At 32.0% G+C, this 144,179-nt stretch overlaps 7 protein-coding genes and 1 long non-coding RNA gene across 13 annotated transcripts; 6 read left to right on the top strand and 2 right to left on the bottom strand.

Moving 5' to 3' along the window:
• Positions 1 to 12,494: 12,494 nt before the first annotated feature.
• Positions 12,495 to 21,750, top strand: LOC145314478 (uncharacterized). The gene is made up of 3 exons (XR_013877785.1): positions 12,495 to 12,554; positions 15,168 to 15,217; positions 21,702 to 21,750. It is a non-coding gene; the product is annotated as an uncharacterized LOC145314478 (long non-coding RNA).
• Positions 21,751 to 25,820: 4,070 nt separating this feature from the next.
• On the top strand, positions 25,821 to 46,582 carry LOC145314477 (uncharacterized). Its single transcript, XM_080154390.1, has 12 exons — positions 25,821 to 25,871; positions 28,871 to 28,980; positions 29,353 to 29,426; positions 31,386 to 31,503; positions 32,602 to 32,730; positions 33,409 to 33,496; positions 35,830 to 35,889; positions 36,919 to 37,041; positions 40,197 to 40,261; positions 43,905 to 43,969; positions 44,282 to 44,360; positions 44,718 to 46,582. Exons 1-12 carry the CDS (start codon positions 25,822 to 25,824, stop codon positions 45,380 to 45,382), a joined length of 1,626 nt encoding a protein of 541 aa, XP_080010516.1. The 5' UTR covers position 25,821; the 3' UTR covers positions 45,383 to 46,582.
• Positions 46,583 to 57,879: 11,297 nt separating this feature from the next.
• Positions 57,880 to 61,084, top strand: LOC145314479 (transient receptor potential cation channel subfamily A member 1 homolog). Its single transcript, XM_080154391.1, has one exon. The coding sequence runs from the start codon at positions 57,888 to 57,890 to the stop codon at positions 60,360 to 60,362; it is 2,475 nt and encodes an 824-aa protein (XP_080010517.1). The 5' UTR covers positions 57,880 to 57,887; the 3' UTR covers positions 60,363 to 61,084.
• A 3,360-nt stretch (positions 61,085 to 64,444) lies between these two features.
• On the bottom strand, positions 64,445 to 88,655 carry LOC145314480 (target of EGR1 protein 1-like). 6 transcript variants are annotated; one of them, XM_080154397.1, is made up of 17 exons: positions 88,478 to 88,655; positions 87,749 to 87,804; positions 85,062 to 85,147; positions 84,535 to 84,658; positions 83,053 to 83,118; positions 82,491 to 82,565; positions 80,377 to 80,437; positions 80,223 to 80,301; positions 79,699 to 79,816; positions 79,380 to 79,440; positions 78,950 to 79,007; positions 75,993 to 76,086; positions 75,387 to 75,540; positions 71,463 to 71,549; positions 71,061 to 71,128; positions 65,153 to 65,300; positions 64,445 to 64,528 (listed from the first exon to the last, which is right to left on the bottom strand). In XM_080154397.1, the coding sequence occupies exons 1-16, from the start codon at positions 88,613 to 88,615 to the stop codon at positions 65,189 to 65,191; spliced, it is 1,437 nt and encodes a 478-aa protein (XP_080010523.1). In that variant the 5' UTR covers positions 88,616 to 88,655; the 3' UTR covers positions 64,445 to 64,528; positions 65,153 to 65,188. The 6 variants fall into 6 exon arrangements, with proteins under 6 accessions (XP_080010523.1, XP_080010518.1, XP_080010521.1 ...); XM_080154392.1 differs by having other exon boundaries at positions 64,445 to 64,559; XM_080154395.1 differs by having other exon boundaries at positions 64,445 to 64,574.
• Positions 88,656 to 89,973: 1,318 nt separating this feature from the next.
• Positions 89,974 to 91,416, bottom strand: UQCR-6.4 (Ubiquinol-cytochrome c reductase 6.4 kDa subunit). Its single transcript, XM_080154399.1, has 3 exons — positions 91,278 to 91,416; positions 90,783 to 90,867; positions 89,974 to 90,279 (listed from the first exon to the last, which is right to left on the bottom strand). Exons 1-3 carry the CDS (start codon positions 91,342 to 91,344, stop codon positions 90,246 to 90,248), a joined length of 186 nt encoding a protein of 61 aa, XP_080010525.1. The 5' UTR covers positions 91,345 to 91,416; the 3' UTR covers positions 89,974 to 90,245.
• Positions 91,417 to 92,798: 1,382 nt separating this feature from the next.
• LOC145314483 (phospholipid phosphatase 1-like) lies at positions 92,799 to 97,158 on the top strand. The gene is made up of 5 exons (XM_080154400.1): positions 92,799 to 93,009; positions 93,487 to 93,666; positions 93,854 to 94,249; positions 94,922 to 95,050; positions 95,549 to 97,158. Exons 1-5 carry the CDS (start codon positions 92,996 to 92,998, stop codon positions 95,826 to 95,828), a joined length of 999 nt encoding a protein of 332 aa, XP_080010526.1. The 5' UTR covers positions 92,799 to 92,995; the 3' UTR covers positions 95,829 to 97,158.
• A 1,706-nt stretch (positions 97,159 to 98,864) lies between these two features.
• Positions 98,865 to 105,190, top strand: LOC145314485 (dnaJ homolog subfamily C member 5-like). Its single transcript, XM_080154402.1, has 6 exons — positions 98,865 to 100,426; positions 101,338 to 101,401; positions 101,594 to 101,725; positions 102,190 to 102,300; positions 102,842 to 102,937; positions 103,479 to 105,190. Exons 1-6 carry the CDS (start codon positions 100,260 to 100,262, stop codon positions 103,716 to 103,718), a joined length of 810 nt encoding a protein of 269 aa, XP_080010528.1. The 5' UTR covers positions 98,865 to 100,259; the 3' UTR covers positions 103,719 to 105,190.
• A 2,482-nt stretch (positions 105,191 to 107,672) lies between these two features.
• Positions 107,673 to 115,229, top strand: LOC145314484 (protein NDRG3-like). Its single transcript, XM_080154401.1, has 12 exons — positions 107,673 to 107,845; positions 108,230 to 108,317; positions 108,726 to 108,786; positions 109,220 to 109,289; positions 110,008 to 110,078; positions 110,653 to 110,743; positions 111,125 to 111,227; positions 111,662 to 111,789; positions 112,695 to 112,771; positions 113,235 to 113,318; positions 114,321 to 114,377; positions 114,803 to 115,229. The coding sequence occupies exons 1-12, from the start codon at positions 107,764 to 107,766 to the stop codon at positions 114,872 to 114,874; spliced, it is 984 nt and encodes a 327-aa protein (XP_080010527.1). The 5' UTR covers positions 107,673 to 107,763; the 3' UTR covers positions 114,875 to 115,229.
• The last annotated feature ends 28,950 nt before the right edge of the window (positions 115,230 to 144,179 follow it).

Below are 144,179 nucleotides of genomic sequence, written 5' to 3' on the forward strand. Positions count from 1 at the left end.
CGCTTTACGACGTACCTAAGCTCTGTTTCCTCGGCCAGGCCCGACGCAAAACGGCAAAACTAAAGCATAAAATATTTTATTTTAATTTTGATTTGCTTTGATTGATGAATTTAAAAGTTTCTTTGAATTATTTCATGATTCTTTTTATTTTTGATTTGAATTAAACATCACTAATTATGTTTGTTTCAGTTGATGCAGCCCTGCGCCAGAAATCCTGTTAGAAATTATGCAGTATCAAAAGTTGTGATGGAAAGTCATAACGTCCAACAGGATAGCTGGAACATGGCATTTATTATCATTTGATGGATGTTGTTAGTTTGTATCTTGAGGGATTCATTCTAACTGAGGCCCAAATTGCCTTTAATTATGACTGTATGAATATGTATACATTGCTTTCTTCTTAAAACAGAGAGAAATTGAAGATTCAGCATTTTAGAGAAGTTCTTTTCTTACATTGAGCTTTTGTTTTATTTTAGTAAATTTAATTTGCATATTTCAATTGCAATTTTAATTTTACGCAATTCTGATTCACGAAGATTTAAAATTATGAAATTTTAATTTTCCAAAGTTTGATGATTTTTTACAGTCATATTTTATTTAGATTTAAGTATCTATTTTATTAAAACATGTTTAGATTTAAGGATCTTACTTATCTTATCTGAAAAATGTTTAGATGTAAGCACAATTATTTTTCTGTCGGAGAAAAATTCTAATTATTGAGAAGTTTTTATGCAATTTTACTTTTCTTTTCTAGCAAAAAGATTTAGTAGAAGAAATGTTATTATTTAATCTTTCTTTCTTTTGATGAAAAAAGTTTGAGTTGATTATTTAATTATCGATGCGATTTTTAGTATAAAAATCATTTACCTATTTTATTATGTAGGTACCTAATTGAAGTTTAGGTACTAATGATTATTAATTCATGTATTCGCAATTACATGGTCTGTAATTCTAATTTTATTTGAGATTATGAGGCCATGATATAATGAGATGTGTGAGTGGTAAATGTGCAATTCATGAATGTTGAATGCTTTTCCCATTCCTTATTCCTGTCCTTATGTGGTAGCTGAGGCGGTTTGAGTTGTTGTGGTATTCGTAAGTTTCCATAACCAATTTTAGGCCTTATGGCCATGACATTTTAAACTCTTGTGGTTTATGTGTTGTGAGATTGTGATTTCGTGGACACTGTCTGCACGCATATTGCAAAGATGAGGTATTGTGTTCGATTCCCAGTGAATAGACAGGTGTGTTTCGGTATGTATTTCTTGTATTCCCTGGCAAGTTCGAACCCATTAATCCCTGTTTCCTTACACCAGAATTCCCCAGAGAATGAGTGTGTTACGCGGCATTCCTAACTATCTCCGCGCGGCGCGTGGCTTGTAAACGAACAAAAGAGACGCGCACTTTTCCTTTGATAAGTCCCACGTGAGGAGCTACGTGAATGAAAATAATGTATTGCTTGAATATACATGCGCTCTGATGTGTGGAAGATCTCAAATAAGCCTTCCTGCTTAGTTTGACATCATATGTGGTAAGAATTTATCTTTTAATTCTTGAAAATAAGTGTAGAATGGTACAATTTTATGAAGAAATTTAAATCATTAATTTTTCAACAAATAGACCATTTAACTGCTAAGTTTTGATATACGAATATTTACTTTTATATTATTGATCATTTTATTCTAAAATTATCAATTTCTGATGCGATTTAATATGATTCATGCCAATTTAAAGTTTTTTAGAAAATTCATATTTTTTATTAAATTAAAATCACGCAACCTCGATGTTACAAAAATAATAACTATTAATTTTATGTAATTAATTCTTATATTTTTGTTTTAGACTTACTGTTTTCATGGTAATAAATACACATTCGTAAACTTCACTATGTTGGTCATTCGAAGGGCTTCGAGATAAGATTTCGAGAACGGCTAGGCATTGCGTTCCGAAACAGACGTCCAAGCTTTTATATTTTGGGGTTGTAAAATTAGGGTTTTCAAAGTTTGGGGGGGGGGGATTATATTTACCCCCCCTGGACGTTATTGATGTATGTAATTTTTTTATTTTCAAAAATGTTAATTCTTGATCATTTTCATTGGCTTAAAACATCAAAAGAAATCTAAAGAAAACGTTGTTTTACCTTTTTCTATTCGGATTATTTTTGTACAGTGGCTAAACAGTGCAAATTTAACAAAGTAACTCTTATGAACAATACTCTAAGTATAAAATTATTTTTCCTTGTTACCTCAAGAACATTCAACAAAAATGTTTATTTTAATTCAAACTTGAATAGTGCGAATTGTACAAAACAAGGAAAGAAATTCCCAGTAAAAGCGTATCAATAACAAACTAACCTTACAGGAAAAAGAATGGTAATGTCATAAGACATCTATTTTTTTCTTCCGTAGTAGTAATTTTTATTAATCCCTTTTCCAATAAATGACTGAATATGACATTTTATTAGGAATCTCATTTGAAATGAAAGTTTTTTTTCAATAAATTACAGAAACAGGAGTATTTAAAGAGTTGCTTCACTCCTAGATAGAATAAGGAAATGTAAATTAAGATTCGCAGGAAGAATTTTAAGTAAAATTTAATTTATGTAAAATTGTTGAATAAGAATAAGAAGTAGGTGAATAAACAAGTACCTTAGTTTCACAATCCGCGACAGTGGCTCAACACGTGGCGCATCAGTTCGTCGTCGGGATGGTGATAGTTTCGAATCTCGGTCCGACACCGTGTCATAACTAAAGACGTTAAAATGGTTCCCACTGCTACTATGTCAGATGCGTGACGTAAATAGTTAGAGTGGGGGGAAAGCCTTGGCCCAAAACAGGCGCAACTCGCTACCATGCACACTTGGGACTTCTCAGACAAAGGTCGTGCACCTCAGAGAGTTGGTTGTCTGATGGGTGAATGGACGCTTTACACCTCAATCATAAGTATTGTATGTATGTTCAAAGATGCGTGGAGAGAGGTCTAGTACCCGAAGCGACTAACCTTAGTTTCACATCAATGCTGCAAAAAAAATCTAGTTTTAAATTCCAAAGAATCAGATTAGTGAATATAAAACTACCCAACTCAAACTCAAAATAGCCAATTAATTCAAACTCAATTATCGTAATAACATTTTTTTTACTCGACCCCTACAGTCGAGCCTTTTTTTTTGTAGAATCCCTGGTTGAGAAAAATTTGTTGACTATTTGACTGTCAAAATATTTTTTTGGATTCCCTCACCCATATATTAAGCTACCTTTGTTATTAGGTCCTTTTTACTAAAAAACAACTGTATAAAATATCAAATAAGTACATTTATGTCCACAATAGCTTTCCAATTACATCGGTGTATTTTCTAATATCAAGTAAAAAATGACAACAAGCATGTGCTAATCCAAAGAAATTGAAATAGAGAAGTGTTAAATACAGTCTAGTGCTATGTACCATAGTGTTAACAGTCGGAGTTCTGGGAAATCTGCTGGTTCTTCTAGTCATTACTACTTCAAAGGAAATCAACATTGTTAAATATTATTACAAGAATGGATGTATTATTTCATGGATGTTACACCAAATTTTCATGTTCTCTAATAATGTTAAACTCGCAGCAGGCAAAATTAACTAAACCCCCTATCCATCACCTTTACTCCCTCCTTCTGGATGAACAAACTGACTAATAAATGAGCTCCATGTTATCAACCTAAATTGACAACAATTATTCTACTGTCACAATTTCCAAGTATATTCTATATCCATTATTACAAAGATAACTTGTAGATATAAATGTATATATAGAGCATGAATTTTTAAAAGCGAAGCTTTTCTATAATTAGGGTCGGTCCGTCCGTCCGTCCGTCCGTCCGTCCGAGATAGATAGCTTTTAATCGTTAATTTAGGCATGTTAGAATTGTCCTATCGATTTCAAACTTTGCATGATGATTCCTGTAGTAGTTGGGCACGATTTAGAAAGCGTAGCAACTCTATAATCATTACCAGAATGTCCGTACGTCCATTTTAAAAATGTAGATTTTTCTACTTTTTTAACAACAAATTTTCAAGTGTTCTAATTATCTGTTTGATCTGATTTTTGGTATATTGATTCCTGGGACAACAACGAACAATATTATAAGCGAAGCAACTCTATAATCAAGTCCAAAAATGTAAGTATGTCCATTAGATCTTTTCATGAAAATACCCATTCTCGAATTTCATTCTTCTGCTAACCTAAAAAGTTACTTTAGGGGCCTAGAAATACATGTACAAAATTTCAGCTCTTTATCTCTACTGGCGACCTAGCGCCAGGCATGTAAAATATCAACAGATAACGGTAGCACGGCGGTTTTAACAATATCTCAGTAATGTGCAGGTTTTAAGCTCTTCTGCATATTTCAATTTAAACACATAAGGCCAAAGATATTATATCCAAAAAATCTTTTGTCAAAGTCTACTCTACACCTAGCGCCAGTCAGTTTTCTAAAATCATGCATTTTATACCTGTGAAAAATGAAATCGCCAGCGCTAGGTGTAGAGTAGACTTTGACAAAAGATTTTTGGGATATCATATCTTAGGCCTTATGTATTTAAGTTGAAATATGCAGAACACCTAAATTCACCTTCCAAGCCATTCTCTATGCATTTTAAATTTTTTAATGAAATAACGGGATTTCAAAACTGCCTTTTGAAAAGGCCTAAAAAGTATCTTTTTTGTCCCTTTTTTCACTGGTTATAGTTACAACTTATTAAGATATTATTCTCAGTTAAAAAAAATTGGCGCTTCCAGCACCAAAACCGGCAAAAACAGGCAGTTAAACTTCTGTACCCCTACTTAACCCCCTAACAGACCCCCCCTCTATCTCGGCTCCTGTTACAGATAGAGACATAAAACTTTTTTCTGGTGGTTATGTGTATTTTTAGAGAAAATTACTTTTCTAGTCATAACGGTCAGACCGCTCCTTATCCACTTTTTAGTGGCCAGCCGCTAAATATTAAAACTGCTGTAGAGCAGCCAATTTTGAAGCTAAGAAAACCAAATTTAACAACGAACTATTATTTTTTATAACAAAAAAATACCTTTTCTGACCATTGCCGAAAAACTACAAATAACGGAAACCACCAATTTTGGCGGTAAAATGGCGGCGCTAAATAATATTTTTATCTGTTTATAGTTACAATTTATTAAGATATTATTCTCAGTTAAAAAAAAATTTGCGCTTCTAGCACCAAAACCGGCAAAAACAGGCAGTTAAACTTCTGTACCCCTACTTGGAGATGCGATCCCCAAATTTCAAAATTCTTTGAACGTACGAATGAGACTTTTACAGAAATGCTTCGCATCTAGTCCACTTACCTATGCACCGTGTTCCAGAAAAGCCAAGAAATGACAAAAAATCATAGAGATTGTATATTTTAGAATTTTGATGAAATTTTATTTAAATAGCAATAAGTATCAATATATCTTTCAATATAATGGCGAAATTTTAAATATCTCCATCCTGGCTGGCACAGGATGCCAGCAAACCTGGCAGGGTCATACAGGTAAAGAGCAAAAATATTTTGTTTGCCTTAAACTAAGCATTTTAAGTTACCAAATACTAAAATATCCTATACCAGTACATACCAATATCAAATTTAAGTGTTTAAGTCAATTTCAGGGTTCAGGTATGATCCTGCAGGTCCTGATCCCTCAGAAATATTTAAACAGCTCTTGAGACCGCAATTTTTGACCTATAGACTTTAAATTTTAAACATAAGCTTTTCTAACAAGTATGTATGACCTACTGAAATCATATGAAAATCTCCCGCCGTTTTCCCGCCGACCGCCGCCGCCGAAATTTATATTTTACGATTTCTAATCCAAAGTTGACATACAGATGAGCCTATTTCTTATTTATTTTCTGTGTGTATATGTAGAGAGGGAGGGGACAATGGGCTGTTTATTATAATAGTCCCCAAATTCACCAAATAGCGTTTTCTTATTTGTAGGCATAACAATTTGCTGGACTTTTATTGAATTTTGATTGGTTAGTTTATTAGTTGAGTGTCCAAACGTTTCAATCACTAATTGTAATTTATAGAAGAGGCAATTTTGTGTATTAGCATTGGGAATGTACACTAATTTCTCGGCCATTGTCTAATCCCTATAAATCTTTGATATGTAATACTTTTATTTTATTTTCAATTTACTTGAAAGGAAGCATTTTCTATCTTAAACAATACAAATTCTACTTGTCTTTTTTTAATAAGTATGAGAGCACCTTTGGAATAAGGTTGTTTAATGAAAGGGTGAAAAGAGTAAATAATGCTAACGAATCAAATAAGAATATATATTTGAATTAGGAAACGACATAAAATTTTTTAAACTTCTAGCTTTAATGGGTTCAGATGTGGATATAAGTGGGGCATTCCCCCCCCCCCCCCAATAAAAAGGTAAAATGATTCAGATAAGAGCCTAGACATTTAGGGATAATCTTTATTTAAAACTTTTCTTTACTTTTAGTTTAAATGAATATGTGTTTTAAATAAGTAGAAAATAAATTACTTTTATATCTAAAAAAATTGTTATTTTTTGATAGACCAAGTATTTTTAGGGCTTAAAAAAACAAACTTCTCATACTTTCGCATACACAGGGTAAAGTTCTCTGATATTATACATACATCTAATATCACCATGTAAGAGGATTTGCTTGCGCTCTTTTGCGCTTACGAGATCTGGAACCAAACGTAAAATTTTCATTAGAAGAAAATTGTCTATTTTACAGAAATCGGGTATGCTAAGAAAACCATCTACAATTACATCAAAAAATGGAGATTTGACTTCTTTTAAAGGCTAAACGTATAAATTATTACATACTGATTCCAAAAATATATAATACTTAAAAATAGCTTTAAAAATAAAGGGTCCACACTGATTTGAAATGTAGTTTAGTTGACCTTAAAAATAGTTGTTAACAATGATGAAAAGGAACTTAATTCCATACCTCTGGTATAATTACACATGAAATTCTTATTTTTCATAGTAAAGAGCTAATTTTTTCGGCTTTATTTCCAAAAACTTGTGTATATTACTAAACAATTGTTTAAAAGTGTATTTTCCAAAATGTAAAAAACGATTATTTGTCACTCGCTGGAACATAGTGCTATGTTTACTATAAATTTTACACCATATAAAAGTAGAATCTGAATATTTGATTGACGTGCCATGGCAATTATCGAACGCAACTCAGGCACGACATACAATTACTCTAGCTAGCCCTAAGGCACTTTTTATATGCTTTTAAGTATTTATTAGCCTATCTTTACCAATATAATACCATATATGGGTAATGCTAGCCTAATCATGGTAAACTGTATGTGATTGATTATTGTTATATGCTTATTAAAACATTATGTTTATTGTTAAAGTAACCATGTAACCACTTAGTTCTAGTATGTATGCCTACAACCATAGTTTGATTTACGTCACAAGTTTAACATACAAACACTTTATTAAACAGACAAGGGCTTAGATCCTTATTAATAGTTGATGTTATAGCTTGCACTTCTTAAAATATCTCAGTTATTTATTGACTCTCTAACCATCAAGTTCTTCTGGCTTTAAAGGTAATGACTTAGTTGTTTGGCATGCATTGTAGTTTAAATTTAGGACCCTCAGTACTTAGCATGAATTGAGCTTAGGCCTTATGTTAGAAATCTAACACTTAGCACAATTCAATGCTTCGGACTTGGGGCACTTTTCTGTCCTACACTACTTATGATTATTATCACTTATCCTGTAAATATTTTCATACTTAACTTATTCACTTGTAATGTAAATACACTTTATAAAACCATATTCCTTCTTGAGTGCTTAATATACTTATATGATATAGATCGAATAACATAACCAACCATTTATTCTTAGTTTAAAGAAATATAATACCTCGTGTGGGTCTTTGTTGAGCTACCACGGGCTCAACCAAATTCGTATTATACTTGTGGGAATAGAGGGATAAGCATTCTAAATTGACAAACCGACGATGAGAATGTCTATGTGTATTGCAGTAAAAGTAGGATTTTTAGTAGTACTCATACAGCATGACCCTCAAAAAAGTATTTTTGAGCATCTGCAGCCCTTATTTCTCAATGAATTATAAAAAAATGCATATGTCCTTGTTCTCCATAGTATTCCACATAAGTAGATAAAAAAATATTTTTTTTACCTCCATTAACACCGGAGATTTTTAGAGCTAAAGTTTTGAAAAAGTGACTGAGGAAAAAGTAACTTTTAACATGAAACGACTTTTTTAGCAAAATTAAGGTAGAAATCCTTTTATTTTTGTTACTAGCAGAAACTTTATACAAAAATGAAATAAAAAATTTAGTTTTTGAGTAAAAAGCATTTTTTTACACATATTTTTTGAGTCTTTTTAGTTTAATGATATTTTGAAAAACTTACTTATTAGGCAAAATTTTTTAAGATTAAAAAACCAAATAAATCTTTATGAATATAGCAGGAAAATTGTTTTTGTTTCACAATCCTAACTTTAATAACAAAAAAGTTAGGAAGAAAATAAAATTAAAACATAATGATTTTTTTGTCTAAAAAGCTTAATTAACCCCCAATTAAATTATTGAGATGTCAGAAAAGTAGGCGGAGCAACTGTCATAATTAATCCTTTTCTCAAATAAGGGTTAATAAATAACCTAAAATTTGCAAATAATCAATTCATTCAGTAGTATTTTTTGCCATTAAAAATTTATATTTTTTGGTGGAATAAAAAAGAAATAATTAGTTAACTTGTTTTTCTTTGTGTATCATTATTCAGTTGCCAGAAAAACATAATATAACCATCCAAAAAATAAGAGAAACAAAAAAAAATTCTTTTTCTCAGTCACTTTTTCAAAACTTTAGCTCTAAAAATCTCGGGTGTTAATGGAGGTAAAAAAAATATTTTTATATCTACTTATGTGGAATACTATGGAGAACAAGGACATATGCATTTTTTTTATAATTCATTGAGAAATAAGGGCTGCAGATGCTTAAAAATACTTTTTTGAGGGTCATGCTGTAGAAGAGCGATCTCCATACCATAATATTGGACAAGTGCCCCATTCGCACTACCATACTTAACCCCCTAACAGACCCCCCCCCTCTATCTCGGCTCCTGTTACAGATAGAGACATAAAACTTTTTTTTTCTGGTGGTTCATGTGTATTTTTAGAGAAAATTACTTTTCTAGTCATAGCGGTCAGACCGCTCCTTATCCGCTTTTTAGCAACCAGCCGCTAAATATTAAAACTGATGTAGAGCAGCCAATTTTAAAGCTAAGAAAACCAAATTTTATTACAAACTATTATTTTTTATAACAAAAAAATCCATATTTTTTTTATTGTACTACATAAGTTTTGTTGTCCCTCATTTTTATTTTATTTGTCAAAATTTATTCAGAAGGTTTTGCAAGAATTTGCTATGTTTTGCAAGAATTTGCTATGTTTTGTCAGAATTTGCTATGTTTTGCAAGAATTAGCTATTTGAAGGACAGAAAAGCTAAGTTTTCCAAGAATTTGGTATGTTTTGCAAGAATTTGCTATGTTTTGCAAGAATTTGCTATGTGAAGGACAGAAAAGCTAAGTTTTCCAAGAATTTGCTATGTTTTGCAAGAATTTGCTATGTTTTGCAAGAATTTGCTATGTTTTGTAAGAATTTGCTATGTTTTGCAAGAATTTGCTATGTTTTGTAAGAATTTGCTATATTTTGCAAGAATTTGCTATGTGAAGGACAGAAAAGCTAAGTTTTCCAATAATTTGCAATGTTTTGCAAGAATTTGCTAGGTTTTGCAAGAATTTGCTCTGTTTTGCAAGAAATTGCTATTTGTAGCTAGAATTTGCTATGTTTTGCAAGAATTTGCTATGTTTTGCAAGAATTTGCTATGTGAAGAACAGAAAAGCTATGTTTTGTGAGGTTTTGCTATTTGAAGGACAGAAAAGCTAAGTTTTGCAAGATGAAGGACATAAGCAGCCTTCCTAATGTAAGAATTTGTCAGACAAAGGACATAAGTTACCTCCCTTAAGTTAGATTTTGTTAGATGAAGGACATAAGTAGCCTTCCTTAGATAAATTAGATCAATTTCCAGTGTCTTCTGTCCTAATTAGGAATGACTTTGTTTTCTTTCCTATTTCTAAATGTTAATTTATTTAATTGCCTGCGTCTTGCATCTGACTAAAATAAAAATCTGTTACATTAGTTTCAACAATTAACTGTGTTGCCCCTTTCTGGACCTTAATCAGCCAATTTTTGTATGAAGTCTTTTATAGTGATCATAAACAGATAAAAATATTAATTAGCGCCGCCAACAGCCATTTTACTACCAAAATTGGCGGTTTCCGTTATTTGTCTTTTTTGGCGATGGTCAGAAAAGGTATTTTTTTGTTATAAAAAATAATAGTTCGTCATAAAATTTGGTTTTCTAAGCTTTAAAATTGGCTGCTAAAAAGCGGATAAGGAGCGGTCTGACCGCTATGACTATAAACAGATAAAAATATTATTTAGCGCCGCCATTTTACCACCAAAATTGGCGGTTTCCGTTATTTGTCGTTTTTCGGCAATGGTCAGAAAAGGTATTTTTTTGTTATAAAAAATAATAGTTCGTTGATAAATTTGGTTTTCTTAGCTTCAAAATTGGCTGCTCTACAGCAGTTTTAATATTTAGCGGCTGGCCGCTAAAAAAGCGGATAAGGAGTGGTCTGACCGCTATGAATAGAAAAGTAATTTTCTCTAAAAATACACATAACCACCAGAAAAAAAATTTACGTTTCTATCTGTAACAGGAGCCGAAATAGAGGGGGGGTCTGTTAGGGGGTTAAGTAGGGGTACAGAAGTTTAACTGCCTGTTTTTGCCGGTTTTGGTGCTGGAAGCACCAATTTTTTTTTAACTGAGAATAATATCTTAATAAGTTGTAACTATAAACAGTGAAAAAAGGGACAAAAAAAGATACTTTTTAGGCCTTTTCAAAAGGCAGTTTTGAAATCCCGTTATTTCATTAAAAAATTTAAAATGCATAGAGAATGGCTTGGAAGGTGAATTTAGGTGTTCTGCATATTTCAACTTAAACACATAAGGCCTAAGATATGATATCCCAAAAATCTTTTGTCAAAGTCTACTCTACACCTAGCGCTGGCGATTTCATTTTTCACAGGTATAAAATGCATGATTTTAGAAAACTGACTGGCGCTAGGTGTAGAGTATACTTTGACAAAAGATTTTTTGGATATAATATCTTTGGCCTTATGTGTTTAAATTGAAATATGCAGAAGAGCTTAAAACCTGCACATTACTGAGATATTGTTAAAACCGCCGTGCTACCGTTATCTGTTGATATTTTACATGCCTGGCGCTAGGTCGCCAGTAGAGATAAAGAGCTGAAATTTTGTACATGTATTTCTAGGCCCCTAAAGTAACTTTTTAGGTTAGCAGAAGAATGAAATTCGAGAAAGGGTATTTTCATGAAAAGATCTAATGTCCATAAACATTATCCTGCTTCAAGCAGTTTTTTTCAACAAATTTACTTACAATTTTGCTTCGACTCTAATACTTTTAAATTCTGATTATTCAGTTCAGATACTATACAAGTGTTAATGTCCGTTTGTCCTACTGTTTCAGTGCTTCGCTTTTATGGATGTTGTCATCCTTGTTTATGGTACGAATAAGAGGGTTGGATTCTTCACGTAAGCCAAAAATATTATTATTGGGAAAAAATTTGGAATGTAATATTTTTTTTAAATTTTGGGAGTATAGACCCTAACAATTAAACTATATATAAGAAGTAAACATTCTCCCCCTTTGGAATTCCTAACCTCTTTAATATGGATTTGACCAAATATACTTTAATTTAATAAATTTATATTTGTTTCTCAGAATACCTATTCCCAGCCTATGAAAAAGGTAAAATATGTTCTACCTATCTAGAACTCATAAAACAGATTTCAAATTTCCCCATAAATCATAAAGAATATTTTAAATTGAATTTTGGAAATTATTTTCAATTTTGTAAACTTCCTTTTCAATAGATTTATAATAGGATTAAATGTATATTCTATTGGTGTATTTTTTCTTTTTTGTAATATCTTTTAAGTATATGTATGTACGTAGTTAAACTGATCTATAAAGCTTAAATTCACAAAAATATTATATTAAAGAAACAATAACATTTTATAGGTTTCAACATTTTAACATTTCAAACTTAGGCTACTGTTAGTAAAGGATTTTTTGTTTAAGATCTACCACTGAACATATAATGTTCTTTATTCACGTTGGTCCTGTTATGGTTATAGTTTAATTCATTTTTAGATTTAAGTCTTGAGATGGTTTTAAGCTATTTTCTAGCCCCTGTCTGACCCTTCGAAAACCAAGCCACTAGTTACTTGTGACGTAGCCACTAGCTGTAAATTATTACCTATAATTTTTGTGTATGCTATGACTAACATTAAAAAGAAAAAAAATATGTTTAAATGTTGATTTGTTAGTCTATGCGATCATCAACAAACCTGTTCTTGTTAAACCTGAGTATAGCCGATCTATTAGGTAAATATAATATTTTTTTCTCTGTGCTAATTATTTGATGTTAGAATCATGTTTGAGAATCAGTTTTGAGGAGAGGGGGGGGGGCTTAAAGTATTTCTTTTCAGTGATTTTTTTTGCTCGATGACCTTTTTAAGTAACATTACAAAGTGTTTCAAAAATCAGCCATGTGACGTCATAAAAATGAGGGATTATCAATCTCTTTTCATAGGGTTTTTCTTTTCTACTTCTCCTCTCATCTCTCTCATTTTTAGGACGTCACATGGCTGATTTTTTGAGAGATTTTATAGAACATTAAAATCTCAAACCATTTAAAAAACATTGATAACCTAATCTCAATGGGAATCGATAATCTTTCTATTACCTCATACTTCCAGTTGTTGTTCAGTTTGAGTTTTTATTTTATTCTAATAATCAAAAACCACTGCACTTTACAGTATGGCTTCGAATTCGCTGGATTAGAACTGGTTCTCAGCCATACTCATCATAAAATCATGTATTACATACAATTTTCCACGAATATTAAAATAAAAATCTTAAAATTAATACCAGTTTTGTTAGCTCGGGGCTTAGACCCCGCGTGGGTAAATAAACTGGTTTTAATCTTTTAATACCCGTGGAAAGCTGTCCGTAGTACTATGCGATAAATAACTTTTATACCTTCGGTTTTATGAATCTTGTTGTGTATCTTATTTTATACTATTTGTATCTTAATAGATTAGTAAATAAGACAGATATTAAGTGGAGATAATAAAAAAAAACTTTTCCCGGAGTTTTTGTTATTTTGTTGTTGCTTTGTTTATTGACCACGTCTCAGTCTGATCCTTAAATAATGAAATAAGAATTCCTTTGATTTGTTTTCAAAACAAATCCACATATGAAATATATTATCTTAAGTTATTGCACAGGAAATAAATTACAAATCGCAATATTATTCATTGCGACAAATACTTTTTGAATTTAAATAAAGCGTAAAATAATGCAAATATAAAACTGTTATGAATGCCCTAGTTATAAAAAATTATTGATCAAGTGTTAGATCAAACTTTTTTTAAAATTAGTCATGTGTTTTTAATGAACCAAAATATATTTTAAATTTACATTTATATTTTATTGAAGTATATTTAAAATATAAAATATTTATATGTTTTTTTTTCATAAAGATCAAACACTGATGAGGATAATATCAATTGCAAAACTATGTATTAACTATATAGAAATACGTTTTAAAAAGTAACTTTTAATTATTGGCCTCGATATAGGCAACGGGCTATTTGTAAGAATACACTGTATGTTAACAATTAAAAATTTAAGTATTGGACTGTATCAATATAGGTCTACTTCTCAATAAGAAGTATTAATCAAGTGTCTGATCAATCAAGACAATTATATTTTTGCTCATTATGATTTTTTAAGTAATGGACTATTTGTAAAGAATACACTGTATGTTAACAATTACAAATTTAAGTATTGGACTGTATCAATATAGGTCTACTACTGAATGAGAAGTATTAATCAAGTGTCTGATCAATCAAGGCAAATATATATTTTATACTCTTAATATGTTTTTGCCAATCTAAGAACTAAATATACTTTTTATTTAAGATAGTTTAGATCCAATGTTATATCTATGTCTTTGATATACAATACAGCGGTTTTTGAGAAAATTAGATTTGAAAATTTCAAGTTAGATTTTCATCTCCTAGGAGTTATCGCATAATCATGACAAGAAAAGCAAAGATTATTTATTTAAAATTTTGAACAATTTTGCTTTTATAAAGTTCTTCATAAAACCACTCCTGAAGGGAGTTAATTAATGGCCATTTTTATCAGTTGCTTTGCTAAGGTCACGGAAATTCAGCCTCAAATAAATCATATAAAGAGATGTTTTATGAAAGACTTTATAAAAGCAAAGTTGTTCAAAATTTTAAATAAATAATCTTTGCTTTTCTTGTCATGATTATGCGATAACTCCTAGAGGATGAAAATCTAACTTGAAATTTTCAAATCTAATTTTCTCAAAAACCGCTGCATTTTAGATTTTATTGAAAAGTGAAATGAAGTTACCTAACCTAGGGTAATGAAATGCACTATGTCTTAATTTAGGTTCTGACACTAAAGTCAAAGCACCTTCGAAATCATTGTGTGTAGAGGAAAACCATGAAGAAAAAAAATACCTGATATTCTTTTGATTTACAATCATTGTAACTTTCTTCATTGAATTTTAAATTTGAAAAGAGAATATTCTAAAACCAACCTTAATCCTTTTTTTATCCTTTCAATTGGCCATGGTAATATTATTTTTGAATTAAGGATATACACCCCCCTCCCACCACTTTACATATAAAAAGGTTACTTTGACGACGATGAATAATAGCTATCTATCGCATTGTATTATATCAAAATGTAAAATTATAATGTTTGACCAGTTTTGTTTGCCCTGAAGGCTCAGTTAAATTTTTTTAGATTTTAGGATTTTTATTCTAATATTCGTGTCTGCAATATGATGCTATACATGTTTTTCAGTATGGATGAGGACAAGTTCTAATCCAGTTGTTATTAATCGGTTTTGAAGCCATACTGGAAAAACTCTGACATTTTTTTTTTTTTTTTCAGTGTTGTTAGTTTGTTGTCCAGTTGGAATGATTGAAATGTACCTGCGTAATGTAAGTATATTTCAACTTATAGAATAGCTACGCTACTGTGCAATCTAAACAAGGACAAGCGTGTTATATAGTAGCATAGCAATACTTTACGTTAGCTGTTTACATAATAGATATTTAAAAATAATTTTGGTATTGAAGCTGACCCCATTATTGTACATTTAAAGGGAGGGGACATTGAACTGTAAGTTTTCTTTGGCACCCAAAGTTTTATAACTGCATTATCCTATTTGTTAGCAATAACTTTCAATATCGTTTATTGTCATATCCCTTAAGATCTCGATTACCAGAATGGTTTGATAATCAAACACATTGCTAAAGTCAAACTGTATCTAAGAAAATCTTAGTGTTTCTCAGGGGTAGCTATTATAACCATCAATTCTACCAAAAAAATCACGAAACCTTATAAAGTATGTGGTGGTATATTTTGTTTTTGTCATGTAACTGAAGAGGGATGGGAAAGAAGGGGATGAAAAGTGGAAGGGGGTTGATGGCAAATTTTCCTTTAGAGTTGTTTGTCAGAATAGCATTCCTTGTCCCTAAGTGTTACTAGCATAAGAGTGCTGATGAGTAGTTGGGGAGTCGCAATACCCCCCTCATTATTAAAAATTGATTGGAAGATCTGCCTTCCCTTCTTTTCGCTGCCTCAATTAATACATCCTCCATGACAAAATCCTGTGCATGCCACTGGTACAATTCGTTTAAATATATGCATTTTGATATATGTAATAATATGTAATATCTTTTTCATTATTATACGTGAAAAATTGCTATTTCTAAGGCCAAAAATAACGCAGACAATTTGTTGAAAAAATCCTTAAAATCCCAATTTCTTTACTTTCTAAATCTTCTTATCATTTTCTTAATATCCCATTTAATTGAGTTTGAACCCCCTTTTTTGGTCATTTGGAAAATTAAGCCTAAAAGCATTTAAACAAGAAATTAACTTGACCCTTTCAATTGTTATTTTTTTTAATAGTTTTTACGGGAATAGTCCCTCTCGTGGCAACGCTCTTTAAGGGGCAATTCGTTGTATTTTTAAATTGGATTTTTATAGGTTAGGTTAGGTGATTGTCCCACAGGTTAAGGCAATTGGCCACGAAATGGACTATACCCGTTTATACAGTGAAAAGTTATAAAATACTTATTAGATGACAAAAAGATAGATTAGATAATTTACTTGATTAATATTAATTATATAAAAGTAACAGGGTGTTTATCTGTTTGTCTAGCTGTAGCTTAAGATCTCGCTAATCACTGCACTGTTCTCATTTGCAGTGTAGCTTCTTATAGGTCCAGGGAAGGTTTGAAACTATTTTATGTTACCTTAAACCACCCAAGAGAAATATAATTTTTTTTTTACTTTTCTTTTAAAACTGGTCTTATTATGAAAGAAAGACTGTTTCATAAACGTACGGAATGTACTTATTAAGTGGCACTGAAGAATCGAACGGGCATTACAAACAATCACAGATATAATGTAAGAGGAAATTATTGGATTTGAGTGGGACATACAAGTCTGTAGAAAATAAATTGAAAATTATTCAGAGATTTTTTATAAACTTTTGACAGATTAGTTTTCCCCCTGACTTACTTCTCTTTAGGGGCGTGCAGAGGGGTGTGTGAACACCCCCTTGTTAAGATATTTTGAGTAAGCCTCCCCACCTCATTTTTGCACCCCCTTAATACTCACACCCCCCTGACATATCCACGTGCTTGCACCTACGTATTTCACTTTCTATAACACTTTCAGTTACGCCCCTAGAGACCTCTAAAGGCAATTGAGGTGTTTGGGAAATCACAACCCATCCCCCCATCTCTCCATTTTAATTTTTTTTTGTTTTCAAAAGAAAGAGCAAAAAATATTTGTTGATGAGGGGGTTCTTTTTTCTACGGGCGATTTCTATTCGGATTGTTGTGGTACCCTTCCCCAAAATAAACCCCTTCTCAAGACCTAAGAGCTTAAATCACGCAGTTCAGCGGTTAGCGAGATCCTTTGGTACACACAGACACACAAGTACAAAGACATCCTGAAACTTGTGTTTAAGAAGAGAATGTGGGTATTTTATTCATTTAAATCTAATCATTGTATGAAAATATATCTTTTATCACGATAGCATCACTAACAAACTTTTTTTTGACTGAATCATAGTAGTAAATCTTAAATATTTTCATTCAGTAGATGTATTTATGTTGTTAAAAGCTTTGCTTTTTAATAAAACCAGAGCAATCTTGAAAACTTTTTTTAAGATTTCCAATAATTTTAAAGTTTTGTAGAAGTTTGAAAAAAGTTTAACTCAAATGTTCTTTAAACAAATTATCTAAATTATACAAATGGATAGAAAAAATTAACACTTCTTATAGTTTAAGAAAAAACCAGTATATTTTTTTAATTATAAGCGCAGCTGAATCATACTTATCATAATTAAAAGGACATTAAACATTCTTCAACATATTTAATAAATTAAACATATCAAGAACAATTTTTAATGCTCTTTAAACTTGAACAGTTTTATATGTTAATTATTTTTGCTGTAAGCGTGTTTGAGTTTGTGTTTTATTCAGAACGGTACAATTCCTTATTATAGAGTAGCTTTTTTTTCTCATAAAAATATAGAGTAAAGTAATATAGCTATATTACCTGTATTGCGTCTTGAAAATTAGCTATTAGCGTCGAAAATATAAACACAGCCTAATCCCTACAAAAGAACAGAAAGCAATTTACTAGCAGACTAAAAGAGTATCCACCGCTTGGGCCAGGTTGTTGTCTGGATTATACATCTATACCTTTACATTTATTATAAAAACTATTCCTTTGATTATTTAAAGTACACATAATTCACATTGTACTTTGTACTTACATACATTACTTGAATAAACTTCACACTGTGAGAAAAAACCTTCTTTGTATTATATAATGTTTTACTTGCGGCTAAGCCCCTAGAGGACTCCATGGTGGGAGAGTTTATCATCCCATCATTTTTAATTAAAATTTTAAAAGAAAAATAGGAAAAATAGAAAAAAAATTAGGGATGTAATTTTTTTCCCTTGGGTAATACCCCCACCCACTCCTAAATAGTTATAAACCTTGAATAGTTGCCCTTTAAAGGAGAAACCATATCTGTTCAGTGGTTAGCGAGATCCTTCAGTGCTGACAGATAAGCAGACAAACAGACAGAAAAATGAACAGATAAACAAAAAGACAAACAGATAGGCAGACAGAGATCCTGTTACTTTTATAAAAACTTATTTTTTTTTAATTTTAAAAGTTAGGTGAATTGAACATTAAAGAATGTATGAAATTAAACATTTCATAATTACTAATGAATTTTTACAGTACACTTTGTACATTCATAAATTAGTTTAACAAACTAAATAAGGCAGGTTTCTAATGTTTGCTCAAGTTCAATACTTTGAGCCTAGAATTTATGAAAATAAGAAGCAGGGACAGAACATCTCATGAAAAAAATGTTTCCTATAAAAAAACTAATTCATTACTTTTGTTCTTTATAATCTCACAAACGGTTAGATCCTTAGTTTTAGTAAAGCTTTAAATAGGTCAGCGGTTGGTTATAAGCTACTTTGATTTAAAATTTATGTATTTGGGTGGTTTTTGGCCGTTTTTCTTGACCCTTCCTACTCTTTAAAATACAGCGATCCTACATATTAGCCGGCAGTAATGTATATAGTAACACGAAATATTCTATTTAAAAAAAAGCTGAGGAACCCTCTTTACATAGCTTCCATCAAAAGCAAAAAATACTTTCCAGGCGCTCAAAATATCTCAGGCAAAAGCATGCGAACGTACTGACACAGAAATAAACATTTTTTAATACATATTACACATATTACAAATGTACATATGTACTGTCTCTTTCTAAATGATTGTTGTAATACTAATTTATATGCAACGTCTATAATCCCAGAAAATAAAAACCACGAGGAAAATAAGTCTAGGTTAGTTTTCGTAGCGAAGTTAATACATAAATGTTGATTTCTGTCTGTCTGTGTGTCTTTTTGGCTGTCTGTAATGACACGGTGGCAAAATTTTATTAGAAGTGAAGATATTTCATTTTACTTCCTTCTATTTTTCCTTCCCTTTCCCTATACTAATCCTTCAACATATGAATATTTTGAAGAATAATCCCAAAATTAATCCCACTAAGTATTAACGCATTCAAAATACAATTTAATATGTTTACTCATTATATTTACGTGTTTCATTGATAACATCCACAAAAGAAATTAGTAATGTTGTATCAAAATAATTAATTGTTAATTAAGAATTCTTATTGATTAATATGTTGTAATGAAAATAATTTAACGAAAATAGTTATCAAACGCTTTTCTTACGTCAACTTTAACATTAACTATTCAAATCTAATATTAATTACAAATTACTAACATTATTGGATTATTGGCTTTTTATTCATATGTATGTTTTGACCTAAATTAATTTTAATGACGCATTATTTAACTTAAATCTATAACAGATATCCTTTATGAAGGCCATTATATAAAGGGCTAAGTTTTTCGTTAGGATCTCCATTTTGTGGGAAGGCTTTAGTAAATTTTTCTGCCCCCTCCCTCAAGAATGCAGAGTCTCAAGATGCTAAGGACGCAGGGAGTAGTATATTTATAAAAGAAAAAAAGATACCTTTTAAATAAAACATGGATGACAACATTCATAAAAGCGAAGCTCTGAAATGGAAGGACAAACGAACAATAACACTTGTAGAGTGTCAAAACTAAATAAGTAGAATATTAATGCATAAATCTAAAACAATGTCAGCAAATTGTTTCAAAACTGCTGAAATACAGTATAATCTTTAAGGACCTACTTACATTTCTAGGACATGATTTTAGAGATGCTTTGCTTATAACATTGTACCTTGTTGTAATAGGAATCAGTATTAAAAAATTCAGATGAATAGGATAATTTTAATTGGACGTACATACTTTCTGGTAACGATTATAGAGTTGCTGCGTTTTCTAACTGTTATAGTTATCATCATGCTAAGTTTGAAATCGAAAGGACAATTCGATCCTGTTTAAATTAACGAAAATAGCTAACGGTTACGGACGTACGTACAGACTGACCCTAATTATAGAAAATATTCGCTTTTAAAATCCAGGAACCAATACCTTTACTAATAAAATGCTTTAAACCAGTTTTTTCTAGTAATAAAAGACAACTTTTTCGTACTATAAAAGGATTAAAAGGATGAAAATGCTACTGTTTATCTGTTATCAACATGCAACTATGACGTTATTATTATATTGTAAAGATTTAAAAGTTTATTAGTTAGTGCTTTGTAAAATATTTTCTCGTATTCATTCGAATCCGGTGGATAGGAACCGGTTCTCATCCATACGAAAAAACTATGTCTAGCATCGTATTATATCAAGCTTTCTACGAATATAGAAATGTACAATAACAAGATTAAAATTAGTTTTAATCTCATAATTGTACGTTCTATATCCGCGGAAAGCCGTTTATAATACGATGCGAGAAATAACTATTCTCGTATTCATTTGAATCCGGTGGATAGGAACCGGTTCTCATGAATACGAAAAAACTATGTCTAGCATCGTATTATATCCAGTTTTCTACGAATATAGAAATGTACAATCATAAGATTAAAACTAGTTTTTTTTAGCCGGTGCCTTCGGCACGACGGGGCTAAAAAAACTAGTTTTAATCTTATAATTGTACATTCTATATCCGCGGAAAGCCGTTTATAATACGATACGAGAAATAACTATTCTATAATAAACCCAATAAGTTGCGACCTCTTTTGACAACCTTTTTTATGGATGGTAAAACTCCTCTAACCCAAACATTTGCTATTATGAAATTTTTCTCAGAGTCCAAAAATCAATATTAACATATGCTCCTAAGATTCTAATAAGAATGAAATAATAATTCTATATGTTTTTTTAAAGCGAAGCTTTTCTATAATTAGGGTCGGTCCGTCCGTCCGTACGTTCGTCCGTAACGGATAGCTTTTTTCATCAATTTAGACATGTTAAAATTGTCCTATCGATTTCAAATTTTGCATGGTGATTCCTTTAGTAGTTAGGTAAGATTTAGAAAGCGTAGCAACTCTATAATCATTACCATAATGTCCGTACGTCCATTTTAAACATGTAAATTTTTTACTTTTTAACAACAAATTTTCATGTGATCTAATCAATTGATTGATGTGATTTTTTGTATAATAATTCTTGGGACAACAAAGTATGATGTTTTAAGCGAAGCATTTCTACAATCAAGTCCTAAAAATGTAAGTATGTTCATAAACATTATCCTGTATCCAGCAGTTTTTCAACAAGTTTACTTACATTTTGGTTCGACTCTTATACATTTATATTTTAATTATTCAGTTCTGACACTATACAAATGTTAATGTCCGTTTGTCCTACCGTTTCAGTACTTCGCTTTTATGGATGTTGTCATCTTTGTTATATTACATTTTTTATTTAGGATGTTTGGGTGATGGGCAAAGTGATGTGTATTCTCGTTCCCTTCATAGGAAATCATCAAAATCCATATGAAGTAAAAAAAGTAACAGGATGTCTGTCTGCCTGTCTGTAGCTTAGGATCCCGCAACCACTAGACCGATATGGTTAACCATTACGCTTTTTGTTGATCCCAGGAAGATTTCTTCTTACTTTTCTTTTTAAAAGTGGTATGTCGATTTATATTATAGCTGTGCTACTTATAATATTCAATATGCTTAAAATTAGCAAAGTTTTGCGAATTCCCATTCTTCTTTAGGAAAGTGGAAGTGGATGCCATGTACTAATGTTATCTCATAATATAATAAATTATAGTTTTTGTTTGTCCGTTTAAATATTGATAACGTCTAAATCGAGTTATTCTTATCAAGGAAGCTTTAAATTTGCCATGGTCATGTTTTTTACTATTTTTTTTATATAAATGCGGTACACCGACAAACGTCCTAATGTGACACACCCCCTAATGCGACAAACCTCCTAAACGACAAACCTCCTAAATGACAAACGTCCTAAAGGACAAACCTCCAAATGCGACATCTCTTAAGTAAAACCTCCTAAATTTTTTTTCAAAAATTAAATCGTCCTTTTTGGTAAGAATGTTCTAAAATTAATAGAAAATTTTGTTAATGATTTTTAATAAACTAAAGATCAATTTTAGTAGTGCAAGGATGTATCGGGTTCGAAACAACTCCGTTTGATAGCCAACAGAGACTTTGGGAATATTTTGTCCTCAAATTTTGGAAGATTTTTTTTATTTAGGTAATAACTTTTAAAATTTTTTAGGACGTTTTACTTAAGAAATGTCGCATTAGGATGTTTGTCCCTTTAGGAGGTTTGTCGCATTAGGGGGTATGTCGTTAAGAAAGTTTGTCGCATTATGAGGTTAAGGACGTTTGTCGCATTAGGACGTTTGTCCCTTTAGGAGGTTTGTCGGTGTACCCATTTATACTATAATACTTATACTATTTATGCAAAATTCCAAGTATAAACAAATTGAAGATTCTATATCCAATAAATTAAATACAAGTAAAATAAAATGGAAGATTTCAGCAAATGTAAATCTTATTATTTACATTTCTTTAAATAAACCTATTGACTGTTGTTAATTTAGCCGCTATCTGATTGAAAGAAATTTGATATTTCAAGCAATGCACTAAAATATTATAACCATACAAAAATGTAAAAATTTGTAATTAGCAAAAATATACTAAAATAACTAAATAATATTTTGTTTAATATACTATTAGGTTTTAATGTTGACATTTGATGCCATCTTTCTGATTTTTACATTTTTATTACTTTTTGAGCTTTTTTTAAAGAAAAAAGAAGGTCTATTGTTCATTTAATGAATTATAAATTAATTCAACCTTTTAATTGTATAATCATTTCCTACAGTTAAAACTGTGACTAAGTTTCTAAATATACCCAACAAAAGCTTAGAAATATTAAGGTTTCAGTGCAATGAATGTATAAACACCGAAATATAGTCCATGTAAGCTGCACAAAATTTTGAGCGTGTAGGCCCAAAAATTGTACATTGAAAAACATTATTGTTAAATTGATACCTATTAATTTCATTTATAAACAAAGGATTACAAAGTACAATGAGTGGTATAGTAAATACATTAATATACTTATTATACAGAGTAAAAGGAATGGTTAAAAAAAAATAAAACACTGGTGGCTTTGCCTCTACAGAGGAAATTAAAGAGGGCTAAACTCACTCTGAAAAAAATCGATAAAAAATTTCCATTGCCCATAATTAAGAAGCTCTCATGTAAATTGAGTCAAATCGGTCCCGCGGAAGGCGAGATCTTTTGTTACAGGCAGTAAAACTGGATTTACAGGTTTCGCCCCTAGAGGCCTTTAGGGGCTATTGAGGTTAGAGGGAAGATATCCCTACTCTTTCTATTTTAGTTCTTTAAAGAAAAGGAATAAATATGTATAGTGATGGGGCTTAATTTAATTTATTCTTCCTTTAATCCTCAGAAAATTGAGGTTAAAAAAGGATTTATCTTCGCTTCCATTTATCTTTCCTTTGCTTTCCTAACCAAAAAGTATTTAGTTTCATAATTTGTAATCAATAGCCTTAATATGTTAATGCACGTCACTGGAAATTAGTTGTATACAGCCAAAAATATGAATGATATTGATAATGATAATAACAAGAATAATACTGTACATTAGTAGAATAGCAAGAACACAAAAAGTGGCAAAGAAAAATCTCTACAAAAAAGGGCTGGAATAGTTATTTATAGAAAACTTTCTGCGGATATTAAAATAATAAAATTACAACCAATTTTGTTGGCCCGAAGGGGCCGAAGTTTCACACTGACAAAACTGGTATTATCTTTAAATTTTTTTAACATTTGTGTAAATTTTTCTGTAATACGATGCATGCATGATGTTTCAGTATGGCTGAGATCCGGTTCTAATCCACCGGATATTGATCGGTTTCGAAGCCATACTGGAAAAATCTTTTAATAAAAGGACAGAAAAATAATTTGATAGAAAATAGAGACAAATACGGAATTAGAAAGATTAAAAATGTTCGGTTCGGTGTATTTGTTGCAAGAATTTTTCTGCTTAGTTTTTACTTTTTAGGAGTATAGCCACTCAAGAAGTTATGAGTGTAGTTTAATATAAATTTGAAAACAAGGAAGGAGATTTATATTATGATGCATGTGCCAGAAAATCTGAAGGCTGTGGAAAAAGCAATGTAGTCAAAAACATTAATGTATAAATGTATAGTGTTAGGTAAACTTAAGAATAACTTCTGTTCTTTTAAATTTACCATCATAGACATAGTTATTTTTCACTTTTTAGGTGGTAAAAAGATGCATTCATCCTACCCCATCATTTTTGATAACTGTAACAAAAAAGTCTAAAGAAAGCTTCGCTATTTATGAAAGTAATCTTTCTTGTACATTTATTTATTTATTTCTCTTTCCACACTCAAAATGTTTATTTCTATATCATTTTTTACGGGTTTATCAAGTCTTTGTGAAAATTACATTTTGCTAAAAGATTACTCTTGTTAAACTGGCAGAATTTTGTTGAAATGTAATTTCAAAGGTTTAAGTGAAGTAAAAATGGACAATGACATGGCTATCAAGCTTTTGATTTTAATAATTATACATAAACACAAAATTGCAAAAATATTCTATAATCTTACGGTGTAGTACGGTACTGTTTTATCTTCATAAAAAAAACAGTCGGGTTTAGTCACTTTCGTGACAACGCCTCTTAAAGAGCGTTTCTTCGTATTTCCACAGTAGCTTTTCTCCTTTTTCTATCCCCTGCGGAGGGCTTAAACCCTGCGCGGCCTATTTCCTAGCCCTGAGGGCAATCACCTAACCTATCATAAGCAATTGTGAAAATACGAGGAGACGCCCCTTAAGAGGCGTTGCCACGAAAGAGACTATAACCAAACAGTCTCTCGGAATTTTTTCTTGTGGGTCTTATAGACATTGTTAATATTCTTGATTTATTAAAAAGATTAATAAACCAGCTAGGTGAGGATAAGTTTATTTATTTTTCATGTCTTATGTTGTAGCCGTCAATATTTTTTGCTGGAAGGGTTGGAAAGTTTGGATAGGTTCTTAGAAATATGAAATTAACAAGTTTTCTGTTTTATGTATATTTTGATAGGTTTGATAATCAAGGCCTATAGTTTATTTTTATATCATAAATTTTGCAAGATATATTAGAATTAATGTAAACAAACAAGTATGACATCTTCCATAAATGCTATCCATACAAATCAATTATGCATATTAAAATAAACGGGTATAATCCCTTTCGTGACAACGCATCTTGAGGGGCGTTTTGTAGTATTTTCACAATGGCTTTTAATAGGTAATTTTAGGGTTAGGTTAGGTTATTTTATGATAGGTGATTGCCCCGTAGGGTTAGTCAATTGGCCTCGCAGGGTTATAGCTTCCCGCAGGGGCTAGAAATAGGAGAATATTTACTGTGAAAAGAGACGCCCCTTAAGAGGCGTTGCCTTGAAAGGGACAAAAAAATCTAAATATTAGGTATTTCAGAAGTTATTTTTATTTTGATGATTTTTTGTGGCAGAATTAATGGTCTCTCACTCATCAGTATTAATCATCCTGGCTATCACTTTAGAAAGGTAAGCAGTTTATTAGATCTTAACATACAAACGAATACAACATTTTAGCTTTAAAATATCATCAAATATGACAAGGTCAAATCTTTCTTGAATTTTTCTCTAGTTTTATTTGTGTATTTTTTCAAAATCTGTCGATAAATATGGAACTATACAAACTTTTGCCTTGACATGCCTAATTGGTATATACCAATTTTGTTTGTTTTTTAAAACTGTGTGGGATATGTTTCAACCCTTTTAAAAGCCTGAAACTTTACCAGGACCAATACTAAACTTTTCTGATTTTCGTAATCGATAGAATAAGAGTTTAGGTGATTTATCGGGACACGTATATACTTGTATTGGATATTAGTCGTTTTGACATAGTAGCTTCGCAACTTAAAAGATAATTAGATACTTAGGTAATTAATAAGAAGTATACATAACTTAATATCAAGAACAATATTTTCCACAAGAAGCCATTTCCCTTTTATTTGAAATAAATTGAAAAAGAGGGGGGTCGGGTATTTTTTTCCAATGCTAAACTTTGCGTAGGCCCTATACAATACTTTTAGAATCGAGAATTGAAACAAATGAAATCATCCAACAATCTATAGTAATGGACGGACGAACGAAAATATATGTATGTAAATTTACAGAAGTTGCTTTAAGAAAAGAATAGAAAATACCAGACTTATTGTGTAAGCTAATTAAAAAGATACATAATTTTATCTTATTACCTATTTATCATCAAAACTAAAGATTTATTATATTTAGGAAAATAATTTTAGTAGCGCAACTACTCATAAAGGGACCCGTGTATGTCGGTCCGTCGGAAATAGCAATTGATTATAAACTTTTTGGGTCATGGAAAGAAAACGAGGTTGCGGGTTTCGTCGCATTTTCACAGTAGCTTTTGATAGGTTATTTTAGGTCAGGTTAGGTAAGTATTACTGATTGCCCCGCAGGGTTAAAGCCCCCCCAAAGGGGCTAGAAATAGGAAAAAGTTACTGTGAAAAAACGACGAAACCAAAAACTTCGGTTTCTTTCCATGATCCATGATCTTTGGCATTTTGCTAAGTATTATGTTATATTATTATTCCAATATTGTGTAAGCTTGTTATTGCTGCTCTACTTAGGATTTTCCTTGGTTTTTTATGTAAGCATTTTCTAATATGAAATATAAAAGATTATCTCACTTATTTTGTTAACGTAGCTACTCTTTGACTCTTTAATAAGGTCCATTAAGTCATTTGAAAGGGAAATAAACTTGGCTGACTTTAAATGATGATTGATCATCGAAAGAAAAGGCTGAAAGTGAGCTGCAATAAATGAATTAGGTGGCAAACCTGTAAGATCGTTGAAGTTATAGAGGAAAAAGCATCGAATGAATTATTCAAAAAATGGTACAAGCTGTCCTTGTATAAGAATTTAATTAAGTTTTCTAAATAAACAAAAATATGAAATTTATATTATGTTATAATCTTCTATATTACATTATATTATATCTAATTAATTTGTCTAAATAGGAAATTACAAATTATAAAAATTTTCTTCATGATTTTTTTTCGGTTCAAGGCCGTTAATTCATTTTTTTTTCTGAAAAAAAAATCAACAATAAACATGATTTCCCTAGAGAATATTACAATAGGATGTTACGTTTGTAATGATATTTCTTTCTATGGAGCAACCTGTATGATAATACCCATGACGTGCGGGGTAGTCAAAAGTCAACATCCCCCTTAAAATTGAAATTAGAATAAAATGCCTCCCCTTTTTCATCCTCTTAAGGTTTTACACCCCCCTCGTAAATTGGTGTGCACGCCACTGCTATATAACCTTACTTTATTGAGATAACTTAATTACCTTTGGGTCAAGAATGTTTGTTTTGTAATTAGATAGTGTAGATAATAATACTAAACCAGGACTAGGCAGCCGTACATTTTTTATTTAAATCAAATTTGCCGGCTGCTGTATCTAAATTTTCGGCTAGTTAAAAATGTACTGAAAATAAATAAAGTAAAAGGAAAATTTCAAAGTTTGAATGGAATTATTTTTGAATATTTTATGTTATCTCTGGAAATTTTGTGAGCATTTCAATCTCATTAAACTTAAATTGAATCTCGATAGAAAAAGTTTTAAAAAAGAGAAATTATCATAAATTCCAAAATGAATTTGAGCAGATTGAGTTTTTAACTTCATTCTCTTTACAAAATGAAATATTTTTCATCTAGTATGGCTTCGAAACCGATGAATAACCGCTGGATTAGAACCAGTTCAATAATAATCATGTACAGAATAGTATTACAGACAATTTTCAACAAATAATAAAATAAAAAAATCATACTATTATTCCAGTTTTGTTAGCCCGGGCTTTCATTCCCTCTAGGCTAAAAAACTAGTTTAAAGTTCAAACCTTGAATTTTTCATTTTAACATCCTCGGAAAGCTGTCTAATATAATACAAAAAAAACTGTTCTACTTCTTTTATTTTTTCTTCTTTTCATATTTATCAACTTATTTAGCAAAACAATATGCATATTTGTATGTACATTAGGATATATAATTTGGAAGGAATTTTAATGTTATTTGGGATATTTGAAAACTGCATCAAATTTTAAGGATTTTTTTTTATAAAATTCGTTTTTTGTTTAATTCTTTATCTAAAAGCGGAAATACAATTTAAGTTAATTAATTTTGACATCTGTGATTTGTGGATTGAAAACTATCTGCGCTCTGATTGGAGAAGCTTAAGTGTCGTACATCATTCAACCAATTAGAGCGCAGGTAGTTTCTAATCCAACTATCCAATTGGTCAAAATTAATTAACTTAAATTGTATTTCCGCTTTTAGATAAAGAATTATACAAAAAACGAATTTTAGAAAAAATCCTTAAAATTTGATGCAGATTTCAAATCTCCCCCTAACATTAAAATTCCTTCCAACCTTTATATCCTAATGTGCATGTCTGTCTAACAATCTAGATTTCCTTATAACTGCAAGTATATTGACCTATCTATCCAGGTATTATGCTATCTGTCAGCCGCTGCAAGCTGGAGCTATCTGGACCAAACGGAAGGCCACAGTTCTGTGTTGCCTGTCATGGGCCTTCAGCTTGGCGCTTACGTCTCCAGGTTTCATACAAATTTTTTTTTTAAATTTTAGACTAGATGAATTATGTATTTATGGAAGGGAGGTGACATTGGACTTTTCATAACACTAATAGAAGTAGTTTTATAATCACGTTTTTCTTATCCGTTGGGTTAATAACTTTGGGTACTTTCATTAAATTTTGATTAGTTGGTTATACAGAAGGGGTATTTTTGTTTATAATCATTGGCGATTTATCGTTTATTGTTTATCACTTAAGATCCATGATTAGTTGTCTGATAAAAGTTAGAAGGGATTCTGATAGTTTAAATCTTTATTATTATTTATTATAAATCTACCTACAAGCATACTTAACTATAACATTTTACAAATAAATTTTGTATGAACTTTTGTAGTACTGTTTATGTCGACATACAATGAGGTAGACCCAGCTACTTGTACAACAGATGTTGATACCCTCTTAGCTAAGGTAAACATTTATAAACAAAAGTGTTGAGATACAGATAAAGTTTTAAAAAAATATAATTTATAATTAATTAGGTCATACAAGATTACTGCTGTATACTTGTGATAAAGCTGAAAACAAATAAAAAAAACACAGTAAAAGAATACAAAAAAGTTTATTTCAACCCTTTGCTTGCTTTGTTTTACTTGACTGCAAATTCCAGTAAAAATTCTGTTATGGTCCATAAAGCCAGGCTGATGAGTCTTGGTAGTAGCCTGGTCCAGAAAGCTAGGCTGATGAGTCTTGGTAGTAGCCTGGTACATAAAGCTAGGCTGATGAGTCTTAGTAGTAGCCTGGTCCATAAAGCTAGGCTGATGAGTCTTGGTAGTAGCCTGGTCCATAAAGCTAGGCTGATGAGTCTTGGTAGTAGCCTGGTCCATAAAGCTAGACTGATGAGTCTTGGTAGTAGCCTGGTCCAGAAAGCTAGGCTGATGAGTCTTGGTAGTAGCCTGGTCCAGAAAGCTAGGCTGATGAGTCTTGGTAGTAGCCTGGTCCAGAAAGCTAGGCTGATGAGTCTTGTTAGTAGCCTGGTCCATAAAGCCAGGCTGATGAGTCTTGGTAGTAGCCTGGTCCAGAAAGCTAGGCTGATGAGTCTTGGTAGTAGCCTGGTCCAGAAAGCTAGGCTGATGAGTCTTGGTAGTAGCCTGGTCCATAAAGCTAGGCTGATGAGTCTTGGTAGTAGCCTGGTCCATAAAGCTAGACTGATGAGTCTTGGTAGTAGCCTGGTCCAGAAAGCTAGGCTGATGAGTCTTGGTAGTAGCCTGGTCCAGAAAGCTAGGCTGATGAGTCTTGGTAGTAGCCTGGTCCAGAAAGCTAGGCTGATGAGTCTTGTTAGTAGCCTGGTCCATAAAGCCAGGCTGATGAGTCTTGGTAGTAGCCTGGTCCAGAAAGCTAGGCTGATGAGTCTTGGTAGTAGCCTGGTCCAGAAAGCTAGGCTGATGAGTCTTGGTAGTAGCCTGGTCCAGAAAGCTAGGCTGATGAGTCTTGTTAGTAGCCTGGTCCATAAAGCCAGGCTGATGAGTCTTGGTAGTAGCCTGGTCCTGAAAGCTAGGCTGATGAGTCTTGGTAGTAGCCTGGTACATAAAGCCAGGCTGATGATTCTTGGTAGTAGCCTGGTCCAGAAAGCTAGGCTGATGAGTCTTGGTAGTAGCCTGGTTCATAAAGCTAGACTAATGAGTCTTGGTAGTAGCCTGGTCCATAAAGATAGGCTGATGAGTCTTGGTAGTAGCCTGGTTCATAAAGATAGACTAATTGGTCTTGGTAATAGCCTGGTTCATAAAGCTAGGCTGACGAGTCTTAGTAACAGCCTAGTCGGAGATAAGATATTCATACTTAATTTAAAGCAATTCTAATTTTCGAGTCAGGCTATTTGTCAAGCGAAAATAAAAGATTTTGTTACCAAGCTATTGTTGATGTGAAAATAAAGCAGTCTTTAATGTTAACACAAAAATGTTATGGATATTTAATCTCTCTATCTTTACTCTACATAATACAAGGACAGTTTTGTGAACTATGAATGCAGCAATAACAAATTTATTCTTTTGCATCAAATAACAGTAAACTTTCATACTGATATAATTTATGTAAATTAAGCAAATATTATATTGATAAAAATTCAATTTAAAGTAAGACTGTTACATAATTTTTATGGATTTTTTCTCACGATCTTTTAAAGACAGACAAAAATTTCTAACTATAGAATAGCTTGCCGCTAAAAATAAGAATACTGTTGTTTTGTTTTGTTGCTCCAGTCATTTGTGGAGAAAATTAGCAAAGATTTACTACTAAAGGGACAGTGATAAGGCACTGGCAAATAGGTATTTTTTTGCTGGTACTATATCCATGTCGTAAAACCAAAATATTCATGTTAAAATATACTCAAAAATTTAATAACTTTTATAACAAATGTATTTTTAATTTCAGTCCTATTTCATTGGTATAATCAGTGTTTTCTTCTGGATCCCGTTGTTGGTGCTGGTCCTGTTGTACTCCAGCATTGCCAGAAACCTGACGGCCACTGGGATACCTAACAAACATACAGGTATAGATACATTTTTGTTTAAAACTACTTTTTTTCTCCAAGAAGAATTTCTTTTGGACTCCTTAGCTAAATTGATTTATCTTTAAATAACAAAGTTGCTTGTAAACAGTTCTTGAAAAGCTATGAATCCAGGGAGGAAGGAGACATTGGACTGTAAATAACTATTACTAGTATCAAAACTCCGTTATCTTGTTCGTTGACTCAAAAACTTTGGATATTTATATTAAATTTTGATGAATTATTTCCAAACTAATAGCGTAGAAACTTTTCAATATATAATTTTAACAACAAAAGTATTATTTTGTTCATAATTATTATGGATTTATATTCCTGTAGGAAACAAAATAAAAGTGATGTTAATTATCAAAAGGAGTTATGACAATCTACAATGTAAAAACTAAAAAGTATATTTTCTAAATCTATATTTCATTGATCTATCCTTGTATTTAGGGTCAAGTAAGCACAGAGACAGGTTAGGGGGATCAGAGACCACCTCCATAACCAAGGGGCGGAGACAGATAGTTCTAATGCTGGAGACAGTTGTTATAATCTTTCATTGACCTATCATTATATATTTAGGGTCAAGTAAGCAGAGAGACAGGCTAGAAGGATCAGAGACCGCCTCTATAACCAAAGGGCGGAGACAGATAGTTCTAATACTGGGGATAGATGTTATATTCTTTCATTGACCTATCCTTGTATATTAAGGGTCAAGTAAGCACAGAGACAGGCTAGGGGGATCAGAGACCGCCTTTATAACCAAGGGGCGGAGACGGATAATATAGTTCTTATGCCGGGGACAGTTGTTATATTTCTTCATTGACCTATCCTTGTATTAAGGGTCAAGTAAGCACAGAAACGAACTAGGGGGATCAGAGACCGCCTCCATAACCAAGGGGCGGAGACAGATAGTTCTAATGCTAAAGACAGTGGTTATAATCTTTCATTGACCTATCATTATATATTTAGGGTCAAGTAAGCAGAGAGACAGGCTAGGAGGATCAGAGACCGCCTCTATAACCAAAGGGCGGAGACAGATAGTTCTAATACTGGGGATAGATGTTATATTCTTTCATTGACCTATCCTTGTATATTTAGGGTCAAGTAAGCACAGAGACAGGCTAGGAGGATCAGAGACCGCCTCCATAACCAAGGGGCGGAGACAGATAGTTCTTATGCTGGGGACAGTTGTCATTTTCTTCTTTGCCTGCCTTCTCCCTTTCAAAGGTAAGTTTTTTTTACTTTTAGATTTCGCAAAAAGACCTAGGATTTTTTAAACTAATCAAATAACAAGACTGCATTCGAAGATCCCCCAAAATATTTATAGTTGGCTAATTTTTTTGGGTACAATGTCAAAAGTAGGTTAAACTATCGCGTTTCAGACAAAGAAATAAATATTATTCTTGCTTTACTTTTGTTTTTCTATGGGTTTGCGTATTTTTTCTATATTTTTCTTATAATGATTAAAGAAAACTAAACGCAGTGACCTAAAGAAATTAAGAAAACATTTGTTTGACACAAATCTAAGAGATGTTCTTTTAAGCAAAGCATTTCTATATTTAATGGTTCTTATACCACTACCACTACTACTACGCGAAACAGTAGTAAATATATGAATAGATATCACCTATAAAGATTATAAGTTGAAATATAAATTTGTAGTTTATCACCCACCTTGCAAATAAAGATTAAATTACTTAGTTGCAATACAGATTTGTGGTTCTTCACGCAACCTTGCAAATATTAATACACCTAAATCTTACTAATGTTCTACATTTTAATATTAACAATATCAGTATGATATCACTTCAACTTATGGAAGATTAAATTACATAGTTGCAATAGGGATTTAGTATTTATCACGCAACCTTCCAAATAATAAAATACTAATGTTTTTTATTTTAGTATTAACTATGTGGATAGTGATATCGCCGTTGGAAGTATTCAACTACATCAGTGGAGAAGTTTACTTTAACCTCTTATATTTTTCCAGGTTATACTTTATTAGTTTTCTTTATAAACAATCTTTTTTGTATTAAAAATATGTACACTTTGGAAAAATATTTAAGGAAGGTTTGTTAGCCAACTTTGATTGGGTAGCACACAGGTACAAGTGTCCGAACTTTTTTCACCAAATATTTTAATACACTTTAAGGGTAATTTGTTTATCATAGTATGAGGCCATATTAGTTTGCGGTCTATTGTACAATCTAAAATTAAAAGCCTTGTGGTTAGATAAACTAATTAGCATAGAGATTTAAAGTATAAGCATGAAGCTCTGGCTTCTTTTTTTATGTTCATTCTCTTTAATTTTTACTAATTTAAGCTAAACTTTGGGTTACAAGTCAGGAGAAAAAGAAAAATGAAATAAAAAGAAAGCAAGAAATTGAAGAAAGAATAGATTCATAATTCTAACTTTATTAAAGAACAATAAGAACTAATATAGAGAAGTTACGCTATTAAAAAGCATATTAATGAATACTATATAAGATAGGCCTAGGTGTTTAAAAATATATTTATTATGTCGGGGCCAATGTTGATAAATCTATCTAGAGCTGGTTCTATAGTCTATAAAATCACCTATATCACTCAATGATGATCACATAATCTTTTATGTATCAGTTACAAGAGATGTTTTAGGCTATATTCGTTTTTGAATTTGCAAATTAAAAAGAACTGAAATGTTCATTTTGTCTAATCAATTTGATAATTTCAATTTGGAAGCTTTTTTAGTACCAATAAAAAATTACGTCATACTGGCCCGCCATTGATCAATTAAAATGTAACCTGGCCTGCTATTGATAATTTAGTCTGTGTATTGGCCTATCATTGGTCATTTGAATAATATGACTCATTTTTTATGGGCACACAAAGAGCTTTCTAAATTTGCGATAATTTTCGGAAAATTTGGCAATATACAATTTTAAAATATTCTTCTAATTTTCTGAGAAAAAAATGCTTCTATTGGACGTAATCGTCGTTTGAAAAAAATAACCTTAGAACCCGACCTAGATCAGGTGCCAAATACCAGCCTCAATAAATAACTGATTGGTTGTTCTTACAATTAAACAAAAAATAAAATGATTTTCAATTTTTTCAAAAAATATTTGGCTCTTTCAATAATAACCTATAAAATAAAGTTTTTTTGTCTGCTGCTTAAGATCTCATTAACTACTTAACTGTTTTAGTTTGATTTTTTTATGGAAGCTTGTCTTAGGTCACCGTCCCAGGATTGTGTTTTGCTCTCTTATTTTTAGATTTAAGTCTTCTGGATTGTTTTAGCATATTTTTCTGCCCCTTTGTATACAGAGACCCTAGATGCGACGGGTGCAGCTGCTAGTAATTTAATAATATTTCTCGTATTCATTCAAATCCGGTGGATAGGAACCGGTTCTCATCCATACGAAAAAACTATGTCTAACATCGTATTATATCCAGCTTTCTACAAATAAAAAAATGTACAATCATAATATTAAAACCAGTTTTTTTGGCCCGTGCCTTCGGCACCTCGGGGCTAAAAAAACTGAATTTAATCTTATAATTGTACATTCTATATCCGTGGAAAGCTGTTTATAATACGATGCGAGAAATAACTATTTTAGTGTTCTATGAAATTTTAAAAACTACAAGGTAAAAACACTTTATTAAGGCCTAATATTTAGTACTATAATATTACTTTTCTAATTCAGTCTTCTTGATATTAGATATTAGTCTGAGATAGATATTATTTTTCTTCATATAATGAATAAATATTTACGCAAAAGTATATACAAATTTAACGGATAGTATCTAGGGGCTCTGTGTTTAAAGGGCAAAGATGGGGCAGAAAAAAAGCCTAGATCCTTCCTAAGGCTTATATCTAAGAATAAAATAACATAAAACTATCACAGGACCTATATATAGCTTCCCTAAAAAGGAGAGTAAAAGGAGCAGTATTTAAGTATGTATTTGCCCTTGTACTTTTTAACTTGTGTACATTTCCGGTACATTGGGTCTCAGTGGTCTTTGCTTATTAAAAAAAATTCTTTTTTAATAGGTAGTATAGAAATGCTACGCTTCAAAAGATTTAATATCTTAACAAAGAAAGTTTTACTTTTGGAATTTCAAAATTAAATAGTTTCAAAAGTACGTTCATATAAAAATATCAATATTAAGAATATAACAAGGTTAAACAATGAAAAATTACTTGGTGCTTTTAACTTTTCTGCCAGTCAAATATAGAGAGTTAAGAACATCATGTTTTCCGTTATTTTTTACTAAAAAATACAGTCTGTATTAGAAAAAAAATTGAAAAGTAGTCAATGAAAATATTTTTAATATTTCTAGGTTGATGTTTTACATAAATTCTGCCATAAACCCAATTCTGTACAACACTATGTCATCCAGGTATGTATTCTTAATTTGTATTTGTTTACTTTCTATGTATATTATTATCCTTGTTTTATTGATCTAAATCGTGTAAAGTAATCTGATACTTTTTTCTTATCCATCCATCTATCTAACAAATTTCGGCCTATATTTTAAAAGTGGATTATCTCAAAAACTCCCCCACCCGTACGCTCCTACCATATATGTAACTAATGGATATAAAATATACGTGGATATATATATATTAAAAGTGGAACATTTGTCGTCAATTTAGGATGCTAATAAGAACTTCATTTATTGGCCAGTTCGTTCATCTAGTAGGAAGGAAAGGGATAGGGTAAAGGGAGTTGGTGGGGGTATTGTTATTTTAGTCAGCTGCGAGTATCACTTAATTAGAGTACATGAAAATCTGGTTTAACATTTAAGTAATTTAAGTAATGATATTATTTTGTCATATGTAATTGTCCTTTATGGTTAAGTTTTTATATATTTTCAAATATTAAGTAATAAAAGAGAAGATTGAACAAATTCATAATTAGAAAAAGTAAGGGGGGGGGATGTATTAGTTTCCTGTGAAAAATAGAGGATTTTGCCAAAATTTCTTATCTACATTGCTCCGATACTTTTTACACTTAATTAGAGCAAAACAAATCTAGGCAAAAATTAGATAACGTCGTGTATTAATTAATGAAAATAGAACACAAGTTTTGTTTTGTTTTCAGGTTTTAAGATGAAAAAAGGTGAATTATGTTCATAGGTAGCGCAGCAATAACAAAATGTAAATCTGTGTACAGATAAACCTGTTTTTGGCAAATATTGTCCATAAATCTCTTTTGGCTTTTGTATAAAATATACATGATTATATATCATTTCATTAAAAGCAATTCCATAATTTTTATTAATAAACAATAAAGCTATTTGTATTCATTTTGCATTAGAGTGTTCATGAACGAATCAACTAATTTTAGTTTAGCTTCTTTAAAGTTTTCATCCATTCACAATTTACTATGGCATTTATAAATCTTTCCATGGATCAATATTTTTTAGATTTCGAGAAAGATTTCGGCGTGTGTTTGGATGCGGTGCAGTTGGTGGTCACAGCCTGGTTAGATCTGCGGGAATGCGGTCACTCAGTGCTACTGCATCTACTAAAACAAGCTCCTCTGCAAGGTATGAACTCTTGGATTGAAAGGTAGAGCAAAAATCATTACAATAATTTTTTTAAACACCTTAAATATATGTACCTACATTTCCTGTAGTCTAAATGAAAAAGAAACACAAAACTTTTTTGTGAACTTAACTTTAGCAAGGAATTTGAAAATATTTGATTTTATCTAAATGTAAAAATGGAATCAATAATGTAATTGCAAATATTCTAAAATGATGTCCAGTAAGTTCATTAACCATTTTACAACTTTCACACCCAGTACCCCCACACAAATATATTCCTTATGGCTATTTTTCTTAATAGCAATGCTACTCAAAAATTTCTGTAAATATTCCCGTGGCTAATAAGTATCTATTCTATGAATTATTTATCTGTCCATAACGCCACAATGGAAATGTGAAATACACAGGTTTTTAGCTGCTCTTAAAACTTTATATTTTGAAATTATGACAGAGAATTAAATGACCATTGAGCATCTACCTTATTATTTTATTTGCTAATCTTTTGTTTTATTCTACTGATGGAGGTTGTCATCCTTGTTTTGATTTATATATTGCAATAAAATAAAGCATGTCCCAAAACACTGGAACATCTCGAACATCTGTTGTTGATGTTTGATGCCCATCATAAGTGAATATGCATATATACAAATACTACACAAGGAAATATTCTAGTTTTAATTTAAAACATGAATTTTCATTTTTGCAAGCTGACATTTGTTATTCTCATTTTTCTTAACAACTGCATTACTTGTTAGACTTCCTGTCTAAGAAAAATATATGTTTTTCTGCAAGGTGTCATAATTAACACACTAAAAGGTCAAACAAGCTGCTTTGATTGGTAAATTTATATCACATCCCCCTTAAATTTAAAATGGAGGGTTTGACTTTTCTTATTTGACACCTGCGTGTCTGTTTTTGGAAGTTTATACCTTTGTTAAGAGGGGCTAAGTGGGGTGTATTGGGGTGGACAATAACAGTTATTTCTCGCATCGTATTATAAACGGTTTTATGGCGGATATAGAATGTACAATTATAAGATTAAAACAAGTTTTTTTAGCCCCGAAGTGCCGAAGCCACTGGCTATAAAAACTGTTTTTAATCTTATGATTGTACATTTTTATATTCGTAGAAAGCTGGATATAATACTATGCTAGACATAGTTTTTTCGTATGGACAAGAACCGGTTCCTATCCACTTAATTCGAATGAATACGAGAAAAGGGGTTATCCAACCCCTGAAGCAAAATTAAGGGGGTGGCTACCCCCATCTGCATGTTACTGAATTGATTCATTAATTCAACTAAAAACTCTGATTATTACCTAATCAAGCTTACATAAAGTTATTAATAAAATTTCTCTTAAAGCTTTATCAATTCGAATACAAATAAAATATAATTTGAATACACTATGGTATTAATACAAGTCCTGTTCTATAAATAGAAAATAAGTTACAAAACTACTTTATAGACAATCATAAAAAAGTAATTAAGTTATCAAAACTTTTTATTAAGCATTCATTTGAATATTATTTTGTTATTTTTCCTTTTCATCTAAACCTATGTACTTTACACATTGGTTTAAAATTCATTTTATTTCTCACATATAACAATAGGTTTAATATCAATAGCTGCCGAACTTCTAGCGTCTTGGCAACTTAAATAGGAATTTTGTAGAAAAAAAACTAAATATAAAGTTCAGACGTGTTAGAGATCTTTAAGAATAAACAATTGGCCTGAACAGTGATTTACCAGGGGTGTGTGAAAAGGGACAAGGAAGATCTCAATTTTAAATTCTAACGGGGTGTAACACCCTCCTACGAAAATCCACTGCATCCAACTAGAATGCAGGATAAAGAGGTCTAACAAATTATCTACTTGCTTTTAAGGCTTTCAATACATTGTATGCTTTATGAGGTGTGAGTGGGAGTGTGGGAAAAGGGTATCAAAACATTTACATAATGGGGAACTACAATATATATTTGTTTGTCATTAAATATCTCTGAAATGTCATTGTAGAGTGTATATAATAAATTTTTGAGCGTTGAGAATCAAGAAACGGCTGCAAAATTGTTGGGCTTTCGTGAAAAAAAAATATGCTTTGTTAAAGTCAAAGAAATAATAATACATATACATTTTTGCGGCATTTTAGAGTATTTCAATATATATCCGTGCAAAAGTACGATAAATATAAATGGACGTTTTTTTTAAAAAAGGAAAAAAGGAAGTTTTATAATATATAGAAAAATTGATATTATTATTTAATGTCTATTTGAAAAATTTAATTTTCCACATGAAAAATCAAAATAATAAAAAATCACCGACATATTACATGTTTGACAAGAAAAACAATCAGAATTTCTATTAATTAAATGGGTGAGAATGTATGTAGAGGTAGAAGTTGTCTTGAGGTATAACATCCCCGTCCCTCAATAGAGGAATAAAATCATGTGTGTATACATATGTGTGTGTGTGTATGTTTGTGTGTGTAATAATAATTCTGTAGCCGCAAAAGAGGAATTAATCAAATTTTGAGAAATGTTGTTTGTGCTTCATATATTACACCCAGTTGGTCTACATTACAACAAATATTTTACAGTTTCACAGGGATACTGAGAGTAAGGACAACGTGACAAAAAGTAGCGAAGCAAAAAACTAACACTATACATAAACTTATATTCCTTATGATGGTGAAAGAATTCTTTAGCGGATTTTGTTAATTTTCGTTTGATACCAAATATGATAATTCTATAAAAAAAAAATCCCAACTTTTTAGTTTCACATAATCAAAAGTCTAGAAGTTGGGTTTCCTTATACTTACATAGATATAGTATTTTCCCAAAGTCAAATCATCATTTTATTTGGGGGGCCGGGGGGGGGGCAATATTTATTTCATAGAGGCATTTTTTTTTGGGGGGGGGGGGGTAATCACCCCTTTACCCCCCGGGACCCCCCCCCTTGGACGTCTATGCATCTAATATACAACAAGGAAGAAAGTTTCTAGTGAAAGATTTTAAATTTGAAAATGAAGTCTTAAACATTATTAGATCAGCTTCTAGATAAAAGAAAAACATCTTGGAAATATTGTGTTGTTTAATTTTTGCTATCTTGAAAAACGCTTTTAGTTGTTTGATATTAACACCAATATTTTGATTTGCAGGCTGGGTGATAAAACCTTCATCAATGGTGGTGATAAAACTACTCCAATATCAAACAGAAGACGGGGTATGAAATATGCAATTTTTTCCTAGAATGTAGCTACACATCATACCTATCTGTCTGTCCGTTTGTCTTTCTGGGATTAAATTCATTTAATGGACAGAACAACTTTAAAAAGAAGATTGGGTATTAAATATGCAGTTTTTTCATAGAATGTAGCTACACATTTTACCTCTCTGTCAGTCTGTATGTCTGTCTGTGATTAATTCATTGAGTGGACAGAACTACTTTAAAAGAAGATGGGGTAAGAAATATACAATTTTTTCATAGGGTGTAGCTACACATTATAACTATCTGTCTGTCCGTTTGTCTACATGTGATTAAATTCATTGAGTGGACAGAACTACTTTAAACAGAAGACGGGGTATGAAATATGCATTTTTTTCCTAGAATGTAGCTACACATTATACCTATCTGTCTGTCTGTTTGTCTTTCTGGGATTAAATTAATTTAATGGACAGAACTATTTAAAACAGAAGACGGGTCATGAAATATGCAATTTCTTATAGAGCGTGTCTACTCTTTATTAATCCTTGTATGTCCATCTGTCTGTCTATGATTAAATTCATTGAGTGGACAGAACTACTTTAAAAAGAAGATTGGGTATTAAATATGCAATTTTTTCATAGAATGTAGCTACACATTCTTCCTGTCTGTCTGTCCGTTTGTCTTTCTGGGATTAAATCCATTGAGTGGACAGAACTACTCTAAAACAGAAGACGGGGGGAATATGCATACCTTATAAAGTGCAGCTACTCGTTCTTAATTCTTGTCTGTCCGCATGTATGTCTGGGATTAATTTCATTGAGTTGACAGAGCTACTTCAATAGCAAAAAGGAAATGAGGTAAGATTGCAATTTTTTATCAAATGTAGCTACACATTATACTTATCTGTCTGTCCGTATGTCGGTCTGTAATTAATTCATTGAGTGAACAGAACTACTTTAAAAAGAAGATTGGGTATTAAATATGCAGTTTTTTCATAGAATGTAGCTACACATTATACCTATCTGTCTGTCTGTTTGTCTAGATGTGATTAATTCATTGAGTGGACAGAACTACTCTAAAAAGAAGATGGGGTATGAAATATGCAATTTTTTCATAGGATGTAGCTAGTCTTTATACCTATCTGTCTGTCCGTTTGTCTTTCTGGGATTTAATTCATTAAGTGGACAGAACTACTTTAAAGAGATTATGGGGTATGAAATATGCAATTTCTTATAGAGCGTGTCTACTCTTTATTAATCCTTGTATGCCCATCTGTCTGTCTATAATTAAATTCATTGAGTGGTGGACAGAACTACTTTATTATCAAACAGAAGAAGGGGTAAGATTGCAATTTTTTATTAAATTGAGCTACACATTATACCTATCTGTCTGTCTGTTTGTATTTCTGGGATTAAATTCATTTAATGGACTGAACTACTCTAAAAAGAAGATGTCGTATGAAATATGCAATTTTTTCTTAGAATGTAGCTACACATTATACCTATCTGTCTGTCCGTTTGTCTTTCTGGGATTAAATTAATTTAATGGACAGAACTACTTTAAAAAGAAGATTGGGTATGAAATATGCAATATTTTCCTAGAATGTAGCTAAACATTATACCTATCTGTCTGTCCGTTTGTCTTTCTGGGATTAAAGTCATTTAATGGACAGAACTTCTCTAAAAAGATAGGGTATGAAATATGCAGTTTTTTCCTAGAATGTGGCTATCCATTCTTCCTGTCTGTCTGTCCGTTTGTCTTTCTGGAATTAAATTCATTTAGTGGACAGAACTACTTAAAAAAGCTGGGGTAAGAAATATGCAATTTTTTCCTAGAATGTAGCTACACATTATACCTATCTGTCTGTCCGTATGTCGGCCTGGGATTAATTCATTGAGTGGACAGAACTACTTTAAAAAGATGTGGTAAGAAATATGCAATTTTTTCCAAGAATGTAGCTACACATTATACCTATCTGTCTGTCTGTTTGTCTTTCTGGGATTAAATTCATTTAATAGACAGAACTACTTCAATAGCAAGAAGGTAATGAGGTAAGAAATATACATTTTTTAGAAGCGGTGCTTTTATATTTATATTTTGTATTTAATACATATCCGGCGTTTTCCTCTTTTTTTTCAATTTTAAAAATTTGAGAACACCCCCCACCTACGACAACGAACAACTATTTTAGGTTAGGTTAGGTTATAGGCTAGGGAGCCGAGCGCTGCGGCTAGGTAGGCTAGGGGGCCAAGCGCTGCGGCTAGGGAGCCGAGTTGTTCGTTGTCGGGGGAGGGGGTACTCAAATTTTCAAAATTGAAAAAAAAATTCTAAGAGGATATTACCATATATCCTTCTGTATATATCACAGAATTCGTTTACTTATTAATCATGAACAAAAGGCGTGTGAATTATACAAGTTTCAGAAGTGCTGCTACTCTGTTTTTACATCTTGAATCCAAAAGCATTTCAATTTGTTCCACACGTATAAATAATGTGTTATTTTTGTTTTCTTTGTAAAAGGTTTCGTGATTTTATATTGTAAACATAAACAGTAATATTTTCTGTCTTCAATCAATAAATACAAAATGTCAATTAGGTATTTCTGCACTGGCCTGCCTTAACTTCTATGTAAGTTAGTATGAAAACATGCCCCTCTAAAATCCAAAATATTGAATATTTGGGAAGGAGTAAAGATTAAATTTAAAATAAAAAATCTAATTTTTGAAACATAAAAGACAATGGACAAAATATATTGTCAAAATTATCCTCTATGTAACGTACATCTTCTTATTTTGTTTATGTTTATTGTTTGTTGTATTTTGTGGTCTGATACCTTATGACACAGAACAATATTGATTTATTCACAAGCAATAACTGCAAATACGTATTGGAAATTTCATCATGTGCCATTTTTCAGATTTAGGACAAAATTTAAAAAAAATTATAATTATATACAGAAAAACATCTGTTAACTATGATTTTAAAAAGAGATAATTTTTTAGTGCCGAAGCTTCTCTATAATTCACTTGTGTGTGTCCGTAACGCTAGGGAATAATTTGATTTGTTCAGCTGGTATTGAAGATAGAAAGCTGAAATTTTCAGTGAAGATTCCTATAACGTATGCGCATATAGTCTCTACAATATTGTCGGTCATTATTCGAAAGCATAAACCTTATTTTGAAAGGTTTCGTGTTTTTCTTTCAGTTTTTGCATGTTTTCCTCTCTTTCTTTTCTTTTTTATGACAACTGATCATCTGTTCAATAACTCTGTTTGTCCTTTTGTCTATTCTTTGATTTTTGGGCTTCGCTACTTATGATTGTATCTCACTCTTCCACCAGTAAAAACAACAATTCCTTTATCAATTTTTGATAATTATTAATATTTGGAACACATACTTATTATAAAGTAACAGGATCTGTGTGTGTGTGTGTGTGTGTATCGAAGAATCTCGCTAACCACTGAACCGATATGGTTCTCCTTTACAGGGTAGCTCTTGTAGGTCCTGCCGCAGAAACATTAATAAGAAACAGCTGATCTTAACATAAACGAATTATTTCTCAAATTAGATATCTAAAAAATCCATGTTAAGTGCCACTAGAGGCCTCGCGTAACTGCTAGTACTGATGAAGCGCAGATGCTCTATATTTCATCTTTTTTCAGCATTGATGAACAGCCGTCAGTACAGCCTAGAACCAAGCAGTACTTCTGTAACCACTTACAGCCCTCAGGAAATGAGTCATTTTATATGTAACAATTTATTTTGATAACAAAATCTCTTTAATCTAGTATAGAAAAAAGTAAAGAAGAGGGTAAAGGTGATTCTAAATCAGTATTTATGCAAAGGAAATATGCTTAATTGACTATTAATCCCCCATTCAAAATTTTGATCAGAACCAATATTAAGCTACCCTGAAATATTTACGAATTTATAATTTTCGATAAATTACTCTGGCTTCGGGAACAAACAAACACACTTCTATTTAAGTAGATAATGGGAATTCAAAATTTAATGGTTTAAAATGACTTCATAATGTTTGCAGGTTCCTGCCAAGGCAATGCATAAAAACTTCCATTCACTGAAGGCAAATCAAAACTTTGTTAAAAATCATTCAATAGGTAATTTTTATTTTCTTGTATGCAGAAGGAAAAAGTACATTTAATTTAGTTTGTGAAAGCGTGATGGAAATTCTTTCAAACAGAAATAATTTACATACAATTACAGAAGAATGTGGTTTAAGAAGTTGCCACTCAAAGAGCTTGTGATATTACATCTTTCTTGCCCTTTACATTTTAAAAGGAAATTTATTTTTTTTCCAAGGTATATTTCTTCAAAAATTAACATCAAGCTTAGAAGGGGTGAATGCGTCAAAGCACAAATCTGGAAGGAATGATGAATGTAAAAGTTAAAGTAAACATGACAGAATTGACTAAAATTAGTTTCCTGTTTTTTCCTGATAAATTTGTTTATTCTAGTGGCAGATGAACCAAGTTATTACTGCAAAGAAGAACACAGCACTGTAAATAATTTCAACCACAAGCTAACCAACCAATCCATTCCTAAAAATCTTGTAGTACCTGAACACCAAGCAAAAAAGCTTAAAAGTCATAAGCTGTCTAAGGAAATACAAGCAGCTAATCTTGAAAAGAAGCTGAAGCTAAATAAGCTGTCTAAGGAGTTTCAAGCTGCTCAATTAGAGAACATTCTTCAACCTGAAGATAACCAAAAGCAGCAAAAAATTCCAAAGCTGTCTAGGGAATTTCAAGCTGCTCAACTAGAAGAGCAACTGTCAGCTGCTAATCAAACTGGTGACCTAAAAATTAAGCAGTTTCCTAAAAGGACTTCAAATGAGCAGCTGTCAGAAAAGCTTAAATCTAAACAACTTTCTAATACACCAAATGGACATCTGACAAAATCAGTTGATCTCAGTGATGAAATAAAATCAGCTGCCAAACTTGAAAGATCAAAATCAGCTGATCTGCCAAAGAGTCATTACATCCATAAGAATGGGATTGAAAATAAGTTTAATTTGAAGGCAGATGTTGGTGGAGAGATAACTACTTACAATATTATTTCTATATCTGATGACCCATTTTCTGTTGTCAAACTTATTGAAAACACAAAGGAAGTTTTAGTTTGATTTTCTTATCAAAAAGTCAAATTTTTACACTTTTTATAACTTTTTATTTTAAAGCTAAAAATAATTATAATTTTTAATTGCAGGAAACAAGGATATGTTAATGGGAAATTTTTGATCTTTCCTTAAAGTATAATGTTCTAAATCTTATTTAGACCTGTCCTTGTAACCAAAAATTGGCTTCTTATTAAGACAAATATTGCAAACCTACATGTCTAGACAAGAAAAAATAATTTTTACTAATTTTAAAAAGTTTCATTTTGAAAATTAGTTTAAGAAATTGTTATGTGTTGGGAAAAATTTATAATTATCCTAAAAATTTTTAAACATGGAAAATTTGGTCAATAACAAGCAAAACTAGAGTAATGTTAAAGAACAGCAAGCTAAAGCATTTTAAGATTCGAAAAAAAATTAAGAATCAAATAATCAAAACATATGTCATTATGTGTGTGTTACAATCTGATCATGTGTTGGGTAAGGGGGGAAGTTACATTAGACTGGTAACCAAAGTTTTAAAACTGCGTTATTCATTGTCTCAACTTTTCCTATTTTATTAAATTTTGATTTGATCTATCAATTGTCTTATCCATTAAGATCCCTGGTAACTTGAAGAGAGTTACTGCTAATATAATATAATTTACGGACCCTGATTGTAGAGTAGCTGTGCCACTAAAACTATATAAACCTAATGATCTAAGATATTGAACACTTGGTTCTCTCAATTGTTCTCTATTTCAGTAGTAGTACAAAATTGAATGCATTTTATTTTCTTATTCAAGTTTTAAACTAACTGCTGATCAAGCAAAATATCATGTTACTGTATGACCTTTTGAAAACTTTTTTATCTCGTTTAAATTCATAAATGGATAAACTTTTGTATTTTCTTGATTGGACCATGATAAATCCTTATACTAAAGTAACTGGATGTCTGTGTGTGTATCTGTGTGTGTGTCTGTACCGAAGGATCTCGCTAACAGCTGAACCGATCGGGTTCTCCTTAACAGGGTAGCTTCTCATAAGTCCCGGGAAGGTTTATAACTATTTTGGGGGAGGGTACCACCACCCTCCCAAGAGAAATGACAAAAAAAATCGAAATTTTTAAAAATTTAGGGGAGACTTCAACGTCAAATAAGGTGTTATCGTACATAAAAAATAAACTTTAACAAACAAAAACATTTAAAGTGCCACTAGAGACCTCTAGGGGCGTAGCCGCTAGTTTTATGATATAGCAGTTCAAATAAAACTAAAAAATTTAAGATAAATAATAAAAAATGAATTTTCAGTTGATAAAAATAAATGTTGATAATTATTATGATCAATAGCTTTGGTAATATCAAACATGAAAAAATCTTAAATAATGTGTTGTAATTATAATATAAACTATTTTTAAAAAATACCAAACATTTCCTATGGCTTTATTTAAAAAAAACTAACTGTTTATGTATCATTATAAGTGTGATGTACAATTGTTGTTCAATTTTTTGGAATACACAATCAAAACAATAGATCAGTTTTAACAGAAATAAATCATAAAATTGAATTATTTCCCTATTTTTTTAACCCTTACAGATCGGGCCCCTATTCCCACCTTAATAGATCGGGGGGGGGGGTCATATTGACCCCCCCCTCTATCTCGGCTTCTGTTACAGATAAAGACGTAAAATTTTTTTCTGGTGGTTCATGTGTATTTTTAGAGAAAATTACTCTTTCTAGTCATAGCAGTCAGGCCGCTCCTTAGCCGCTTTTTAGCGGCCAGTCGCTAAATTTTAAAACAGCTGTAGAGCGGCCAATTTTGCTGCTAGGATGGATAAATTTTAGGACGAACTTTTATTTTTCATAACAAAAAAATTACTTTTCCTGATCATCGCCGAAAAACGGCAAATAACGGAAACCGCCATTTTCGGCGGTTACGGCGGTAAAACGGCGGTTGGCGGCGCCAATTATTTTTTTTATCTGTTTATTGTTGCTCAAGGATTTACCAAAAAAAATTATAGGTCTCTAGCTGTAATAGAAGCCACGATATTCATGATATATGTCTGTAGTAAAAGCCGGACAAAAATCGGTCATAAAGTCGGTCAGGGAGCGGTCAAACGGTCATAACACCACTTTTCTCATAAGGTTATTGATATCTAAGTATTCACCAAAAACATTTTAGGTTTCTACCTTATACACAAAAGTCATAATGTAGAAATTAAGATTTATTTAGAATTTTTTTTTAATTTTGTTGCTACCCAACCGACTTTGACCGGACACCACGACCGACACAGACCAGCTATCCTTATAAGATCAACTCTTGCCGACGTATAATTATTAAACTTAAAAAGTCATGAAGTCACAACTCTCTATCTTACCTACAAAAAAAATGACATTGAAAAAACTAGAGGGGGGGGTCAATATGACCCCCCCCCCCGATCTGTAAGGGTTAATAGATGGAAATCTTTTTTTTTATATTTGTAGAGTTGTAAATTGTGACTAATATATGTCTGAGCTGTTAATGTTATGTAAACATGTTCAAGCTTGTTCTACTACATATGTAGATGCCTAATTTTAACACATTAGTTTTTTTTTACAGACAGTTAGATACGTGAATGTGTTTATATGTATTATGAGAGCCAATGTACTATGTAATTTTTTTAAGTTATTGGATTTGTAACAAAATAATCAAATGTTCTATTTTTAACATAATTTTAAATTGATGAAAAGTATTAAGGAAAAAATGCAATTTTATGAATAGTCTTATTTTAGTAAAAACTGTAACGAATAGCAGTTTAGTTCTCCTAATACACACAAAACCATTCTTGTATCTAACTTACAGATGTGCATTTTTAAGTTCAAGATCTTATTTAAAACAAAAAGCAATTTAAAATTTGAAATAGAATCAAAGTATTTTTATTATTGATTCATTGAATTTTGATTTGATATACCTAGCAAACCAAAATATTTTAAGAATCAATATTTTATAATCATTGCCATTATTTGTAAAAGCAAAATTTACACTGATTTAAAAGATTTATCTTTTTCGAGACAGCGTAAAGTAGCATCAAAAAATGACGTCATACAATAAAGTTGACCAATGAGAGGCCAGTATACACTGTAATTAAAAAATGTTAAAATTTATACTTGCCTCTCATTGGTTATTTTATCAAATGACGTCATTTTTGGATGCCAATTTACGCTGTCTCATCTTTTTCTGAATCTACATATTTATAGGAAAATTACAAGTCTTTTTATTGAAGCGATTGAAACTGTATATTAAGATTAGGGAGGTAGATGACGTAAGACTAAATTATACCACATTTGACCATTATTTTTATTTGTAGGCTTAGAACTTAGGCAAATAACAAACCAAAAGTATACAAAATCTTCCACTATTAATTCTAATCTTCAGAAGGGGTAATTTTCTTCATCAAAATTAGGAGTGTAAATAAATTTCTGGTCTATGGATACTTGATAAAGATACAATGCTGATTCAAGAGCAATTAAAAATCAATTACATGAAAGATTTATCATATGCTCCCTAATCAATATTAAATATATTTACTTAGGACCGGTTTCAATTTTTTTTAAGTGCAATAATAGGTAAGCAAAATTTAACTAATTTTTAAGATTTTTGAATAAAACAAGGACAATTGCATCTACAAGTCTACAAGATTTTAAAAATAAAAAACAAAACTATCAAAATCTTGGAAAAAAGTTAAAGTATTGTATATTTTTTAGGCCCATGATAGAATTAAAGTTAAAATAAAAGTCGCAATCATCATTATTCTTGATAAATGGAAAGAATAATGGGAAAGGGAGCGTAAGTCGACCCTCCTCTTCAATATTTTCAAGGAGTCAACTTTTTGATGGTTACTTTTTTAGGGGCGATTTCAATTGGGAGGTTGAAGGTAACCCCCCCCCCCCCTCGAAAAAAAGTTTCCTAAACCTCTTATGGGCTTCACTGTAAAGGGAAAACATATTGGTTCAGTGGTAAGCGAGATCTTTTGCTACACACATAGACATCCAGTTACTTCTATACAAGGATATATGAGTATGGAATATAGCATTTTACAATAATAAACAAAAACTTCCTTTTTTGGTACATTCTAAATTTATATATGTAGCAATGTTTCCTGTATACCACAGTTTAAAAAGTTAAGCTACCAATTGGAGAAGAAGTTTTAAAGTTTAAAATTGCCATTAGCTATCCTTTATATATTTATCAGGCAAAAACACTTGAAAACTATTGTCTTTAAAAAAACCTTTTTGTTGCATGGCATATCATAATAATTATGTTTACTACTAAAAACATTTGATTTATGAAATATGTTAAAAAATAGTAATTAATTAAAATTTTCGAATGATTTGTTAGATTTAATATTATTTTAAAGATTAGGCCAAAGATAATTATATGTAATATTAATATTTATATTTGTAATGATGTTCTTTTTATAAATAAAATACATATAAAAATTTCTATATTTTCTATAGTAGTGGCGCCCATGCATCAAGAGACATACCTAATTTTAAGAAATATTCTTTAATAGAGTAATTAAATATGTGGGGAGGATAGTTTTCTCACCTTTGCCTAACTTCTGCTCCCTTGCGGTCGGAGATGAGTGTACCTAAACCATGCAGGGCCTGTTCCTATGAGGAACGAGCCTACCCTGTACCTAACCTTAAGTAAGTAGTTAACAAACACACGAAAACATACCCCCATCCCCCCCACCTCCCTCCCTAATTTTTAATTAATTCTAAATTAAGCGGAGGGGGTTGTGTACTTGACTAGCCACTTTGTGGGAAACCTACAAAATTTCTGCCAATATGCTCACTCTTTCTAATCGGTGAATTAGGGTAGTAGGGAGGGAAAAGTAATGTTTTAAGTTAATATGCTTTATAGTTTTTAGACCCATGTTAGAATTGAAGTGAAAACAACAACAGTCGCAATCTTTTTTATTCTTAATGATCATCTTATGTTCCCTGCATATCTCGGGTCACTTGAGGGAAAGGGAGTAATAGTCGACCTTCTATTAAAATATTTTTAAGTAGCAAATTTTTTGACAGTTCTTTTTAGGGGCGATTTCTATTTAGAGGTTAAAGGTAATATCACCCCCCCCCCAAAAAAAAAAAGTTAACTAAACTTTTTGTAGGCTTCACTGTAAAGGGATACCATATCAGTTCAGTGGTAAGCGAGATCTTTTGCTACACTCATAGACATCCGGGTACTATTATACAAGTAAATACCAGAATACTTGACCTAATCCGAATTAAAAACCCATGGGATTGTTCAGAAGCTTGGTTAATAACTATCATTAGTTTACTAACTACTTTGCCAGAATTATATGGTTAGGACATTCTTAAACAAAGGAACAAAAATATTGGCTAATAATCAGGGTTTTACTTTGGCGCTGCGGTTGAATCAAAATTTAGCGGCTGCAACTGACAATGGTTTGAACTGGCTTCGGCTGAATTGAATTGGGTTAATGTGTCTCAGACTGCGGCCGAGATTGGCTACGGCCTATCGCAGGATCTTTGTGGCTGCGGCTTGGAATTACTGATTTTTCCACCAAATCTCTCAGCTTCCTCGAGACTGTATCGTGGATGTTTGCAACTAAAGCTTGACTAAGGGTTGCTGAGGCGGTTTTTGTGTCTGCAGTTGAATGTTGCTTATGATGGGTGAGGCTCAGGCTGGCTTATGCTGAAGATAACTGAAGCTTTGGGATGCTTATTCTTTGTCTTAGCTGCATGGTTGTGTCTTATTGGCTTTTTTTAGCCACTCGGCAGAGAAGAGAGAAGGCTTAGGCTGCTGAGTAAGATATATAAGTTTTCCGGAATTTTAAAGTTAGGGGGAGATTTGAAATCTGCATCAAATTCTAAGGATTTTTTATAAAATTCGTTTTTTCTATAATTCTTTATCTAAAAGCGGAAATGCATTTTAAGTTAATTAATTTTGGCATCTGTGATTGGTGGATTTAAAAAATCTGCGCATTGATTGGATGTCGTACATCATTCAACCAATTAGAGCGCAGGTAGTTTAAAATCCACCTATCCTATTGGTCAAAATTAATTAACTTAAAATGCATTTCCGCTCTTAGATAAAGAATTATACAAAAAACGAATTTTATAAAAAAATCATTAAAATTTGACGCAGATTTCAAATCTCCCCCTAACCTTAAAATTTCGGAAAACTTATATATCTTACTGCTGAGCCCTGGTTCGAGGTAAAATGCGAAAATTTTCACTAATCAAAAGGTACCAATAACAAGAAGAAGGTTTACAATAAGAATTATTGAATGTTGCGACTTATTTTTCTTGCAACATAATGTAAAATTGTGGAAAATAATGTTTGTGTGTATTTTCGTAAAAAATGATTAGTTTTTCCATAAGAAATACAAACCTATATTAGGTTTACGATAAGAGTTTTTGAATATTGCGACTTATTGCAGCATAATGTAAAATTGTAAAAGAACAAGAATGGCAACATTCATTAGTAGCGAAGCACTATAAATTCACGTAAGAACAAACCTTCAAAATGATTAATAAAGAAGATGTTCAGTTGATAAAAATGCAATAATTCATAGAAATCACAAAGCTTTTCTGAAATAAAGATGAAAAAATATTTAAAATGTCATTTTGTGTATGACTGACAGACTGACGGACAAAGTAAATTATACACTTGATGCTTATTGATACAGGGAATCTTTACCAAGTACTTCAGCCGTCTATCTTCAATAGCACACGAGAAAATCGCATTTCCCCTATAGCGTTGCGGACGGACTGGTGGACAGACAAAGTGAATTATAGAGTAGCTTTGCTACTAACAAACTATAAGACTATCTAAATGGTGTCTGTATGTCCAGAACCTGGAACCCCACAACGCTGTAACAACATTATGACAAGTAAGAAAAACTTGCAGAGTTATTCGTTACTTAATGCTAATAACAACTTGCTTAATCATACAGGAAGTTTATTTATCACACTTTTTTCAATGCTTTTTCATTTATGAAATTTTTCATAAATTTCTTATCAGTCAAAACTATTTGTAAAAATGATAAAAGAAAATTTTATACAAAATTTTCGTCAATTTGTTTTTTTAAATTTTTTTTTTTGTGTTGAAATTCGAAATTCGGTACCAAGCAATTTTATATTTTAGTTTTAGGATACAATTTTTTTTTTTGAGGGGGGGGTGTAAAATTAAATCCATATTTTGTTCCGAAATTTCAAAATTTAACTGACCTCTAAAAAAATAAGAGCTTTGGGTAATATTATCTTACAATTTTTTTTATAATTTTGAAAATTTGAGTACCCCCCCGACAGCGAACAACTAAGAACTCTGGCCGCAGCGCTCGGCCCCCTTGCCTGCCTAGCCGCAGCGCTCGGCTCCGTAGCCTAAAACCTAACCTAAAATAGTTGTTCGCTGTCGGGGGGAAGGGGGGGGGGGTACTCAAATTTTCAAAATTGAAAAAAAAGATTTCTAAGAGGATAACGCCGAGCTTTGTAATCACCCCATAACCCTCTCCTTCTTGTATGTTTTTTGGGGGGTAATAAAAATCAAGTATCAAAGTTCATTTTATTTTTTTCCTCACCTGTTGGACGTCCCTAGAATTTACTATTTGTTTAGACTACAAGTTAACAAAAAAGTTTATAATATGCCCTTTAGCACAATTAGTTCATGTCTTTTCGTAAGTCTATCATAAAATTAGAGTTATTATTTTATAGTTACGAGAAATGACCATACAATCCATTTTAGAAATCCTTCAAAAAACACAAATATTCTTTTTGTGAATTAAATATATTCTTGTTTTTCTTTATCTCTATTTTTTATTGTTTTTTTAATGTTACCCATCTTTTAAACATAATTATTCAACAAAGTTTTATACTTTTCAACCTCTAAACACATCCCTATTTTGAATTAAGTGCGTAGAAATGATTCGAACATGATAGAAAATACGCGCATTTTTTTTTCGTACTTCCCCGTCTAACTTCAAAGCCGAATCTGGTTTTGTTGCCTAAGGCTTATTTGTAAGAAAATGAATTTCTCTCTGGTGTTTCATCAAATTAGCGGAAATTTTTTATTAGCAGTTATTACTATAACAAGAGTGGAATAAATAAAATAAGATTAAGATTAACGGTTGTGTAATCGTGGATGAAACCTAGATCTATTAAGTTTGTATGCTGTAATAATAATTTTAAGGTCAAGTAAGTATCTTTTAAAAATTAAAATATTCAGCTATTCTTTATTTTGAAGATAAATATTTTTTTGGGAGCTGAATTGAATAAACACTATTTTGCTTACATAAAACTCATCCCTCTGTTAATCTTACAATTTTTAAATCTATTAATAAATACTTCTATCTAGAGATTTATTATACACTAGCGGCTACGCCTCTAGAGGCCTCTCGAGGGGGAGGGGGGAGGGTGTAGAGTCAAGCCCACACTTTTGATTTTAGTATTAAAAAGAAGAAACAAATTTTTGGGGGTTATTTCTTTTTAAAGGGGGGAGGATACGTTCCCCTAAAACAGTTATGATAACCCTTCGTGGACCCGTGAGAAACTTCACTGCAATTTAGAACCAGTTTAGCGGTTAGCGAAATCTTAAGATACAGACAGACAGATATCATGTTACTTTCATATAAGACATATGTGTTTACCCAAAAAAATAATAACAAGTTTTCAGTGAGATTGTTTGTTTACGCCAATGTGAGTATCGTGTACATTCTCTGCAAGTTTTTTATTTAACTCTTATCAATGAGTAATAATAATATAAACTTGTCTGTCGCAAGTTTAAAAAGGCTTAGTTAGTATTTCGTTCTAGTGGAATGAACACTAAACACACACACAGAGTTACAAACATGGAGTGCACTTGGATTTCAATATGTTGTGATACTAATTCAAACCACCAACAAACTACAGGAAAAGATAGATAAAATAAATGGGCTTTTAATGTTTTTTAATTTATTTTTGTTTTTAAATATTTATTAAATTTTAATTGATATTAGTGTATAATCTACATTTCATAAGAATTTAAGCAATTGGGGCTTAAAAAGAAACATAAAAAAAATAAAACATAATACAAAAAGTTAATTAAATATTAGTGTAATCAAATTAAATAACTATATCTCAATTTAATTAGACAATATTAATTTAAATTATGATCTTCATTTCAAATGTTAATGATTGGGGCCTTAACGAGTAAATAATATATTATTGTAATCAAATTAAATAATTATGTCTCAATTTAATTAGTCTGTTAATAAATGAGATTAGGATGACGGACAAATTTAGGGTCTGAAATTGTAAAGTACAAAATCTTTTAATATTTTTCTTTTACAAATATTATAAAAAAGGCTTAATTGATAAAATGTAAAAAAATAGATTTTAAAACCTTATATTTTTAAAAGCATCATTTTATTCAGGATATCCTATTAATTAAAGTATTAAGGTTTTTCTGTGTAATGGTTAAGATTTATCTATAAAACTGATGGAGTTCTCCATTTAAGGAAGCTTCACATAGTTTAGGCTATTTTTAAAATTTTTTTATACAAAGCATCTAGATGCTAGGGTCGCAGCCATTAGTACTTTATAAACTTGTATAAATCTTGAACCGAAGATATATCCTAGATTTTCATGGGTTTCTCATCTTTTGGTTTCTTAGTTTGATGCATTAGCATAGAAGGGTTAAGGAGTGGCATAAGAATTGCGTCACTCTTTGAAAGAGTATACTTACCGGTTTATTAATAGTTATTTCTCGCATCGTATTATAAACAGCTTTCTGCGGATTGCCGAGGTGCCGTTGGCACGGGCTAAAACAACTGGTTTTAATCTTATTATTGTACATTTTTATATTCGTAGAAAGCTGGATATAATACGATGCTAGACATAGTTTTTTCGTATGGATGAAAATCGGTTCCTATCCACCGGATTCGTATGAATACGAGAAAACATTTTAAAGGCTTTTTTCTCTAGATGGACTTTAAAAATGTGTTTATTCTCTTTAAGCAACCCTTTTCTGTGGGTTCTAGATTTGGTGTTGTAACACAATAACTACAACAAAATATACAACAGCTTTAAAATCGTCTTTTTTTAGGGAATTGTACATTGTACACTTAAAGAAGATTTAAAATAAAATTTTGCACTGGTCGTTTGTGCTTGTTGTTATGGTTATCAAACTAATTCTTTTTAAACTCTCTTATATGGTTAAATCTGCCGATAAAACTTAAAAAATTTAATTTTACAAGATATAATTTTATAATGAAAACTTTTTTCACATTATTGACCACAACAGATTTCATTTTAGCACTTTCCCATTAGGGGCTGGTGGGGTAAAGCAAACTCCCCTAATAATCAAGAGATCTCAGCTTATTTCTAAAGATATTGTGCAGATATGTAAACTTTTTTTCACATAAATGAGCTAGGTAGCCTTCAAATATTTAATTTTGGCATCTTCCTGCTGTTATGTAAAACACCCCTTCCCCTCCTCCTCCAAAACCCGAAAATTATGAGTTCTGAGCTTATATCTTAAGACATCGAGATTATTTTTTTTTATTATTAAATAGATAGCAGTATCGCATTCCCATTTATGAAAACAATTTAATCAACTCGAAAATTATCTTACTATCTGAGGAAAAAATATGATTCTCCTTAAAGTGTAGCTTCTCATAGGTCTTAGTAAAATTCATAACTAGATTAGAATAGGGTACCACCACCCTGGCACCCTCCCAAGAGAAATCGCCACTAGAAAAAAAGTTTACAACAAAAAAATAAGCACAATTTATTTGAAAGTGGCTTATTACTTCAGTTATGTGAAAAAAAGTTTTAATTAAAAAATCAATTCAATATCTCTAAATGTTTTGGGGTGTGTTTTACTCCACTAGTCCTTAGAAGGATAGTGCCAAATTTAATTTTCAATGTTTAGATCCAATCCTCTAAGATTTTTTAGATTCTACATTTTGCAAGTTTTACCTAAGGTTTTAATAAATCTAATTTAAAGGGGTAGTTGCACGAAATGCATTCAAACTTGATTATAGTGAACCATATAGTTTTTCCTATCTAATCTAATGGTACAAACTATATTTATATGGCATATATTTGAGATATTTTCAATTTTCTACCATGTAGTTTTAAAATACAAGACGGAAATCAATTGACTTTTACCTACACAAATTAGACATTTTTGGACCTAATTTCAAAACTGCCTAGAAAAAGTATATTTATTTTTCAAATATACTCTTGGCTAACCTATATATATATCATATTCTACAAAAACATATAAAAGTTCACTTTTACAAGTACACCCAACTCCTTAAATGCACTTCATGCAACTATCCCTTTCATAACTATTAATAATTTTTCAATTATGCTACACAATATTTAAAGAGTGTTTTGGATATTTAATCAAACTGTGCCTTCTAATGTTTGAGTTTAGCTTGGGTTGAAATATGAAAAGGATAATTACAATAAGGTTATTTTAAGCCTAGCATTTAAAAGCTACTTTTTGACTATTTGTTTAGTCAATCTTCATTATTTTAAGTCTAAAGCGTTTTTTATCTATCAAACCTTCTTGCTCTAGGAGATTCAAGTGAGGATGAACCAGATGGACTAGTTGCCACATGCAGAAGTTCAAAAAGCTCCATCAAAATGCACAACATCCATCTCAAGAAAGATAATTTCAAACTTGCCAAAGAAGGAAACATTGAACTGTTAAGAAGAGTTAGCAAAGATGAAGTTAACAAACCAGATATAGATTCAAAAATGACACTTCTTCACTACGCCATTAGGTTCTTTAACTACAACCTTGCATTGGATCTCATAAATCAGAAAGGTGCTAAATTTGACATACTTGGCCCCGATGATCAAACTGCATTTCATTTTCTTTGCAAGTACAATGATGATACAAAGACAGATCCAAAGAAAAAAGAATTAGCTTTAAAGATGTGTGAAGATGAGGATGTTATTCGTAAGAGAGACAAATTTGATAAGTGTGGACTCTATTTAGCTGCCCAGATTGGAAATGAAGAAATAGCCAACTGCTTGATATCTCATTTTGAGAAAAGTAATGATAAATGGGATGAAGAGATTCATAATTTTGTGAGGGAAGCAGCAGTAAATGGTCAGTTCCAATTACTCAGAAATTTAAAAGAAGAAACTCTTTGCAAGGAAAGCAGAAATGAGATTTTTCATGATTATTTTTAGAAAACACAATTAACTAGGCAAGAACTAGGTTTCTGTTGAAAATGATAAAAATTAGTATTTACCTATGTAGTGCAAGAATATGTAAAAATTATGAAGGTAATTGTTGGTGCATAAAATAGTGCCCTTCTTAATATGTCAGAATAGATAAAAAGCACAAGATTTTTTTCTATCTTTATCAGATTTTACTCTTTTTTTCTTTTGTATTTAAAAAAAAAAAATTTAATTCCATGTTACAATTTAATAGAAACCATGTATTTCTATATCTTCCACCTAGCTTTATTAGCATTTAATTAATATTAAGTCTCAATTTCTATTAAAACTTCAGGGAATCCAAAGCATGGAACCAAAAGGGGATACTTTGCTACATCTTGCAGTTGGTTCTGGATCTATTGAAGATGTCAAATGGGTTATAAACCTACCAAACAATATTTCACCCTCAATGAAGAGGCAAAATGAAGATGGTGATTATCCTATACACATTGCAGCCAGGTGTAACCTTGAAAAGATTGTTCAGTTACTTCTGGATGGATTTTCTGATATAAATGCTAAAAATAAGAAAGAAGAGTCCGTGCTTTTCATTGCTTCATTTAATGGATATGAAGGCATTGTCAGAGAGCTAATTGATAGGAAAGCTGAATTAAATATACCAAACAAGGATGGTAACACAGCTGTTATGGCTGCAGTTACCAAGGGACATACCAAAGTTGTAGACATACTGTTAAATGCCAATGCTGATATAAATATTATCAATAAAGATCATCAAAATATACTTCATCTAGTGTCTCAAGCTGGTCAAAAGAAGGTGCTTGAGATCCTATTGCCTCATGTAAAAACCCCTGCCTTACTTCAACAGCTTGATATTTCAGATGAGAATCCTTGTCATGTAGCAGCTAAAAAATGCTACCAAAACTGCTTGAAACTTCTATTCACCTCAGAACACATGAACAGAAAGATTGCTGTTGCGAAAAACCTAAATGGTGATACACCTTGTCACTTAGCTGCAAAGACTGGAGATGTTTCAGTTCTTGAACCAATAATCAACCAATATCCCTTTACAATGAATTTAAGAAACAATGATGATCAAACTCCAATAGAAATAGCCGCTGCATATGGAAAGCTTGAATGTGTAGAATGGCTGAAGTGCAAGGCTTCAGGAAGCTGTTCTGGATTGAGTAAAAGTATCCTTGAAATTGCTGCAAAGAATGGACATGTTAACATTGTAGAAAGAATTCTTGAAAATCCAAACAATTATCAAAAAGATACTGTTAAGGAGGCTTTCTGGATTGCCTTTGATAATAACCATAGCTCTGTTCTTGAAACATTACTTGATTATAACAAGGATGGTCTTGAAATATTAACAAATAATGCAAACAGAGGAAGGTCTAAAAAGAACTATGCAACCCCCATGAGAGGATTGATTAAAAAATACCCAGATGTTGCTGAAAAGGTTTTGGACAAGTGTATAGATTTTAAGGATGATGAGATGGTTACTGATTTCACATACATTGATGATCAAGACAAAGATGATAATCAAGTACAAACTATACAAGAACAAGCTAGACAATGTTGTTTAAACTTCAACAAATCTTTAGATGATCATCCTATGATGATAATGGCTCAAGAGAGACATGAAAATCTTCTTAAACATCCAATTTCTTTAGTGTGGACTAAAGAACAATGGAGACAATATGGAAGACTTATGTTCCTCGTTGAATTCATTCCCTATTTACTGTATATTGTCTTCTTAACCAAGTATTCAATAGAGGAATTCAACATATGTAACTTCTACAAAGTTATGAACAGGAATGACACAGGCAGTCCATCTAATTCTACAGATTGTGAAACAGACATAGTTTTAACATATGCCACATGTGAAACAGACACAGTTTCAACAGATGTCACAGCAGTTGCAGTATGGTTGTTTACTGGAATTTGCCTTTTGAATGAATTATATCAGCTTAAAGAATTAAGATGGAAATACTTCTGTTACTTGAGCAATATAATTGACTTAGCTCTCTACTTTACAACAATTCTTGTGCTTTTAGCACCCGGTATTGATCTACCTTTCAAGTACTGCAACTCTAACATGTGTTGGAAGTGGTCAGTTGGAGCCTACCTGATGACCTGTGCCTGGCTCAACTTTCTCAGATACCTTAGATTTTTCTCATTTTATGGCATATTTCTGCTGATGTTTGTCAGGATACTGAAAACTGTGCTTAAACTCATCTTCATGCTTGGGATATTCATTCTAGCCTTCTCATTCAGTTTTCGATTCACCATAATCGATCAAAAACCCTTTAATGGATTTGGCTGGAGCTACCTGAAAACTTTAACAATAGCCATGGGAGAGTTTACTTATGATGAAGTGTTCAGGGGTAACTGTAAAGTCAAATTTCATTCCACCACAATTCTTACCTTCATGGCCTTGATAATAGTGCTAACCATAGTGCTGATGAACATGCTCATAGGTATTGCTGTCAACAACATCAACAGTGTACAAAAAGATGCTGAACTAGAAAGAGTTGTCTCCCAGATCAAGGTTGTTCTGAGAATGAAACGTCCCTGGTGTTCCAAATGTAAAAAAATTTTTACCTGGGTTTATACTTTCTACAAAAAGATCTCAAGTGCCTACAAAAAGCTCCCCGACTGGCTTCAGATCCGAATGTCAAATTTCATGAGTTCTGAAAACATACACAAGGCCTGTGAGGACAGACTAAAAGCCAAAAATTCAAAGTTCAATCTTTTGGAAAAAGTTGACAGTCTTAGAGAGGGTATTTATGCTTTACAAAAGAAAAGTTACAGTAAACAGTGAGTTTTTTAGTAATGTGGCTACACTTTAAGTGTTAGTGTCTGGATTTCTGTACTTACTGAAAAAGCTAATTTTTATTTCTTAGCCATTTCTAAGTCGACACCCACTTTGAATTGCTGTTTTAAAAGAATTTTTGGGAATAGTCCCTTTCGTAACATCGCCCCATAAGGGGCGATTCGTCGTATTTTTAAAATGGCTTTTTATAGGTTAGGTGATTTTTTTTCAAGTTTGTTGGGAGGGTGTTTTTTTTTAAAGGTTAGATTTCTCTTGGGATAGTGGTGGTACCCTCTCCAAAAAATAGTTATAACTCTTACCAGGACCTATAAAATGCTTCATCCTGAAGGAGAACCATATCGGCCCAGTGGTTAGTGATATTATTAAGTACAGACAGACATCCATATACAGATCCTGTTACTTTTATATAAGGATTTATGTTCTCCCAAAAGATTAGAGAGCTAGACTACACAAATAGAACAGGCTTCTATAGTATAATATATAATCGCAAGCCTTTATTTAGTTTAAGGGGGTGTTGATAACCTTTTGTCTTCCTTCTCTCTATGCTCTTATGTCTTTATGTGATGATTACCAAAGCCTTTGCCACTATTGCACTAGTGGACCTATTCGTACTTGCTTTACCTTGCCATTTTCTGTTAATTCTATAGCTTAGTTTTTTATTATTATTACTTTATATATTTTACTGTTTGTATTTTAAATATATTTAATAACAATTTATATAATAAAAAAGTGTTTCACTTTTCTTTTAGTCGATATAGATAACTTTATAAATGTCTGAGGTGTTCTGAAATGTTAGCAAAGGGCATTCAACGTTTTATTTCGACTTCTAATTAAATTATGAACATTTTAGTTGCTTTAAAGTAAAATAAATACTATAACCTTGCTAGTTCTTCTTCTTGTAGCCCTCTCATCTCAGTTGGTATCAACATTATGGTCAGGTTTAAGCCTAAGGTCACGTGGAGTGAGGGTGGTGGGGTTGGCTGGGCAGTTAAACAGGTGTTCTGTCGTATGTCCTGGTTGCTGACAGAGATCTGAAACTGGTTCTCTTTTGCTTATTCTGGACATAAAGCTTTGCAGCATGACATGACACTATATCCAGATCAAAGTTGTGACAGTGTTCATCTTGTGAGGTCCTTTTCAGAGGCACAGATCTTGGGGGGAGGGGGGGAGCCCCTAGGGCCTTGTTAGGAAAAAAAGACGCAATTTGTTCACAAACAGAGTTTGTGTGAATGACCTTTAATCTCTGTTTGTAAACTAGGGTTGGGCCGGATATTTTTTTGGCCGGATACCGGATATTCGGCTGATTTCAAATGCCGGATATCCGGTATCTGGCCGGTTATCCGGCCAACGCCGGTATCCGGCAAATATCCGGTTATCCGGCCAAATTAACGGATATCCAACCGGATAACCGGCCAAATTACTACATATTAAAGTATCAAAAAAGGATATAGTCCCTTTGTGGCAATGCACCTTAAGGGGCGATTCGTTGTATCTTTAAAATTGCTTTTAATAGGTTATTTTAGGTTAGGTGATTGCCCCACAGGGTTATGCAATTAGCCCCGCAAGGTTAGAGTCCCCAGCGAGGGGCTAGAAGTAGGAGGAAAGCTACTGTGAAAATACGAATAATCGCTCCTAAAGGGGCGTTGCCACGAAAGGGACAATACCCGCAAAAAAAATCTGGTGTTTTATATTATACTAGCGGCTGCGTCCCTAGTATCTAGGAATATTAGAAGGGACATGAAAGTGCAGAAAAATAACTTTAAACTTTACAACGACTTTTTTATAAAAATTAAACAGCCTAAAACCACCCTGGGACCTATAAGAAGCTTCACTCTAAAGGAAACCATATCGGTTCAGCGGTTAGCAAGATACTTCGCTACAGATAATAAAAAGCTTACTACTTTATATGATAGGATAAAATTAAGGTTAAAACTTAAAAATTAAGTAACTATTAAATGATCTTTCTTCTTAGCAAATAAATCTAATTAACTATTACTACCCTCAATCTGTAATATCAACCCCTAACGGTTGGAGGATTGGCGGGGAGGTGGCGTTGAATGCCTGCCCCCCCCCCCCCTCTGTTTTTTTCTATCCAATTTTCTGTGTATAAAAGGTAGAGGGCTATAACTGAGTGGCTTTCGAAATATGGTTATGACACATAACTGAGAGTTGAAATTTTTTTAATACCTTCTTCCTGGCGGGCACAGGATGCCAGCAAATCTGGTAAGGTCATTCAGGTAAAAAGTAAAAATATTTTTTTACTTAAACAAAGCATTTCATGTTATCTAATACTAAAATATCCTATAGTCGTACACCCTCATATGTAATATAGGTGTTCAAGTCGATTTCAGGTTCCAGGTATAATCCTGCAAGTCCTGAACCTCCAGGTCTCCTGAAACCTTTAAACGGTTCCTGTGACCGCAATTTTTTACTTGAATATTTCAAATTTTAAACTTAGGCTTTTTTTTTATATATCTTCATGACATTACAATTTCATAAAATCCGTACCGTTTACCTGCCAACCGTCGGTTTGCGGCTGGCAGCTGCCAAGTACTGCTGCCAACGCCAAAATTTATGTTTTGAGATTTCTAATATAAAATTTACATAAAGATAAACATTTCAGAAAAAAATTTTTCTTCTAGCTTCAATAATAAGAAAATTACAGCCATTTAAGATTGAAAAAAACAGAGATTTTTGTTGTAAAATATAAAAGGGATATCCGGCCGGATAGTTTCAATATCCGGTATCCGGCCGGATATTGAAAATGGCCGGATATCCGGCCCAACCCTATTGTAAACATCAGTGGGGAGGTCATGGTAGGACCTCTGTTTAATCTCCTGGTCAAACTTTGACACCAGGGTTTCGTTCATCTGGCGTCCTCTGGGGGGTGGGGGTTCGTTCCAGTCAACTCTGTTATAACCTTGCTAGTAATAAAAATACTAAATTTTGTTATCTTACGTAATAGCATAAAGTGTATTGATTAAGTGTTTATTATCAAACAAGGATGGCAACATCCATAAAAGCGAAGCACTGAAACGGTAGGACAAACGGACATTAACACTTGTATAGTGTCAGAACTGAATAATCATAATATAAATGTATAAGAGTCAAAGCAAAATTGTAAGTAAATTTGTTGAAAAACTGCTTGATTCAGGATAATATTCATGGACATACTTACATTTTTAGGACTTGATTATAGAGTTGCTTCGCTGATAACATTATACTTTGTTGTCCCAGGAATCAATATACCAAAAATCAGATCAATCGGATGATTAGATCACATAAAAATTAGTTGTTAAAAAAAGTAAAAAAGTTAACATGTTTAAAATGGACGTACGGACACTTTGGTGATGATTATAGAGTTGCTACGCTTTCTAAATCGTACCTAACTATTAAAGGAATCACCATGCAAAATTTGTAATCGATAGGACAATTCTAACATGCCTAAATTAACCAAAAAAGCTAATTATAGAAAAGCTTCGCTTTTAAAAAGGTTTTATATGGAAAATTTGTCTTAAGGAAGCGCAACAACAAGTATATAATTCAGTTTAGATGTTCATTTTTTAATGTGATTTTTTAAGGAATAAAAGGATTTTTAGAGCAATTTTTTTCTAGTGGCGGAAGGCGAGATTCTTCGCTACACACTTACGACATCCTGTTACTTTTATAAAAGCATGATCTATCCTGAATAATCTGACGTGTCATGATAAATCTTTTACAAGTAAGAACAGACATGAATACAAGCGTTTTAATAAAATAGCTTTGAAACCCAAACATACAAATTTAAGTGTAGCTTCACTGTTTAGATGCAATTTTTTATATAAGTTTGATATCTTTTTTTATTAGGTAATTTATTGACTACATTAAGTAAAAGCTTAGTTAGCAATATTAAGAAACTTCATATTTTTTAAATGTAATTTTATGTAACTTGGTTATGTTCGTATTTTCCTCCATAAATCATAAAAGAAATAATTGGCTTTTTTTTTATCAATGTACTTATTGGTTTTATCTTATTCCTGGTTTAGAGCTCAACAATAAGACAAACATTAGGCAAAATTTAAAATTAAATCTTCAAAATAATATTTTTATTTATACTTTAATCATGATCAAATAATACAAAGTAAAAATAAAAAGTTTAATCACAGATTAGTCTTCTGAAAAACAGCCATGGAAAAAGCAAAACAGCTTAGGTAAATGGATCTGAACTTATTACAGCTTTAAAACATATAAATGACTGGGTGGGTTAACAAATTTTAAGCATTTTTCACAGATTCTGATTGTAAAAGTAAAAGAAAAATCAGGGTTTGTGGAGGAAACTAAACCTCAGTTGGTTTATTGCCAAATTTTTTTTAATATTATCCTAGTTAATATACTAGATAGTAGATACATATTTGCGTTATATTCAGTAATTTATAACAAACTTAACTTTGAGGCCATGTTTTTCCGTCCAACAATTAAATGTTTTGGAATAGTAAAAAGACACTTTAATTACAAAATCTTTCAAGTTACATTTATCTACTTAATTATAGTTCCTCCCCCAAATAAAACTTTGTTTAATAATACCAGTTAGACCTTCAAAAGTTATCAAAAGACTCAATATACTGAACACTTAGCGTTATATCCGATGTTCTATGTGTTACAGTCTTATGTGGATAGAAGCTTTAACTTAAAAAGTTCATGAATCGCTGTTCTTAAATTGCCAAAATCTTCCTTTTTGCCATTAAATAGTCCCCTTTTTTACCTAACAATTGAACATGATTCGTTTTTTTTCAGAATACCCTTTCCCCGCGACGTATTTACAGGTACACAAAAAATTAATCACAAATAAGTTTTAATCTCTTCATTTTGTTGAAATGTTCCAGGGAAGATTTTGCAAATGCGGATTTATTCAACAACATCGGGAAGTCTTTGCACACCAGATATATCCTGAAATTAAACAAGAATGATAACACAACTAAGTAGCGGAAGGGGCCCAAATAATGCCATTTCTCGCGGTCGTAAGCCGTCATGCGTCATGTTGGAAAGGTGACGCAAATTTCAGATCTCAGTTTTCGCTATTTGATTTACTATTTTTCTCTGTAAGATAAAAGCGATGCTTGCAAGATTATGAGAATTTTTTCTCAAATCGCGAAATCTGGGATCTGAAATTTGCGTCACCCTTCCAGCATGACGCAAGACCGCGAGAAATGGCATTATGTGGTCCACTCAGGGGCGTCCAAGTTTTTTTTTGGGGGGGGGGTAATTCGTGTTTGGGGGGGGTAAAATGGCGCGCGAAGCGCGCCGAAATTTTTTTTACCCCCCCCAAAATTTTTACCCCGGGGGTAAAATTTGATTGGGGGGGGTAATTACCCCCCCTAAAGTCTGTTGGGGGGGGGGGGTAAATACCCCCCCCAAATCTGTTGGGGGGGGGGGGGGGGGTAATTACCCCCCCCAAACTAATTTACCCCGGGGGGTAAAATTATTGGGGGGGGTAATTTAATTTTGTAAAAAAAGCAACTACCTAATCTATTAAGTTAATAAGTACTATCCTATAACATAAAGTAGTAAGTAAGGTTTATTTGACTATAGCTTCAGATTTCATTACTTTTAATACTGAGTTCTCCTTTTTATTAAAGCTTCACATAGATCCCATGATGGTTCCACACTATTATAGGTCAATCCTTTGAGTGGTTTTAGGCTATTTTTCTCCTCCCTTTTTACCCTTTAGAAAACACGAGTTCTTAGATGCTAAGGGCGCCACTACTATTCAAATATATAGTAGTATCTCATTCTTTAGAACATAAAAATACAATAATTAACTCACTAACCAATGAACCAATATGATTATACTTTAAAGTGAAGCGTCTTATAGGTCCTGGTAAGTTTTATAACTAGTTTTGAGACACCCTGACATCCTCCCAAAAGAAATCGCCTATAGAAATTCTTTTTCATTATTTAATGAAATATTTAATTTAGTTAGGTATCTATTTTATGGAATCTTCAGTGCTTTACAATTACATCATAGATCCCCGGGATGGTTTTAGCCCTTATAAAGGCCCAAGCAAATAAAACATGATCAAACTATTAAATTTTTTGTTATCATGGTTAAGAACTGTTTTAACTGGTTGGACTATATTGGGGTATAGTCCCTTTTGTGGCAACGCTCTTTAAGGGGCGTTTCTTCGTTTTTTTCACACAAGCTTCTCTCCTATTTCTAGCCCCTGCGGGGGGCCAATTGCTTAACCATGTGGGGCAATCACCTAAACCAATATAACCTATCCTAAAATAAACTATCAGTAAAATTTTTTTTTAAAGAACATTCAATTTGGGGGGGGTAAAAACCCCCCCCCCAAAAATTTTTTTTAAAGAACATTTAAAATCGTTGGGGGTGCCTACGGCACCCCCAAGGTAGGGGTAATTTTTTTTTGGGGGGGGTATTGTTCACAAAATTTTGGAGGTGCCTACGGCACCCCCAAAATCGTTTGGGGGTGCCAAATGGCCCATTACCCCCCCCCCTTGGACGCCTATGGGTCCACTATCAAGTAGCGAAGCTTTTTTTGTGGGGGGGGGGGGGAGGTATTGATTAAAACAAGGATGATTACATAAAAAGTAAAAAAGCTATACAAAAAATTAAAACAAACAAGTTTAGAAATTGTCACGTCCAATATCGACGAAGTTTTTATAATAATAAGAAGTTGAATATAAATAAGGTAGATCTTTTTCCGAAAATTAGAAAAACAAATAAATTGTATTTTGACACGAGCGAAGATTCTAAAGAAATATAAGGATTTAAAAATAAGTATATTGTAGACAACAAAAAAATGGAAAGGGATGAAGGGTAAGAACTTGAAAAAACTATATAACATAACTATTAAATACAGACAGACTTGACAAACAATACGTCACGGACTATTCATAGAGTAGAAATTTTAAATTTTTTTCATATCAAAGAATTCGCCATCAATTGAAATTTAACAATAACATCCTTGTTTCATGGAAAATTCTATTTGGACCAAATGCAAAAATTAAGGCGGACAGACAAAACTAGGGACAGTGACAAATATTCAAAAATAATTCATAGATTTTTTTACATAACTAGGTACTTGATTAAAATTCCTAAACCTTACTTTTTTAACCTCTTAAGAAGGTAGAGTAAAATATAAATAAAAATTGATCTACAACCTTTTCTTTTCCTCTATATTTACCAGCTACCAAAGGCAGTATTAGTCAAATAAAAATTAAAAACCTAAAAAAGGGGGGGGGGGGGAAATGTGGTGACTCGTGCCACGACATACCAGCAATTTTATTTTGGGTGCTACTCCCTTAGTTTTAGAGATAATTGGGTGAAATCTTTTGGGCTGGGTCACTAATTACCCCAACTAGAGGTATCTTTCAAAAAAAACGGCGGCGGGTCCGCCGCTCCCGCCGTTCGCCGCCATTTTCCGCCGCCGCCAAAAAATTTTTTTTTATTGCATTTCTCGCCGAATTAGGCAATTTGGAATCATTTGAGACCATGTTATTTTTTTCAAAAATTTTTCCCCTTATAACCAACCCTGCGGGGGGACAGTCATTTTTTTCAAATTCTCGTTTATCAAGGTATATCTTAAATTCAGTGCCTCTCCTAAGCTTTTAAAGATATTGAGACAAAACCTTTTGAGGTAGATCAGTAAAAAATATTTGAATAAAAAATGGCGGCGATACCGCCGCTCCCGCCGTCCACCGCCATTTTCCGCCGCCGCCGCCAAAATTTTTTTTATTGCATTTCTCGCCGAATTAGGCAATTTGGAATCATTTGAGACCATGTTATTTTTTTCAAAAATTTTTCCCCTTATAACCAACCCTGCGGGGGGACTTAGTCATTTTTTTTTCAAATTCTCGTTTATCAAGGTATATCTTAAATTCAGTGCCTCTCCTAAGCTTTTAAAGATATTGAGACAAAACCTTTTGAGGTAGATCAGTAAAAAATATTTGAATAAAAAATGGCGGCGGTACCGCCGCTCCCGCCGTCCACCGCCATTTTCCGCCGCCGCCAAAATTTTTTTTATTGCATTTCTCGCCGAATTAGGCAATTTGGAATCATTTGAGACCATATTATTTTTTTCAAAAATTTTTCCCCTTACAAGCCGTCCTGTGGGCGGCTTAAAATGGCGGTGGATGGCGGGAGCGGCGGTATCGCCGCCATTTTTTATTCAAATATTTTTTTGCTGATCTACCTCAAAAGATTTTGTTTCAATATCTTTAAAAGCTTAGGAGAGGCACTGAATTTAAGATATACCTTAATAAACGAGAATTTGAAAAAAAATGAGAGTCCCCCTGCAGGGTTGGTTATAAGGGGAAAAATTTTTGAAAAAAATAACATGGTCTCAAATGATTCCAAATTGCCTAATTCGGCGAGAAATGCATTAAAAAAAATTTTGGCGGCGGCGGCGGAAAATGGCGGTGGACGGCGGGAGCGGCGGTACCGCCGCCATTTTTTATTCAAATATTTTTTACTGATTTACCTCAAAAGGTTTTGTCTCAATATCTTTAAAAGCTTAGGAGAGGCACTGAATTTAAGATATACCTTAATAAACGAGAATTTGAAAAAAAAGTCCCCCTGCAGGGTTGGTTATAAGGGGAAAAATTTTTGAAAAAAATAACATGGTCTCAAATGATTCCAAATTGCCTAATTCGGCGAGAAATGCAATAAAAAAATTTTTTTTTGGCGGCGGCGGAAAAAGGCGGCGAACGGCGGGAGCGGCGGACCCGCCGCCGTTTTTTTTGAAAGATACCTCTAGTTGGGGTAATTAGTGACCCAGCCCAAAAGATTTCACCCAATTATCTCTAAAACTAAGGGAGTAGCACCCAAAATAAAATTGCTGGTATGTCGTGGCACGAGTCACCACATTTCCCCCCCCCCCCCCCCCTTTACAAAAATACGGGAAGATTAAAATGTTTGTAAATGTGTCAATGTTTGGATGAAACTGGACATGCTATAAGAGAAAGGAAATGAGTAGGATTCCGAACAGAGAAAAAGGGATAGGTCGATGGATTTTTCATCAAAATTACCCATTTGGAAAAAAACTAACACTTAAAAAAGAAGCAGTAGTTACTAATTTTAAATGTTATGGTTGAGATAGATTTATAACTGTTGAAAGTGTCAAAATAAATAAGAGGGGGGGGGGGAAGTTTTTACACATTTGCGTAAACAGTGAGTATAGGCTTTATCTTTGGACTGAGAGGATAGTTTATTAGGGATAAAATCATTCTTATAAGATATATTTTCCCAAGTTTTAAGACTTTTTGGATAGGCCTCCAGGTTTAGGAGCTCCAGGCCTTCAGGTTCAGGAGCTGCAAGCCTCCAGTTGCTCTGGACTGGTAAAAATCAAAACACAGAATTTTTATTTTAAAAAATTGAAGAATTAGAAAACATTTTTATAACAAAATATGCATATTTTTAAATGTTATTTACATATTTGAAGAAAAAAGATGCATATTTTGTATGATAAGTTGACCTCTATCTCTTCAAAAAAAAGAATATGATTTTTATTTTTACCTGTCCAGAGACCAACTGGAGGCCTGCAGCTCCTGGAGGCCTATCCAAAAAATCTTAAAACTTGTAAAAATTCATCATATAAGAATGATTTTTTTCTTTTATAACCTATCCTCTCAGCCTATACCAGGGTTTCGGATCCGGATCTGGATCCGGATCCGCAAGGATCCGCATATTTTCGAGTCCATATTTCGCAAAAAAATGCGGATCCGGATCCTTGGACTCAAAAAAATGCGGAAAAAATGGAAAAATCTACCTAAATTTATATACAATCTCAGACATTCTCTTGATGAGAGCCAATCTTTAAGGTTTAGGGTCAGACTTGAAAATTAAAAGTATTTTTGACTTCGAATTAAAGAATAAATATTTTTTGAAAGGTTTGGTGATTTCATTTTTATTGTCAAGGATCCGGATCCGGATCCGCACTGACCAAATTTTGAGGATCCGGATCCGCAAAAAATCAATGCGGATCCGAAACCCTGGCCTATACCTATGTTTACGCAAATGTGTCAAAACTTCCCCCCCTCTTATCTTGAATGTGGACAACATATTAGAAGAGATAACATAAAAATTCTTGCATTTACATATCCCTGCGTGCCTGGAAAATTCCTGATTAAATAAAAGGGAAGATAGAAGTGGGAATTGAGACAAAAAAAACTATCTTCGTCAGAAATAGAAATTGGGTTAAATAATTTGGATAAATTCGTTCCTTTACTCAGGTATTCTTAGTACTCTATGTCATTTTATTATTGCAAGGAGGGATATTTTAAAATTAAAGGGGGGTACTATTTTTGCTTCTTTTCCGTAAAGGTATGTGTTCTAAAACTTTAAAACAAGAGTAGAATGCTGAAATGAACTAAATAGCTTCCAACCTTACTGAAATAACCATTGACAAGAAAATGTATAAAAAAAATTATTGATATCTATAAATCATTAAAAAACCACCAAAAAAGCAAAAAATACCTTTCTTTATGGTAGAAAAAAAGAAATCCAAGACTGAATGGCATCAAGTTGGGACCCATAGGGTATTTATTTATTAATTGGACTCATCAAATTTGAGGTTTTAGTTAAAGTAAAGTACATTCACACGTATAAGTCTTTTTACAAAATAAAAATAGTCATGGACATAATCCAAATCCTTCAACCCTTGGACGTCCTTGAAATAAGAATCGAACCTGTTAACAATTGCTTCTGTGCGTAGGCTACTTGGCTCAAAACTCGTTGGATGTAGTGGAATTTGAGTCTAAAATATTAATAGGTATAAAATCAAGAGTATACCTAAATGATGAAATTTCTTGATTTTCTCCTAATATCCCACTATTGGATTTGTTACATGAATCTTACACCAGATTTTCATGTTCTCTATTAAAGTGAATCACGCAGCTGGCTAAAATAACGATCCTCCCCCATCCCCTCCCCCCCGGTCTACTAGATGAACGAAGTGACCAATAAGTGATGTCCGTCCATGTTAACAACCTAAATTGACTACAATTTACCCCTGTCTTAATATCCACGTATATCATATATCCATTCTAATATTGTATTTGATTTTTAAAAGAAAAATATAGATATTTCACCTGATGTACCAGGAAAGTAGTAAATGCAAATCCAGTCATAAATGCATCAAATCCTGCCCTGTGGCCACCAGAGTTTACTGGCACATCCTGAAAACAAATAGAATTACATTTTTAAAGGCGCAGCTTATATTCAATTAGGGTATATATATTCGGTCATACATTAGATTTTAGAGTAAAACAATAGAGGGGGAAGGGGTTGAATAACTGTATATCTCTTTCCCGAAGACCTTGTGCTGACTTTCTATTGGGTTTTAATCCACGAATAGCGTCGGGAATTTTAACACAGCCAAGTCGGTACAAAAGAGCAGAAAGCAATTTGTTAGCTGACGAAAAAGGTCCTTAACAAGGGGATCCAGGTAGTTGTCTGGTGATACGTCTAATGTCTATACTATAGAATTATTCATTAGATGTTTAGTAATTTTTACCAGTGCACATTGGGGCAAATCAACCAAAAAGGGGATTTAATTATTTAGTACCCTTAAAATTCATCTCACAAAAATTTCATTTTATACTTTTTTGTATGTAATTTAACAACAAACAAATTTGCTTTTATGTTTTTTTCTGTCATTTGAAAGGAACATGGAGATAAAGGTCATTTTATGAAGGTAGATAGAAAATTACCAGATTAACCCCTCCCGAAAATAGCCCCCCCTTACCCTATCCATCTATCTATCCATCTAACTATCCATATATCTATCCATCTGTCTATCCATCTATCTATCCATCTATCTATCCATCTATCTATCCATCTATCTATCCATCTATTTATCCTTCTATCTATCCATCTATCTATCCATCTTTCTATCCATCTATCTATCCATATATCTATCCATCTGTCTATCCATCTATCTATCCATCTATTTATCCTTCTATCTATCCATCTATCTATCCATCTATCTATCCATCTATCTATCCATCTATCTATCCATCTGTCTATCCATCTATCTATCCATCTATCTATCCATCTATCTATCCATCTATCTATCCATCTATCTATCCATCTATCTATCCATCTATCTACCTATCTATCTATCCATCTATCTATCCATCTATCTATCCATCTATCTATCCATCTATCTATCCATCTGTCTATCCATCTATCTATCCATCTATCTATCCATCTATCTATCCATCTATCTATCCATCTCTCTATCCATCTCTCTATCCATCTATATATCGATCCATCTATCTATCCATCAACTATTCATCTCTTTATCCATCAACTATCAATTTATCAATCTATCCCTCTATCTATCCATCCATCTATCCATCTGTCTATCCATTTACTTATCCATCTATCTATCCATATATCTATTCATCTACCTATCCATCTATCTATCCATCTATCTATCCATCAACTATCTTGAATTTCGCGTTTAAAATGTCTAATTAGGGGTTTTGGTTATCAGAGCAATATGAGAATTTTTTAGTAGCGCAGCTACCCTATCACTAGCTTTTTGGGCCCTTTAAAGTGTAACTAGGTTAATTGTAGTCCGATTTTAGTGTTCAAAGTGTCAAATTTGGGGTCATGGAATTCATTTCAGTAGGAGGGGAGGGGATGGTGTAAATGGGGGTGGATGGGGATCCTTATTTTAGCAAGCTACAAGTTTCACTTTATTTTTATGTTTAATAAATCCATTATAAATGTGGGCATGATTAACATAAATTTTTATTAACTAATTTCTATATTTATAATGATATTATGATTCTTGTTTACTGTTTATATGTACACTAGCGGCTTCGCCCCTAGCCTCTAGGGGATTTGCCCCAAGATGTAATTAAACAAGGATGACAACATCCATGAAAGAAGCGAAGCTCTGAAATGGAAGGACAAACGAACATTAACACTTGTGAAGTGTCAGAACTGAATATTAATGCATGTCTATACAAAATTGTAATTAAAACTGATTAAATACATGTTACTGTTTAACGACATACTGACGTTTTTAGGACTTGATTATAGAGATGCTTCGCTTATAACAATAGACGTTATTGAAATAGGAATCAGTATTCAAAAAATCAGATGAATAGGATATTTTTAATATTCAAAACCATTATTTGTTGTCAAAAAAGTAAAAATCAGCTTGTTATAAATGGATGTACGGAAGTCGTACCTAACTGTTGTAGAAATCAGCATGAAAAGTTTGAGATCGATAGGACAATTCTAGCCTGTTTAAGTTAAGTAAATGAGCTAACTGTACCAGACGTACGGACCGACCGACCCTAATTATAGAAATATGAAAAAATTTAGGGGGATTTTTATTTTTGAAAAAGATCTTTAAACAACCACAGGACCAGTAGATATATTCCCTGAAGAGTAGAATTCAATCAGTTTAGTGGTTAGCGAGATCTTAAGGGATGGGCGGACAGACAAACAGACATCAAGCTACTTTGTATTATATATTAACACCTAGGGATCTAAGGAACAAAACAATAACCGATTAATATGTACATCCCCAATATTGATACATATTTAATAAATACATATTTAATAAACTATATTACAAAATTATTTGTCTGTAGATGACAATTAGTGGTTGAAAAGTTTTGACACTCATCTTAATGAACCAACCAATAAAAAATCAATTAAATTTCCTGAAGTTCTTAGGCTAACGAATATAAAAACGTTATTATAAAACTTTGAAGTTTGGAGACTAGTGTAATTAACAGTCCCCTCCCTTTCTAAATAAAACTGCTGACTTTAAACATGAATACCCTGTAACTACATAATTTAAAAACAAAGCATTACCAATAGACAGACAGAAGACTACTTGCTAATTCCAATTTAGAATGATTATAAGAACCTCACGTTATTTGCATATTAACTAATTTTGAGGTAGGGGACATTGGGCTGTTTATAACACTAGTCCCCAAAGTTTTACAGTTGTGTGTTCAAACGTTTTAACTACTAACTTTAATCTACACAAGGGGTAATTTTGTGTATTATCATTGGGGATGTACAACAATTTATTGACCTTTGTCTTATCCCTTTAGATCCCTGATATTTGTAAGAATCTATAGAAACGATTATTTAGTTACATTTAAACATCAAACATAAAGAGGTTTAGATTTAGGTTTAGCCCCCCCCCCCCCACTCCTCCCCATCATTTAGTGCAAAAGAACTTGAAAATATTTATTATTAACTTTAATTCTAAGTCTGAATAAATATTTCCCAATATGTCTATGTTTTTGTGTCTTTTATTTATTTGAATTATATCTTAAGTTTTGACTTTAAAAGCGCATTTAAACGCCTTTTCTTACAAGCTTTTCGTGCACCCACGTTCAGAAAACGGACTAAAAACCCCTACGGGGGCGCGGGGGGGTAAATGAAACCAGTACTGGCGATTAAAATATGTCTTTGGGTAATCAAATATCGTTTTTTTAGCCGGCGACACCCGGCGAAAACATGTTTCCTCTTACTGTCTTCTCAAATGTTGATTAAAAAACAAACAAATAAAAACTAAAATCTTGACTTCAACTAGAATTATTTAGGACTAATTTCTTCAATTTGTGTTTTTTTCTTTTATACTGTCAAAATATATGTAATGCATGACTCATCAGAAGTTATTTTGTCTAATTACGTTAATTCTAAGAGATTTTATAATACTTTTAAAATTGTTGGTGAAACACAAAAAGTATGCCTTTTTCTGTAAGAAATTTTTTGCATTTCTTGACTTCCATGCATTAGAATGCTTACTTAAAAAGCGTATTTTTACGATTCCTTTGAAATCTGATGTACATTGGGTATGATAATACTCATAGAATGTTTAAAACTTGATTTGGGGGTGGTGAATTGTTGCCCCTTGTTGCCCCTATGTGCAGTGGAATGTTTTAAGACGATCAGACACTTCTTTCATGACGAAGAATGCGAAAAAAAGTGGCTGTCTTTTCTCGAAAATAAAAAATGCGGGAAAACTGCAATACCTCTGTTTCAGAATCTTCCTTAGTATCAGATTTATCTTCTCCATTCATTTCTTGCTCATTGCTATCTTCTTCAGTGTCATTGTCAGCAGAACCTTCATTGGGACGTTTACGTTTGCCATAAGCTCGTTTCTTGTCTTTCTCTGTATTTCTGTGTCTAAACAAGGATAATTTTGTCCACATGTACAGCAGCAATAACAAGCTAACAATATCATATAGGAGAAACACAAAAAAGTTATTTAGAAAATGTAATAAGAAATGTATTCTCCTATAACATAAAGTAGTCTATAATACAAAGTAGAATGATGTCTTTCTGTCTATCTGAAGGAATTGGGCTCTACTCTTCAGGAATAAGGAATATAGCTTCTGGTCCAGCGGTGGTTTTAAGCTATTTTATAACACACCCCATAAAAAAAAATTCACACTCAAATTTTATTTTTTGTAAACATCAACAAATAAGGGGGGGGGGGGTTGAAAAAAATTATTCCTTTACAAACTACATACCTAAGGAATTTTCATAGAAAGTGAATTTAAAACAATACTTCAATAACTGACGAACGTACAAACAAAACCTAGTCACAGAATAGCCGCGCTTCTTAAAACTCTTACTTGATAATATGATCGATATCATGAGATTGCTCGCATTGGTTCCCCTTGGGACAATGGCCATGGTGCGCGTAGTTGAAACAAACTTCAACTCCATCTAAAACATAATATTTTAGTTTGACAAATGTTCCCAATGTCTCCCATGAGATATTGAATATCCAATTACATAAAGTAGTAAGATCTTTTTGTCTAAAGCTTAGTATTTCATTAACCACTTAACTGCTTGAGTTTTCTTTCACAGGGAAGCTTGATATAGGTCCCGGGATAGTTTGATATACCCAATAATGTTGGGAATGTTAAGAAGTTTCAGCCTTCTATCTTAAATAGGAGCCGAGAAAATCACGTTTTCTCTACTTCGTTCTAACTGACGAAAAAGACTGACATTTGGAATTATAGAGTAGCTTCGCTACTAAAAAATACATTAAAAATATTTTTTTTTTCAAGGAAGTTTCAAATAGAACGGTATAAGTTCATTTATTATTTTACGAAATTAAAAACGTTCTCTAAGATATATTCGTTCTTAATGCATTTTTAATTAAGACAAATATTTAAGTAAAAATAAATCTTTTGTCTATAAACAAACACAAATTGACCGTACTATTAGTAGAGATAGATTCATTTATTAATTCTGGAAACTAATCTAGCTTGTTTCACCTTTCATAACAAAGATGCAAGAATCCAGGGGTAAATAATCCCTATTATTTTTGTCACGCATGCGACAAAAAAAGATTATCATATCTTTGATTAAATAAGAAGCAAGTACTAAAGAAAAAATTTAAGAAACTGGTTAGATACTAAGGTATCTAAAGGGATAGGACAACGGCCGATAAATTGATGTACATCCCCAATGATAATACACAAAATTTACTCTTTTGTAGATTACAATTTCTGGTTGAAACGTCTAGACACTTAACTTAATGAACCAACCGATCAAAATTCAATTCAAGTCCCCAAAGTTGCCAAGCCAACGAATAAAAAACATTATTTTAAAACTTTGGGGACTAGTTTAATAAATAAAATAGCCCAATGACCCCTCCCTCCCTGTTAGGTACTGCAGGGAGTTAAGTCTAGACTTCAAAAACTGCAAAGATCACTTTGATATTACAATACGATCGAACTTTGAAGGTTAGACGTTTATACTGGACATACTTTAGTTAAAAAGTAACAGCGCTAGTATAACGAGGTTTAAACACTGAATTCTAAATTAGCTGCACATAATTTCACGTTTTGGCGTTAAGGTTTTTTTTAAAGAAATAAATAAAAATGCTAAAATTTTTTCACCCATCCTCACATTCTACACTGTAGCTATTAAAGTACAAACAACACTAAGTTCCTAGTATTTATATTTCCAAAAAAACTAGAGCTCAGAACGGTTCGAACCTTGGTATTTTTCTATAATTAACACAAGCCGCGCCATTCGTGTTTTCGGTTGTATTTATGGCACAAACATTATATATGTAATCAGGTAAAATATTAATAATAATATTGAAATGGAACATATTGCCCTGAAGATGGGAAGTGTGAAGAATTAATTAACATAATCTTATTCTAACTAATTGTGTACTCTCTCACTGTTTATATATTTCAGATATACTGGGATAGAACAATAGTTGATCAAATAATAAATAATGTTTAATTAAATTTTTTTGTGTACTTTCGTCTTGAATTCTAACCAATAACAATGACTTAGACTTGCATAAATAGTGCAGCCTACTTTTATGTGTTTTTCACTACAAAGTAAAGTTTTTAGCAGGTATTTATCCACTACACGCCAGGCTACAATTGAATCAAGACAAAAGTGAGTGCCAAGGTCTGGGACTTATGTATTGCGAAATTAGACATAAAACCCTGATTATTCCAGGTAAAACAAAAAAATATTTTAGCGGGGACTTTTTGAAAAATTAGATTTGAAAATTTCAAATTCAATTTTCCTCCCCTAGGAGTTACCGCATAATCATGACAAGAAAAGCAAAGATTATTTATTTAAAATTTTGAGCAACTTTGCTTTTATGAAGTCTTTCATAAAACCTCTCTATATATGATATATTCAAGGCTTAATTTTCGTGACCTTAGCAAAGCAATTGATAAAAATAGCCATTAATTAACTCCCTTCAGGAGTGGTTTTATGAAGAACTTTATAAAAGCAAACTTGTTCAAAATTTTAAATAAATAATCTTTGCTTTTCTTGACATGATTATGCGGTATCTCCTAGGGGATGAAAATTGAACTTTATTTTTTAAATCTAATTTTCTCAAAAAGATCCCGCTAAAATATTATAGTTTTACCTGGAATAATCATGGTTTTATGTCTAATTTCACCATACATAGGTCCCAGAGCTCGGCATTTACTTTTGTCTTGATTCAATTGTAGCCTGGCGTGACTAATATTTAGTTGCAGTCATTTTGGCTAAACTTACCCGAATAGACTAGAAAAGATATATATACTCTAGCTGTAGAAAATTTGTGCAACTACCAATAAATGTATAAGAAATAGAATATATGTATAATCCAGAAAACTACATATAGCTCATGCTATGCCACCTCTATACTTTTACTTTAATCATCTAACAAGGTCGGATTTGACCATGTTTATTTATAATAGGTTAAATCATAGAGTAGAAGCACTACATGTTTAAAGTAATTTTACATGTTTAATGCACCCTTCATTGATTAATTCACTGGAAACATTTAGTTATCATTAGTAATAGAAATAGAAAGCAAATTAAGCAGTTATGTAAATTATTCTAGAAGCACAACTAATCTACAATAACAAATGTCTTTAGGGAAGATTCATATTGGACTGGTGATTGTACTTGAAGCTTGATTTTAAGTCGGTATATCGAGTCATACTTAGAAAGTCCGTAACCCACCACCCTGGGCTAATAGTACTGGTATTAATCTATTTTGATTTTAATATCCACGGAAAACTGTCTATTATACGATGCGATAAAAGACTATTACCTGATAATTCTTTTTCAGAGCCGCAGTATCTCCAATCTACATCCTTACTTTTAACAGCCTAAATAGTTGATAGAAATTACCTACCTGTTTTATATTCAAGAGCGCATAAATTGCATTTTTGGTAAACAAAAGTGGAATGCAATCTATAAAAAACTTGGCAACTATTTTGTTACGGTCAAATTGACAAAATCCCCAAATATATTGTATAATATATCATGTTATATGAAGTACCTAGTAATATTATTTAGTTTGTCCGTTAAGATATTGCGCTAAAACTGTACCGATAGATTTATACATTTTGGGTAAGCTTCACATAGGTCCCAGGATGAATTTAGGCTACTTCAATTAGAATTTTAAGTCTTTGAATGGTTTTAACCTATTCTACTGCATTCCCTCTTGTATATTCTAAGGACTACTTGTAAAAAATTACCTCAAATCTAATTTTCACATGTGGCCTGTTCTTAGTATACTTCTCTCTGTTGATTCTTTGTCTAAAATAAAATATAAGTATATTATAGCTTAGTCCTTTATTTTTGAAAATTAACGTGTCGAGTATTAAATATAAGAGAGCATTTAAAACATCCAAAATATCAAGTTTGAAACGTAGAGTAGATTTGCTGCTTAGGATTCAAGTATATTATACTACATAAACTCAAGTATATTATTTAATCAAAGCAAAGATATTCTATTATTATGAACTGCACTTTTCTATTTCTTGAGTGATTTCAAAATAAATAAATTTGACTTACTCTTTTCTGAATACAAACTCTAGAAAGCTAGCTTGTGTCCTTGACACATAGTCAGCAATGTACTTGGTGTCGTACACTCCTTGTGGGAACATTTCAGTTATGTCAGATATAAAGGTACCTGAAAAGGTAAAATAAATTGAAATTTTCATCTAAATCTGAAAAAAGTTCAGACGTTTTCAGCTATATTCAAATCATAAATAAGGGCTAGATGATCTCTTTATTGGGCCAATGGAGACAATCCGACTACATTGTTAGTCAGAAAGTGTACACATTTTAGTGCGAAATGGCAGTTTATCCTTATTTCAATAATACAAAAAGCAAGCTTTGAAGAGTTGTATTTCTTACGGAAAAGCTTCATCTGCTATAAATTGCTTTACAAGTTTGATTGATTATTGTGGCTGATGGACATCTAGGGTAGGTAATAAATCTAATAAATCATTTAAATTAAGACACCTTTTTATACCTTCTAAAAAATCCTCTGAATTAGGCCAAAAAATCTTCTAAATTCCACAAAAAAAAATTACCAAGTTTATCAGGCAAGGCAGCATACAGATTATGATACAAAAATATCAAATCAATCAATCCATTGTGAAGTACGATTGCCTAAATAAATTAAAATAGGTTAAAACATGTTGATTTCTATTTTAAAACATGAAAATATGAAAAATAATACTTCACCTTTCTTGCTTTGACTAGATGTGAAAAAATATCTCTTAGTGGTTGTTTATCTCCTTCTTCTCTAAATAAAGAATGGCTAAAATATCAATAAGTGATAAAAAAGACATATATGAGAGGAAATTGAGGTAATGTTTTTTTTTGTTGGTAGTGTTTGTCATTTATTTATTATGTGTTTTATTAATGATAATTTGTTTGTTTTAGTTATGTGTGCCTTGAAGAAGATTATTTATTTATATATTTATCATGTTAATAAATCCTATTGAATGTTGTTATGCTTTGTATTTATTCGCTATAGTTTAATATGAGCTTAGACGTCCTTTATTACTTACAGATTATTATCTCTAGTAGTAGTAGTAGTAGCCCGTTCCAACTATCCATGGTCATCTGAGGGTAGATTCTCGGTTAGGTCCAAGAATCTGGCTGCTTCAACAGGTTCAGTCCATAGTGATTTTACTGTCAAGCTTGTTGGTTTCGCTGGACATGAGAACAAATGTTGTGTAGTATGTGGGGAACCCCCACAATCTGGGCATTTGTCTTCTATATTGGGATCTATTCTGGATAGGTAGCTGTTGAGTTTACAACTGTAACTTGACCTAAGCTGAGATAGGGTGGATCTTGCTCGTTTTGGGAGTGTTTTTTCAGATTCATTGACTTCTGGTGGTTTAGCATTCAGGACCTGATTTACTTTTCTGTTTTTGATGGTTTTCTTGACAGATGAAGTATGTATCTTTTTCAGGTCTGCTTTATACTTTACAGAGTCAATTTTTCTCCCTTTGGTCATGTTCTTGATCTCCTTGCCAAATTTGGTCTTTAGTGTTCTTTTCATAAGCCTGGGTGGTGGAGGAGAAGACAAGTTTACTGGAGAAGGATGGTTTCTAACTTGTGTAGCTAAAAGATATTGTTTAGCAAGCATCTCACAATGATCACGTACAGGCATGATTTTGGACTCTTCATGCAGGTGGTCTTCCTTGGTCATAAGATGGCAGCCAAGAGCTGTTCTCAGAGCTGTGTTCTGGGCAACCTGCAGTTGATCCCAGGCACTATTTGATATTGCTGGAGTCCAGATTGGACAGCCATAATTGATCAGTGACTGTCCAATTGCCTTGTATGTTGAAAGAATTGTTTCTTTTTCTTTCCCCCAGTCTGTACCTGTGAGAGCTTTCAGAACATTGTTCTTGGTATTCAGTTTATTACGTAAGTCTGATGTATGTTGACGAAAATTATGAAGGTTATCAAAGGTTATACCAAGAAATTTTGGCTTCTTAACAGTAGGAACTGGTTCATCACCAATTTGAATTGGTAATTCTTCGTTTACCTCATTTGTTGCTGTTGTAAATACAGTTGCAGTAGATTTTGATGGTGATATAAAGAGATTTCTGCTTTTGAACCACTCGTCAAGGGTGTTCAGGTAAGCATTAATATCACTGCAAATTGGGTCAATCTTTGTTCCTGAGCCTAAAATGTTCGAGTCATCTGCATATGTCACTAATTTGATGTTTGATGGTGGTAGAGGCATCTTGGACATATAGAGATTGAAAAGTACAGGTGACAAAACTCCTCCTTGTGGTACACCTTGATTCATCTGGCGAAATTTAGATCTTGAGCCTCGGAATTCAACATATGTTTGTCTTCCATTTAGGTATGCGTTAAGAAACCTCTTGATGTGTTCATTTAGCTGCAGTTCATAGATGTCTTTCAGCAGCTGGCCATGGTCAACAGTGTCAAATGCTTTTGACAAGTCAATTGCAACAGACACTGTTCTGTTGACAGGTTTCTTCACGTTTAAACCAGTAGTAATGTGCTCTGAGATAGTATGTAATGCTGTTATAGTAGATCTACCTTTTCTAAATCCATGCTGATGGTCTGCAAGAGGGATTGCCTCATTTATGTAGTGTAGAACCATTCAGGGTTAAGATTATTTGCTTTAATATTGTTCTGTTTATTTACAGATTCATAATGATTAGCTGAGGTTAGACAAGGTGTCAGATTAATTATATGTCAAGGTAATTACATGTCAATATCAGTGTTTATGATAATCTTTATAGTGCTCCGTGTAAAATTGTGTAATTATTTAGCTAATTTACTATACACTTGGGTAAGTATTTTGAACAAACCTGTCATTTCCTCTAAGATACTGAATACCCTGTGAATACTGTTTCCGGAAATCAAACCCATGCTCCACAAGAAACCTAAAGCATTATTTTTGGATAAGCTCAGTTTAGATTAGTCATTTATCGCATCGTAATATAGACAGCTTTCCGCGGATATTAAAATAAAAAATCCTAAGATTAAAACAAGTTTTGTTGGCCCTAAGTAATCTAACCTATCATTTAAACTTTGAGGAATTAAAATCAATTTCTGTTTTACTGACTTTGTGCTTGTAGTAGAGTCAAACCTTCTACCAACAGAAATTAAAGCTAGCTACTAACCAATTTGCCTATGTAAAATTAGATCATTGCTTGATTTTAGATTTTATTAAGGAAAAAAATTGAGGGGGGGGGGGTTAAATAACTGTATGTCGTCACCCAATAGACCCTGTGCCAACTAAAGAAAAGAAAGCAATTTGCTAGAGGAAGAAAAAGGTCCCCAACATTGGAACCAGGTAGTTATCTGGATTATATATATAATATATATACTTATACAATCAATAGTTTTTCAATTATGATCTTAACTTACTTTAAAGCACCAGGTTCAACTATATAATCTTCTCCACAAAGCATCATAATGTTGTATGTACAAACCCTACAAAATATTATCATATTAATATTATATGGATGTATTAGAACCAGTGGTGGATGATTATTGACAATATAAATAATAGGTATGTTAGATGTGCTTTTGCCAGGAGTGTCAATTTTTTGTCATCTATATAGCTAAAATTCAGTTTGATGATACCATACTTTTTGATAAACAACCAGAAATGTTACCTAGGTAGTCATTAAGAGATATAAGTTTTCCGGAATTTTAATGTAGGGAGTAGATTTGAAATCTGCATCAAATTTTAAGGATTTTTTATAAAATTCGTTTTTTGTAAAATTCTTTATCTAAAAGCGGAAATACAAATTAAGTTAATTAATTTTGGCATCTGTGATTGGTGGATTTAAAAAATCTGCGCTCTGATTGGATGTCGTACATCATTCAACCAATTAGAGCGCAGGTAGTTTAAAATCCACCTATCCTATTGGTCAAAATTAATTAACTTAAAATGTATTTTCGCTTTTAGATAAAGAATTTTACAAAAAACGAATTTTATAAAAAATCCTTAAAATTTGATGCAGATTTCAAATCTACTCCCTACATTAAAATTCCGGAAAACTTATATCTCTTACTAGTCATACCTAATGTTAAAGCTGTTTTTATTTATATAATATTAAAATTAGATGACTGGTAGTAGTTATTCATACAAATATTTCTCTGAATGTAATGCTATGGGCGAAAGGACAGACTTTTAGTTGTTATGGGGAAGCTACGATATTGAGATCAAACTGTTAACAAAAGAGGAGTAAGTACGAACTAGAGCATGTCACGTGATGCTAAGCACCTTCCAGCAGTGATTCTAAATGTTTATTTGGTGAATATACTAAGGTTATGTTTATTATGGTTATATCAATTTTAAAAATTAGTTTCATCATGGTTTTATATGAAAAAAATTCGAAATGTTAGGCATTTTTTTTACTATATATCATCAAATGTTTTGTTGAGTTCAAACTGCTGTGACACATAAGTAAACTTTTTTAATGAAAAGGGTTAATTTGGAAATAGGGATGGTAACTTCCTTGTAATATTGTAAACAGTTTTATTATTGTTACTTTCGTAATTTACAGCATTTGATTATGTTTTAGCGTGTTATTTTATTTGAACCTTTGAACTCAACAAAACATTTGATGATATTTCATTAAAAATGCTTAACATTTCAAAGTTTTATACATAGAAAACCATGGTGAAATTTAATTTTTTTGTTGGTACAACACTAACAAATATAACCCTAGTATATTCACCAAAAAAACATTTAGAATCACTGCATACTTTTGTGCATACTATGCATACTTTTAGTCTCCTTTATTCTATCATTCATATTCCATGTTGTTGGGCATCTTTTATTTGACTTCAAAACTTCCTTCATGTGATTTTTATTATAATCCTATAAAATCTGCGTACCTATAGTTCCAAGATTTAGCAGGAGATCCGTCTTCTGTCCCCCTACCATTTGTTTTATCTCCATTTTCTGTCTCCGCTCCATTGGATTTTTCTGTTCTTGATCCATTTATATTTTCGCCATTATCTTTTGAGAAAAAATATATAATTGCCATGCTACAAATAAAAAAAATACCTAATAATTTACCTGATTTAAAAATCTTTTTTGAAATATAGAAGGTGTACAACATTATTTTTTTTTAATAAAATGCAGATAACTACTTTGAAACTATGACTTGTTTTCGTTAAAAAATATAGAAAACAATACAGTAGGTTCAAAATGATGATCATTTTTGTCCGAAAAAATTTAAGATAAGTAATATAAATAATGAAAATCATTGTATTACAGACAATTTTCTATGTATATTAAAATGAAAAATTATAAAATAAATACCTACCAGTTTTGTTAGCCCTGGTTTCAATCTTTAAAAAAGGTTAATTTTAATTTCCGCGGAAAGCTGTCTATAATACGATGCGATAACTAACTATACCTGTTTGTATATTTTCTAGTACAAAGGTTGACAGACCCAGAGCAATTATGGAGCGTGTCTTTGCCACTAGGCATGTGTTCAGGTACCTATAAAAGTTTAATTTAATCAGGATAATGTTTTGCTAAACTGTGGTAGAATTTTAAACATGTCAGCACTTTAAACTTCTTTCAGGTTTATTGTATTTCTCCTAATATCCAACGGTCATACAGCTTTTATACAGGTTTAGGTTACAGCAGAATTGACTTTGTTGTGGGTTAGTGAGTTTAATTTGTAAATAACTAGGTAGGTATATAAAGAGCGGTTGACAAATATCGGGACCTGTGTTAAGAAGTACAGGAATTTCAAAAAAAAATTGAAGAACATTAGAGGGGGCAAGATTTAAATAGATGTGTCGGTATCGAGCACTGACCCCCTAATTTAACACCGTCGGTTCCAAGATTTATCGGTTTACACTTAAATGACTAGGTAGCTGTTGTACATATCTAAACTTAATTTGTAAGTAAGTTGGGACAGAGCTATTTAGATCTCGTAATCAACGTTTATGGAGTGGGCAACTTAGAAACATTATAGAATAGTATATTCCATCCCTAAGACGTTTTCAGGATTTTACGTAAATATCCAGTGGCGTGCGAACCGAAGGGGGCATTTGGGGCAATCGCCCCCCCCTAGCGACCAAAACGCCCCCCCCTAGCAACCGCCCCCCCTGCCCCCCCCTAAATATTAAAAAATGCCCCATTTTGCCCCCCCCTGGTCAACAAAAATGCCCCTTTTTGCCCCCTACCCTACAAAAAGCAAAACTATCCCAGTTTCCAAAAAAAAAGATCAAGAAATACTCCAAAAAAAATTTTTGGCGCTTCGCGCCAAACAGACAGTTACCTTACCTTACCAAATTTTTTTAATTAGTGTAGAAATTAGGTTATAATCTTTTTTCACTGAACATAACAGAAATTTTGTACATCCCCAATGATGATACACAAAATTACCTTATATAGATTACAATTAGTGGATGAAATGTATGGAAACTCGACTTAATTAACCAACCAATTAAAATTCCATTAAAGTCCCCAAAGTTGTTGAGCCAACGAATAAGAAAATTTTATATAAAATATTGGGGACTAGTGTAATAAATAGCCCAAAACCCCTCCCTCCCTGCATATTTGAAGAAAAAAATTTGCGCTTCGCGCCCTTCCAAATGTTTCTGCTATGAAATATTGGGGACTAGTATAATAAATAGCCCAAAAACCCCTCCCTCCCTGCATATTTGAAGAAAAAAATTAGCGCTTCGCGCCCTTCCAAATGGTTTCTGCTATGAAATATTGGGGACTAGTGTAATAAATATCCCAAAAACCCCTCCCTCCCTGCATATTTGAAGAAAAAAATTTGCGCTTCACGCCCTTCCAAATGTTTCTGCTATGAAATATTGGGGACTAGTGTAATAAATAGCCCAAAAACCCCTCCCTCCCTGCATATTTGAAGAAAAAAATTTGCGCTTCGCGCCCTTCCAAATGGTTTCTGCTATGAAATATTGGGGACTAGTGTAATAAATAGCCCAAAAACCCCTCCCTCCCTGCATATTTGAAGAAAAAAAATTTGCGCTTCGCGCCCTTCCAAATAGTTTCTGCTTTTTATCACAATGAAAGTATTTTTTTTTATTTTTTACACAGTTCATCATATCTTTGGTTTTTATGGTACAATAGATTTTTTTGTGGATTATAATATTAAAAAAGATAAAATTTCTCGCTGTTTAGAGCATACAGTATGTAATTTACTTTGACTGTCATCACACAACATACAGGAAAAAGGATTTGTCACTTTTTCTACCTAAAATATATATTTATTTCAACAGATGCTCTTTAAATCTACTTGTCTGTATTCTTATTAATGATTTTTTGTGCTTTGGTACTTAAAGATGTTGTCATCCTTGTTGTCAAACAATAAAGAAATATTTAATATCATTTTCTCATATTAGGTTAATTTTTGGTAAATTATTTCCAAAATGAGTGTTTTTATCTCCCCCCCCCCCATTTTTTTTAATGGGGTTATTCATCCTTCCTGCTGAGATTTTATAACATCCCCTTCCACCCATTAAAAATTTTTTGTGGTGGAGGGGGGGGGGGGGTGGAAAGGTTAATTTATCTTCTGTACTATTTTTTTGAAGATGCTTTCTAGCTCCCTTCCCTTCGGTCATTGCAGGGTGGGGAGAAGGGATGGGGGAGAAGAGATGAGGGGGGGAAGAAATGGGGGGGGGGAAGAGGTGGGGGATATAAATGGGAAATAGGGATGGGGGAAGGGATGGGGAAGAAGGGATAAGGACTAGGAGGCCCATAATCAAATAATCCCACCCCTTAAAACGCCCTTATTTAAAATTAGTATATATAATCAAAATGCCCCCCCCTAAAGCAAAGTGCCCCCCCGGGGCACTTTGATTTAGGGGGGGGCAAAATTTTACAAAATCTTCAAAATGCCCCCCCCTAGACAAAGTGCTTCGCACGCCACTGTAAATATCCCTATCTTCAACAATGGGCCATGGGATTTTTTTTGTTTTCAATTTTATTATCTAATTATTCAAGCTCCAATTACCGAACCTGAAGAGATAGATAATGTCCTGACAATGTGAAAAGGATAAAGTGTTTTATTCTCCCGGACCCCTTTGGTTTATGAGTGTGAAATGTTTTTATTTGAATTACCTTTCATCAATACTGGCTGCATTTAATTTCTTTCTGTCTCCCAATCCACTCAATTCCTACAGCAACATTAACTATATAAATACCAGGGATCTCAGGTGATAAGACAATGGATGATTAATTTATACACTTACCCAATTATAAATAAAATTATCCCTTCTGTAGATTAAAATCATGGGTTGAAAAGTTTTGGCACTTATAAACATATTAGAATGCATTGAAAGTACCCAGAGTTTTTAGCCAACTTATTTAATAAAGTGTTTATTAACAACACGATACCAATGTAATTACTAATCCAGTGTCTTTTCCATCCCTTACTAATACAAATATTGTTGTTGTTATATTAACCCCACATTCCTAGCCAGTGTTTTCTTACAAATTCTCTTTGACTATGCCAGGTGTCCTACTCTATTTTAATATATCCTTATGATAAGCATCTGACAGTAAAATGTTAAAAAAAGCTCGTATTTTCAGTTCAAGGTTTGGTAAGACTTAAGAAATATTTACGTTATAAGTTATAACATCTTACACACAGAGAACTCTTTTTCCGAAAGTAGAAACCAAAATTGAAAGCGCCCTCGAGTGCCAAAAAGTGCGTGGCCGAACTCCCAAAATTAGATACATTTTTTTATTTTCTTGAAAGAAGTATTTTATTTTTATGACAAAGTTTCGCTTCTTTAATTTATAGGAATCATTTCAGTAATCATCATAATATCACAATCAAAGTCTTACACAATCAATGGCAACGAAAGAAGACTCTTCGATGGCCTTAAGAAGGCCGGGTAGATGGACATTCAAGTTATCTTTGTGTACATCAATAACAGGTACGCGGGTAAAGTCAGCTGATAGCTTATCTTCACTAGATGCCATTTTGGAGCTTGTCTGAAATGATATTTTAAAATATTTCCCATGGGAATGTTAGTAGATCAAACAAAGCTTTAATTGAAAAGTTTATAACATGAAATATTTATATATTAAATTAACATAAAACAACACAGTTTATTTCAACAAAAATATCATTTGATAAAACAACACAGTTTATTTCAACAAAAATGTCATTTGATAAGTCCTATACAGTACACGGCTGGTAAATAACAAAAGAGGGGGGGGGGGGCTGGTTAATGCAACCATCTCGTAATCAATGTGTAAATGGCACTTAGAATTAGAATTACGATTTGAAATTTTGCATGAGTAATCCTTGGTTGGTATAATTTCCCTAAATCGAACAAAAAGTTGGAAAAGTAACGGCTCAGTCGTTTAGCCATTTTTTGGCTATTTTCAAGGCAAATCCATCACGAAACCTATCTCCACATAATACTCTTTGCCGCTCCAAAACGTTTTCAAGCGGTTCTAGCCGGTACTAGAAATCTAAAAAAATGTGTTTTTTTTTTGTATCATTTCACATGATGTCAGGGGTGTTGTATATTCTGCACAAGATTTATTTTTTTTCCCCGGCTACAAATTTCTTTATTCCCCCCCCCCCCCCCTAGTTTTTTCTCACCAAGTAGGGGGGAAAATGAAAAAATATTTAAAGAACTCTATATTTTATTTATTTTAACCCTCCTACCACACATTCTTTTAGTTTTTTTTACCAAGGAGGGGGGGGGGAATGGAAAAATTGTTTTCAGTTTTCTTAATTTTTACATTTTTTCCCCCTCCAACCACTAATTTTTTATTTCCACCCCCCCCCCCCTGAGCCGGGGATCCCATGTAGAATATACACCCCTGCATGATGTAAAGCAAAAAAGTGTTTCAAAAAGTTGATTCCTACGTAATTTAGGACAGATTTGTCCTAAAAATAGCCAAAAACAGCTTTTTTAATAGACCTACCAAGGATTACGCATGCAAAATTTCAGATCGAAATTCAAATTCTAAGTACCATTTACACATTGATTACGAGATGGTTGCATTAACCCCCCTCCCCCTAAATTCGAAGGTATCACAAAAACTATACGTGGTTTTCACCTGTCGTTGGGGGGCAACAAATAGTAAAATTGACGACCTTTCCAGAGGCCCACCCAAATATTATCCAAGATCTATTTCACTTGTTAGTTATACCTTATTCTTGTAACATTTTTAAAACTTTTCTGACCGACCAAGATGATTTAATATAGAGAAAAGTATGAAGTAATATAATGATTAGGGCATGTTGTGTTATTTATGTGCAAGTTCATGAGTACTTAAAGAAAATTGGTAAAAATATACTTACACCCATTTTACAATATTAATCTGAAACAAAGGTAAAATAACAAACTTTAATTTTCTATTTTTTATTTTAAAACAAGGTTTTACATTTTACACGATAATACTTTTATTCCGAAAATATATTTGACTAAAACCGAACATGAAGTACTTCTTTGTTTTTTGGTGTTGAAGTTGAATATGTTGAAAACATTATTAATTGTAATATAGTAAAACATTGAATAAATAAAGCGCAGATGACAGATTCTACATATATAACTACGAATTTAAATTGTTTTCAAGGTGTTGTGTGAATTTTCTACAAGTCTCTCTCCTTCTCCTCTCCGTATTGTCTGAAATATAAAGTAGATTAAAATTGCTTGCTAACATACATATTACACACCTCTATAAATTACTATATTCTGATTTGAGTAAATGAGATTTATTCTCTGGTAATTTTTAAATCAATCTAATATTAATATTTAAATATTATCTCACTAGGTAACCAAGTTTCAATTTAGAAGATTTGGATAAAAAGTAGAGCTGTTAGCGAAATAACTCTATAATCGAACCTTCAAATGTCTTAGTAATTCTAAGTACAGGATCCAATTACCAATTATATAATTTTTTTTCGAGTCTAAACCCTATGTCACTCCTACAATAAAATCTGATATTGTCCTACTTAGTGATATGCTTATTTTTTTATAAAAAAAATGCCTTCCTTGTTCGAAGTCTTGCGAACTCTTTATTTACTTTATGAATGAAAATACAAGTAGGATAGACATTTCTTTTAAAATTTTTAATTCTTCAGAATAGATTACTGGTGTTTCTAGACTAATAATTCTTTGTTCCTTACCTATTGTAAATAGGAAGGTACTGGAGCAGATCCCTTCCCTTCCATTGGTTGGTTAGGATCAGGACAAAGACACCAGCAGAAGCGCCTAAAACAAATAATAATGAAACTTTTGCGCGCAGCTACCAATGCAACATAAATACCGTAATTGAAAATAAGAAAATATAACGACCTATTGACAAATCTTTTTGAATATGTAATACAACTGATATAAGACATAAAAAAATCGTGATCATGGATATATTTTCTGTTTATTAAGACAATTTTACCGTGTCACAAACTGTACCTTGTTCATAACAATTCCCTCATATTTTTTTAAGATAATCATTTTTAGTCTTGTTTGAATCGATATTCCTCCATAAGTATTTCATTGAAGGTCAGACTGTCTATCAAATCAAATACGCTTTTGATCTTTCGATATATTCGAAATGGTCTACACAAAGCTAACGTAGAGTAATATAATAACAAAATTAATTTTAATCCTTAATGAATACTAACCCCAAGTGGCGAGACCAGGAGCATAGGACTTCAGCATGGTAATGTGCTTGGGACCAATAGGAATCATCTTTAATTTAGGAAGTATTCGCCTCTGAAAAATTAAATGGTTAGGTTGATATATATAGGATTTAATGAAGTATGAAATTTTAGTTTGAGAAATAAATTACAAATTTCGATAAAATAATCTGAAAAAATTGTAAAACATCAAGGAAACATAGCAATACATTAGATAATCTCTTAAATAAAACTAGTATATAATCATTAAACTAGGCCTAAATGAGGCCTTCAATACAAGCTGACAAATATAAGTCTTTCCTCTTAGACATGTTTCACCATTTTACTTTGCTTACAAATGGATTGATTGAGAAAGACTGCCATAAACAGGGATCAATTTCCCACAAAAAAATATTTGATTAAAAATAAAAATTTCATTTATTATATTGTGATAGTTTTCCAATAAAAATAAACATTTAAATAAATTCAAAAATGCAAAAATTTTGTTGTTTATATTTACCCCTGGTAATTTCGCCATTTTAAGCGCATTTGCCGCGCTAAACTTTTAACTCTATTTGGAAGATTTTTAATATTTCTAAAATATTTTTTTTAAATTTGGCATTTGAATGAAAAAAAAATCTATTTTTAAGTAAAAAGAATTTTAAATCTAAAATGCTATGTATATTTTTCTCTCTTTTAAGTAATATAGATTATCATGCAAAGTTGTAAATTTGATTAGGATGTCGGTTGTAAAGGGCTAAATCAATGCATTTTTATTTGTTCTTTTTAGGACACTGCAAGACAAGCCCACTTTTATTGATAAAATTTTTTGGGCCTGAAAATGATTCATTCATAATTCAAAGAAAGTGAAATTTATGTAAAAAAATATTTAAGTAATGGCGTTAATTAGAATTATTTATGATAATATTTTGAAATCATATATCTATGAACGTTAATGTTCTTGTATTTTTAAGAATGTGTGTAATAAACAAAAATTTAAAAATGAACACATGTAGTTTTACGTATTCTGAGATAGTACATTATAGGCCGGTGAACAAAAGCAATAAATGTTTAAAACCTTATCTTTCTCTAGTTCAGATCGACTAATTCGTCAGCTATTATATAATATAATCAATATCCATGTGTTTATATATATATGAGTAAAAAGAATTATTTTTAGAGTGATTGAAATAAAATTACTTTGTGTCAAGTCAACAAGGACAATTAGGCCTAGAAATAGAGCAGCTATATTAACATTATGTACAATGAAGTATTACATACTTTTTTTTAGAAGGCCTATATATATAATTAATTTGACGCACATAGGATTGGGCAAAAGTTCCTTCTATACTTGGTTTTAATTTAGTCATGCCACATGAAGGACTATTGGGAACTCAATATCAAAACTACAAATGAGTTGATTGATAAGGATTGAATAGATTGATAAAATTTTTGTAATGTAAAAGTTATCAAGAACGTTGAAGTTTTGTTATCTTTTAATTGATTAAATTAGTAATTATTTTTCAGAAGCTTTTAAAATCAATAAAACAAAGAATGAAACGGTGATAGAAGTACATTGTGATAGTGAATGTAACAACAAAAGAATATATAAAGTTAACTTGAAGTACCTAAATGTTTTGTGATAATTAAATGAAAACAAAATGGCAAAGTAATGCTGTTAAGTTGGACAGTAAATGTCTCTGTTGTCCCGCCAATGATCTGATATGCCTAATTTTAGGTAAATATTCATTTTTATTAGATAATTTGCATTAAGAAAATATTTATAGTACAGGGTTTTTTTTTTATAATCCTCTTGAATTTAATAGATTATTTCATGCTAATTTGGAAAAACCTCATTTTTTTTTCTTCTAAACAATAGCCATAGACCTTTATGTTTTTTATTTATATAATCTTATAGACATCTAGAATACCAAAATCAAATAAAAAAATCAAAATATTTATTTCAGTCAACATATTAAAACACAATTATATGGTACGAATATTTACATAGGTATATTGTTTATATAGTTTATATATAACCCAAAATTGCGTAAGTTCTCTGCTAAAAGTTGCCTAGAACACTTTTCTAGTTCGTGCCGAGTTACTCTATAAATATTTTTTTGTTCAATATCTCAATCAAACGTTAGGTACCAATGTATAATATCTGTTTATTTTATATAGAAAGAACTTTTAACATCTTTTCTATAAAATTCAGGTCATCATATGAATTAGTGTCAGTAGAAGAAACCGACCTTACACAGAAACCTGTCAACATGGGAGACCAAACTTGTCAAGTAGTGTTGCTGAAAGGCCTACTACAAGTAGTATGCCTGATTGGCTTGCTGATGCCTATGGCCTATATTTATGTATTCACACAAGACTATGAACCTTTCCACAGGAAATTATATTTTCACATAGATTTTTAAATAAAAAGAATAAAGAAGTGTTAGTAATGGGTATCTAAGCATTTATCTTAACTAGTAGTTGAGTTTATATTTGTCCTCTCCATTTCTTATTATATATAACTAGAAAAGTACTTAATAGAAGATGATTTATAGTTTTGTCAAAATATACAACTATTTCAGAGGATTTTTCTGTGATGATCAGAATTTAAAACATCCATACATGGCACAAACAGTTCCTATAAGCCTGTGCATCGCCATTTGGGCAGCTATTTCAATATTTCTTATTCTACTTATTGAATCATTGCGTTCTTATGTAGAGAGAGATAGAGAAGGTCCTATTAAGAACAATAGAACACCCTGGATTGCCATAGAGTTATACAGACACTTTGGATACTTCCTTCTGGGGTGTATCAGCTGTTTGTTGTTTACAGAAATCGCCAAGTATACAATTGGACGGTTGCGGCCGCATTACCTGACTATTTGTGATCCTGATTTCACGGATGAATTGTGTAAAGATCCTAATAATTCAGAATATTCAAGATTTGTCACAAATGATGAGAAGACTATTTGCAGGTAAACAGTTGGGGTATTGTTGGTATCGAGACATCGTCTCTTAAGGGGCGTATTTTCACAGTAACTTTTCTCCTATTTCTAGCTCCTGCATGGGCAAGCATTAACATTTACCTTACCTAACCTAAAATAACTTATCAAAAGCTACGGCGAAAATACGACGTAATGCCCCTTAAGAGGCGACGTCACGAAACCGTCAATAACAAACAGTTGTTGTTGTATTGACAAAAAAGTGTTCTCATGTATAGGGATGTAATACAATCAAAGGATAGGTATAAGAGATAGCTTTTTTATTATTACCTTACCAATACCCTAGTATGGCAGGTGTCTTTCTTTCATACACTCTAATGAATGGTAACCAAACAATAAGGTGTTGGTGAATATAAAACCATAGCATCTTTTTAATTCTATTGGTAGACTCGAAGCGTTCTAGTATGTCGATGATAAAATAGTTTCAAATAAATCATAATGTATTTTTATGGAAAAGGGTGAACTTTTTCCGCCCTTAGTTAGTTGTCTTAAAATATTTTATAGTTTTTAAACATATATGTATTATTTTGATATACTTAATTAAAACAAAATTAAAAGCAGAAACAATTCTTTTTTAAACAAAAGATTTTATTAACAATTTAATTTTAAAACTTTAATTAGTACCTACCTATTGTATTTGTATAGAATGGGAGATGGAGTATACAACGAACATCAATTGAAAGAAGCGAGACTATCCTTTCTATCCGGACATTCTTCATTCTCATTTTTCTGTGGAACATTCCTCATTGTATACTTGCAGTCTAGATTAAACAGGTCAGAACAGGAGAAATTATATATATATTCAAATAAAAATTATACTTTTGCTTATGCTATAAGGAGGACAATTTGTCAGGGATCTAAAGGAATAAGACAATGGCTGATTAATTGATATACATTCCTAATGATGATAAACAAAATACCCCTTCTGTAGATTACAATTAATGGTTGAAACCCGACTAATGAACCAACCAACCAATCAAAATTAAATTAAATTCAATTAAAAGTTGTTAAGCCGACTAATAAGAAAACGTTATCATAATACTTTGGGAACTAATGTAATATACAGCCCCATGTCCCCTCCATCCCTGACAATTCATGCTTTTTACAAGTAGCGCAGCAATACTGAGAATATTATAGACTACACAGAGACTGTAAAACTTAGAAAGACACAAAAATATTAAACATCAAAAGATTCTAAGTACATATACAAAAGTTAAAGAGTAGCTTCACTATAATAGAGTATAATTTCTTATAAATAAATACAAAACTTAGGTTCCCCAAATCCTCACATCTGGGAATCCAAGCCTGTGTGCGATCCTTGAAGATTGCCCGACCCTTCGTCCAGTTCGGCCTGATAATCCTGGCCTTCTGGATATCATTGACAAGAATCAGTGACTATTTCCACCATCCCATGGATGTGGTGACGGGTGCCCTGGTCGGCGTACTGTTTGCCTGTGTCACACTGGTGGTCATAGCTGACATATTCAACAAGCCATCCACGTTCAGATGTGAACGCAAAGAAAATCTGCCAACGGTGACCCAAAGGAATTAATGATTGGTGTATTTTCATCTTTATTTTTTGTACTTTTTCTGCATTTATAAAAGGAGTTGGAAAATATCCTGAAAAACTAAAAAGCAAAAAAATGTTCATCACTTAAATAGGTATTTTAGAATCCTTGATGTCTATTTTTCTGTATCTCGGAATCGAATGTATAGCAAGATCTCGAAACGGCCCACAATTTTAAATGGAGTTATAAATAAGGACATTTGGCTTTGCTATGTCAATCCTATAACTTACATATGGCCCAAAGAAAAAAATAACCCTACACTAAATTTAAAAATATTTGAGAATATATTTAAGTAAACTTATTAGTATTTATTTATATATTTAACTTGTTTGATTCAAGAAATTTTTTCTGTCCTTACATTTAATAGATACATCGTAATAACATTTTTATGCACTTCTAAGCTCTGTGATAGATATACATGTATATATTTTTAATATTCTATTTTTAATAAGAGCTATGCTTTGAATATCCGCATTGTAGAGATTTTCTTTCATATCTTATGATTTATATTATACGCACATTTTTAGTAGTGCAGTTATTCTTTAATTGGGGTCGATTGGGGTCTAAGTAACAGACTTTACTCAGTCTCTGTATTGATGATTACTTAAATTACTTTTTATGCACGCTTTCATAGAGACAAAATTGTAATTGTAAGATATAAATATTTCATTCAATTACTGTTTTAGTTATGTAATTATAGACTAAAAATTCTACCAACCTAATATTTAGCACGTTCGGGTATTTAATTTTCTTATATCAATCATATATCATATATTATTAATATCTCAAATAAGATATATTTTAAACTTATAAGCACTTTAACAAAGCACACGATTTTGCACGGTTTTTACAGCACAATTTTCTAAGGTCATATTGAATGATTTCTTACGAGACAATTGAAAACTTTAGATACTTTTATCGCCGGATGAACAACTAAATTACCCCTTCAATTAATTTAAAGATGTATATCTAGCCCTGCGGGAGGCTCTAATACTACAGAGCCTTCATACTTAATCTAAACAGCCAACAAAAAAAACTTTCCAAATAAGATTTCTTAAAAATGTAATTTAGCTGTCGGGGATACAAATGTTCTTCTGGCGATATAAGGGAAATATATATTTTGCAAATACACCACACAATATTGTAATCAGGGGTGAGGCGAACAGCCGTCCAAGATCCAGGTTAGCAAATCCAAGTAATGACATACCACTGGCATCCCAGGAACATCTGGATTACATAGACGAAGAGGCACAAAGCAACCGGGGGAAAAATACAAGGATTTAAATTCGGAGATTTTTGTTTAAAGAAGTTTGAAAAAAATACCTAAAATATAATGCCATTGTTAAATGTTGTTCGAAAAAATGTCATGCATTACTTTCAATAGGTATTAGAGAAAGTTTGCAAAACATTTTTAGCTTTTTTAGGCTTTTCATATGGCAATTTTTCCCCCTGCCTTTTTCACATACTTTGTGTCTTAACTTTCCTCAAATTGTAGAGCATCTACGCTACTGTTAAAAGAAAACATAATGCTTTCATGTATTAGGATATGATTTTCCTAATAGTTGTACTAATATTCAGCGTATGCTTCTAACAACAAATATGCCTCATAACCTGATATTTAAATATTAGTAGCTATATAATAATAAGTACAAGTTTAACGAAATATAATGTAATGTTAATTAAAAACAAGTGTAAGTATTAAATTAATGTTATTAAAATCAAGAGGGCACATACTATTGATATTATTAATATCAATTGTATTAAATTGAATTGAATTTTTTTTTTTGTCAATTTATGTAACGCATCTTGTATATATCTTATACTCGTTTTTATTTTTATTAATGCTTGCTTAGGCTAGTCATACACTAGGAGAGGTAAAAATCGTCAAAAATGCCTATTTTGAGTGTATTAAGACGATCATTTTTAATGTTTTTTTTCATACTTTTTCAATGCAATCGTAACGCATGATTTCACTGCTTAATTAGATTAACTTATGATGTAATATATTGTTTAATTAACAGACAAAATTAGTTTGTTGTCATTTTTTATTTGATTGTCTTTTAATATTGTATTTGAATTGCTATTTCTTAAGAATGGAAGTACTTATCACAATTTTTTAATTTAAACGTTTTCATGGAACCTTCATTTTTATCTTATTAAGAGGTAAAAGCGTCACAAGTAATAAGATATTTCTTCAACTTGCATCATTAGAATGCTATATATATATTTTTTTTATAAATGATTTGTATTAAAGTAGTTTTGATTAGGTTAATAAGTACCTGTTAAAATTAATACCTAACAATTTTAGGTAAAAGTACTATAAACGTCATCAGTCATCATACAAGTTCTAAAAACCGATCATGATAAAATTCTAAAGATTTTAGGAAGGGTGGTTATTTCTTACTAAATTCTATTGTGTGTTATCAATCCCCATTTCCGTCTTTTTTTTATCAACATAAAGCAAGAAACTTACCTCCTCCCATTTTTAAAGAAGGTCAAGCCGTTGCTTTTAGTATTTTGAAATATTCTTGCTTATACAAGAATAACTATGTGCATACGTAGTGCAGCAATAAAAAAACTACATTTTAAATGAGTAATACTTAAAAAGTATTGTATAATGTGTAATATCTTTAGATGTTTTAGGGAAGCTTCACATAGGCTTTTTCATTTTTAGATTCAAGATTTTGGTTTTAGGCTATTTTTTCCGCCCCCTTCTTATGCACTCCATTTTATACATAGCCCATAGATGTTAGGTGCGCAGAGTCAAAGTTAGACGGTGCTAATAAAGCTATAGAGTAGTTGCGCATCAGATAACAACATTGTGAATAAAAGCGTGTGAGTCAGTCAATGTACATTTGTTATCTTTTTAGTTTCCGATTTTACATTTGGAAATATGTTTCTTTATCTTTTGTTATGGTGACTATTTTGTAATGTTATCTTTTCTAAATCACTTGTAACATTCAAGAAACTATTATTTTTGTGAACATATAAGGAGGAAGGGATATTTCAATTGAAGAAAAAGTCGCTATACTTTCCTAACTTTTTTGATTATAAGAATGCAAAATACTGTGCACTAGCGTTCTAAAAACCAATGTTATTTTTCCAAATAATCTGAAATGGTTTAGTTTATTTTCATTAAATGAACTATCTCTCCCTTTTAAAACATAAGATGCTTAAAATAAAATTACTCGACTAAACACAACGCCAAAATGTATTTTTATCTGAAGAAAGTACTTATTATTGATATAATACCAGTGATTTTGTTAACATTTAAACAGCTTTATATGTGCCTTTCAAAATAATGTTAAAATAAAGTTATTTAAATTTGATTTTAAATATGATCTAGGGAATTTTTGTTTTTATTTGTCCTGAAAATGTTCATATTAAGTTTCAAAACACCTGGGATACAAGGATATGTAAATAAAAGATAAATTAATCATCTACTCAATGTATTTTTAAAAAATAGGGTAGAGTTTTGAAAATTTGAATAAATTATAATAATATAAAACTTCCTTGCTTTTAATATTAACCAACTATCAAAGGCATAGTTTTGGATCTAAGAGTAAAATTAATTTTAAGATTAATTTATCTATTCTTTTTCCATCACAGCAAGAAAAATTTGAGAAAGCTTAAATTGAACTTATCAAATTTGTCCTGCTAAGTCTATGTTCTGACTTATGAAAATTTGTATCTTTTATATAACGCACTTTATAAATTCTAGACTAAAAAAAGTTTTGTATATTTTTTATATTACACAAACCAAAAAAGTATTTTTTTAGAAAAAGAGTTACCAATTTTTTTATTTTGTTACTAAAGAAAAGCTTTAACACTAATAATGTACATCTATTTTAAATATTTAACAATTTACTAACTTATTTCACTATTATAACTGTTTTTTAATGTGTCTAAATATTCTTATTAAAATGTTATACTCTCAATAGTTTAAAAATCCGCCAACTATAACTGAAAAAAATCACCAAAGTCAGTTAAAAAAAAATCAACAGAGAATTACATTTGAAAATATAATTTAATGAAAAATAAAACAGGGACGACAAATATTTAATTGCAGATATTATCAAATAATGACTTTTTCAAAAGCGGTTCTGAAATAATAAATATATTGAATTGTGGTTTTATAGAAATTGCCCTCGGAAAACGTTATTAAAAATTAGTAGATTATTTCCTTTTTTAACTGGTCCTTTGGTTTCTCAGGGCCAGCATAAAAGGATTGTTTTCTAACATTTCTTATTTCCGTATACGAGGTCAACTGTTCATCAAATTAAACTGGCAAAATGTTGTGTAATTCTATTTTTAACCACCTTAATGTACAACAATATCTGTATCTAAATCTTTATCTGCTCTAATATTTTTTTTATAATTTAAAGTGCTTGTTAATATTAATAAAAACAAAGTTCATGTTAAAATTGCATTTTTCAGATTTATTTAGCCTGAAAATTGGGGGCGAACGCATAATGGGTGAACCTGACTTGGAGGCGGGCCAGGGCCTGAAAGACGGCGAGGGGGCGGAGTCACAGAGGCGGGGATCGAGGGGAGGTAGAGGACCAGGCAGTGAATTATCCAGGTAGGGAAAAAGATGTGATGGAGATAACTCGAAATCTGTTAGCTTTTGTTAGGAACACAGATCTATACTATAGATGTATATACCGACGACTACCTCCCTTCCTTTTCCAAAGACCTCTTTCGTCAGCTTCTAAATTATTTTCTGCTACTTGGCTGTGTTAATAATAGCGACACAATTGGTTGATTTTCAATGACCCAATAGAAAGGTTGCACAATTTGGTTGGGATAGGGGAGATACAGTTATTTAACCGTTTCTCCCTCTAGTGTTTTACTCTAATGGTTGGGATAACATTCCTTACTTAATCCTGATTACATGGACCCTTTTAATTTCCAATTCAGGCTTTGTATTAGGTATAGAAAATAATAGTACTAAACAAGATCAGTATCTTCAGCGTAAAAATACTGTCATATTATGTCTTCCATTTACATAACCCTGAATAAAAATCTAAGTTTACTCCAGAAGGAAATTTTACATCTTAGGTTTACATTTAAAAAGAGAATTTTCAAGTTTTATTTTTCTGAAATGAAGTTGCAACTTTGCAAGTCTTAACTTTGTTTTACTTAGAACTTTATATCAGGGAGGAGGGATAGGTTAATGGAAAATTAAAAACTTTGTTTTTTAGAATTGAAACCAAAACATTATTTTAAGTATTTTTTCGACTAATTCTTGCAGCTTTGATTTTTATTTACTTCACTAAGTATTAATATTTTTTAGCACCTAAAAAAAAACTTTAAATCTAGGGTGAGATAAAAAAAAATCAGTGAAATCTTAAAACACTGTGACTTAATAAAACAAAATTTTAAATGAAGTTTCAATGAAGATGATTTCCATTTTGTATTATGGGACGGACAAATTACAATTAAAGAAACCTTAGCCTTGAACAACTTTTATTTATATATTTTTATTTTTAGGCTTTCTCGATCAGGAAACAGTTTATATGAATTATTAGATTTACCCAAAGCATCAACACAACAGGTATGTACAACTATAATAGTAGCGCAGCCATAGACGTCCAAGGGGGGGGGGGGGTAAATGGTTGATTACCCCCCCCCAAAAAAAAAAAATTTGGATTTTCAATTTCCCCTCCCCCAAAATAAAAAAAATGCCTCTATGAAATAAAGATTACTCCCCCCCCCAAAATGAGCTTTTATTTTTGTTCTCTTAAAGGAAATCAAAAAGAAGTACAGACGGTTAGCACTGAAATACCATCCTGACAAGAACCCAGACAATGCGGAGGCGGAGGAAATGTTCAAGAAGATCAACCAGGCTAACTCAATCCTTACAGATGAAAATAAGCGCAGGAATGTTACCTATTATAATTGACTTTGGATTCATAATTCGCGCATTTTTTTCTTATGGGAGGATTTCAGGAGGGTATAATATACACTAAAGGTATATTATGCACAAGATTATTTTTTCCCCTAGTTTCCCCTCTCCACATTAGTTTTTTCCATGGAAAATTGTTTTCAGTACTCTTTATTTTATTAATTTTTTTATTCCCTTCTCCATATTTTCTTGTTTTTCCCCAAGGAGGGGGAAAATGGAAAAAATGTTTTACGGGTTAGGTACTCTTTATTTTTTTCACCTTCACATATTCACCACTCCCCTCCCTTTCACCTTTAGCAGGGGATCCCTTGCAGAATATAATATACCAATGGAAGATTTTTTTGGTAAGGAAGAAACAGCTTCTTGCTTAATGAAACTTGATTTTTTAAAATTGTATCCATCGATTAAGAGTCAATTATAAAAGACCATAACTATTTAGGATTTACGACCAGTACGGGTCTTTTGGCATTTACGTTACAGAACAGATGGGCACAGAAAACGAGAGTGTTCTCAAGATATTAAATATGTTGAATTCTGTCTGGTTTAATGTAAGTTAATCAGAGATCTAAATGAACAAGACAATGGCCAATAAATTGATGTACACCTCAATGATGATACCATTTAAATGAACCAACCAATTAAAATTCAATAAGAGTCTCCAAGTTTTTTTTTATTTATAGCGTAGCTATTCTATAACTATATTACCTCGCTAGCTAAAATTTCTTATTGTATATTAAATTGAGCTATCTATATAATAGCATTGTGTTGTTTTCAGTGATTTATTAATATTACCTACAAAAAAATTCCTTTTTTTTCTTTTAAATATTTAAGCAATGCTCTCTAGTGGTGCTCCACCTACCTATGTATATATTTCATCTGAATAAAAACTATGTTGTTTCATTCAAACACTTTCCTATCATATGAAATAATACTTTGTTGGTTGATTAATACCTAACAATAACTTTTTTAAGGTTCGGCCGTAGTTTAAAATACCTACCTACTAAATGGGACCAAAGTTCTAGAATTGTAAATCATTAAAAAAATCTTAATCATCGGGGTAAGTATAATAACAATCATATTATATTTTAGATATTAGCTTGTTGTTGCTTCTTACTGAGTGGCTGTTGTTTCTCCTGCTGTCTTTGCTGTTGTTGTTGCTGTTGCTGTGGTAAATGTGCTCCCAAGGTATAAAAGATAGATAGATAATTTCTCTTGTTGTTGTGGTAAATGTGCTCCCAATGTTTAGTAAATAGATAGATATTTTCTCTTGTTGTTGCTGTGGTAAATGTGCTCCAAAGGTATAGTAGATATACTTTTTCTTGTTTTTGCTTTGGTAAATGTGCTCCCAAGGTATTGTAGATAGATAGTTTATCTTGTTGTTGTTGCTGTTGTAAATGTGCTCCCAAGGTATAATAGATAGATAGATATTTTCTCTAGCTGTTATTTTGCTACCGATGAACCAATATCGTTCTCCTGTACAATTTTGCTTCTCATAGGTTCTTGGAAGATCTATAACTACTATTCGTGAGGGTAACACTACTCTCCCAATAGAAATCGTCCCCTAGAAAAATGAGCAATTATCTGAAGCAACTATTCATCTTTGTATAAAACGACCAAGCTATATATTGTTTTATTCACTTCTTTAAGAGGTGTGAGTATGCTCTGTCTTTGACCTATTTTAAATTTATATCTTTCACTCCATGTATATACCTATATATCTACTCAGGAGATGGATGATGAACACCCAGATTTGGACGACCTTGCCGGAGAGGATGAAGAGGACGGAACTGACGGAGAACCAATTGTCAACAAACAACCAGCTGCGGCTTCGAACGGCTCTCCATCCAACGGCAGGCTAAGTCCGTCGTCGGGTGCGACGGTGAACGGATACGGGTCAACGGACCAGCACATACCGACTGATAGGACTTCGCCCATACCGTTGGCGACAGTGGAGAGTGAAAAATAAGGTTTTTGTTTGGCGCCATTTCTTGTTCGTTCCCGCCTTTTTTTCTTGTTGATTTTAGACATTTTGAAGCTTGGATGGCAATCTAAAAAATTATATTCAAGTCAGATGAAAATATTCCCAGTTGTTTTTTAGATTTTTTTATTAACTACCTATTTGACAATTTTGTCATATATGTGATACATTATGCTAATAATGTTATTCCGAGAGAAAAAAGTGGACCTAATCTAGGAAACATGACATTAACAACTAAATTAATATGATTTTATTCCTTTTATTCTGATTTTAATACAATTATAACTTGTAAATCCAATGTTGCAAATACAAAAAATATTTCTATTACCTAAAGCTTTATTATCAAATTTTTAATTAACTAATATTTATAATGTTAATATTTTTTATCCTATTCTTCATATGACTAAAAAACATAGACAATACAGGACGTTTTCATTTTTTAAAGAAAGTTGTGATTATCTTTTTTTATAATTCTAAGACAAAACTCAGAATTAAGGAATGGGACAATGGAAATGTTGACTATTACGGCTTGAAAAATATGGATGAAAGATAATTTATTCACCGTTGTCCTACTCCTACCTGAAACAACTTAATTAAGGCAATCATGTAAAAAAAGAATTCTGATATTATTACTCGATCATGAAATTATAACAAAGCATGAATAAAATATGGATTTTTTTCTTCTATTGCACACCAATAAAGTTAATGGTGTGCCTTTGATTCTGCAAATTTTCATATCCTCCAATGTATTTCATATTTGCAAAAGTGTATCAGAGATAAATGGACAGTTTGCGCTTTAGCATTAATTCAAGGCTCTGGCGATTTGATATGATAAATTTGGCGGAATTAATGGCACACCTAAATAAACAGAAATAAAGATACTAAATTTAATAGTTGAAAGAAAATGACAATAATTTGAGAAAGTTAAGTTGAATTCGCTAAAACGGCGTATTTTGGCGGTTTCCTCATATCGCTTATGAATCACAGTCAAACTTTTAGAAAGAAAAACCTTTTTTTATAATGACTATTTCAAGGTATATGGGACCTTATGGTTGAATCCCCTGCAGGGTCGAAAAAAATGTTATTTTTCTTCAAAGATTGGGCTGGGGTTCCATTTATTTATTTATATGTTTGACTGAAAGAACCCACATTTTCCAGTTTAGCTATACTTTTTTTCAGTATCTTTATTAATGTTTCAACTTCTAAATGCATTTTAAGTACATTGTGAAATTATCATAGTACTATTATTTTTTTATTTCATCTATCATGATCATTCAAAACTTTTTAGTAGATTAATTATAACATTACATTAAAGAAAATACTTTAAAATCAGCCAACATTCCAAAATTCTAAAAGATTTGATTTTTATGTCAACAAAATCAATTTTGACACGTTTGATAATTTAAGTATTGAGCCCTCCACTCCCCTTAGAGATGAGTGAATTGATATTTTGAAACAAAGAATGAAGAATATATTATACAATATTGTCAAATATTTCTTATTTTCCTTTAGCCTGCCTGGATTGATTTTTGCAATGAATTTCTGTAGAATTATGAACAGAGAATCTAAATTTCTAGGTCAACCTTTGCATTTTCTTGTTAAGTCAAGTTATATCAGGGATATGTCTATGGAAGTATATTAATTTATTAAAGCATACTTTTATTCAAGAGTTTAAAACTCTGTATTCAAAGCTTAGGCTTAATGGAAAGGTTTATATATGCTTTCAAAGAATAAAGCAAAGGACAATACTTTAAGCTTCTCCAAGACAACTACTATTTGAATATCATTTACTATTCTCTTTTTTCTCTGATATTAATATACAGGGTTATACACTAGTAAAATATTTTGTAAGATAATGAATTATAAGAAATCTTATATTTTAAAGGAACCATTATAATCATGTCATATTCGGCTTTTCATAATCTCTTAACTAGTTTTTTTCTATTAAAGTTTAAATAATTATAAAAGGAAAAAAATACTTTCCAATTCTTGTACTTTTCATATTTCCTACATTTTTTACAAAAAATATTAAGTTGTGATTTTATACAAAAGTACAGACATTATTCATGAAAAAATGTTGTTGTGTTTTTGAGATTATTTTTGTGAGTTAATAGTACAATATTTTTGAAGATTTTTTATTAACTATCTTGCACAAAGTTTCCTTTAGGAAAAACTTTTTAGTTTTAATATTTCCGCCAGTCAAAATTAATCACTATGAGACAATATGCATTGTTTTTTTTTATTTTCAATAAAGGGGTAGTTGCATGAAGTGCATTTAAGCTTGAATTTATTGAACTGCATATTTTTTTATGTTCAATAAAAAAAACTACATCAATAGGACATATATTTGAAAGATAGCTATTTATTGTAACACAAAATTATATATGTTAGATGGCATTTTTGTAGCTTATGCTTACAATCAAACTTTTTAAATGCACCTCATGCAACTATCCCTTTGAAATGTCGGAAAGGCAAGAGACAAAAAATTTCTTCTTCATAAAAATATCCTTTCCTTTCAAAAATCATAAAACTTTATCGGCATCTAAGATTTAAGTATTTAAGTATTAAAAGTATAAGTGACTACTATGAAAATGAAGAAAGGTTAAAAAAGGCCCCAATAGTCTAAAAGCAAAAATCTTTATCCAAATATTTTTTCCCTGAAAGACAATTAGTAGACATATAGGGGATTCTTTTGATTTCTAACTTTAACGTTTCAACGTTTTCAGATTTTGATCTTTTTGATATTGGGGAGTTTTCAGCCTTTAGCTACTTGTGACTGAATATAATACAAATCTAAGTTCAATATTTCAGTGCCTAACTTTTATATTTGTTTATCAGGGACTAAACATAATATAAAACACACGTATTACTAGCAGCGCAGCTACTCTTTAATTATATTTGGGAGTCCGTTCGACGGTCTATAAAAGATTGTTTAAAATTACAGTATCTTTTATAATTACTGGCTAAAATCTTAAAATATGAATTTCTAAAAAGAAATGTACTGCATATTTATTATCTTACTATTGATACGCTACTGATGGATATAGTTGTCATTGTTTATTACTTATAATCATGTTAATGGCCTAAATAGTTTTTGTCAATTTTATCTATCTATCTCCGTCCCTCAGTGTTTAGTTGTGTTTTTGTTCAATAAAGTGATAGATAAAAATAAGTTCCTTAAATACAATTTCAAGATGCATAAGTATTTGTTATTCAAAATAATAACTCAGTAATTTCTACAAATTAGTCATTTAAAAAATTTTTTGATCAAAATAAAGTCATTTCGCTATATGTTAGCTATTTAATACCTATTTTTATGCTACAAGCTTTTCTGTTAGAAAAAAATACGGTAGGAAATAAATTGAACTTTATAATATTCAAAGATATTTTTTTGATGGTGAAAAAAGGGCAGCAAAATAGTTTTCCTGACATAAGATATAATAATATTTGCTATCAATTTAACAATTTACTTATTATTTTTATCATAAATTAAATTCTAAGTGTTATATTAAAATTAGAATTATCAAATAAGTTTATTTTAATCATTTTATTATTATGTAAAATGTATATAATTTGATAAAGTATGAATTTTTCACCTTCCATTCTCATAATGTATGATATTCTATCATAAATGTTATTAAGAATAACTTATGGAAAAAGTTTAAGGTAATTTAACTCTGAAAATCTTTTTCTTTTTTTAAAAAAAGGCCTTCGAGCGGTAAGTTTTACTCTAATGACCACTTTCTGAATTTATTTTTTTCCGAGTTAATTTACCTTAAAAAATTGATGTTAATAAAATATAGTAAAAAAAATATTAATAGGTATAAATGGGTGAAATCTTTCTTTTTAAATTGGATCACCTATCCCCAGCCCTATCAGACTTTTTGTTTCTGGGGGTAATTGGGGGTATCATTGATGCTCCACTTTAAAACATTAGATTTCACCTAACAATCTTTACTGCGCTATTGAATATTATTATAATTGATTTCTATATCTTTCCAGAAACCAAAAAAACAGGAAAAAATCTGCAAAAATGCCAGCCCAAAATACTCTACAGAATGCCAACCCCCATGATCATGTTGAACTCAAGAATCTAGCCATTGTCGATCCTATTGGTAAGTTTGATTCATTGCAAACTACCGACAGCTTTAATGTCAAAAACACATCTTGCAGTGATTTATTTTAAGAAACCCCGCGATCTAAAGGGATATGACAATAACTGATAAATATATGTACATCCTCAATTATGATACTCAAAATTACAATCAAAACGTTTGGACACTTAACAAAATAAACTAACCTCAATAGCAGTCATCAAGGTTGAAAACGTTTCTATAAGACTTTAGGGATTAGTGTAATAAACACTAAACAGCCCAATGACTCCTCCCTCCCTGAAGAAATCCAGCAAATAAGGATTAGTTCAAGTGCTGTTGTAATAATTTCAGTTTTATGAATATAAAAATAAAAATTGGAACTAACAAGAATGATTATTTTCTTAGATCGGAGCCTGAGCAAAGAAAATACTTATGAGGAGACTCTTGTTCCAACCTCCTTTGGAAATATGCTTGTCGCCCACAAGGGAGAAGCGTAAGTTTAACTTAACATCCTTTTACTAGCGAAGTTGCTATTAGTTCAGGTTGTCCGTCCGTCAGTCTTGCTCTTTAAGGAATTTGTTATCCTTGTAAATAAATGAAGTTATCAGTGGTATGTTCATTAAAATGAAGTTGGGGAATGTATTTTTTTGTTGTTTTCTCAAATCATTTTTTAAAAAATTTCGGCTTACAACTTACGTACCATAAATACCACAATAAAAAGACCACATTAAAACTGTTTTTTTTTATATTAATAAAAAGCTACCTAGGTATCCTTTTTCTCATGTGTAAAATTGACATAGATAAAGCATTTTGAAAAAAGACCAATTTATTTCATTGGTAACTAGGATACAACGATTATTACTTATTTATTTACATTTTAATTTTATTTTCTTTATTTTAGAAAGAAGTGTGTGATTCTGACCTATCATGATCTTGGTCTCAATTACATCTCAAACTTCCAGGTAGAGTTTATAAAAAGTGTTATAGTGTTACCCACAAGCTAATATTCGCTTTAACATTGTTTTTGATATTTTGAAATATAGTAGGTAATCCTATATATCCTTACAAAATAAACCTTTAGTGACAAATAACCCAAATAATAAAAATTATAAGTTTAATACCTACTTGTAATATTTTTGTCAGAATTGAACATGATTCACAAAATTTCTAAATCATTCCAAAACAGGTGATGCATGTTTCAAGCAGCTAATATAATTGTATGAAATATACGTGTATTTTTAAAATACTCCCTTTTTGCAAAGTGGTGGAATAACACATACATTTAACGCAGCTATATCGAAAAATAGTCCTATTTTTATTCTAAAGTTACCTTAATTCCTCTCTTTTATTTTTTGCTCTGATGTATCCAGTAATGATACAAATTTTATGTTTAAGGCATTTTTCAATTATCCTGAGATGAAAGAGATTGCTGACAACTTCTCTGTCTATCATCTGAATGCTCCAGGTAATGAAAAACAGGATGATAGAATAGAGCAGCCAAAGATTTTTTCCCCAGCAGAAAAAAAATATTTAATCACCTCCCCCCCATCAATCTAGCTCTTTTCCCAAAATAGGAGGAAAAATTATACACCCCTTCAAAGATTTAATAGATAAAATCAAGTTACGTAACAAAGTGAAATTACCTCTCAGATACTTAAACTAGGTATATTTAATTTATTTACGAGAGGATTTATAACAATATCTAAAGAAATTTGTAGATTGATTAATGGTTGATGAGTTACAACTATTCAGATCTTGACCTTCTTTTATGCCAAGGCACTCCCCCATCTCTGTAAAATAATGTTTTGTTAAGTCTTCAGTTCAGCTCCAATTTAAACTGTTTCAGATTTTCTTGTACAACGGGCACTCGATTTCAGGATCTAAAGGGATAAGACAATGACCGATAAATTGAAGTACATCCACAATGGTAATACACAAAATTACCCCTTCTGTAGATTACAATTGGTGGTTGAAATTTTTGGACACTCAAATTAATGAACCAACCAATCAAAATTAATAAAAAGTCCCCAAAGTTGTTAATCCAACGAATAAGAAACCGTTATTATAAAACCTTGTGGATTAGTGTAAACAGTCTAATGTTACTCCCTCTCTGGGACTTTTCTAAAACGATATTGTTACCTAACAGACAAACAAAAAACATCATGTTACTTTTGTTGTATCAGGACAACACGAAGATGCTGGAAGCCTAGGAGATGATTATGAGTATCCTACAATGGAACAGCTGGGAGAACAGGTTCGTATATCGGTTCCAGGACAAACGCAGGAATGACAAACGTCGGCGTGGACAAACGCAGGAGTGTCTAATATAGTTAGTCAAGTATTTCTATACAGGTTATGTTAGGTTAAGATATGAATACACATGTTAGGCATTTAAAAACCTATAATATGGTTTTGATTTGGTTAGGTTAGTGTTGTAAGGTCGCTGGTAAGTGTTCACTGCGATGTTTGTCCACTCCTACGTTTGTACTAGGACCCGAACATCTCTATAGAAGGATTGAAATTTAAGTAAACATAACTCTAACGAACGTTTAACCTCTTCTTCATAACTTCATATCTATAGCTTATTCCATAAAAATATCTTATAACAAGTGGGATGTATTATTTAATCATATTAATATTTCGGTTACAGATAAAATTAGATTGATAAACACTCCAGCGGTAACAGAACTCATCCCGTTCTATCCAGCTAGAAATTGGTGATAAGTAAAATGACATTTTGTTAACTGAACTTTTAGAAGTATGTAGGTACTTTTTCCATATTAATATACTTTTTAATATGTCTACATTACAATTATTTTCTTCTTTAGGTTCAAGAAGTTTTGAATCACTTCAACATTGTCAAGTACATCGGTGTTGGTGTTGGTCTGGGAGCTAATATTCTTGTCAGACATGCTCTAGGTGAGTCACAGTGTTGTTATAGATATTTTCAATTAAATATTTTTTGATATTCAGCAAGGGGACATTACACTGTTACCCAAAGATTCATAATGACTTAAATATTTTGGGCACTAAAATTTAACCATGACCATTTTATTAAATTTAGTTTTTAAAAAATATTTTTTTTTTGGGGGGGGGGGGGAATTTTTTCCTAGAGGCGATTTCTCTTGGGAGGGTGGTGGTATTTCCCCCAAAATAGTTATAAATCTTACTGGGACCTATGAGAAGCTACCCTGTAAAGGAGAACCCGATCGGTTCAGCGGTTAGCGACATCCTTCAAACACATATCCTGTTACTTTATTATAAGGATTTATTAGCCATTGAATTATCCATCTATTTCAGCGTATCCTGAACGTGTTGAATGTATGATGTTGATCAATACGTCAACCACAAAATCTGGCTGGTTGGAGTGGGGATACCAGAAGAGAAATGTCTCTCATCTCAGGTATACAAATATTTATCAGGGCTCGGCAGCCGCGTGTTAGCCAAAAAAAATCGTCAAATTAAAAATTAAAATTTAGCTTGATGTGGTAACCTGTTCTTAAACAGGCATTCCATCTTTTCAGAATTATTTTTTTGGCACACATGCGGATTTTAGCCCCTGTAGGGGATCTAACCCTGCTGGCCCAATCCATATGGGCCCATGGGGGTACTTTTTCTCTTTTCCTAATCCTACATTTAACAAGCATTAAAAATACTTTTTCTTCAAGAATATCTTGTATGGTAGGTACAAATGCGAAATGAAGGAAACCACCCAAAGAATTTATTCAAGATAGCTTTCCTTTTTTGTATTGAGTTATATTGCTGATTCGTATTCTGGGTCCAAAAAATTACGAATTCGGATTGCAACCCCTATTAAATATGATTACCTTTCCTTAGAACATCTGGAGTGACCCAGGCAGTTCTGGATTATCTTCTCTGGCATCATCTGGGACAGGACTACACGGAGAGAGCTCATGATCTCATCAATGTGTACACACATTATTTCAATGGTCATGTACAGCCAGGTATGTAATAGATAGATAGATACAATGATAGATAGATAAACAGGACTACACGGAAAGAGCCAATGACTTCATCAATGTCTACACTAGGGTTGGGCCGGATACTTTTTTGGCCGGATACCGGATACCGGATATCAGGCTGATTTTAAATGCCGGATATCCGGTATCCGGCCGGATATACGGCCAACGCCGGATATCCGGCAAATATCCGGTTATCCGGTCAAATTACCGGATATCCGGCCGGATAACCGGCTAAATTACCAGATATTAAAGTAGCAAAAAAAATTTATTAATAAACTTTTGAGATTTCATATATAAAATTTACATAAAGATAAACATATTCAAAAAATGTTCTTCTAGCTTCAATAATAAGAAAATTATAGCCATTTAAAATTTTAAAAAGCAGAGATTTTTGGTGTAAAATATAAAAAAAGTTATAGTCGGATATCCGGCCGGATAGTTTCAATATCCGGTATCCGGCCGGATATTGAAAATGGCCGGATATCCGGCCACACCGGATATCCGGCCCAACCCTAGTCTACACACATTATTTCAATGGTCATGTACAGCCAGGTATATAATAGATAGATAGATAAATACAATGATAGATAGATAAACAGGACTACACAGAGAGAGCTCATGATCTCATCAATGTGTACACACATTATTTCAATGGTCATGTACAGCCAGGTACACAATAGATAGATAGATAGATACAATGATAGATAGATAAACAGGACTACACAGAGAGAGCTCATGATCTCATCAATGTGTACACACATTATTTCAATGGTCATGTACAGCCAGGTACATAATAGCTTTCTGTGATCGACAAGGAACTTTGCGAGAATACCGAATTTCCTAGTAGTAAGGTAATTAAAATCATTTATATTTAAAAAAAAATTCAGGAAACATGGCCAAGTTGGTAGAACAGTACATCTGGAGGTCTGACATCCCTATGGATAGGGCCGGAGCTACTCTTGAGGTAGTGATTTACTTTTTTATTCCATTTTAGTACATTTTCTAATAAACTACAAGTAGGTACTAGGTATAGATAAATAAAACCAAACAACTACCTGGCCAAAGTAGTGGGGACCTTTTTCGTCTGCTAGCAAGTTGTTTTCTGCTCTTTTGTAGTGACTTCGCTGTGTTTATATATCCGACGCTATTGGCTGATTTTCAAAGACCGTATGTAGAGTTATATAGCTCGTGTCCCCCTTATTCTTTTACTTTAATCATTTTCCTTCAAATCATAGTTTAAGTTTTTAATAAAGTTTTTAGACTGTCAATTGAAATAAATTAAATATTCAACCTTTTTTTCTTTTTCGTATTAGATTTGTATTATACTATTGCTAACTATTACCATTCAACCATCACAAAAGGTTGCATTCCGACCAACGTAAAGGATTTGTAGTGTAGCTTCTCTACTGACAAGTGTATTTATTAAGATGCCAGTGTTGAACCTAGTCGGTATCCACTCCCCCCATATTGAAGATACAGTCACCACAAATGGTAAATTGGTTCCTTCAAAGGTATTAAACCATTCCTAATTATTTTTATTAAAAAGTAGAAAAACTTCTATCTTACAGTTTATCTGTAAGTAATACAAAGTGATATAAAGCTCAATATTATTAAGATTTAAAAATTCTGGAAAGCTTTCAAATAGTACTTGTTGGTTTTGAGTTTATTTAAGGGGGGGGGGGGGAGTTTGTACAGTTATAGGAAATGAAAATTCAGTATAAAATTTTGCCCTGGCCGTTTGGGCTTGTTTTTATAGTTATCAACCTAATTCTTTTTGTAAACTCTCTTATATGATTGGATCTACCTGTAAAACTTTGAAAATTGAATTTTGGGACTTTCCTTCTAGGGGGTAGTAGGGCAAAAGACCCCCATAAACACTAAAATTTAAGGTTATGAAGATATCGAGCTGATTTTTTAATGGAACCTTTTATTACATAGATGATTTGATTACCACCCCATATTTCATTTTTGCTCTTTACTTTTAAAGCTTTTGGGGAAAACCACACCCCCAAATACAAAATTTGTAAGTTTTGAGCTTACAAGCCCCTAGAAGTAAAGTGCAAAAATAAAATATGGGTTGGCTAATGAACTCATTTATGTAATAAAAGCTTCCATTTAAAAATCAGCTCGATATCTTAAAAAATAAGCTCTTAATTAAAAATTTTAGTGTTTGGGGGGTCTTTTGCACCACTAGCCCCTAGAAGGAAAGTCCCAAAATTCAATTTTCAAAGTTTTACAGGTAGATCCAATCATATAAGAGAGTTTACTAAAAGAATTAGGTTGATAACTATAAAAACAAGCCCAAACGGCAAGGGCAAAATTTGATACTAAATTTTCATTTCCTATAACTGTACAACCTCCCCCCCCCCCTAAATTACCAGTTTCCTAGATACTAAAGATGCCTTTAATCTTATCTGAAAAAAAATACTTTAACAAAAAATCATTCGGATATTATTACATTATTTTGTTCTTTAGCTGGGTTTGGTGAAAAAAAAATAAAATGTATTTTTTAGACAAACTGGATGAAGATCCAGGACGCTGCTATGGTTCTGGAAGAACAACCCGGAAAGGTAAATTATTCATTAATTTAACAAAAAAGAGGGGGTGGGTCAGTTTTTGATAGGCACTTTGAGTGGGAGCACAAGTTAACTATTTTACTTTGTTTCTCTTGAATTAAATCGATTGGAAAAGCCGCATCCAATCTTGTAATCAATCCAGAATAATTAATTTCTTATAACGTTTTTTTTTTAAACTAGCGACTACAACCAAAGTATCTAGGGGATCTATATTTGCAGGGGTAGAAAAAGGCAGAAAAATTGCCTAAAATACCTCAAGACTAAAGTCTAAAAATGAAATAGCCTTAAACTATTCTGGGGTCTATGTGAAGCCTCTCTAAAATGAAGAACTTAATCTATTACCATAGTAGTTATAGAAATCTTAAGCTACAGACAAAAAACCTTACTACTTTATAGGTATAATAAGATATTTTTTTCAGGTGGTTGAGGCATTCAGATTATTCCTGCAAGGCCAGGGATATTGTCTAAAAATAAGAAAACTATCCCTCTAATTTCAAAATGAACCTTTTCATCAACCCCCCCCCCCCCCCCCCTTGGAACCTAGTTCATTTTTACAATATGTATGAATATTACATCCCATTATTAATATATGATTGTTAAATAAAATATCTTTATTATACAGCCGTCGCTTAATTTCTTAATAATTTTCACTATCAGGGATAAGGAAGGCGTAATCTTTACATAAAATTTTTGGTTGCGTGTTCCTTATCACTTTGATTACATTAAATGCAAAATACTCAATTTTGTCTTTCACTAAATCAGCCCAACTACTTAGATTAGATACAACAAAAAAAACACCAAATAAAATAATAAATAGTAAGCAAAGCTGTATAATTTTCAAATAATGGATTGCTAGTCAAATACATTTTATTAATAATTTTCTGTACCACATTTAATGAATTAAAGAAGCACAAGCTTATCATAAATAACTTTGTATGGTAATGTGAAAATGGGGGTTTGCCAGCCGCAAGTAGACCTTTAAAATTCTTAAAACCAGTCATAATCAGCGAATGGACGGTTTTTTCCTTGCCATATTAAACAAAATAATGATTTGAAGTAAATCGGACGATTCTTTTTCACATTATCAAACAAATTTAGCCTGTAGTCACTATCGTAGTAACAGTAAAAAAAATACAATAATAACAATGTACAGTAAATCATATAAAATACAGTAAATGTAGTGATCTTAGAATAGCCAAAAACCTGGATTTTAAATGCTTTTAATGTTTGATCCCTATAAATGTTTAATAGCAAGAAAAGGAGTAATTATTTTTGTCAATGTTTCTTCTTAAAAAATGAAATTATAATCAAAAAACATTTCAAAGGGGGGAGGCGTATGTGCCACTTTTTCAAACCAAAAGTAAAACGTGCATGATCTCAGCCCATAAAAGAGTTACAGCTTTAAAATTAGGCACAGCATTTGCTTTTGTGAAGAACAATATGGAACTGGGAAGAAACGGCGGTGGAATCGCCGCTCTCGCCGAAAACCGTCGTTACCCGCCGAAATTTTGTAAGCCTTTTTTTTCGCCAAATTGGACAGTTCTCAATCATCCGAAAAAAAAACTTTTTTCCTCTCATAAAAATTTTCCTTCATTTTTTCACGTGACACTTCAAATATTTCAATATTTAAAAAAAAGTTTTTCTCAGATAATTTAAAATTGTCTATTATGGCGAGAAAAAGCAAAAAAAAATTGGCGAGAAACGGCGGTTTTCGCCGGTTCCGCCGCTGTTTCTTCACAGTTCCACATTGTTCTCCACAAAAGCAACTGCTGTGCCGAATTTTATAGCTGTAACTCTTTTATGGGCTGAGATCATGCGCGTTTTGCTTTTGGTTTCAAAAAGTGGCACATCCGCCTCCCCCCTTTTTTATTCTTTATTAATTATAAAATAATGTTTTAAAGGGATCACTTTATAAAGCTTTTTCGTACAAAATAATCTCGAAACTTTAAAATGATCTCTTCTTTGTTTTAGTTAATGCAGCTAAAAAAAAGTCTCAATGTAATAGTAGTTTTGGCTATAATATTGTTTTGTTAAAATTGTTCATTAATGTTATGTTTTTTTTACTTATTTTAGTACTTATTGTTTTGTTTTTAGGAACCCTTTTTAAAATCCTTTGCATTTTTTCATCACATCATTTAAAAATGAAATATGTTTGTAAATTTTTTTTGATAAGATACTTGCTTAAGCTTATTAGGTTGGAAAATGTTTTCTTGTCTGTCAAAATACAAAATACAATGAACTTTCTTCCTTTTTTGTTGTTGAAAAGTTGATTTTTCAAGAGCATTAATGGTAATATCGTGAAATTTTAATTCTACAATCTGGCAAAAAAGACTTTGGGTAGAGAGAAGAAAGATTTTCAACTTCCATGGGCTTTTTAAAAATGTCTTCAAAATTGTTTACAATCATATTTTTAATCATCATATTTTCTCATAAACCCTTAATTAATAAATTGTACATTTAAAGAAAAATTAACTTAGATCTATTTTTATTTGCTTCAAGCTAACAACGAAATTATGTATTCTCAATTCTAAAATTAATTCTTTTATTAAAGGATGGTATGTTTGTGTATTTTAGCAAACAAGAAGATTCAAAATTAAGGGTGGTGGCCACACCCCCTACAACCTTGTAATAATACACCCCCTTAAATTTAAGGGGAGGGGGGGGGATAAAAAATATAATTAATATTACGCTTAAGATTGACTTTTGAGTAAGTTGATAATGTAAGGGGATGTGTCAAATCCCCTGACAAAAAAAATAACACCTCCTGTTGTCTTTATTACACACCTTTTAAAGTTCACACCCCCTTCCATTTTGGCTGGATCCTTAAGTCAAAAGAGAATCCTTCTTGTTTAGCTATTAAACTACTTACCTACCCTATTTTTACTTTAGAATCTTAAAAAAGACCTGTAAAAGATCTAAAAGAAAGCGATCTATAATACCTAGAGTAAAATAACAAGCTATTAAAAGATCTTAAAATTAAACCAAATTATAATACCACTAATTAAAATATTAATCAATGCCATAATAAAATATTATAATTGTTTTGCATAATTTTATCAATGTATTTCCAACGGCATTAAAAGTAAAATTAGAGCTTGTTACGTCAAAATTTAAAAGGTTGTGTTTTATTGTTCATTTTATGTTTAATTTTGTGATTGTTTTAGCTAGTTTTATTATTGTGCTTGTAGTAGTTTTTGTTTTTGTGTGAAATGTTACAATATACTATAGAATAAATGCAACTATGCTACCCAATTAAAAGAAAATGTTATTGATTAATAGAAAGGCTACTTTACTTATCACTTGTTTCAGTCTGTCCATTGCGATATTTTAAAACTAACAAATTACTCTTTTTTTTATAAAGATGATAATTGGATTTATATATCTGATATGCTTCATTCACTTGCAACCCTCAATTATTAAGGTTGTTATTACCTTATATAGCATGAACGATAAGGTCCAATTGTAGGAGAGCTTAACACGAGAGAGGGGGAAAAGATGGCCAGAGGTTAAAGAAGATTAAGACTAAGGATAATTGAAATCACGAAACTTTTATACTCAACAAGATTTCTCCTTTTAGTAGATAAAAAGTATTGGGTGAGTGTGACACGTTAGAACACTACTAGTACTAGTTTTCAACTAATCAATCAAAATTTACAAATGATTTGAGTCACCGAATAAAAAAACGTGTTCAAAAAGCTTTTGGTACCAGTGAAATACAGGGTGCGCCACATAAAACCGGACTTTTTTTAAAGCGGCCATAGCGTCAAAACTACTTGACCAATCAGGACGTTTGACCCCACTATAAAAAGCTTAGGTAATGACCTTTAAGCACAAAAAAATCTTTAGACGAAGATGGGCTCGTACTCCGAGCTGGCCGCGCTTAAGTTCAACAAGGCAGATTCGAAATGCGCTGGTGATATAATCTGGATTCTCGACTAGGGCCCACTAAATCGGACCTCAGCCCATCTGTAGATGAGGTAGAGTTATGTAACTTGCTGGGGATACTGTTAGATACATAAGTAAGACACTAGAAAAGACTAGAGCTCTCTATCTAAAATGGCTTAGCCGTAGTACTCCGGCAAAGTGAAACGTGGCAGATTTAGAGATGTCAAAAACGTCAAAAATCGTGTAAAATCGTGAAAATTTCGCGGTTCTCGACGTTAAAGACCCATATGCAGGGTGACCACTGTGTACTATATGTACTTTATGTACTATATAGTCAAAATTTTGTACTATATGGTACTATATGACAAACTAGGTACTATATGTACTATATGAGTTAAAATTTTGGTACTATATGAAATTTTTTTAATGTTATTTTAAAACTTATTACCAACCAAAGTATTATAATATTGTTTGTAATATTACAATGTACTTTCAGCTCTAATACATACTAATATAGAGAGTAGTGATTTGGGTATGTAAAGTAAAATTATAAGCTTTGAAATATGCAATGACTCTTAAAATCACCTTAATCATATATATTTTTGCTTCAATGATTTTTATTATTTCTTATAAGATATAAAACTCTTTTTTTTCTTCATATTTTTATGATTGCTGAAGCGGCTGAATACATAGACTAAATTTTTAATTAGTGCTTTTCCTGTATATTGCTAGATGACCAAGTTAGGTTAAGTAAAGAATGCCCTGCTGGGTTAGGATAGGACCTTGGAGGTGTATGTATAGTAGACCGACTCAAAATGCAAAAAAAAATTGGCGCACTATTTTAACCCATTTCTTTTATGATATAATGACAATTGACACCAAAACAAGTGTTCTGTAGCTTTTTTCAGCAATATGTCAATTTGATTTTCATAAAAAAAAGAATTTTTGTTATGGCTTTATACACCTTCCTGAATTTGCTTTGAAGAGTAGGATCTACTGCAGTTCACGGTAAAATATTGCTGGTAAGCAATATTTCCAAAAATCTATGAATTTTAAAAGCTGCTAGCTGCCAAATGGCTGAATGTTCAGATCATATCCGCACACCATTTTAAGCGGCCTATAAAGGCCTACAAATAATCTGGAATAGCAAAGATCCAATTATGCACAGGGAAAGCTTCACTGAAGAAAAAACGCGTAAAATAGGTCTTTTTCGCGCATTTCTCAGCACTGCGAGATAATTATGCATTATTGATTTATGGCTATTCCAGATTATTTGTAGGCCTTCTTATGCCGCTCAAAACAGTGTGCGGGCATGATCTGTACGTTCAGCAGTTTGGCAGCTAGCAGCCTTTAAAATTTATAGATTTTTGGAAATATTGCTTACCAGCAATATTTTACCGTGAACTGCAGTAGATCCGAAGAGTATATTTAAGAATTTAAAAAAACGATTTTTAAAGATTTTGATCATAGTAAGGGCTATCCTCAAAAGACTGACAATTTTGGATGTTTTAGCAAAATCAGCAGATTTTGAGTTATTGAAGGATAACTTTTCAAGGGTCAATATTTTTATAAACCATTTTTTGATTCTTAATCTACTCTTCAGGAAGGTAAATAAAGCCATACTTGAAGAAGAAAAAAATTTCTCCTCCAGAGGGAACCCTTCCCTTTTTTATGAAAATCAAAACTGACATATTGCTGAACAAAAGCAACCAGAACACTTTTTTGAGTATCAATTATATCATGAAAGGAACTGGTTGGAACAGCACGCCCATTGAATTATAAATAAAATTGGTAATTCTGAGTCGGTGAAATGTATAGGTTTAGATCCTCACTGTAAATACCTTTATTTGCGACATCTTTAAAGGGAGTGTGGACATAAAAATTTCTCATCTGATTATCAAATCTTATCATTTTCTAAGCACATTTCACTACACTGATCAACCAAAAACGTCCTATTAACACTCACTGTCTACAAAGGGTTGAAACTCAGAGGTTATTTAAAATAATAATATCCTTTTTTATTGTGTTGGACAATAAATAACCCACTTTGGAGAATTAGTTTACACTTTTATCAGACTGTTTATAAATAAATATTACACCTTTATTATTTACAAATTTTTAATTAAAGGTGGGCCATCTAAAGTTACTTGGATACTAATAAAAAAAACCTGTTTCTAGCTTTGTTATTGTATTTGGTATTCAATTAAAAATATTGCTTATTTTATCAATTTCTAAGTAACTATACATTGGTTTAAAGCAAGGATTGTATTAAAAGTCAGCTTAACTGTTGTGAAAAATAGAGAAAAGTTTAGTCAAAAGTTTAGTGTTAGCTATAGAAGGAAAAAAAGACAAGTAACCGCACATTTATATAGTCCGGAAATTTTTCCCCAATCTTGGACATACTTTGATAATCTGATGAGAAATTTTCTCGTTCACGTCCCTTTAATTACGCAATAAATGTCCAGTTTTAGGACTTATTTGAAAAAGTCTTTGAAAAAAAGTTCTTCCACCAATTAAAAAAATTGTTTAATGCTCCCTCATCATTTCACAAAAACCTTATTATTTCATTTAAAAAGTCCTCAGTTTTAAGGAAAACTATTTTTGTTTAAAATTACTAGGAATATCCCATTTTTTGGGTGAAATTTCTTTTTTTTTGGGGGGGGGGGGTTGTCAAGGGGGATTTCCTATCCCCTTTATTTGTTTTTTTTTCTCTGCGGCTTCGCCCCACACTGTGCTTAAAACCACCACATGAACAGTACAAATATTCTCTGAAGAGTATAGCCCAGTTGGTTCAGCAATTACTTTTTACTTACAAGAAAAAATTTAGTGGGGGAAATCATTTTCTTTTTTTTGAGAGGGTTAGGATTTACCAACCCCACAAAAATTGCTTAAAACCACTATATGACCAGTATGTATATTCCCTCGAGAGTAGTGCCTATTCAGTTCAGCAGTTACCAAATTCTTAATCTTTAGACGGACAGACATCAAGCTTCTTTGTAATATAGACTAGCAGCTAAGTACCTAGATTCTAGGACATCCAAGGACATAATTCTGAAAATTAAATAGCCCAAAACCTACATACGACCTCAGTGAAGCTTACCTAAAATTGCTAACCCAATTGTTCAGTAGTTAATGAGATCTTAGGCTTCAGACATAAAACCCTTGTCCCTTACTACTTTATTTAATAAGATATATAGGTACTATTTTTTAATATTTGGTACTATATGGTATTACTACATAATTAGTTAAAATTTTGGTACTATATGGTACTATACTAGTTTAAATTTTGTGTACTATATGGTACTATATGAAAATTTTTATGTACTATAAATGTACTATATATTTGTAAATTTTGAGTGGTCACTCTGCATATGGAACCTAAAAACTCACTTTAGACTATGGATTGCACTGACAACCCTAGCTGAATCTTCATGCCATTTCTAAAAAGGTAAAGAACGTCGTTCTAGCTCAACTGTGGTCCAAATAAAGGCCTGCGTGCCAAAGGGTAGCTTGAAAGTTGGGTGAATTTGTTGGGTGCGGTTACTCACAATCCTAAGGAAATGTGGCCTCCTAGCAGCCCGATCTTAACTCAATGGACTTTTGGGCCTGGAGCTACTTTGAAGCATGCACCAATAGACGTGCTCATACCACAAAGACCTTCCTCATTGCCATTATCAAGGAGAACTTCGCCAGCTTGGACAGGTACATTTTGACCTGGGACTGCCGGCGGTTGAGGAGGCGGGTAGAGGCGGTGATTGATGCTGACGGCGATTTTATTCATTGATCTAATAGTCATATACCTAGTTTGCTTCCCAGTTTTTAAAATTTAATAAAATCTTTAAAATTGACGATTTTATGTTAATTTGTTTACAATTTAGAAAAGTCCGGTTTTATGTGGCGCACCCTGTAGATGGTTCAATGTCCCCTTCATGTGATTAACTACAATTTTTGTATGAATGAATGTGACCTTTGATTGTTTACTTTCAGGGTGACCACTATGTACGTTATGTTCAATATGTTCATATTGAACACCACTTTTAGGTTTTTTGGTACGTTTTTGTTCGTTATTGATTTTTGTGTACAATATGAACATTTTAGCATATGTTATTGTACGTTTTTCTGTAATGTTTGATTAGTATTAGTAATCATTAATGTATTTGTATTTCATAAAAACTAGCAAAATAAATTCTTTGTGCTTTGCGCGCCATTTTACCAATTTATCCTGGGAGTTATGACCTTATAGTGAAGCTTCCATAAAATAAAAAACTCAACTCAATCAAGAATTTCAGTAAATATAAAAGAAAATTCCTCTAAACTAAATACAAACCTTATCAGGACATATGAGAAGTTACACTCTAAAAGAGTATCATATTTGTTTATCAGTTAGCGAGATAATTTTTAGTTCATTTTAATGTTTTCATGTACGTACTTATAGGAATGAGATACTACTTTCTATAATACAAAGTAGAACGATGTCTGTCTGTCTATCCGTCTTTCTTAAGCTTACGATCTTGGTAACCGCTGAACCAATTGGGTTCTACTCTTCAGGTAATATACTAACTGGTCCTGTTGTGGTTATAGGCTAAAAAAGCAAATAAATTTTCTTAGGGGAGTTAATTAAGGGGGGTAGTTAACTACCAAAACAGATTTTAGGGGGGTAGAAAAATTTCCGGCGCGCTCCGCGCGCCATTTAATGATTTAATTTATGTAAACTTTTAATTATTTCTTCCCATATTTTTACATGATAATAATTATGTAAATGAGAAAATTAAACAACTGTGATTTTTTTCAGATTAAAATGTAGAATATGATGTTGATTGTTGATATTCTATATTTAAAGGGGTTTTTCATTAATTTGAATCCAAAAATTTATATAATGTATACTACTTTCTATAAATAATAGCGGCTTTGCCCCAAGAGGTATTGGGAAGTCCCCCTTTAGTAATTTGTAAGAAAAAGCGAGAAAAAATTTAGTGGGAGACTTTTTCTCTGGTGTGTTATTTATATTGGTTTACAAAAAGAAAAAATTGCTTTCAGTTTTTTGTGAGAGATAATATAGCTTAAAACCAACACAGGACCAGTAGGTATATTCCCTGAAGATTAGATCCCAATCAGTTCATTGTTTACCGAGATCTTAAGCTTCAGACAGACGGAAAGACATCGTTCTACTTTGTATTATAGATATGTATATGTGTTTTATGGTACGTTATTGTACGTTATTTTTTTTAAAAATGTATGTTATTATGTTCATTGTAATTTTTTTGTAGTACGTTATTTTCAATATTAATATCAAAAAGGTGGTGGTCGCCCTGTACTTTGCTAATTTGAAAAAAACCTCATACGAGAGATTCATCCACCTACTATTAATTTTTAACAAGAAAATCCCAAATATAAGTTTCTAAATGTATTGCAGAGTAGCTACACTAAAATATCACGTGAGTTTGTTCCTCCCGTCTTCACTCACTCTTATAGTTGTCTGTATGTATTATAGAGTAGCTGCACTACAATATCATCACGTGTTAGTTTGTTCCTCCCGTCTTCACTCACTCTTATAGTAGTCTGTATGTATTATAGAGTATCTACACTACAATATCACGTGTTAGTTTGTTCCTCCCGTCTTCACTCACTCTTATAGTTGTCTGTATGTATTATAGAGTAGCTGCACTACAATATCATCACGTGTTAGTTTGTTCCTCCCGTCTTCACTCACTATTCTAGTTGTCTGTATGTATTATAGAGTAGCTACACTACAATATCATGTGTTAGTTTGTTCCTCCCGTCTTCACTCACTCTTCTTAGTTGTTGTCTGATTGTTTTGCAATCATAGTTTTATGGAGACTAGGTGGTCCTACAAAATCTACTAATTTACTTGTCTATCCTTAATACATTAATAGGTACAAGAAGGATTTTTTAATAAAAGTTCAAATTTCCCATATTTAAAGCACTTTTTAATGTAGTTTTAATAAGAAAAAGTTTTTGAGTCTATCCAGGGGCTATTTTTCTTGGGAGTGTGGTGATACCCTCCCCCAAATTATTGATCAACTTTTCCAAGACCCATAAGAAGCAACCCTGCAAAGGAGAACCATGAACCATATTGGTTCAGTGGTTAGCGAAATCCTTCGATACACACAGACAGACAGAGATCCTTTTACTTTATTATAAGGGTTAACCACTTCCCCTTGGTTTTAACCCGACTAATGCAAATTTCTGGCAAATGAACAAATTGCTTAATCACAGTATTGCAAATTATTTTTGCAGCAACAAAACTTCCCTTTTGGATACTGGACTACAGAATATTTTCTTGTTAATATCTGCTGGGTTATAAAAAATTCTCAGCCATACTGAAAAATCACGTATAGAATCGTATTTCAGACAATTTTTTGTTATTTATATTGAATAAAAAAGAACATCATCCTTTTTCCTTTGTTTTTATTTATTTTTGAATCACCGCTCGCGTCACTATCTATAAACAAATCTAAATTGAAAAATTCGATTCAAATTATTCTTTTTGTCTTTTGCGTGTAGCAAATCATTTGGTATTGCCTGGGCCCTTGCGAATATTTTTGGATCAATTCATGTAGGAGGTGTACATACAATTACGCTGATTTTGCAGCCGCGCAGCTACTCTTTTAAAATGTTTTGCCCTTCCGATGGCAAAGTGGTTTACACCACTGTTTAAAAGCGAAGCTTTTCTATAATTAGGGTCGGTCCTTCCGTACGTCCTTCACATAGAGTTAGCTCTTTTCGTTAATTTAAACAGGTTAGAATTGTCCCATCGATTCCAAACTTTGCATGATGATTCCTGTAGTAGTTAGGTACGATTTAGAAAGCGTAGCAACTCTAAAATCAATACCAGAATGTCCGTACGTCCATTTGAAACATATCGATTTTTAACTTTTTTGACAACAAATTTTTGTATTTTAAAATTATCCGATTCTTCTGATTTTTTGAAAACTGATTCCTATTACAATAAGGTACGATGTTATAAGCAAAGCATCTCTTTAAACAAGTCCCAAAAATGTAAGTATGTCCTTAAACAGTATTATCTATTTATGCAGTTTTGCAACAAATTTACTTACAATATTGTTTGTACTGATGCATTAATATTCTGCTAATTCAGTTCTGACGATCTACAGTGTTAATGTTCGTTTGTCCTTCCATTTCAGAGCTTTACTTTTATGGATGTTGTCATCCTTGTTCTACCAAAAACAGATACACTCAATATAGGGATCTAAAGGAATAAGCCAATTAACGAAGAATTTTTATACCCTCCCCCACCCCCTTGTTATGATAGATAAAAATAAACCATATGTACATTCAAATTAGTAATGGAAAAAATTAGACAATGATAGTTTTTGAAATCTGATTAAGATTTCAAAATAAAGCTTTTAAGACAACCAATGCCAAAATAAGTTTATAAACTGTGTGGGTCAGCATGATTTACAGTCCAATGTCCCCTTCCCTCCCTGACTTAATGACACTAACTTTCTTAATACTGTAATGTTTTTTTTCTTCAGTATGTCTCCCTAACCGATTAATATCCACTGGATTAGAACTGGTATACTGAAAGATCATATTTTGATATCCACGGAAATCTGTCTATAATACGATGCTAATCTATTAAATGACATTTTCTTAGTTTTATTATAAAATATTTGTTATTGTTTGAACATAATATAAAGGACAACGCCAAGACTAAAAAACAATTAAATAGAAGAGCAAATAATACTCGCAAATTTCAAAACCGTTTCAACATTAATTATTTTTTCACATCCTATTATATAAAGAAGTAAGCTTTTTTTGTCTGTAGCGAAGGATCACATAACCGCTGAACCGATATGGTTCTCCTTTACAGTGAAGCTTCTTATAGGTCCAGGAAAGGTTTGTAACTATTCTCCTAAGAAAAAATTACACCTGAAAGTTTATTTTTAACTTGAATTTAAAATGGGGGAGGGGGGGCGACTTCCCCTCATACCATCAGTGCCATTTAAAGACTTATAGGGGCGTAGCTGCTTGTTTGTTGATAAAGTTAAAGGTAACATTTTACAAAATATTGATATGGTTTTATATTTGAAATTAGGCTTGATTTAAATTAAGTGTTTAGTGATTCTCATACAGTCAAATTCAATCTTGTTTGCACAATAACGTTCGTTTTAAAAAGGGGTGTCAACATTTTTGGGTGCGCTTTGTGCAACTCCTTAAGTATACCATATGCACGCCAATGATCTTATATATATTAGAAATGTGTACGCTAATTTTAAAATTTGAATGACTCTGAAGAATAAGATTTGCATGATTAGTTGATAATTATTTGGTGTGAACTGATAACTAAAATATAAATCATTACAATTTAACAAGAATTAATTCAAAGGAAAAGAACTAAAGAGTTTTAGTTATAAAAATAATTTAAAAAATCATTTTGTAATCTGCTCTAAGGAAATGAACTTTATTCTAACATAAAATTTCAACTTTTTGTCTGTTGGAAGCTTAAGAGCTCGCTAACGACATTATTCAGCTTTTCAGGGAACATACCCTCTAATCATAAATTTTCTCTTCAATTAGTTGTTGAAATGTTTAGACACTCAACTAAATTAACCAATCAATTAAAATTCAATAAAAGTCCCCAAGGTTGTTAAGTCTACGAATATGAAAACGTTATTATAAGACTTTGGAGACTAGTGTAATAAACAGACCAAAGTCCTATCCCTCCGTGATTATATTTGATATTTTGTTGGGAATGTTCTTTATCTGCTAGGGCGCTGCACATCCCTCTAAGGCTAGAGCCGCAACCGCTAGCCAGTAAATTTAAGGAGGTTCCATGACAACAATTAAAAGATTGATGTTATTATTATTAAGATATACAAATTAATTGAATCATGATTATGAAATTTAATTGATTGACTTTTACTGACCCGTTACAAAATATATAGTAGGTTTAATCTATTTTTATAAACAAAGAAGAATAGAAGGTTTTGGGTACACAAAATTACTCCTTCTGTAGATAACAATTAGGGGTTGAAACGTTTGGACACTCAACTTAATTAACCAACTAATCAAAATTCATTGATATTCCTTGAAGTTGCTAGCCAACGAATAAGTAAACGTTATTAAAACTTAAGGGAATAGTATAAAAAAAACAGCCCAATGTCCCCTCCCTCCTTTTGTCGTATGCTGTTTTTTTTTCTGTCACCTCACACAAATATAAATATGATAAAATTAAAATATACGATGAACTTTTTTTTTCTTACATAAAACTACATGGTTTTTTTCTATTTAGAATATTAGTGGCATATGATAATCCTTGTTTTTTTCCTAATTCTTGTCTCTGGCCTGTTGATAATCAGTAATGAGTTTGATGATCAATAATTATTATACAAAGATAAGCTTAATAACATGACTTAGTAAACTAAAAGATAAAAATCATAAAGCTCAATTTTGCTCATAAGTACAGCAGCAATAACATGCTCTTATACAATTATGGACATATATGTTGATTTGCAAATTCAAGGGTTTGTTTGAAATTCTTTTTTCTCAATATTTACGTCGCCTATATGGGTTTTTATATATTCTTGGCTGACATCATAGCGACAAATCTACAAGCTAATGACATTTTAACTACATACTTATGATGACATAATAACGACACAATTTTTTTTGCAGAGTTGGTTAAGTACGCCAAAGCTTTTTTTTGGGTGGGGGAGAGGTAAACCTTGATAACATTATTTTTGAAGCTAATAGAACTACTTCTAAATATCGGTCTGGAATATTTAGTTAGAAATTTTCTATGTATTTAGTTTTTATGGTTTTTGGTATCCTTGTTAGTAGGGAGGCTATTCTATAATAGATAAATGTCTATTGTCTAACCGAGATAAGTACCACCATGTTGAAGGTTTCTTTTATTTCTTGCAGATGTAAATGGATTTATTATTACTTGGATCTTACACCAGATTATCAAGTACTCTAATTAAACTAAAACTTGTAGCTGGCTAATATGACTACTCCCTTAACCTCATCCCCATTTACCTACTGGATAAAAGAACTGACCAATAAATGATGTCCATGTTAGCAACTTAAATTGACAAAAAAATTTCTCCTATCATAATATCTACATATATTCTATATCTATTAAGATGTACTATATTATTACCGTATTGCGTATACTTCCTCCAAAACTTTTAAATCATATTTTTTATGCGCTAGTTTTAGACCCAATTAACCTTGTTTAATTACACGTTTAAGGTGCATTTTAAGAGTCTAAACTCAATATAAAATTAACAGAATGCCTAAAAATACCTTCTAGCATAACTGCATTTTTCTAATTAAAACTAAACTAAGTACCATACCCAACCTGTCTTTAAAAAATCATAATTTACAGAAAAACAAGGATGACAATAATCACAGAAGGAAATCTCTTAATTCTATGCTTTAAAGAGGCATAACAAGAAATTAAAAAGGTAAAAATAAACGGAAATATTTGATGCCAGTAAGACAGACGCGAGACGCTATAGGCTCTGGGTCAAATGGGAAGCTTTTTATAGTGCATATAAAAAATGACGGTATACTGGCCTACCATTGGTAGATTAAAATTTATACTGATCTGCCATTAGTAATTTATTCTGTGTTTTGGTAATTTGTATTGGATGACGTCATTTTTATAGGCACTATTAAAAGCTTCGTCAAACGGATAAATGTAAAGCAAAAACAAGAGTGTTACAGCCTGACAGACAGACTGACAGCTAAGTGTTTGCTTCTTGTTCATAAGCTGTTCTACAAAAAATCTTTTTCTAAATTAGATAACATATGCATTATGTTCAGAGAAAATGGTAGCCAAACTGAAACATATAAGCGTTACACACAGATAGACAGACAGAGGAACATATATTGAAGAGAATCTTCTCTACTTATAATTTTGTTCATAACAAGATAATATCTGTATTATGTAAAGGGGTAAATGTTAGTTTTGTGTAAAATTAGTCAAATTTATGGCCTATTTAGACCTTGACCAAACTTTAAAAGGACACTCTAGGCATATTTTTTGGAGCCACAACAAAATACTATTGGAAAGATGTTTGTTAATAGCGAAGCTTTTCTATAATTAGGGTCGGTCAGTCCGTCTATCCGTAACAGATAGCTCTTTTTGTTGATTTAGACATTTAGATTTTATAATCTTTACCAGAAAGTCCTAACCTCCACTTAGAACATTTTTTAAAAATTTTGACAACAATTTTTTGTATGATTTACGAAATTTCGCAACAAATTTATGTACAATTTTATTTATCCTTCCTTCTGATTTTAGAACATCACTTTAATCGTGCCAATTGAATATTTTTTAGAAGACACATACTACTATATAAATACTCACAACAGAACACAACTCACTAACGGCCATTTAACACAAACCAAAAATTTAAACTTTTTATCAACAAAAAAGAAAAAGAGACTAACAAACTAACAATTTAGTAGAGTAGACTTGCTTAAAAAAAATATAAAAAGTAGGATGTAGTTTCCTATGAAGTAAAATATGCCTGCCTATGTATACTGTATAAATCACAGGAATACAAGGATAGAACAGTGTGTCTAAATAATAGTTGTTGTTGTTGTTCTATCAATAGGAAGAACAAGCGGCCTCGCCTGTAGCCTAGAAACGACATTTATCTCCTAACAAAACAAATTTTAAATATGAAACTAAAAGAAGTCAAGTATTTTTTGTGAGTTTGGGAGGAGATTTTGATATTTTTCATAAGGAATTTTACCGAAATGGGTTCTCAACTTAATAGGCAAGCTTTAGACAAATAAGAAACTTCTCTGGTAGAGAGAATCACATAATTGCTTTGACATTGCAGAATTTAGAAATTTATGTAAATTTATTAATGTTAAAGGTTATCAATTCAATAAGACTTCCATATTTTTGTAGCCTAATCAAGGAAGATTTGCTATATGAAAACACAGTCTATTGTCCTATCCTTGTATCCCTGATATACAAGAGAAACAATACAACTATATTTTGAAAGGCCTAAAACTGCAATCTTTAATTAGCGCAATTTCTAGGGGTCAAAGGGCCGGGACCTAACTATGGCGGATTTTTAATGAGTTTGGAAAATTATGGATGCAGTATTTTTTTGTAAATATTGATTCCTTTTTGAGGGGTAAAACTACTCTATTAATATGGTTTTCCTTAAACTTATGTACTGTTCTGGTTATATTCACAGAATGCAGAATGCGTTATTAAAAGTAAATAATATTGTTACAAGGTCTCTAATAATTCAAGTAACAAAACTTTAAGTCAACGTACATACCAGACAAGTTAGCTTCATGTTTATTATTATCTAACAGCTGTAACTTTTTGACTTAGACGTCAATTTGACGGCTTTATATATATCATCTATGAAATGTCTCTAAGTTTGGTGTGTTAAAATAAAGTAAGATATCTTTATTTATCTTTATTTATATTATTAATCTAATTAAAATACCTATATATTACAACTTTATAAAACTAATGAAATAATTTAATAACGCTTCGCTGTCTATTGCACTGCTTATAATTGCCCTTGTTGTATTTATTGAAACCTAAACAATTAAAACAATATTTAATATTTTAAAAGTATAAAAAATAATTTACCAAAGGTTTTATCCTTACTTACTAAATCTAATGGACTTGTGTATTAAAATTCAATTCTTTTTAAAACCTTTCAAACGCATTCTTTTTTTTGTTAAGTTGTATACAGGGGGCAAAAAGGTTACAGCTTTTTAATGGCGAAGCCTTTTTAATATTTCTGTCCGTACGTCTATATAGTAATGTTTTATTAGTTAGAATATGTAAGACATAGTTATATGAGAGTTATATTGTGATTTTCAGGGAGGCTTGGGACAATTTATTTACATCCCGTTCGATGCGACATATACGAGATACTGGGGAGAGGGAAATTTTTTTTATAGTGGCGAAGGGTGGTACCCTCCCCCAAAATAGATATAAACCTTCCTGGGACCTATGAGAAGCAACCCTGTTAAGGAGAAATCTATTGGTTCAGCGGTTAGCGAGATCCTTCGATACAAACAAACAAACAAAAAGACAGACATCGTTCTATTTTGTATTATAGATGTAGTATCTAAAAATTGTTTTAAACTTCTTTCATTTATAAAATGTCTCAGTACTACTTCAAAATTATCACTTTTTCACTCTTTTTACAAATTAAATATTCTTTGCTTAATAATAATATTGTCATTCCTGTTAAGCTTTACAATTTTTAGCGTCAAAATTAGGAAAATTTATCTGGTTTTGGCCTAAAAAGAATGCTTATAGTTATTACATTGTATTATATATTGTTGTTTACTGACATAATTAGTAGAAAATAATTATAAATAAACGTCTGGGTAAACAGACTATTATATGTTTTTAAAAATACAGTTTAGCTTTACAGAAGAAGAGTGGTTACGCCCCTAGCCTCTAGGGTCTTTGTATTCGAAAGGGCAGAGACGGGCTTTAAAAATTGCTGCAAATAATCCCAAAACTTAAATCTGAAAATAAAATAAAAACTGATTTTAATATTAAGATTAATATTTTATCATTCGTGGAAAATTGTCTGTAATACGATGTTATTCATGATATTTCAGTATGGCAAAGGACAAGTTCTAATCCTGCGGACATTAATCGGTTTCGAAGCCATACTGAAAATAAATTACTGTCTCTATAGATCCTGTGGCATGCATGTCAAAAAATTGTTTCTGGGTTAAATAAGGTGCCCTGATAGTTAATGAGATTGTTAATCGCCAATGATTAACACTTTCGTGTCATATAAAATAGATTTATTATGACAACACTTATGGGAGTATAGCTACCCTATAATTTACTCAAATATAATGTAGGTAAGTCAAAATTTCATTCCATATAAAATAACTTTACCATAACAATGCGCATAAAGCCCTATAATTTACACATAAAGATGTTGGTACGTCCACTAAACCTCATATGATATACATGATCGGACGTACTTTTATCAGGCAAGCTACTTTTAAGTGATACATCTCGCTGCGGCAAGCTAAAGACGTTAACAATGTGAACTACGGTTCAATGGTATGTAATACTTGAGCCCATAAACTGGTATAACTCGTTGCTACGTCCAATTAAAAAATTCTAGGAAAAGTGCTGCAATCAAAGGGCTAGCTTCCTAAAAACAAAACTGGTAATAATATAATTATATCATCATTACTTTTCATATTTTAGTTGTGGTGCCTTATTTAAATTCCATCCTTGTGTTGTTTAAAATTAGAACATGCATTTTTAGAACATTATAACAAAATTTTAGTAGCTTAGAAATATGGTTCCATTGGAATTCAGCCCACACGGGATTCAACCCACGGAATTCAGCCCAGCGGGATTCAACCCAACGGTATTCAGCCCACATGGGATTCAACCCACGGTATTCAGCCCACACGGGATTCAACCCATGGTATTCAGTCCATACAGGACTCAACCCACGGAATTAAGTCCACGCGGGACTCAACCCACGGAATTCAGTCCATACGGGACTCAACCCACAGAATTCAGTCCATACGGGACTCAACCCACGGAATTCAGTCCACATGGGATTCAACCCATTTTATATGTAAAATTACCAGTTTGAAAAAAAATATTTTTTTTAAATTTGAGAACTAAATTTTTAGAAATTTTTTTTTTTAAGTTTTGAAAAATGTTTATGTAAATTTTTTTATTGTAGAAATTACTTTATAAAATATGCTTTATAAAAAAATTTGAGAAAAAAGAATTATTTTCAAAAAAATTGTTTCTCAAATTTGAAAAAAAAATATTTGTTTTTATAACTGAGTTTTATATATATTGGGTTGAATACCGTGTGGACTGAATTCTCAGTTTTAAAAACAAATAATTTTTTTTTAAATTTGAGAAAATTTTTTTCGAAAACTTTGTTATAAAGCATATTTTATAAAAAAATTTCTACAATAAAAAAAAATTACATAAACTTTTTTCAAAACTTTTTTTTTATTTTCTAAAAATTTAGTTCTCAAATTTAAAAAAAAATATTTTTAAAAACTGGTAATTTTACATATATAATGGGTTGAGTCCCGTATCGACTGAATTCCGTGGGTTGAGTCCCATACACAAAGGCTCTAGCTTCTTATAAAAGCGGGAAGTTTGTAAATATTTTACTCAACACACTAAATCGTTACAATTTTCATGAGAAATACGCATTTTATAAGGCATACAAAACGCTCTAATTTTTGTTCTATTTAACGTAATTTTGTAATTTTTTTTGCTGGTTATTTCATTTTACATATACTTTTATCATTTTATCAAAAAAAAATTTATCTTTTTTCATCATTTTTTGGAGAAATTAATGCTTAAACTAAGGGTATCTTTAAACGCAAAATTTACGCACTTAGAATAAAAAATGCGTATTGAGTACAAAGGGGGGATAATTTCAAGTCATGCATGTTCCAAAGATATCTTTTTTTCCATAAAATTTTAATGTTTAGTCCACCGGAGATTACCCTGAAAATCATATATCAATTTAGGAAGGTAATTTTTGTAGAATAGTTACTGAATTTACAACTTTATGTACACTAAAAGTATAGTTAAGATCAAAGGCGTGCAAAAGGTTGGTGTAGGGGTTGTTTACACCACCCTTGTAAAATTAAGGGGGATGGATACACCTCCCTAGGTGTCCACCCATGTCCACCCTCTTAACAAGAGCCTACACCCTCAGATACACCCCTCTATAAATTCCAAGGGGGTGTAAAGGAAATAAATTTACACCCCTTAAAATAAAGAGTGGGGGGGGGGGGAAGGTGTTTAAGGCGGGTGTATAAAATTAAGCCACTGATTAAGATAATTCTATGCTATCTATTTTTAGATAAATTAATCATTAATTTCCAGACTTAACTAAAAAAAATCTTGCAATATTCTGTACAACTGTACTGTACAAATTTTAATCAGTAAATAAAAGTGATTGACACAAGAAGGAGCTCTCATACATATGTAATTAAACCACAGTTAATACCTCTAAAGATCTTGATTGATATATATTTATAACTTTTAATATTGTTTACAATAGTGATTAAAGTTAATGTTGGGGAGGGAGATATTTCCCAATCCTCTTTTTAAAGTTTGTAAAAATGTATTACTTATGTAATGAAGTTTTGGTGACATACTTAAATAAACTATCCTTGATTTTGGTTAAAGGGAGCTGTTAAAAGTTGTAAGTGTCAAAAAATTTAGGTGGTTATAAATTAATGGAATATAACCTGATATTATTATCATTTATGTACAAAAAGATTATAGATACAGTATTACACTTTTTTTCATAAGTAAATTGGATAATTTTTTTTATTTTTTATTGCAACACAAGGTTATTTGTTTATCTCCTGATACAAGATTCAACATTATTATTAGTTAAATCTAATTTTCTATTGAAACAAGCATTCAACCATTTTTACAGTATTATCGATTTTAATATGAATTATTAAATATGTATTATTAACCCTTAACAGTCGGGCCCCTTGCCGCACCTTAATCGGTTGGTGATGGGGTGGGCGTTCAACGCTCCCCCCCCCCCTATTATCTCAGTTCCTATTAGACCTAGAGGGCTAAATCTTTTTTGTGCAAGTCCCCTGTTTGATAATAAATTTCCGACCTTTTATAAGTCAAAGTCAATTTTTGCTTAGTTCCCTTTTTATTTAACAACCTTTTTTACTTAAAAATTTTAAACGGCTGTAATTTTCTTATTTTTGAAGCTAGAAGAACAATTTTTTTACAGAAAATGTTTATCTTTAAGTAAATTTTATATTAGAAATATCAAATATAAATTTCAGCGGCCGCAGCAGGCGGTCAGCAGGGAAAACGGCTGCGGATCTCTATGAAATTTAGATATGTTATGTTGACATATAAGAAAAGCTTACGTTTAAAAGGGGGACGTAACTGAAGCTTTTTTGATGCTGGGGGGGGGGGGGGGGGTTCTCCGGAACCACTTGATGAACCATGCAAATTTTTTGGACTTAAGCTTTTAGGGGTATGAACATCTTATGGTTTCAAAGTCAACCCCCTACCCCCATCCCCTAGCCCCCTTGGGCTCAAAACCCCCCTAAAAATGAACATAACCTTAATTTTCTCAGAAACCATTTGACCAATAGGGATGATTTCTTAAACTTAAGCTTTTATGGTTATAAACTAACTTCTAGTTTAGAAGTCACCCCCCTGCCGCCTACTCCTAGCCCTCCAGGGCTCAAAAAAACCCTAAAAATGAACCTAACCTTAATTTTCTCAGAGATGAATTCTTAAACTTAAGCCTTTATGGTTATAAACTAGCTTTTGGTATAGAAGTCACCCCCCTGCTGCTAACCCCTAGTCCTCCGGGGATCAAAAAACCCATAAAAATGAACCTAACCTTTATTTTCAAGGGTGTGACTTATAATCTAGGAGTTAGTTTATAATCATAAAAGCTTAAGTTTAAGAAATCATCCCTATTAGTCAAATGGTTTCTGAGAAAATTAAGGTTAGGTTCATTTTTAGGATTTTTTGGAGCCCCGGAGGGCTAGGGGTTGGCGGCAGGGGGGCGACTTAAAATCTAAAAGTTAGTTTATAACCATAAAAGCTTAAGTTTAAGAAATCATCCCTATTGGTCAAATGGTTTCTGAGAAAAATAAAGGTAGGTTCATTTTTAGGGTTTTTGGAGCCCTGGAGGGCTAGGGGTTGGCGGCAGGGGGTGACTTATAATCTAGGAGTTAGTTTATAATCATAAAAGCTTAAGTTTAAGAAATCATCCCTATTGGTCAAATGGTGTCTGAGAAAAATAAGGTTAGGTTCATTTATAGGATTTTTTTAAGCTCCGGAGGGCTAGGGGTTGGTTGCAGGGGGGTGACTTCTAAACTAGAAGTTAATTTAATAGCATAAAAGCTTAAGTTTAAAAAATCATCCCTATTGGTCAAATGGTTTCTGAGAAAATTAAGGTTAGGTTCATTTTTAGGTGGGTTTTAAGCCCCGGGGGGCTTGGGGGTGGGGGTAGGGGGGTTGACTTTTATACCATAATATGTTCATACCCCTAAAAGCTTAAGTCCAAAAAATTTGAACGGTTCATCAAGTGGTTCCTGAGAAATAACCCCCCCCCCCCAGCATCAAAAAAGCTTCAGTTATGTCCCCCTTTTACGTCTCTAAGTCAAAAATTGCGGCCAGAGGAGCCTTTTAAAGATTTCTGGAGACCTGGAGGATCAGGATCTGCAGGTTCATATCTGGAACCTGAAATTGACTTGAACACATTTTATATGAGGATGTACTACTATAGGATATTTTAGTATTTTGGTAAGATAAAATGCATTGTTTTAGTCAAAAAATATTTTTGCTCTTTACCTGGATGACCCTGCCAGGTTTGCTGTCATTCTGTGCTCGCCAAGATGGAGATATTCAAAAAATTCTAACTCTCAAATATGTGTCATATCCATACTTAAAAAGCCACGCAGTTTGGGCTCTTTATCTTTTACACACAGAAAATGAGATAGAAAAAACCGGAGGGGGGGGGGGGTAACCTTAAGGGTTAAGTGTATTAGTTATGCATGACTCACAAAGTAGTTACCAAGTAGTTAGTATTTAGATTGATATGTCAAATAGCAATAATGGGAAGTAAAGCTGAAGTGATAGATGAATTAAAAACTAAAGAAGAGTATGTAGGGTCTCAAATTCATCTTTATGTAGAAAGTGAGAATTTATTGACAGAACATAATTGTAAAATTAATGAATTATCCGACGAAAACATAAACCAGCTGCACAGATCATGGATATATTCAAATATAATTCCAGCAACAGTGAATGTAGAGATTTTCAGGTATAATATCTTTAGTTTTAAACTGTTTTTAACCTATTTTTAAAAGGTATATTAAAATAAACTATGACACCAGTAGAAAAATAGTAGAAAAATACCAATAGGCCCCTAAATAATTTTTTTGGGGTATTTTAAAGTTTATTTTTTACTATAGATTGAGAAAGTTTTGACAGATCATAAATTTTTTTTTTATGGAGTAAAATTCTTAGCTTTTAGAGTGTTTTTGAACCACTTCATTATGCAATCTACATTTTCATAGATTTTTTGTCTATGTTAGTCCATAAGTGTACAGCTTTACAGTACATTGTTTCTATTTGTTAAAGCAACATATGTGATAAAAGAAAAAAGATTCTTTTTAGAGTAAAATGCTTATATATCAATCAAAATCTAAATTTTTTGATTTTTTACTGATCTTTTATGTGTATAGTTTTGATACTTTTCATTTTAATTAAATAAAAATTATTTAACTATGTTGGAAATAAGTCACTTTGTGAAAACACTCTTTCGGAAATTTAAAGAATTAAAGATTTCTTATTGGTTAATTCTGAATCATCATAGTTTGCATGTTAGTTTAGTGATATATTTTAAAAATTAGATTTTTAATGAACTTTCATAGATGAAATCTAAAGAACTAATTTAACTCTATACTTGAATACAATTTTTATGAAGCAAAACACTCTAAACCCTGTACCACTTTTCTATGCAATCTACCAGGGACATCCAAGCTTTTTATTAGGGGAGGTAATTTGTGTTGTTGGGGGGGGGGTGTAAAATGGCGCTCTGCAATTTTAGCTTACTAGCTCTAATAGGAACTGAGATAATAGGGCGGGGGGGGGACACCCCCCCCCCCCCCGACTGATTAAGGTGCGGTAAGGGGCCCGACCGTAAGGGGTTAATTAAGTGAATCAGTCTGTTAGACCAATGGTAGAAACTCAGCAGATAGACGAGACAGACAGACAGGCAAGAAGAATGATCAAATTACAGTTTGACCATTATAGACAATTCATTAAATAAAATCCAATAAAACCTGTGAATGATCAGACAGATGGAGGGATAGACAGACAGACGGACAGACAGACAGTTTTTGAGGCATTAACAAATTAGAATTAGGCTATGCTAGATGATTCATTGAAATCCGAAAAAGAGGCAGTTAGACAGATAGACTGACAAGTGGAGTGACAGACAGACAAAAAAACAGACAGACAGAGGGACAGACAGACAAAGGGGTATTGCCTAAAAACAGTTTGGCTGCTTTATGAATCATTAAAACCCACCATAAAAAGAAATTTACATTAGTTTCATTATTTCGATACTCAACGCCCCCCCCCCTCCCCAACTCAAAGGGGTTTATTATTTCTTAAAACCAATAAGTGACTTCTCAGCATAATAAAATTGAAAATACTTTTTATTTCATCAATTTATCTTAAATAGAACGAAAGTTATAATCATTTTATTGTCTACAAGAAAAATGCTTTGAGTAAAAATCAACCTAATTGTCAGTAAAAACGTCATATTTATGCATATTTACACAGTAAATAAATTTTAAAATTGTATTCTATTGTAATGAATAACTTAAGGGGGTTGTATGAATTATAAAAAACCTAAAAAAACCCTAATTTGGTTAAATTAGTCCACGTAAAGATTGATTTAGTACAGTACGTATGAATAAGTTGTCAATTTCCTGCCAGAGTCCTTGTGCATATGGACTGAATTCCGTGGGTTGAGTCCCGTATGGACTGAATTCCGTGGGTTGAGTCCCGTATGGACTGAATTCCGTGGGTTGAGTCCCGTATGGACTGAATTCCGTGGGTTGAGTCCCGTGTGGGCTGAATTCTGTGTGGGCTGAATCCCGTGGGTTGAATCCCGTGTGGGCTGAATACCGTTGGGTTGAATCCCGCTGGGCTGAATTCCGTGGGTTGAATCCCATGTGGACTGAATTCCAATGGAACCTAGAAATATAATTATAATCATAAAAATGTATGCAAGCAAAAATTGAGAATGTACTCAATGTGTTTCAAACATGCTTATTTTTGTATCCTAATTTAGTTGTTGCATTAACATGCTTAATCTAATTTGAACATAAATCTAAATATATACATATAAATATTCGGCTCAATACCAGCTGAGTATCCACGTGGATATTCAGCTACTATTGGGGTCATTTTTGGATACTCAACTACCATTTGGAAAATGTTACTATAGGGAAAAGTGTGGATATTCAACTACTCTTGGGAAATATCCGTGGATACTCAGGTACTATTGGGGAATTTGTGGATACTCAGCTGGTATTGAGCCAAATATTCTACCTAAAGATATAAAAGACTTACATAAAGCTTTACTAAACTATAATTCACTTTGTCTTTTTCAAGGTAAACATAGAATTATCACTAAAGACGATAATGGTTTATGGATGGACATGCTGTTTTAGGGCATTCAAAACCTTAGCCTCTGCAGGGGGCCTAATCACTGTGTTGGGCTAAGCTAACATAACTACACCTCAAAGAACACAACTTAACCTAACCTTACCTATTTAATAGCTATTTTGTAAAATTATTGCAATTTCAAGTTTACCATTATGAAGAAATAATCACTAAACCTATTAATTTCGATGCTTTTTTCTTTATTTTTCTTTCACCGTGCCCTGGAAGGGAGAGTCATTAATTTAAAAATTGTACAGGTACCCATAGTTATATTAACATATTTATACTTTAAACTTTAGCAACTTTTCTAGTATGGCTTCCAAACCGATAAAAATCCGCCGGATTAGAACCAGTTCTGAGCAATTCGGAAAAATCACGCATCGTATCGTATTAAAGACAATTTTCCACAAATAACAAAATGAAAATCGTAAGATGAATATTAGTTTAGTTTGCTCGGGCCTTCGGCCCCTCGTGGCCAACTAAACTAAAATTAGAATTATAGTTTATCATTTAAATATTCGCAGAAGGCTGAGTATAATTCGATGCGTTAAATAACTATGGCTGATTCTTTTAAATCTTGATTTGTTGTTACATCCTCTACTATTTAGCAGCGTCTAAATTTTTCAACCAATAACCGAAATTAACAGCAGAGGCAATTTTGGAGGTTTACTTCAGTTTATCCTACGTAGTTTTTAACCTTAAAAATTTCTGGCTAAAACCTATCCTATACCTAGGGATACATGGATATGGCATTGGAAGATAAATTTATTTTATGAATCCTTTTGCAGCTTGCAAATTTTGGTGATGCAATTAGGTGTAGATTAATTCATCAGTCAATGATTTCTTTGTACCTAAATGAGTTCTGCAGAAAGCGTCATTTGTTATAAACATCTTTAAAGTTGATTTACTAAATGTTAGAAATAAAGAGAAGCATTGCTATTTAGTATATTTTCAATTTTCTTTGAAACAGAGAATAGGAATGACAAACAAAATTACTAAAAATCCCCATAAACCCCTAAAAAAAGTGTTTTATTTGATCTGGCAGCAGGCTAATATCAGGTCCTGTAGTATTAGTTTTACACACAAATAATTTTCCTTTCAAAATATGAAATGGACCTCTTGGCTTAAAAATTTGATTTTTTTCTTTTTTATTTTAATATCTGCGGATATATTGATATAGAATCACTTGGATATTGCATTATATTTTCGGCTGCTAAATTACAAAGCAGTCAATAATCTGTATTTGTGTGTGAGATTGGGGGGGGGGGGGGGGGTAAAATAAGGTAAACAAAGCAACTGGGAAAATGCATCTTTTTTGTGGTTGTGGAAACAATATCTACGCTCTTGATCCTCCATATATCTTGACCAAGAATGCGAGTATTCAAACCATCCAGCTAATTTTGCAAAACAAATTTAAATCAAAAATAGTATTGACCAAAAAACGAGAAAATGAAAAATAAGATATTTTAATAAAGTAACATGATGTTTGTTTGTGTGTCTGTTTGTAGGATCTCGCTAACCGCTGACCCGTTATGATGGTTCTCATTTACAGGGTAAATTCTCATAGGTCATGGGAAGGTTTATAAATATTTTGGGGGAGAGTGCCACCACACTCCCGTACGAAATCGCACCCACAAAAAAATAGATCCCCCCCCCAAAATTTTTTTTTAACTAAAATCAAGATGGGGGTGGGTGTCGACCCTTGCCCCAAAATTTTTGTTTTGCTTTTAAATCTAAAATAAAAAATTGTGTTATCGAATTCAACTCCTCCCCCCTCAAGTGCCCCTAGAGGCCTCTAGGGGCGTAGCCGCTAGTGAATGATATCATAACTGATAAAAATACCCTATTGAAATTAACCATACTTATTAATGACCTAAAGCTAATTTTTTTTAGCAGGCATTGTCTCAAAATGTTTATCAGTTTTGAAAATACACTAACAAATAAACATAAAATATATAATGTTAATAAAAAGTTTGAAAGTGTATAGCAGTTGGGAAATTGGGGATATTTTCTTTTCTTAAAATTATAATGTTAAATCTTTATTTCTCGTATTTTTACCAAAGATGTTTCGTTTACAATTATAAGAGAAACACTTATATCATACCTTGCTTACAAATCATATCTAATGTGCTCTAATTAAATTTTAAATCAATAGGATGATTCTATCATGTCAAATAGTATCAAAATAGCAAAATAGTAACTTTTCATCTTACCTTTTAAAAAATATAAATTTGATCCAAAGCTAAAAGATAACTCTAAACTGCCTAAATTTTCAGTCAGACTTATCCGTTTTGCATTATTGCTAACTGGTTAAGAGTGTGTGGCTAAAAAGCTGATACTTTCAGATTCCTGTAAACAAAACAATGATAAAAATTTGGGTGGGGGTTATATAAAGTTACCTTTAATAAGCTTCAATTTTAAATTAAAAAGTAATTTTGTATGAATAAAAAGATTTATTCAACTTAATTTGGAAAAAATGTAGTTTTATATTTTAACATGAAAATCTTTTCTGGCTCACCTCAGTGTCTCGCATGTAGATTGGGTTAGATAAACCCAATCATAAAAACAACTCCCCCCCTTCCTCCCTCCCTCACCCCTGACCAGCTGCTAAAAACTTGGATTTTGGCGCAAAAAGTTTGGATTTTATTGAATGCTAAAGTTTCCATTTAAAGCAATTCATTTCCTTTCTTTGAACATTTGACACTTGGAAACTGACACACCACGAGACACAAAAAATTGCTGACCATTTCCAAAATTTATGTTTTACAAATAAAATGTTTAAACAGAAAAAAGTCGAAAAGGATTGTGTTTCTTATTTATAATTCCTAAAATTGATAAATCTTATCCTGCAACAAGACCGAAAACGGTCATAAATGCATATATGTATATTTGAATAAGACTAATCATAGAATAAATAATTGAAAACTTAGCATACATACCGGTTTACTAAGTGGCAGGCCTCCCCAACTTCAATCTTAAGGGGGGTTTCAACATCCCCCAAACCCCCCACCGCACGCCAATTACTGAACACAAATCTAAATCATATACTCTAATAATATCATATACTCTAAGGACACTCTAATATCGGCATACAAAATTTCTGGTGGAAGGAGTAAGTTAGGCAGTCAGTTAGGGATAATTATAGAGATGCTTTGCATAAAAATACCATATTGGCGAAAGAATTATTTTTAAAAAGTTATTTTAATCAAATACCTCCTAGGACATATAAGAAGCTACATTGCAAAGGAAAACCATATCGGTTCAGCGGTTAACAAGATCCTTCGTTACAGACAGACACACAGATAGGCATCCAGTTACTTTTATACAAGGATTATATTAGAGCACAAATCTGCCCTGTAAAATAAGTTTTCTTGACATTTAGAAAAAAGTTTAAAAGAGGACTATCCACGAACGAGAGCACATGATTCCAAGTACCTTCCAGCATTGATCCTAAGTATTTTCTTTCAGAACATAATAGGTCACTATATATTATTAATATATTGACGAGAAAATTTATGTTTCGCCATGTTTTTTTCAGGTATTTTAATTGATTTTGAAAACTTTTATGAAGCTAATTCTTTTAATAAAATTGATATTTGATGATACATATGCGAATACGCGTGTTATATAGATTGTAAATTAATCCATATTAGCATTAATTTAAACATACATATGGGATATAGTAAATGTGCTTTTAGCTTTTTTTAATTTTTATCATTTGACAACATGGACAATTAAAGACACCCCAAACTCAACAAAACGTTTGATAGAATTTTAACTAAAAATGGTGGACATTTTTTTACTTTTCTTCAACTTGGAGTGGTGAAACATAAATTTTCTCGTCAATATATTAATTATTGATAGTGACCTATTATATTCTGAAAGAAAATACTCAGGATCAATGCTGGAAGGTACTTAGAATCACGTGCTCTTGTTCGTGGATAGTCCCCTTTAAATTTCTGACTACGGCTATTAAGTATCATTAAAATTAAGACAAAGTATGCTCATAAAATCAACAAATTTAAGACAGGCTAATAGACATAATTTAAAGTTTCGAAAAAAGTAGTTTTAACTAAACTTTGATCCAATAGTGTTAATTATTCAAGGTGTAAATACATTATATATTTAAGAAAAACTATTTTGCCGCGTTTTTATTGGAGTCTTAGTATAGTTTTATTTCAGATAAAACAAGTCTTGCTGGATGCTTTTTTCCAACAAGATTAATAATATCAACAAGTAGAGAAAAGCATTATATGAAAAATGTACGATAAAAACAATAAACTGTAATACATAAATCATATAGATAATTTAAGCGACGTATAAGTAACTCACAGGCAGACGGAAGACCTTAAAACTTTTTTACTACGATCAGGGGCGTCCAAGCTTTTTATTTTGGGGGGGGTAAAATTTTTTTAAGGGGGGGGTAAATTGGTTTTGGGGGGGGTAAAATGGCGCGCGAAGCGCGCCGCAAATTTTTTTTACCCCCCCCAAAATTTTTACCCCGGGGGTAAAATTTGCTTGGGGGGGGTAATTACCCCCCCTGAAATCTGTTGGCAGGGGTAAAATTTGTTTACCCCCCCCAAAATTTACCCCCGGGGTAAAATTTTTGGGGGGGGTAATTTAAATTTTATAAAAAATTTAGTATTAAAAATGCGCGCGAAGGGCGC

The sequence above is a fragment of the Acartia tonsa genome, chromosome 3, assembly GCF_053477335.1.
Source record: "Acartia tonsa isolate MP-2025a chromosome 3, ASM5347733v1, whole genome shotgun sequence".
Taxonomy (NCBI): domain Eukaryota; kingdom Metazoa; phylum Arthropoda; class Copepoda; order Calanoida; family Acartiidae; genus Acartia; species Acartia tonsa.

Bases quoted from the DNA above. Each gene is read 5' to 3' on its own strand.
- LOC145314477 (XM_080154390.1), top strand. From the start codon at position 25,822: ATGGTCTCTCACTCATCAGTATTAATCATCCTGGCTATCACTTTAGAA. The intron at 31,504-32,601 runs GTATAGATACAT...TTGTATATTTAG, and splicing joins GATACCTAACAAACATACAG to GGTCAAGTAAGCACAGAGAC. The intron at 32,731-33,408 runs GTAAGTTTTTTT...TTTTTATTTTAG, and splicing joins CTGCCTTCTCCCTTTCAAAG to TATTAACTATGTGGATAGTG.
- LOC145314479 (XM_080154391.1), top strand. From the start codon at position 57,888: ATGGAACCAAAAGGGGATACTTTGCTACATCTTGCAGTTGGTTCTGGA.
- LOC145314480 (XM_080154397.1), bottom strand. From the start codon at position 88,615: ATGGCATCTAGTGAAGATAAGCTATCAGCTGACTTTACCCGCGTACCT. The intron at 80,302-80,376 runs GTGAAGTATTAT...TAATTTATTTAG, and splicing joins ATCTAGTCAAAGCAAGAAAG to GCAATCGTACTTCACAATGG. The intron at 71,129-71,462 runs GTGAAATATCTA...TTAATATTTTAG, and splicing joins CTACTTTCCTGGTACATCAG to ACTCAAATTCCACTACATCC.
- UQCR-6.4 (XM_080154399.1), bottom strand. From the start codon at position 91,344: ATGATTCCTATTGGTCCCAAGCACATTACCATGCTGAAGTCCTATGCT. The intron at 90,868-91,277 runs GTTAGTATTCAT...TATTTGTTTTAG, and splicing joins TCCTGGTCTCGCCACTTGGG to GCGCTTCTGCTGGTGTCTTT. The intron at 90,280-90,782 runs GTAAGGAACAAA...TTTATATTTCAG, and splicing joins TACCTTCCTATTTACAATAG to ACAATACGGAGAGGAGAAGG.
- LOC145314483 (XM_080154400.1), top strand. The intron at 94,250-94,921 runs GTAAACAGTTGG...GTATTTGTATAG, and splicing joins GATGAGAAGACTATTTGCAG to AATGGGAGATGGAGTATACA. The intron at 95,051-95,548 runs GTCAGAACAGGA...TACAAAACTTAG, and splicing joins TTGCAGTCTAGATTAAACAG to GTTCCCCAAATCCTCACATC.
- LOC145314485 (XM_080154402.1), top strand. From the start codon at position 100,260: ATGTTAAAATTGCATTTTTCAGATTTATTTAGCCTGAAAATTGGGGGC. The intron at 100,427-101,337 runs GTAGGGAAAAAG...TTTTATTTTTAG, and splicing joins CCAGGCAGTGAATTATCCAG to GCTTTCTCGATCAGGAAACA. The intron at 102,938-103,478 runs GTATAAAAGATA...ATATCTACTCAG, and splicing joins GTGGTAAATGTGCTCCCAAG to GAGATGGATGATGAACACCC.
- LOC145314484 (XM_080154401.1), top strand. From the start codon at position 107,764: ATGCCAGCCCAAAATACTCTACAGAATGCCAACCCCCATGATCATGTT. The intron at 108,787-109,219 runs GTAGAGTTTATA...TTTATGTTTAAG, and splicing joins ATTACATCTCAAACTTCCAG to GCATTTTTCAATTATCCTGA. The intron at 110,079-110,652 runs GTTCGTATATCG...TTTCTTCTTTAG, and splicing joins TGGAACAGCTGGGAGAACAG to GTTCAAGAAGTTTTGAATCA.